The sequence below is a fragment of the Labrus mixtus genome, chromosome 2, assembly GCF_963584025.1.
Source record: "Labrus mixtus chromosome 2, fLabMix1.1, whole genome shotgun sequence".
In the NCBI taxonomy this organism is placed as follows: Eukaryota; Metazoa; Chordata; class Actinopteri; order Labriformes; family Labridae; genus Labrus; species Labrus mixtus.
The window spans coordinates 13,304,936-13,445,212 of record NC_083613.1 but is presented as its reverse complement, the minus strand read 5'-3'; the positions used below and the strand labels follow the sequence as shown (position 1 = coordinate 13,445,212).

General features: G+C 42.8%; 4 protein-coding genes across 7 annotated transcripts; 3 read left to right on the top strand and 1 right to left on the bottom strand.

Annotated features, from left to right (window-relative positions):
- Positions 1–36,742: 36,742 nt before the first annotated feature.
- LOC132985454 (phospholipid-transporting ATPase ABCA1-like) lies at positions 36,743–84,496 on the top strand. 4 transcript variants are annotated; one of them, XM_061052849.1, is made up of 49 exons: positions 36,743–36,894; positions 41,250–41,361; positions 43,254–43,347; positions 45,240–45,381; positions 45,512–45,630; positions 52,214–52,335; positions 54,155–54,346; positions 57,131–57,220; positions 63,028–63,271; positions 63,369–63,508; positions 63,595–63,711; positions 65,466–65,660; positions 67,882–68,090; positions 68,179–68,355; positions 68,893–69,115; positions 69,317–69,538; positions 69,640–69,844; positions 70,137–70,247; positions 70,407–70,581; positions 70,938–71,069; positions 71,186–71,325; positions 71,420–71,557; positions 72,026–72,255; positions 72,346–72,418; positions 72,527–72,729; positions 72,818–72,869; positions 73,560–73,673; positions 73,841–73,989; positions 74,095–74,219; positions 74,462–74,560; positions 75,151–75,340; positions 76,170–76,264; positions 76,361–76,393; positions 76,494–76,599; positions 76,768–76,842; positions 76,991–77,160; positions 77,641–77,818; positions 77,924–78,039; positions 78,132–78,276; positions 78,363–78,486; positions 78,612–78,741; positions 79,198–79,381; positions 79,477–79,583; positions 79,778–79,919; positions 80,071–80,205; positions 80,345–80,448; positions 80,569–80,661; positions 80,789–81,032; positions 81,599–84,496. In XM_061052849.1, exons 2-49 carry the CDS (start codon positions 41,296–41,298, stop codon positions 81,740–81,742), a joined length of 6,813 nt encoding a protein of 2,270 aa, XP_060908832.1. In that variant the 5' UTR covers positions 36,743–36,894; positions 41,250–41,295; the 3' UTR covers positions 81,743–84,496. The 4 variants fall into 4 exon arrangements, with proteins under 4 accessions (XP_060908832.1, XP_060908858.1, XP_060908849.1 ...); XM_061052875.1 differs by having other exon boundaries at positions 36,744–36,894; positions 73,560–73,664; XM_061052866.1 differs by having other exon boundaries at positions 36,758–36,898.
- Positions 84,497–84,765: 269 nt separating this feature from the next.
- Positions 84,766–87,160, top strand: spink4 (serine peptidase inhibitor, Kazal type 4). Its single transcript, XM_061052837.1, has 4 exons — positions 84,766–84,938; positions 86,276–86,307; positions 86,464–86,576; positions 86,994–87,160. The coding sequence occupies exons 1-4, from the start codon at positions 84,887–84,889 to the stop codon at positions 87,037–87,039; spliced, it is 243 nt and encodes an 80-aa protein (XP_060908820.1). The 5' UTR covers positions 84,766–84,886; the 3' UTR covers positions 87,040–87,160.
- A 4,139-nt stretch (positions 87,161–91,299) lies between these two features.
- On the bottom strand, positions 91,300–96,121 carry LOC132985440 (sialic acid synthase-like). Its single transcript, XM_061052824.1, has 6 exons — positions 95,884–96,121; positions 94,813–95,028; positions 94,633–94,732; positions 94,293–94,447; positions 92,663–92,929; positions 91,300–92,149 (listed from the first exon to the last, which is right to left on the bottom strand). Exons 1-6 carry the CDS (start codon positions 96,013–96,015, stop codon positions 91,940–91,942), a joined length of 1,080 nt encoding a protein of 359 aa, XP_060908807.1. The 5' UTR covers positions 96,016–96,121; the 3' UTR covers positions 91,300–91,939.
- Positions 96,122–127,538: 31,417 nt separating this feature from the next.
- Positions 127,539–138,070, top strand: stra6l (STRA6-like). The gene is made up of 18 exons (XM_061052813.1): positions 127,539–127,862; positions 128,160–128,235; positions 129,234–129,334; positions 129,431–129,561; positions 129,650–129,770; positions 129,870–129,915; positions 130,523–130,648; positions 131,082–131,155; positions 131,732–131,840; positions 131,951–132,104; positions 132,814–132,889; positions 133,978–134,059; positions 134,173–134,221; positions 134,309–134,426; positions 134,508–134,627; positions 135,296–135,459; positions 136,509–136,652; positions 137,754–138,070. Exons 1-18 carry the CDS (start codon positions 127,834–127,836, stop codon positions 137,993–137,995), a joined length of 1,962 nt encoding a protein of 653 aa, XP_060908796.1. The 5' UTR covers positions 127,539–127,833; the 3' UTR covers positions 137,996–138,070.
- The last annotated feature ends 2,207 nt before the right edge of the window (positions 138,071–140,277 follow it).

The window sequence follows — 140,277 nt, the reverse complement described above, 5'->3', positions numbered from 1 at the left end:
TTTGTTTTACTGTCAATGGGCATTTTGAAACTCCCACAGATCTGACCTTCTGATGACCTGCTAGCTTGTATGCATGTTAGTTTCTCCTTTTTATGCTATATTGCACAATGCATGAACCTTCAGGTTTTGTAAAACAATGCAGCGGGAATGTTGCGGAGATGCTCAATTGAGGAGTCCTTGATATTTCTGCAGGGGAGAGGAGAGGAGATAGAAGGGGCGAGACAGGCCGAGAAAAAACGTTCAGAATGTTCTCTCTAAAGGTCCCAGATGCAAACTCTCTCTCTCTCTCTCTCTCTCTGATCGACTTTACATCCAGGTCCAGATCCAGGTCCTGAACACCTGACTCAGGTTACATTTCTCTGAATGTCAGCCAGGCTGACCGATATCATACACACAGCCATCCCACTCACCATGACATGCCTTTTTTCATCAAGTGGACACACACTTTCATCATCCAGATCAACACACACACACACAAATGCACACAAACACAGTCATGCTCAGACACACACATCAAACTGAGGAAATGGAAAAGTTTAATGGATTGAAAAATGTGCATCATCAGAATGGAGAAGATATCCATACTTTGTCCAAACTGGTATCAAAGCTCACATATTCTCCTCCTCCTAAACCAGTTTAAACAAGTCTCAGAGCTCCCCAAATCATGTGTGAAGTTTCTTGTTCTAAATCTACTCTGATCCTGTATTTGATCATGTCTATAAACCCCTCTATTTCAGCCCTGCTCAGAACAGGCTGTTTCTGTGCCTGTACCTTTAAATATGTAAATGAGCTGTGTCTGACCACGCCCCCTCTCTGGAAGGGCTTGGGTGTCTCGGGCTTTCTCGCTCCATGTCCTATTGTTTACGGTGAGAAAGCAGACTCAGAGGGCAGAACAAACACCTAGCTGTGGGAGTGTCACCCACCTGGGGGAGGGGTTACTGCCCTTTGTGATGTCATGAAGGGAAAATCTCCAAACAGCCTGTTTGAGCACACATTTTCTGAAAAGTGGAGCAGGCAGAAGACGGAGAGGATGGATGTCTCTCATCATGGGGGGGTTTGTAGACAGACTAGGGACACATATTAGTGTTGGAGGAACGGCAGTAGCTCAGTCTGTAGGGACTTGGGTTGGGAATCAGAGAGTCACCGGTTCAAGTCCAGAAACTGGCCTGGTAGCTGGAGAGGAGCCTGAGCACCGCCGAGGTGCCCCCGAATAAGGCAACCAAACCCCCCCACCAGCCCAGGAGTACCCACCATGAGCAGCCCCCTCACTCCGAGACCCCTCCATTAGTATATGTCCATAGGATCCTGTTTGTGCATGTTTGTGTAGCATGTTTACTAGACAGAGTTTAAAAAACGAATTTCCCCTCGCAGGATCAATAAAGTGTAAATTTTATTTTAGAAGAGGATTTTACATCTTTAACATGCACACACACATAGAAACAAAACTACAGAAATGAACAAAGTAGCAGTTTAAGATTAGAATAGTGGAGACGTAGAGGTTAAAGGTTAAAAGCAGGGGAGAGGTGAAGAGGAAAAAGTAACTCAATTAAGAGCAGCATGTTAAGGAAGGTTTCAGTGACTAATGGGCAACACATTCACACAAACATACACACACACACATACACACACACACACACTCAGGGGCAAATGCAGCCATAAACCTACTCTGTATCTTTCCTTCACTTTCCTCTCCTCCTCACCTTACTTATAATAAAATCTAAAAAGCATTACTCTCCTGTTTTCCTCCTGTTCCCCTGCCTTTCTTCGGCTGCTCTACACTTTAAACCGTCTCTTACACACCTTACTTGATTTTGTTGGACTGCAACGGTTTGCACCAGCCGTCCCAGCAGGCACTGACTGATAATTGGTTGGAAGTTTTAAAAGGTCATCATCGCTACAGGAATAAAAAAAAAGAAATCGTAAAGAGGATTTCAGTACATTAAATGTCTTCTTCACAGTTTGCCGCTGATGACAGTGCAGCCATGAATTCAGAACTTCATTATTTAAATCGGCTGATTCTGCAGAAACAGGACGCTTCATTTGTGTGCAGCGTCACTTTGTAATTCAGACTAATCAGACGAGTGTACTTTTAAATGAAAGTGGAATTTATCACTGCGACGGATGCTCGCTGAATCTCACCGTAATGCAGCATCACTGAACTGAAAAATAATGTAGTATGTATACGAGTGCATCTGACAACAAATACTCCCTGTATTCTCAAGAATCAGATCACATGTGGTTCAAGAAATGTTTGCTGCGTGCCGCTGTTCGCCTCTGTCGGTCCACCAAGAGCTGTCTCATGGTGTAACGATCAATCCCCCTGCACACACTGCACTGTGGCCTGCAATATCTATATTTATCCACAAGTCCTGTGGATCACAGCCAGGGCCGGACTGCCTTGTTTGTAGGCCGGAGATTGGAAAAGCCGGCTTGTGATTGGAAGGTCACAAGTTCGAATCACAGCACAGGCTGGGAGGGAGTAGGGTAGTGGAAGTAAAACAAAAAAGAAGAGATGCTGGCAGTGGATTATAGCTCTTTAGTAGCATCTAGTGGTGGCTGTGAGGTACTGCATCTCTCTCTTTAGGCAAATGAAAGAGCATGAAGGTGTGACATTTTCTTTTTTTCTCTTTTCTGCTTGATGTGTTTGTTGGTAATTTCTTGAAGGTCTTATAATGTTCTTTAACTTTTACAGATAGACTTGTTTATCAAATTTAACGATTGGAATCTGCACACTTTATGTACTTTGGCATCTTTAGTCCATGTAATATGCATTTGCACTTTTTAGGTTGTATGTATTATCTGTGCTTTATTTAGTATATGTGACTCTCCCTATGATCAAATTTACCTACAGGTTAAGGCCTGTGTTGAGTGTAATTTAACCAAAAAGCAAAGATCCCTCTGTGCACAGTTAAGTTAAGGAACGTTACCTTTAGCCTACAAAAGTAGGTACATAGATTAAATATATGAACCCCAAAAAGGGCATAATATGGGCTCTTTAACGCACAGTTTGTTTGTTGTGTGGCTGAGACATTTCCTCTTTATTGTCCAATAAATGTCGACATAAGGGATGTACTGTCTTCCATTATCATTGATTTCTTCTGGTTGGGTGATTATGAAACACTTGAGTTTTGCTTTAGAAGAGGAACCGTTTTATGTAGGAGATTTGATCTGCAAAGCATTCTGGGAGAAACGACAGAGAACACTATTTAAGACCGAGCTGTGAGAGGAGTTTGCAGGTTTGTAATGTTATGAAATGTTAAACCACTACAGCAAGATTCCTGGTGTCTTAGAAATGCATGAGGGTCGGGCACTTTGTGTGCATGACGCGTAAATAATCACAATCATCATCAACTACCACAACAACCACCGCAACCATCACAACATGAACCACAACAACCACAACAACAACTACCACCTCAACCATCACAACAATAGCCACCACAACCACAAAATCCACCAAGACCACCACAACAACAACAACAACAACAACCACCACAACCACAAAAACCACCAAGACCACCACAACCACCACAACCACAACACAACAACCATCACAATCACCACCACAACCACCACAACTACAACCACAAAAACCACCAAGACCACCACAACCACCACCTCTACCACCACAACCATCACAATCACCACCACAACTACCACAACCACCACAACCACCACAACCACAAAAAACACCAAGACCACCACAACAACAACAACAACAACAACCACCACAACCACAAAACCCACCAAGGCCACCACAACAACAACCACAAAAACCACCAAGACCACCACAACCACAACCAAAACCAAAACCAGGCAGAATGCATTAACGGTAATACCGTCCAGGAACCCATAGGCTCCCTATACTAATTCAAAGCAGAAGTTCTGCAACTAAGCTCAGACGTCATCGCGTCTTTAAACCTTCATATTGATTAAGTGACGGCTTGATACTGGTGTCCCAGTTTGTTAATTCACATTGGGTTTCAGCACAGCGGGACCTCGACATACACACACAGTCAGACATGCACGCACAGCGCTGCACTCCCCGCTGGGTCAGCTGATCCTGTCTCGCCTCTGTAACGCCTCCGTTACTACCTCTGAAGACAGTACAGAGGGGGGATCACTTCACCCCCCCATTACGCTTTGTGACATTAAGATTGAATGTGAAACGTCACAGGAGCGTCTGAACAGGGCTAGAGACAATGATTTCGCTTTTCTTTTAACCTCTATGAACAGAAATCTGCATGAAAGCACAGCTAGCGTCTCTCCCTACCGACTCCATTCTTGTTTCTAAAGTTGGATGTCGAGATGTAAACAGTGAGGAGCACAAGGCGCGGAAAGTCAGGGCCCAGATCTCCTTTATCGCCCATCTCAAGAACGCTGGCTTCAACAGAATCCCTGAATAATTGGTTGAAGCAGCCCGAGGCTTGATCGTCATCAGATGATAGCTGATGGGTTTGGTGATTGGTTGATAATGATGAAAATAATAAGTCTACTGAATGACTTTAGAAAAAGATATTAAAATAGCTCGGAGAGACTTAGTTATCGGTATGAAAATGATGTCTAACTGTGAGTATGAAACACCCAGCAGCTCTCCATCGCTGAGAGCAGCCTATAATTTCATCCACATCATTTTAGTTCTGATTCTGAAGTTGTGATTGAATCGCTCTCTCATCTTGAGGAGCAATTACATTTTTAATGTGAAACTAAATGGAGTTGAAATTGTTCCCGGTGTTGAAAAAACGAGCCGCCTGTCACTTTGATGGAAGAATAAAGTCTCAACTTTTCCTCCTCTCTTTTTTCACGTCGCCTCCACCTGTCTTTAGAGATCCGTCTCATCTCCACACTGCTGTTTATTCCACGCCATGCTTTGTCAGCCGCGGCAGCTTTGAAATGGATGCATTCACTTACCCACGCCTGACTGATGAATCGCATAATTTCTGTGTTTGTGCTGTCGCTTAAAGCTTCCTTTTACTTTCCAAAACATCCAAAATTCTCATCATCAATAACGGTTGATTCTGTGTCATCACTCCACTTTGTGATATCTTTTTCAAACATCTGCCACGTTCACAATTCATACCGGCACCACCTACAGTGACGGATGATGATATAGTGATGAGATAAATGATTATATCCTGCCTGAGGAGACCGAACCAGAGACACAGACAGAGAGGAGAACAAAAACAATATTAGACAAAGGGAAAAAGAAGGGTATAAAAAAGTGGCAGACAAGAAGAAACAAAAAAAAGGAAATATGTGCAGATCCTTAAAGGAGTAATATGTAACTCTGACCCCTAGTGTTTAAAACGGGTACTGCGGTGCAAATTCTCAACATTGTGGAGAGCTGTCTCCCCCCCGCCCCCTCCTCTCTAGAGTCGATGCTCACGCAGGTTGCCATGTGGTAAACACTGAAGCTTCAGTGTTTAGCCAGCTCTGCATCGGTCTGTAAACCTTTCTGTGTTCTAACCTCTCTCCATTTTTCAAAAGCATCTCCAATATTGATCCTAGTTTGAGCACGTTTCTGCTCGTGGAGCTTATTAGAAACATGCAGAGGCTTTTTAGGTCGGGTACAATCATTTCTATCTGAACCAGTTCTCTTGCCCGCTTCCATCACTGTAACACCTGTTGGTTTGACCTGATAACTGCTCTCATATCTGGCAAACCGAGGGCCGTCCAAAACGGCCATGTGGGGGTGTCTTACAACCGCCTACCTTCTCTGGTCCAAACAAATCCAGATCATTCAGGACCAGAATCTAAAGTTAGAAGGAGGACATACTGGCTGCTACATTGTTGTCAGAGAAACCAGCACTTCAACATAGCATGTTGCAGCCGCTGTGGGTTCATCCCCCGCTCTCTCATCCCAACATTTCCTGTCTCTCTTCAGATGTCCTATCAAAGGCCAAGGCCAAAAAATATCTTTCAAGTAAAAAATGATGTCATTTAACGCTAAATGTTTGCAACACAGGAAAAAAACCTGGAAGTTTGCCATAATTGCCTTGGGCATATATCATGATCAGAAAATACCTGATGGGTTAATATAGAGAGTATTAATAGAAAACATGTATGTGCATAATCTGCATCTATACACACACTGCTGGACTTCATGCCTTTGATGGATGCAGTCTTTGTTGTTTTCTGCTCCTTCTTGCTTTCTGGATTTCCATTAGCTAATCCGATGATAAATTACTGCAATTATTTTTGTATTAAAACGGACTTAAATCCTTGAGTTCATATCTAATATGCTGAAAGAAGAGAGCGAGCGAGAGTTAAAGGATTAGTAAGTGAGAGAGAGAGAGAGAGAGAGAGAGTTACACAGAAATTAAAGCGAGCCAGAGTTGTAATACCCTTGTGAGACCTCTGTATTTACTGCACTGTTAAGCAGCATCCATTTATCTTCTGAAAAACCTGCACGCACTCACACACACACACACCCACACACACACACACACACACACACACACACACACACACACACACACACACACACACACACACACACACACACACACACACACACACACACACACACACACAAATATACATACAGCCCAGCGAGGGCCTTCTCCCTCGACAACTCCTCTAATTAGTTCTGTTTAAATGAATGGGTTAAGCAGAGTTCCCTCTACAATATGTGCTGGTACTACAAATGTAGCTTGTTTAATTGTGTATCGCCATACACACACACACACACACACACACACACACACACACACTTTCACAGAACCATATATATTAAGATGGCAAATTCAGAAGAAGAATCCAAGGTTACTTCATCCAGATTTTCACATTATAGCGTCACATAGAGGACTCTGTTGCTTCGTCCACTACTTCCGCTGTGTTTTGTTACCTCAGAAGACCCCGCCCCCCCTCCTGTGCATGCGTGTGAACAATGTCTAGATGATTTCAGGAGCAGTCCTCCTGAAATCATCTAGATATTTTACAGGAGTGTATATGGGAAAACGTCTTAAGAAGAGAAGAAGAAGTGGAGGAAGAGCGAGCCACTGCAAGGAAGATGGAGGCAAGATTGAGACTTGGAAAAGGAAGGAAGGGAGGAAGGAGAGCAAGGGAGCGAGGGAGCGAGTATGGAGGGAAGAGTGGCAAGGGAAAAAAGAAAAGTCTAGGAGGTGCAGACAGTAAAAGGTATAACAAGAGGGGGAAGTTTAGTGGACAAAAAGACAAACAAAAAGTTTGATCTGAAGAAAGAGGACACTAAAAAAGGGAAGAGCGTGAAGGGGGCAATGAGGGAAAGACAGAGAGAGAATGGTGCTGAGAGAAATAAGAGAGAAATGAAAAATGGACAAGATTGTGTAATGCTTCTTTCTCTGTCTTTAAATTAGGAGCATAGAGACTACACCTATAGAGTCCCAGAGTGAGCAAGGGGACAGAAGGATGCAAGATTTCCGTCTTCAGCAAATCAACATGAGGAACTTTAAAAGGTAGAGTCAGAGAGTCATGGTGAGCAGTGATTCAGTCTTTAAAAAACGTACTTTCAATGCTGGTTTGAAACTCGACACCTAAAGGATCAGATCTCCATGAGGTTGTTAAATGCTTTTGTCAGGCGTGATGTCAATACTGCAGATTTTCCAGCCGATCTCTCCCAGACTCTATCTGACACAGAACATGACAGTTAGCGCACAGTGATATCTTGGCTTCTTCTTTGTACAATGTAGTGGAAAAATACTATCTGTCTGTCGTCTTCATTTGAACTTAAAATATGTTTGTGCGCCATTTAGAAATTAGAAACTGTTTCTCTGTATGGCCTTGGTCTGTATGTCCAACGGGAACACTCCTCAGGATCTGGGTACAGCATGAGCTCCGAACAAAGGAATTTCTGTTGGTGTTAGATAAATCATCAGGCAAGCTGAAACCAATGACGATGTATCACTCATGTATATGCAAAATACCTACACCCTGTGAAAGTAGAAATATGCTCTGCAACTGGGACTGTCCCGGGAATCGTTGATGCACTTGTGACTGATGTTACTTTTGAAGCTGATTACCCCTTTTGAGAGAACTTTTTACTATATGCAATAAAATACCAACAGAAAAATCCAGAACAACAACAACTGGACGTTGAGGTGCGTTGTCCATCTTAAAGAGCCCATATTATGCCCTTTTTGGGGTTCGTATATTTAATCTATGTACCTACTTTTGTACGTTCACGATAGCTAAAGTCCGAAAAAAGTGTCTGTTTTCATGTACTGCTCCTCCTTGCTCCCTCTACGCTCTGAGTCCATCAGCTACGTTCTGCTGAGCCCACACTGCAGAGCCCCACGTGGGCCAAGTCTGCTCTGATTGGTCTGCCGATCCGCTCTGTCGTTATTGGTCAGTTGCTCAGCACGCGTCTCGGAAATGTCCCGCCTCTTACCATAATGGGAATGCAACCACTGGCTCCGTCCGAGGGGAGCATAAACATTAGCACCTTAGCACTACTGTGCTACCGCAGGCTACGGCATATCGTGGGCGTGCTACAGAAGTTAACGGGCGTGCAACATGAGCTGCAGGGCTTGCCACAACGAGCCAATGGGCTGAGATCAGTGATCTCACATTGACAATGACGTCGGACTGACAAATTTTTATCGAGGGGGGCTAGAACCGAGCGTTACATGCAGCTAATGCTACAGCTAACAGGAGGACGTAGGAGAAGCTGCGTTTCCGCGGACTTTGAATTTTTGCACATAGATGTGCCTAAACATGCACAGGACACTTGGAAAACACACTAGAGTGCATATAAAACCAGAAAAAGCATAATATGGGACCTTTAAACAGTTTATTATGTGGACTATGTAATGTAGAGTGCCGAAAAAGGTTCAGGACTTGAATAACCTTTAAAGGCGGAGTCAGTAGCATTTTTGTAGCTTGTAAAGACAACAAACTGGGCTCCTCCTCCTGGTATCCACAACTAAACTCACCTGCTGCGCTGTCATTGGCTGGAGGAAACACACCAGCTTCCCGCCCAGAAACATCCTGAGTCAACCAGAACAAACTGAAACAGTAAAATCTCTGCAGACGCAGTCTGCTCTCTGACGTCTCAAACGGTTCTTAAAGTGTAATTTCGAGCTGTAAAAGTTGGTGACTAATGAATCATTTAGCAGGAGATGAACTTCAGACATCTTTTTTTTTAAATCAAAACAGTCCTCTGCTTTGTTGGTACCAAATTAATCAGACAGTTATATCACAAAGAGAAAGACAAACCCCACAGATAGAGAAATTACTGAAAGAATAAAGAGCGGTAAAAGGACACAAGTTGTGAACTCTGTTGAAGGAAGCGTAAAGTTTGTAGAAGAAACTTGAGTTCACTTGTCTAACTTTCTCTAAATGAGTAAACTTGAACATACACCACCTTCACTGTTTGCGCTCATCCCCTCACAGTGAGCACACAGTCATGTCATTTCCTCCCATCACTCTTCTCTGTTGCATTAATAAGTTATAGAAGCGCTTTTTTTGGGGTGGCAGAACGCCTCCCAGAACGCCTGCAGGAGAGGCGGGCTGGTGAGAGAACGTGTGTTCATCCTGAAATATTTAACAGCTTCGTGTTCAGCAGCTGTTAACCTCTGTGCACTGTGGGGACATGCTGTGTGTGTGTGTGTGTGTGTGTGTGTGTGTGTGTGTGTGTGTGTGTGTGTGTGTGTGTGTGTGTGTGTGTGTGTGTGTGTGTGTGTGTATGTAACCTGATTAAAGCTCTGATTACCTGTTGGGATGCTCTGAATATTTTAGATCCTCCTGAATAGGGTCTGAGTGTCAGAGATTATAATGATGATGATGGTGAAGAGAACGGCTTCTTCTGGTTGTTTATTTCATATGCTCCCATTTCAGTTTGATTAGTAAGGCAAAAATGAAGCCGATGCGGAAGTTGCAAAATCCTGCAGTACCTTCAGTGTCCACTAGAGGCTGTCTGCAGAAGCACAGGAAGTCACATACACACCCATTAAAAAAAGCCTGTTTTTACAGCAGAGATTAACATGTTTACAGCCTGGTTCAAAAAAACAAATAGTTCTGATTAGCTCATGTCTCGATCGACACACACTGTACGGGGGGGTGAATGTTTTGATGACTCATCAGTTTTGATTTGATGAAGGATAAGAGTTATTCACAATAAGGTGTGTAGCTGACCTGATTGACAGGTGGGCGCGGTGTAACGGTTTGTCAGGAGTCTTAAAACCCGCCTCAGCTCCAACTCTCAGCCTGTCGTTAGGTTGACTGAAAGTTAGACTGAGACAGCATTTCCAGCATGGAGACCACCATAGATGGGACTCCAGCGCCCCCTGCAGGGACATGTGTTTCAACATAACAGGTTTCCTTAATGTCTGAGGATATAGTAAGGTCATTTTATCATTTAATTCAGTAAATAGCTCACATATTGGACCTTTAAAATAATGTTTTTGGAGTGAAGTATTTCTTTGGAAGCCTGACAGGTGGCAGCAGACGAATGGAGAAAAACTATCAGGAGAGTTGGAAGAACGAGGGAGGCGAACTAATTTAGGAGGAAGTGGCAGAAGGCGAGACGAGGAAGAGAAGGAAACTTTTGAGTCAGAAGGCTTTATTTGTCTGTATGGAAGCATGTGTGTTCACTTCTAACTCCTCTGCAAAGTCAGACGAGTCTTTCAATCCCAAGATGAGTAAACATTGGCCGGCGTTCTGTCGGCACCATCGCTGCACGCACCTTCAACCAGGGTACAGAGGGTTTGTTTCCCTCTGTATTCCCACGCCATGCAGCTTCTTTTTTTTACAAACAACAAGAAGAAAAGAACGAATGCTGCCAAAATAATCACTCTTCTTAATATTTTAAATAATGTTCCTCTGCCGGCTGCTTAATGAGAAAACAGAAGAGGCGGCGAGGAGATAACACAACCAGGCCGTGATGTTCACGCTCAAACAACCCTCAGTGTACGGGAGGCAACCTTCATGAATAAATCATGTACCAGATGTAGCTTTTATTAATGCCATGCTTATGATTTCTCATATTCTCACTATTCATCTGCAAACGTTGTTGTTGGATTTTCTGGTAGGAGATTCTTTTTCATTTTCTCTTCCCTGGTGGGGCGAGGTTTTCAGTTTATCAGCCAGACTCGCTCCATTCTTATCGTCTCATTCACTCCTCACAGCGCTCAGAGGAATCTGCTGCAAAGCTGCTGTCATATCAGAAATACATGCACCCTATATGTAGCCTCAAGCTGCTATATTTTCTAACTGCAATCCAACATAATAGACTCTACATCTCTCCTTACAATTCAATAAAGTCTTATCTGCTCCATATCTGTCCAAGCTGCACTCAAAGTTTACGGCAGCAACAACAGCGTGGTATTCCTCTGACTCCCTACTCAGCTTTCCTTCAGGAGAGGCTGAGGTAAATATTGGCCTGCAGACCCTCGGGGCAGCTGGTCGGTCCATAAAAAAAAGAGATTAGGCTGCACATGGCTGTTTGGAGGAATCTGATGGAAATTGAATGTGCTTTGTGGAGCTGTAAAGAAAGATGGCTGTAACATGCAGAGCGCTGTCGTGTTCATAAAGGGCCATTGGAGGCACAAAAATATGTACTTAACTTATTCAACCGTCTGCGGCTGTGGCTCAGTGGTCGGCCGTCTCTCAACAGGATGGAATCTCCTGCAGCCACATCAGACATGTGGACCCAAGACATTTTAAGAGAACCACATTAATAACACCCAGACAATTCCAAGTTTTCATTTCTGATCTTGTTGATTTTTACTTTACTTACTGTTTTATTCTTGCTTTTCTCTTGTTGTTAGATCGTGCGGCCTTCTGTTTTATTTGTATCTTACATCCTCTCTTTGTTTTGGTTTCATGCAGATGCTCAAGGGCGACATCTACTGGATCAAAAAGTTGCACATTCTTCCCTTTAAAGGTGACATATTCTCCTCAGTCTCAGAGCTCCCCAAAACATGTGTGTGAAGTTTCTTGTTCTAAATCCACTCTGATCCTATATTTGATCATGTCTATAAACCCCTCTATTTCAGCCCTGCTCAGAACAGGCTGTTTCTGTGTCTGTACCTTTAAATATGTAAATGAGCTGTGTCTGATCACGCCCCCTCTCTGGAAGGGCTTGGGTGTCAATGTCCTATTGTTTACGGTGAGAAGGCAGACTCAGAGGGCAGAACAAACACCTAGCTGTGGGAGTGTCACCCACCTGGGGGAGGGGTTACTGCCCTTTGTGATGTCACGAAGGGAAAATCTCTAAACGGCCTGTTTGAGCACACATTTTCTGAAAGGTGCAGCAGACAAAAAATGGAGAGGATGGACTTTTCTCATCATTGGGGGGTTTGTAGACAGACTAGAGACACATATTAGAGTTAGAGGAACATGGTGAAGAGTATGTTACACAATATGTGACCTTTAAGTAAAATAAATTAATGATGCATCAACAGAGTACCTGAAAAGACAAAAACACGATCCCATCTAAGTCACTCAGTCAATCCTCTAATATTTAACCCTTTGACCTTTAATCTACCACCCATGGAGCTTATCTCCAAACTTCAGCACATTTAAACACTCATTCATGTGTAGGTGTCCTTATCTACAGATACCAGCAGACTATTGGCTGCTGGAAACGAGCGTTTCCTCAATAAATGCTTTCCATAATGACTCTGATTCTCTCTGATACCGAATTCAACGTCTGGATTAAAACACTGCTCTTTTTCTTCTTTAAGTGTTCATATGAGACACTTTCTTCCCTTACATCAGCTGGCCTGACTGCGCACTAACTGAACTTCATTGAGGAGCTTTTAAATCTCCAGTTCACTGATTATTCACTTAAATGAAAAAGAATGTAAAATTTCTAGCACTAGTTGTGATGAACTTTCCCTTTTATAGAGAGCCAGAGCTACAAAAGAAGTGCAGGCTATCCTTGCTGACTGCACAATGGTGACTCTAAATTACCAGCAGGTGTGGATGTGAGTGTGGCTGGTTGTCTGTGTCTATATGTAAGCCCTGTGATTGACTGGTGTAACCCCGCCTCTTGGCCACATGCGGCCCCCATCAACCCTTAATGTGGCGCTCAGGTCAATTTTTACTTATCAATTAATTGGAAATATGAAGAACACATGACAAAATCTGCCATGAAATCATGAAAACCAGAAATATGTCCATAGTAATAAATTTGATCACTGGCATATGTTGAGTTAAATTTGAGACATGATTGATTTTAATCGTTTTTGTATACTACAATTTGGCCCTCTCCCAGGAAGAATTAAATGAATGTGGCCCTTGTTGTGACCAAAGTTGCCCATCCCTGCTCTAAGTGTCATTCCCCACTCTCTCTCTTTCTCTCTCTCTGAATGAGTCACCTCGAGGTACATCGGGAAGCTTTAAGCGTATCATATCACTCGACATGAGACATGGATACAGCAGGAAAAGGAAACAAACATAAGTCATAGCTTGTAAAACCGGGTAATGAGTAAGGAAACTTATGTTTTATCTGATACAGGTGCTTTATCTCTAACAGAACACTAGATGGCGCCAGAGTCCAGCTTTACTGATGCTGCTGCTGCTGCTGTCCAAGGAGAAGAGGATGACTCACTCCATAGATTCAGACCTACACCATGACTTTGGGAAAACGTGATGGACACTGGGGTACACACACACAAACAAAAGAAAACACACACTCACACACTAGAGACACATGTAGCGTTTCACACTCGTGCACAGTAACATTGTCCTTGACGGACTGAGGACATGCGTGCAGACACTCTCAGGCTGTGTAAGTGTGTCAGACAGAGCAGACCAGACGAGGAGCCCGTGGCCTTCATGCACAAACAGCAATGACGGGAAACGCTGCCCGTGTGACGATGCCAGGAATCTGACGCTGTTTGAAAGGGCAGTGCAGACAGAGAGAGAGAGAGGGAGGAGAAGAGGAGCGATCCACGAGGAGGAAGACAGAATCTTAACATTTTCTGTAAAAAAAAAACATTCGTATTTGCTCGTCATAGCTAATTTTGTCTGATCATTTTACGAGATAAAACCACAAATACATATATGTCAAGTATTTCCTGAGAGAGGTAAAAGGCATTCAAAATGTTTGATTTATTTCTGAAGATGTGGGAAATAAATCAGTGCACAGACTCAGTGTTTGCTAAGATGACACAGATTTTTAACTGTGCAGGTATGTCGGTCATTTGTTGATTTTCCCTGCCGTGATCATCATCGAGGTTCCATCAGGTTCAGAGGACATGTTGACCTTTCCCAGTAGGAAATTCAAAAGTTTAAATCAAATGTAATGGCTCAATTCCTGTTTTTGTGAATGCTGGCTCTCTGTCTTTGTTTAAAAGGAAAATTTGAATAAGACAGAGTCAAGTTCTTTTTATAAACACCTTTGCTTAAACATAGCAGACCGGAGAGAGGCTGATGAGATTCACATTTCAGGAATAATAAACAAAAGCACATTTTGCAGCACATCACTGACATGCAGAAAGATCTGTGACGAGGTGAAGATGTGAAGATGATTCAGACGCTGACATCTTCCCCCTCTTTTCTCTTTAACACACACACACACACAGCCACAGGTCTGGTGCAAACTCTCCTACAGGTCTCCCTCTCGCTAAGACACGCTCTCATGCAGAGACGAGCAGCTGACTGGAACACGTGTTTCTGTCCGAGGAGCATCTGTGGGTCCCCGAGTCCAACACTTGCTGCTTCCCGTCTGGGCTCGCGGCCAAAACTGAAACTGAATACCTGAAGAAATGAGACACAATCAGAGACTTGTAGTTCCTCTTTGAGGATGGTTATAAAAAAAAATACAAGTTTCTAAATGAGACATCCACCATTTCCTCCAGTTAAAAGATGACTCCCAACAAAATGACTGCTCGCATGACTCCTGAGGTTATGAGTCATTTTAAGACTTCTGCAAATCAGAGACACATGTCGAGTCAGTGTGTGTCATGCAATCCTGAATAAAAAAAACATTTCCATCCAAAAAGATAATCATGAAAACTTTTTTTTTTTAAGCTTTTTTTTTTTTTTTTTTACATACTCACTCCTGAAAAGTATCCAGAACATTTCCGGTAGGCTGCCCCTGAAAACTTCCCGAGTTGCTTGCTCACACATGCACACCTCACAGCGGGACACCCTCCTCGTCGGAGGGGGGAGGGAGGTCTCAGCAGGACCCCTGTCTCAGTATCTCTCGACCCCATTGGCCTACATTATACACGTTGTTGTACGGCATTTCAGGAAAAAGTCATTTCATTAAGATGACAGCCCTCTGAAGAAATCCACTTTCAGTCTCCTCACTCCCCAAATGCTGATAAATGGTAAATGGACTTGAGCTTGTATATTTCTTTTCTAGTCTTCTGACAACTCAAAGCGCTTTGACACCATCACACTTATACATTCACACACTGATGGTAGAGGCTGCTGTGGAAAGACTCCATCAGTATTAAGTGTCTTGCCCAAGGACACATCAATCAATCAATCAATCAAATCTTTATTTGTATAGCATTTTTAATACAACAATGAACCACAAACTGCTTTTACATCAACATAAATCAAACAGCAACAACATGACTCCCTCCCCCACCCCATACCCCACAATCCAAAAACTAAGGTAAAAATAACTAAATAAAAACAACAAACGGGTAGCCAGTGCAGACTTTAAAATCGGTGTAATGTGTGCTCTTTCTGGTTCTCGTCAGCAGTCTTGCAGTTGAATTTTGTAGAAGCTGCAACTGAGAAATATGCTTTTTTCGGAAGACCAGAAAGAAGAGTTTTACAGTAATCAATTCTACAGGTGATAAAAGCATGAATAAGTGTCTCTGCACAGGCTTGAGAGAGAAACTGTCGGACTCTGGCAATGTACATCGGACATGTGGCTGCAGGAGCTGAGGGATTTGAAACCCCTACATTCTGGTTGAGAGACAACCGACTCTACCACTGAGCCACAGCTGCCCCTAGAGTTGTTACAAAGGGAGGTGATGCCAGTGGTTAGCGTGGTTAACTTGGGCCTTGGGGGCGCTGATGGCCTGGTGGTTATAGTTCAAACCCTATGTACAGAGACTTTGGTCCTCCGAGCGGGCAGCCCGGGTTCAAGTCCAACCTGTGGCTCCTTTCCTGCATGTCAATTATCCACTCTCTCGCCCCCATCTCCTGCTCTATCCACTGTCCTGTGTTGTTTCAATGCTTCCCGAGTCTCCACATTCTGATATTATTTACATTTTAAACAGCGTCCCAACATCTTTAGTCACAGGACTGCCCATCAGCACCACCCCCCAGCTTCTCTGTTGTTGTCTTCATCATCTTATTTCTATTGTATTTGTTCACATCTTTGTGCAGGAAACAAGAAGTGTCATCAGTTCAAAACATTCGTCTCTCCATATTCCCGGATGCAGAAGCTGTAGTCTCATGTTTTTTCATTTCTTGTTACATTCTTTGATGCATATTGAAAAGGTCAAATGGTAACAGGATGTTTTTTGCCCATGCATCTTATATTAATAACCTAAATTATTGTTGTTCATCCCTGTGGCCTACTTCTTCTTCCACTCGCTTTTAAGAAAATTAAACTCTCACGACTGAATCATTCAAGTGAAACAGCTGGTGAAGCTGGAGCGGGACTGCCATGCAGCAGAGATGTTCATCACACACACACACACACACACACACACACACACACACACCCCTCCCTCCGTCCCCTCCTCGCTCACGTGGATGCGGCGAGAACAGCATGAGGGGGAGCAGGAAAAAAAAAAAAGAGGCTCATCTGTTTCTTACTAGGGCAGCTGTGCTACTTTCCATTTTCTCCCCTCACATTTTGGAAACACCTTCGCGCTCTCTCTGCGTTTTCTCTCGCCGTACATTCTCATTCTGATTCATCTCTCTGTCGCCTTCAAGGTCATGGGCAGCACACTCGTGCACGTTTGTCTTTGTGCGTGCATGTGATTGCCCCGCCACAGCGTCCTTTCATCTCAGAGATAAGATTGTTTTCCAGCTAACTGCTGTTCAAAAACGCTGATGAATTAATCTCATGAAAGCACAAGCCCGATAAAAGTGAAGTCTGTGTTTCTGTTACTTTGACACTGATTACCAGAGGAGCTCCTAAAGGGCCACTCTGATGTCTTTAAATCTTAACAGGGATTTTCAATCCTTTCCATTTAGCTAGAAATAAAGACATTCAGCTTGAGGAGAAGTCTCTCCCTCTCTGAGATCTCATGAAGAGGTGAGCTGTTACCTGATTCTCTCTCTGTCGGGATCATTTTTTATATTGTTGTCACACACCTGAAACAATGATCAGAGCAGGACGGCTGCAAAAACATCAGGATGTTTTCATTTATTGGCGAGACAGAACAGGTCAGAAACTCAGGTCGGAGACAGGCAGAGAGAGAGAGAGAGAGGGGGGAATGAAACGCGGGAAAGGAACCACAGGTTGGACTCAGACCCGGACAACCCGCTTTGAGGACTTTAGCGTGCATGAAGCGTACATGAAGCGTGCAAAATAACCACTCAGCCACCGGCGCCCAAAAAACAGCATATTTTTGTGGATGATTGAGCTCAGTCGCCCTCAGAGGGATGACGTTGCGTCCATCCATTATCTTGTCGTCATGATCGTTGGAATACAAAAATCACAATTGAAACTGAAACTCGATTAATTACCCAGCATGAACATGTGCCCCAACATCACGTATCTCATACAACCCAACTTTTAAAAAACTGAATTATCCCTTTAAAGGGGAAATATTATGAAAAATCCACTTCTACATTGTTTCTGAACATATATCTGGGTAACCTGAGTGTCTACAGACCCACAAAATGTGAAATAAATCCATCCAGTCCTTTGTTTGTGGTCTACATAAGTCTTACAACACAGAGAAAAATGCTATTTTAAATGAGCTCTCCTTGTGATGTCACAGTGGGATTCTGGGATTCTGGTATCTGATATCTCGACCCATGGACTCCACCCCCAGGCTAGAACAAAACTTTTGCACAGGTCCGCCATTTTTATTCTCTCCAGTGAAGGAGTGATGTCTAAAGAGACACACACATCAAAACGGAGCGTTCTGAGAGAGCTGGTTTATACAGAGTCACAAACCTCCTCTGGCGCTTGATTCATGTTATATTTTGACCAAAGCACAGCACAGATGTTTCATTTAGACCACAGGGGACTGTTTGAAAAGCTGGAGAAGGGGGATAATATGTCCTCTTTAAACTAATCAGCTGCTGGATGCTGCTACACACCTGTGAACAAATACAAGGTTCCTATCAAAGTCTGTGGGGAAAAAAAAGCATGCATGCTTTTCAGAAAACTCCCTTTAAAGTCTGATCTCTGTCTGGCCGTGTCGTCATGCTAATGAGCACAGCGGCTTTAATCCTCTGTGCTCTCCATCAGTCAAAAGAGGATCTCTTCTGTAATTCAATCGCCTCCCTCTGAACTCTCTCTCTCAGCATTAAGTCCTCCACACGGCCAAAAATAGACACGGATTCTCCTTTGGGAACTACAGCAGAGCTTTGCTGTGATAATCTGTGTGTGTGTATCTGCTAATCCATGCCTTTGTGCATTCTTAAACTGTGTTTATTAGCATGAATATACGGCACACACGGTATTCCCCCATGTTTCATGTTCAGGCTTGATGCTAAACCGGCTTCAGTTTTAACATCCACAGAAATTTTCACACATCATCTTTAAAACTAAGAGACCAAAGAAACGACTGCAGCAGAGTCTCACTAACTGTGGAAGACGTTTCAGAGACGTTTCAGAGCAAATTAAACCTGATAGACTGAAGGACTTTATCACATTTAGACGTACTGAGTAATCACAGTGATCTACAGCTACACCATGTGTGTGTGTGTGTGTGTGTGTGTGTGTGTGTGTGTGTGTGTGTGTGTGTGTGTGTGTACATGATAAAAAATGTTGCTTAATCAGCAGAGTCAAACGGAGGCCCTAACAGGAGAAAAACAACAACCACAGCAGAAAATGAGAAAGAAAAATATGGTACCACTAGCTGGAGATCAGATGGAGCAAGGGCGAGAGAGGCGAGAGACAAAAATAACAACACAACTCTCTCCGAACACAAACTAGAGATCCTAGAATAGCTGAGAGTGTTCAGACAGGAGAAGATTAACTTTGGGAAATGAGGACGGCAAAGTGCAGGAGAGAGAGAAAGAGGCATAAACACAGATTAACACAGTTACACGACCTGAGCAGGAGAGAAAAACATGGAGAGACAAAGATCAGCCATCGTTCTAAACTCTAAACTTTGAAGTCAACCTTTAATTCCTATTATACATTAACTAAATGTGGATTAAAGGTCACATACCAAATATGTTGTTCTAACTCTAATATGTGTCTCTAGTCTGTCTGCAAACCCTCCACTGATGAGAAAAGTTCATCCTCTCCATCTTTTGCCTGCTCCACTTTTCAGAAAATGTGTGCTCAAACAGGCCGTTTGGAGATTTTCCCTTCATGACATCACAAAGGGCAGTAACCCCTCCCCCAGGTGGGTGACAGGTGTTTGCTCTGCCCTCTGAGTCTGCCTTCTCACCGTAAACAATAGGACATGGAGCGAGAAAGCCCGAGTACACCCGAGCTCTTCCAGAGAGGGGGCATGGTCAGACACAGCTCATTTACATATTTAAAGGTACAGACACAGAAACAGCCTGTTCTGAGCAGGGCTGAAATAGAGGGGTTTATAGGCATGATCAAATACAGGATCAGAGTGGATTTAGAACAAGAAACTTCACACACATGTTTTGGGGAGCTCTGAGATTTATGTACCCTCTTTAACAGTTTTATTTCAACACACACACACACACACACACACACACACACACACACACACACACACACACACACACACACACACACACACACAGACAGACAGACAGACAGAGAAAGAATGACAGAGGTCAGTGTGTCCACCAGCTGTTTGAGATGAATAGACCTTTATGTAGAACAGAGGGCTGCAGATGGCAAGTCAGCACACTAACACACGCGCACACACACACAGTACATTTTAGAGAGTCTATAGAAGGCCCTCACGAGAACCACAACAAAAAGATGCAAATATTTCCAAGGCCCCATCACCCCTCATCTTACACATCAGCATATATCCACATTCACTAACTACAGTCACGCTCTCCGCTTATAAATGTTTATATGTTGAGAAATGATCTTAAACGTTGCAGAACTGAAATTCAATGTGGAAACAAACTGAAAAAGATAACAAGGAGCTTCTAAAGAGGAAGCGATTCAAACTGTAACGTGAAGCTTCTAAATGTGTGACGTCTGCTGTAGATTCATTTTTCTGCCTCATGATTACCAGGAAGTCCTCTCACAGAGTTTGCCATGCTTTGTGATCAGTGAACAACTTGTTAAATAACTGTGTGCATTGTTTTTGTTAGGCCACAGTCAAATCTCCAGACCCCTCATAGGGGTCCCGTGAATATTGAATTTCATCAACAGAAAAATGTGAAGTTTAAAAATTACTCTCTTAGAAATGCAGTTCTTCTGTAAACAAAGGTAGATGAGGTGAGTGTTTAAGATGCAGAGAAACTGAAACCGGTTCATGTGAGGCTGATTTTCCATGTCTGTTGCACAGACTGTAAATATTAATGGACGTAGCTTGAGTGACATTCCCCGTCTGTTCCTGCAGGGGGCGCTGGAGTCCCATCGATGGCGGTCTCCATGCTGGAAATGCTGTCTCAGTCTAACTTTCAGTCAACCTAACGACAGGCTGAGAGCTGGAGCTGAGGCGGGTTTTAAACCTCCTGACAAACCGTTACACCACGCCCACCTGTCAATCAGGTCAGCTACACACCTTATTGTGAATAACTCTTATCCTTCATCAAATCAAAACTGATGAGTCATCAAAACATTCACCCCCCGTACAGTGTGTGTCGATCGAGACATGAGCTAATCAGACCTATTTGGTTTTTTGAACCAGGCTGTAAACATGTTAATCTCTGCTGTAAAAACAGGCTTTTTAGAATGGGTGTGTATGTGACTTCCTGTTCCTGATGCAGCAGCTTTAATTCAGCATCGGTTTTGTTTTCCAACACCGGAGGTCGCAGCTTCTGAAGAGAGATTTTAAAACAGATTATTTTTAAAACATATAAATAAACATGTTTACAGAGACGTGAGTTGATATAAACACATGAAACCTCAGATGCACTCTCACACACACACACACACACACACACACACACACACACACACACACACACACACAGAGCAGTCAGGTCAGTTATCAGTTCACAAATTGCCCACTGACAGCACGGGGAACTTATGCAACACATTGCATAGAACCAAGAGGATCGACAGTGGGTAGTTTAGTTCATCTGTAGTTTTTCATCACATTATGGGATTTACTTTAGTTTATTTATGCACTCGATATGGACTGATTCTCAAAAATAAAGTGCATGGGACAATGTTTTGATCCGTATGCAATCTTAGATCTCTTCCACGTATGAAGACCGGTGGACTCGGTGTGATTCAGGGTCAAAGTTGGAACATTGTTGCATTTTTCATTTGGTACGGTTTGCTTTCAGACTGCAAGAATGTCAAACACATCAACACCCGTCAAATGTTGTGTACCGCCACCAACCGCCACTAGTTGGCGCTGTAGCTCTGCTCAGCGTCTCCTCGCATCTGCTTTTTGGGTTCACTTCCCTTGTTTGATCTGGATTGCATTCTCAGCTACGGCGACCGAACTCTGGTGCACTTGGGAGTGAATCGAGACCGAGATTTTAAGCAAACCAGAGTTTGGTTGATTGGTCCGCACCAGAGTTCGTTTGAGTGTTAACGACACCCGAAACCAAACAGACTTTCAACAAAGCACACCAGAGTTTGTTTCAAACGGCTCGGGTGTGAATGCACCCTTAGATTGTGATCGTATTCTGGTTAAAAAGAAAAAAAGGTTGGATGATAAAATGGTGCGGATGGCCTGGGTACAGACCATGTCTGAAACACTGGGGACAGCTGAGGTTCCTATCTGGGGAATACTGATAGTGAGTTTACTGCATCCTTTCAGATTGAAATGGATTGGTATGTAGAAACATTCCTGCTAGTACATTTTTGATCCTTATAGCATGAAACTCATTTAAAGGATCGCCTTGAGTTCAGACTTTTCTTAGAAAATCTCTCCAGACATTACTACTGTCCCTTTAAGAAAAGCTTTAACTCCATTCCTGACTGATTGCTATGATCACTGTGACATGTAATTTAGCATTAACCCACACCACATGACTCCCTGCTCTATGACCCAGATTCTTCTTTTTTTTAGGAAAGAGGATGTTTGCTTAAGTCAGCACGGCCCGCAGTCAACACCTCGGAGTCAGTCATGAACCAGCAAAGTAAAGTTAAAAGCTTGAGCACACACACTTGTGAGTCATACCTGCTGCCAGACAAACTGCAGGAGAAAGTAACATGTGAGTGTTTGTGTAATGAAGTCAGAGTCAATATGCTGCTCTGTGTCCACAGAAATGAAGCTGAGGCTAATCGGTGTCTCTGACACGTCGATATGACTTTGAAGTGTGTTAAGAGGTCGCAGTGATCTGCTGCTCTAATATGACCCCTGACCTGGAGTAGTCTGAAGGCTGGGCACGTGGTAATAATATATTTACATTGATAACTGCAGGTTGTTGAAATGTAAAGAGGGCAACATGTTGCATCATAACTGTGATGGGAACAGAACTAGTGCATTCATTTAAATGAATCAACTGAAACAGGTGACGTGTCCTTGGAAAATATTGAGTGTTTTCCCTGAAGATATGCAGAACAAGATTGTTTTACACACAGAGACCTGCATGGGTAATAGGATCTGGTACACAGATATCATCTCCAAAAAGAGCTGAGAAATAAAGAACGCTTGATTCATGTGCAGGAAGTGTCTCGGACATCCTGGGTCAGCAGTTAGACCAAACCAAGCATAACAACAGTGAGTTTAAACCACACAGAATATTTGAAAATGAGGGTATCGATTTGCAAACTATTACAACTCTAAATGCACAGAAGCCTTGATTGAGACCTGCTTTCTGTATTTGTGGAAACGTGATTTTGACCTTTTCTGGCCCTTTAGGATCTCGCCCCACAAGTATCACATCAAACATGGCAAAGACTATCAAATTATCAACACCAGACAGAATATTTAACATGTGCACAAAGTTAGGTTACAAATCAAGAATTTGATATTTTATATTGTAAGACAGTATGCCAACCTGCTGCATGGCTGGTACACACTCTAGCATGTTGAAGTTCATCTTCATTTTTCTTTATGTCTTGCTGCTTTTATATTCCATATTGTCCATCTGCAAACTAATCAACAGCAAATGCAGAGGCCTCTAATTGAGAGCTGCCTTTGTTTATCAAAACCTGCAGCTACACCAGGCCAGGAAAGGGACATGACCTTAAATTAGGATGGCAAGTTTTACTTATAGTGTAATGAGGTCGCCCTTAAGAGTGTAGACTACAGATTCTGCAATGTCCACAGTGACATAGTCTTTTTAAAAGACAGCAGGAATATGATAGGCTACCGACGAGGGAGAGGGGCGGGTCTATTGGATAGATGTTAGATGATGAAGAGGTTAAAGTCTTCCTGACTGAATTGTGGCTAGAGCTACATTTAGCTAAACCGCTCTCCTTCATTTATGTTTATTCATCACACTCCACATCGTTATTCACCCACATTGCAAGTGTTTCATAACATGCAGGCCTAGTGCCAATACAAATGGTAAGGCTCCAGAATGGTCAATATTGATACAGACTACATTACCGGTACTTTTATTATTATGAAATGCAGCGTTTGTACTTTACACAGGGCAGAGCACTTTGTCATGATTGAATAAATCTAAATGCATTTTTACGACCAGTAAAGGATTTGCAAAATTTTAGCAATCATTTCAGTTTTCTTACACACATGCACAAAACTCCTGATAATGTCCCGCCATTTAAAGGCCCTGACGCACCAAGGAGATCGTCCGCCGTAGATTCTAGTTGGACCAAGGCTGAGCAACGTCATCGTTTGCCTTATAGCTTGTACTCTCCGTTTCGGGTCAAATAGATTTTGGTGATTTCCTTCCAATATTTGATATAATCTGACACAGGGGCGTGTCCAGAGGGGTGGCCAGGGATATCTAATCTAATTGGCCACCCCAAAATCCAAATCTGGCTATTTTCCTAATCAGAGGCGAGACGTAACTACAGTACAAATCAAATATTCTGGCTGTTTTCAACTAGCTTATGGTTGTACTTTCAGATGTAAATAAATACAAAAAAAATGTCCAAGGAAGAACTCCGTCTAACTTGAAATGGACTTACTTACCAATCAAAGTATTTGTAGTTAGACAGCTCAGTTTGCATGCACATTTTCAAGTACTTCGATGTGTAACTTTGCTGAAACATCTTTGGTGTTGAGTCCCTAAAGAATCAAGTTTAGAAGATGTATATGTTGCCAATTTGTGTTACCTACATGTACACAACATTTATGGGGATGGAAAGGGTAAAAAATGTATCTCATTTGAATGTGTGTGTACACACAAAGGCCGTGCCACCCCTGCATAAGTCATTGGCCCAAATGGGCCACCCCTTCTCTCTCTCTCTCTCTCTCTCTCTCTCTCTCTCTCTCTCTCTCTCTCTCTCTCTCTCTCCCTCCTCGCTCACTGCAGCTTTTAGTTAAAAATACGACGGTATAGATCCAAAGTTTTATTTTAAAGCCAGAAGAGAAAACCTGATCCTGTGTGTGATATGGATCCCACTGATGCCTGAATCAATGGCTTAGAACGAGGTGTAGTATTTACAGTATCGATCTCTTGCCCCGATACCGCTTACTGCACAAAAACCCCATGGCGGTGTGCGGCGCTTCTATCTGCTCTGAGTCAACACTGATCTGAGTGTTTCTGCACTTCAGTTTCTGATGCAGTCACGACTCCGGACAAACTTTATTCAAAATCATAAATCAAATCAAAACGCATGTCCAGTCAAAGTATGACCCCGGCTCGGAGGCTCATCTCCAACACAGAGTGAATGTTCAGAGATGAACCAACAAGCAGCATTTGTTGTGTTTATGAGTTCCACATGAACTGGTCATGCAGGGTGTGTGAAGCCCGGGACTGTGTTGGTACTCAGACGGTTAATCAACAAAAGTCTCATTTAGACATCAAACACAAACAGGACATTGGGAACAACGTAACTGATTCAGAAATCATGAACCGACACAGAAGACTTTTCAAACACTTCACAGAGAAAGCTTTCTGAAACAACGGCCTCGTTCAGCCACTGTGCAGAAGTAGGACACGTCTCATACAGCTTCATTACTGCGACGAGAGAAATCATCATTCACTTTGTGGTGCATTCACTGACACACTTTGTAAAGGGTTTGTACAAATCGTGTGTTGGGTGAAATTCTACAATTTAATTTATCAGACGCTGTTATCCAAAGCGACGATCATCAGAGAGTAAAGAACAACACAAACGAGGATTTAACTAACTAACTAATTAAATGTTCAAGTTTTGATGGAATGGTATCCCATCAGCCTCCAGTGGACTTTAGCAAGAGGACTTTCACACTTGCAGAAATCTCTTGAACTCAGGTAAATATATATATTCATATATATAAAGATATGAAGGCAAATATTGTCATTATAGCATCGTGTAGCGGACTCTGTTGCAAAAATGTCTTCAAAATCAAGATGGCCGACGAAAAGTCACAAATCCCATGTGGGTCAGGAATATCTTGCAAATCCTGTTCTTCTTGAAGACCCTTGCAGAGGATAATTTTTTTGATATGTCAAGTAAATGGTGAATGGACTTGAGCTTGTGTAGCACTTTTCTAGTCTTCTGACTACTCAAAGTGCTTTTTACACCGCAGGTCACACCTACACATTCACACACTGATAGAGGCTGCTGTGTGAAGTGACCATCAGAAGTAACTAATCCCATTCATACACCGCCGACGAAGCAGCAGGAGCAACTCTGGGTTAAGTGTCTTGCCCAAGGACACATCAGACATTGCTGTAGGAGCTGGTGATCAAACCCTCCACCTTCTGGTTGACAACCGACTCCACCAACTGAGCCCATCCGCCCGAACTAACAACTATGGCGCAATGTTATTGTGAACATTTCCAAACATTAGTTTTGGAGAAAATCTTGATCGATCTGCTCTCCTCTAGGTTGGACGTCATGCATTGCTGGTTGTATTTCAACCACAATTAATACTTAAACTGAGACTTTGCTGACCGACTGATGTGGCCCCCCCCCCCCCCCCCCCCCCCCCCCAGTGGACATGTGACCTGAAATAAGATAAGACATGTTAAATAAAAGGATGCTTAACACACAAACTGTTAGTATAATAAATGTCCCCACACTGACCTGATCATCAATGTGACTACATGGTAAACACAACATAAATAGGGTCATACAAGCAAATAAATGCTCCAGATGTTTTTTTTATACTTCAAGCAAACAGAAGTGGAGCCATCCAAAGAGTGATATAATCTTTTTTCCAAGAAGGACATCTTTGAATCTTAGAGATAAATCTTCACTCCATCCATTTCAACGCCCTTGGATATAACTCTTTTCATTTTCTGACCAAGCCTAGAAATCAATTATCTGCGTCTGTAAATCCTTTTATTCCCTCACAGTAAACATCTCGGTGTTTTCTAAAGCGACATGACAGGTTAGGAAAAGTACTCTCCCTTCAAAATAATCTGTTAGAAAGCACCTGTTACCTTCCTTAAAAAACACGAGTACTGTTCTTTTGCATCATTAAACAATCGTAAAAAATCAACATTTGGCTTCCATGCTGACGTTTTTCTGCACAGTAACCATTTTCAGCAGCTCGTGAGCCTTCGCTGTTCTCCTCAGCTGGCTTCAACCAGTCTGTGACATCATTCCCCTTTCACCCACTTCTCTCACGGCTGCGGTACGAGGTAACTAGCGGTCAAACCGCGAGGCGTTCACGGACTCGTGAAAAGCTCGTACATTTCATGTTTACTTATTTAGGGACAAGTAAGGAGCCACAAAGCATCTACAGCCTGAGATAATTTGCGATGCCAGGACCTAGATGGGCTTTTAAAAAAACATATAGCTCAACAAGCGATGCACGGAAAACTGTACCCAACAAGCACAACAATAAAAAATACAAAACAGTACAGGATACAAACTATCATAGCGTACAATAAAACAAAGTTAAACAGGAAGAGCGAGATATCCTGACCATAGACTGTAAATATTAATGCACGAAGCTTGAGTGACGTCACCCATCTGTTCCTGCAGGGGGCGCTGGAGTCCCATGGATGGCGGTCTCCATGTTGGAAATGCTGTCTCAGTCTAACTTTCAGTCAACCTAACGACAGGCTGAGAGCTGGAGCTGAGGCGGGTTTTAAACCTCCTGTCAAACCGTTACACCGCACCCACCTGTCAATCAGGTCAGCTACACGCCTTATTGTGAATAACTCTTATCCTTCATCAAATCAAAACTGATGAGTCATCAAAACATTCACCCCCCGTACAGTGTGTGCCGATCGAGACATGAGCTGATCAGACCTATTTGTTTTTTGAACCAGGCTGTAAACATGTTAATCTCTGCTGTAAAAACAGGCTTTTTAGAATGGGTGTGTATGTGACTTCCTGTGCTTCTGCAGCCAGCCTCTAGTGGACACTCCAGGAACTGCAGGATCTTGTACTTCTGAATCAGCTTCTTTTTTTCAACACTGGAGGTTGTCGATGGGTACGACCCTGTGTTCATGTAACAGCTATAAATATCTGGGTGTTGTTCTGGACAATGGGTTGTGTTTTGAAACTCATGTGGACGTTACCTCCAAGAAGGTTCAACAGACTGTTCTTTTTAAGAAAAATTAAATCTTTTAATGTTTCTTCTGAGATGATGACTCAATGACTCTCATTTATAAAGGTTTTATCGAATCAGTTTTACATTTTTGTATCGCTGCATGGTATGGAAGCCTGAACTTGACCAACAAGAACAAGACTTGTGGGCCTGAGGAAAGCTAAGGCTATACTTGTGACCTCAGATCAGCCCCTTTACTGTGAGTTTGACCTTTGACCCTCAGGTCATCGTTTGAGAGCTCCTGTGAGGAAGACTACAAGCAATTAATATGTTAAACAACAATTAGCCCTTTGTTGCTCTTTCTGCACTTGAACTGCACATTTGCACTTTAATAACTTGGTAGGAATTCCCATCTTGGTCTGAGCTCTTGACTGGTTTTATTGTAATGTTTTATTTGGTTTTATATTTTGTTGCGTTGTCTGATTTTTTTAATTCGTTTTTGTTTATGTTTTACACTGGCGTTGTTTCTTGTCCTCTGTGCGCTCCTGCTGCAAAACTAATTTCCCCTTGTGGGACGATAAAGAATCTGAGTCGATAGAGGCAGAAATCGGGGGGAAAGAGAGAGAGAGGGAATTGACGTGGGAAAGGAGCCACAGGTTGGATTTGAACCTGGGCCGCACTCTTTGAGGACCACAGCCCCCACACATGGGGACCGCAAACTAACCTCTAGGCTTCTGGCTCTATGTCTATTCTCAAAGCTCAAAACTGCTCCAAACTCATTTCCTCTAAAGGGATTTAAAAAGCAGTTTGAATTGAATTCTTCTGACTGCAGATAACCCAGTCTTTATCCTGAACACATGGTCGATTTATCTACTGTTTCTCGGTATTGTCCTCTCTGCATCATGTACGTCGCTTTGCACAAAAGCTTCTCCTGTGCTAAATGAATTGTAGATTGGTGTTTGCTTTCGCCTAAGAATTTTCCGACGGTACCTGAAAGCCTCATTAGCGCCGACGTTGCATGCAGGAGGAGAGAGACAAGCGAGTGTTTATCTAACACGGAATTCTTATCGTGTATTAATAGTCTAATCATGGCACTTTCCGTAAACGTTTCACGCAGTTTGTTGAAGCATTTCGACGTGTTTGCTGCAACATTAATGACACATTTAGGACACAACCATAAACAATTAAATCCTGCGTCTCGAGACAATCTTTCCGCGGATGATTTAGTCTGAAGGCTTCCGTAGAGGCGCTGCATTTTTTGGGGGGTACATCTTGTCATTTCACTTTTCTGTACTCCAAACAGATTTGACACAGTTTACTGCGGAGATAAATAAAGGCATCCCATAAAGTTAACCATCCCCCTCCATCACTCACACACACACGCACTGTGAGCCGGGGTTACTATCGGACAAACCTCCCCTCCTCCTTCATTCTGTGTGCTGGGGTTACTATCGGACAAATCTTCCTCCTCCTCCACCTCCTCTCCTTCTCGCTCTCATCCTGCTTGTCTGCAGTAGCCTGTGTGTTTTGCTTTTTTGAAAGTAGCATAACCAGAGAGGTGCAGCATGTAGAAGTTATTATGGGCTAGAAAACGGAAATTACACGGGAGAAACTGCAGCTTAATTTATTCTAACTAAGCACACATTGTACAATGTGCGCTGCAGCTTTGTCCAGGCTTACTGTTGGTTAAAGTGAAAATGAGAACGCCTATACACCTTTCCTGTTTCAACTCCCTCAAGCATCTAAATCAAGGAACAGTACATGCTCACAAACTTTGAGAGAATCAAGAGATATTTGTGCAGCTGACAAAGACACTTAAATCAACAGGTTACTTGTATGTGCAACATTTGGCTTTCCCTAAACAAATAAGGAACCTTTTCTGTGTCAAAATGATGACATGTTCTGCTCCCTTTCCCCCCAAACAGAAGTCCCACTGTGCATCGTTTTCTCACTGATTCACTGAGTGGTTTTCAAGGGGGCCTTGAATTAGCTCAGATGCATCCTCCACCAGCCCGTATGCTGTTGTTAAACACTGATTGCATTATGTGGCTCGTGGTGAGGTTAAAAAAGTCGAATGGAAACGACAGTGATCCGACTAACAGCGGGAGACAAATGTAAACAGAGCTATGTACATGGAGACGAATGGGTGCAGTGATCACAGGTTGATGAGTGACAAAGATACAGCAGGAAATAAAATGAATCCAGAGCTGTATGAAAAACAGATATGAAAATAATGAAGTGATCGAGCATGAAAACCACGTAATAAGCAGAGGGCGGTTTAGGTGAATTATGATACAGTATGAAACAAACGTATATGATTGCGCACAATACCAAACCACTCAAACCGTACCAAACCACTCATACCATACCAAACCACTCAAACCATACCAAACCACTCATAAACCCTTTTCACACATCCTGAAAAACTCAGGAGATTTGGCTACCCGGAGGTTCTTTAGGCTATGTGTGAATGCAAACAGCCACATTTTTCGCACGGACTTTACCCGGAGTTTCTCCGGCCAGACCCCTAGTATTTTATCCGCAGAAAATCCGAGTGAGCTAATGTCTGAACGCGGCCGCATATACTCTGGAGGTTTCAACTCGAGCTCTCCTCGAGCCAATGGGAAGAGAATTACATTTATATACAGTGACCAGCTAAAGTGTCTGCCTGCAACCACTACGATGTCTGTGCACGTAATTAAACGGCTGCATTATGTTTTCTGCTCGTCAGTATGTTGTTCTCCTCTCTTTTGTGGATGTTGTCATTCCATTGGATTACACATAGCATTGATATAAAGGCAAACATTGTCATTATAGCGTCGTGTAGTGGACTCTGTTGCTACGCCCGCTACTTCCGCGCTGTTTATTTACATCACGTCTTACCTCGGGAAATCCCCCGCGCCCCCCTCCCCTCTGACAGGGAAAGCCCCCCGCTGTGAGGAGCATATGTGAACGGCTAGGTCTGGAGAATCTCCGGAGAAGTCCTCCTGTAAATATCTAGATATTATCCGGAGTGCATATGTGAAAAAGGCTATACAGTACCAAACCACTCATACAGTACCAAACCACTCATACAGTACCAAACCACTCAAACCATACCAAACCACTCAAACCATACCAAACCACTCATACAGTACCAAACCACTCATACCATACCAAACCACTCAAACCATACCAAACCACTCAAACCATACCAAACCACTCAAACCATACCAAACCAAACCACTCATACAGTACCAAACCACTCATACCATACTAAACCAAACCACTCATACCATACCAAACCACTCAAACCATACCAAACCAAACCACTCATACAGTACCAAACCACTCAAACCATACCAAACCAAACCACTCATACCATACCAAACCAAACCACTCATACAGTACCAAACCACTCAAACCATACCAAACCACTCAAACCATACCAAACCACTCATACAGTACCAAACCACTCATACCATACCAAACCACTCATACAGTACCAAACCACTCATACGGTAACCAAACCACTCATACCATACCAAACCACTCAAACCATACCAAACCACTCATACCATTACCTACCGTGCCATGGTGTACAGTACCATACTATACTGTACTATACTGTACTATACTGTACTAAACCCGTACCATACTATACCCTACATGGCTGTACCATACTTTACCATACCGTACGTACCATACCATTACCTACCGTGCCGTTCAAGGCAAGGCAAGTTTATTTCTATAGCACATTTCAACAACAAGGCAATTCAAAGTGCTTCACACATCAAAATCATCATGACAGAGGAAAAAATAAACATTAAAATAGAACATTTAAAAATCACTGAAATTATTCAATCTGAAGATATGTTCAAATAGAAATAATTCAAATGAAATCAATTGAAATAAATAAAGTAAAAAATATAAAAAGAGTTCAAAGTTACAGTGCAGAGTTAAAGTTTAAAATCGTATTAAAGTTGTTTAATAATTAAAGGCAGCTGTAAATGGGTGAGTCTTCAACCTCAATTTAAAAGAGCTGAGAGTTTCAGCAGACCGGTAGTTTTCTAGGAGTTTGTTCAGTACCATACCGTACAATACCGTTCCTTACCATACCATACCATACCGTACCATACCATACCATACCGTACCATACAACACCATATCATCTCACAGTTCTGCTTAACTCCCTGCTTAACCAATGAGTGATGATTCGCTGTGAGTGGGAGTTTATTTCGCTTCTTCAAATCTCTAGCTGTGCTGTTTGACTCTGCTGTTTTTGTATTTGTATTTGTATTAAGTGATTTGTGTGCGCCGGTTCTTTATTTGGATCCTTCCTGAGAGAAGGAGTCCACTGAATTATATTTTAAAATGCACACTTGTGACGTTTAACTGAAGATCAGGACGCTGCTGATGTGTTGATGATGTGTTGATAATTAGCACACATCCTACCTGTGATCTAACATTCACATACTGTTCAACAACTACATGTGATCATAACGTTGATCATCCTTGCACGTCTTTTAATAGACTGATTCAGAATAATATGAATGTGCAGCTGTAGTTATGGGTCCCCACCCACTGCCTATGAATGAGTCAACAAATCCTCCTCCAGGCTGACACAATCCGTGTTTACTGGATTTTTTTTTTGTGTCTTCATGTCTTTAAGTGCGGCTTCTCTTCCCTCTTGGTTGAAAATGATTCTACTTTGTTCACCGATATTTATTTCTCGGTAAAGAAAAACTCAACCATTTTGAAGTCTTCAGTCTCGTAATCTTGCATCCTCAACTCCGAGACAACCACTCAGTAGTGTCTTAAGATCCTTAAGTGGGTTATAGAGCGGTGATCCCATCAGGCCCCGAGTGTGTGGACCGCCTCACGCTGTGCCAGCCAAAACAAACCATTGTTCTCAGGCCGCTGAGAGTAATCGCACCTGACAGCTTACTACAGATAATCCAACTGAATGAGATGTGAACTGCTGAACTTTAAAAAAGACATCCTTGTCTATTGTCCACATGAATGACGTTCACATGTTCTCCTCTGATCGTCCTGTAGGAGCTGAAGAAAATAAACCAGAGTTGCCTTCATCCTCTGTCTCCAGATTTTGTTTGTACTGGACGAAGCTGAACACCTTGTAGTTGTGCAAGATAAGTGGAGTCTGTATTTGCATTTAAGGTCAATCAATCAATCATTATTGGTATAGCTCCAATTCCTATCATGAGGTGCTTTACTAAAGAGCAGGTAAAAGACCTTACTCATTGTTATGTCGCAAAAGAAAAATGGGATATGGGATAATATGCAGGAAGAATTTCTTCTTTGTGTTCCTCTCGTTCCTGTTGTCCACACTTCCTCCCCGCTGAGGTGGAGGTCGGAGCAGGCCGTACATGAATGAGGACAGCGGTGGTTGTGGGGATGACACAGTCCGATGGTGTTGGCTGGGCGTCAGGGACGTCGGGTGGTGGTAGTGCCCGATCACCCCGCTGAAGGTTTAGGGGAGCTCCGTCTGCTTAAGAGCCGGGATTCTGCTGCCGGGACAAGACCTCCTGTGCTTCTAACACAAGGTCACATCGGTCACTTTAAGTCTTTTTCAAAATCAAGTACAAGCAGAAAATCACACAATACAGCACTGACAATAACGTGTCATTTTAATAGAGCAAAAGAACAACAACAAACGCTGTAAGTGTATTCATCTATTCACTCTGATCGTGGATCCGGATTTAATGAGACCCCATCCTCCGTGGAGACCTCACATGATCCCCCTCGGACACAAACACTCACTGCAGGAAATGACCTCGTTTACCTTTTTTTCCCCTCACACTGCCCTGTGTCGTGGAGTTAATCATTTTGATGCACTCTTCAAATCAGCTGAAACTGATGACATCAGTCGTTGCGATATCAAAGAATCAAGTGCTCGTGGCACTGGTGGTGGAGTGGTTAATGCGTGCGCCCCATGTATGGAGACTGTAGTCTTCAAAGCAGCGGCCCGGGTTCGAATCCGGCCTGTGGCTCCTTTCCTGCATGTCATTCCCTACTCTCTCTCTCCCTGATTTCTGACTCTATTCACTGTCCTATCTCTCAATTAAAAAAGGGCTCCATGGAAGATGAGTGGAACTATCGGGTTTCTTATCTGATCATTTGAGGGAAGTCTGGCCACCTTTGATTTGGACAGTTTGAAAATAAAACTATGATCCTTCTCTGGGGGAGAAGTTCAAACACGCAGCTACAACAGAGCAGAGTCAGCTTTTAGTGGAAACAAAAAGAAAAGACAAATAACTTTTGGCTGTCCACCATCACTTAAAGGACTTAGATCCTAAAGAGAAGAGAGCAGAGTGAAGACAGTGGAGGTACAGGAGGTGGGATAATCGCTGCCAGATGATCGTCATGCTCTTCGGACATTAGTTAGCTTGCACTGCACGTCAGCCTCCTGCAGCTCCCTGACACATCAACCAGAGCTGACCTAAATGACCATTGTTAATGGAGAAGCTGTGTTTCATTTCATTTTTGTGTGAATGCTTTTCTCCTTACAGTAATCATTTACTGTATGTGTCCCAACAAGCACCACTTGCAGCTGCTTTCCAGCTGAGCTCCTTTACTTTAAACTCTTGTTAACGAGGTCATCTCTCCGTCCTCAGATTACCATGTACTTCTATTAAATCTGGTGTGGGAGCATAACCCAGCCTGAGGGGACATGTCAGTTGTTTACCGTCGCTGCTGCATGAACAGAGTGTTGTTGGTCAGTGGAGCGGCCCGCTTATTCAGTGGCCGGGCTCGAGACACTCTGTTATTGTTTGGGCACATTGAGTGGGCTGGAAATGTTTTTTGGGACAGAAATGAGCAGGCAACAAGAACCGTTCAGGGAATTTAACCCCATGGCCGTGCTTTGTCCTTCTTCATTCTTGGAGGGGTTGCAGTAAATATTCATCCTTCAAAACATGGCACACAAACTGCTTTTGTATTTATACTTTTAATATTGAAGTCAGAAGATAATACCTCAATAAGTCAATGTTTTCAAGAACAATCAGCCCATTGGAAACAAGGCGTGTGAAACTTGACTTGAAGATAAGATAACCCTTTATTGATTGATTTATTTAAGAACATCCTGGAACAGAAAAACATAATGCAACGGTTTAATTACTTGTGGATAGAGTCAGAAACCAGGGAGAGAGAGAGAGAGGGGAGTGACATGACGGAAAGCAGCCATAGGTCGGACTCGAACCCGGGCCGCCTACCTGGAGGACTGCAGCCTCTGTACATGGGGCATGTGCACTAACCACCAGGTCACCAGCGCCATAAAAGTTTGATTTGATTCATTTGATCTCAAAATGTGGAGTTGACGGTCTGATTGCAGAGGTAAATGTAACACATGGGTGAAAACCTGCGCAATACCTGCAGGACTGACAAGCGTCACCGTGCAAACACATGAAGCGATGCAGGATTAAAAAAAAGCAGCGCTATAAGGGTTGGCTCTGAACTTCAGTTTCAGTTTTACTTTTGTAAAGACAGATTTAAACAGCGGTTTTGAAATAGAGACATGAAATCCATCTTAGAATCATCAGCTGACTTTCCTTTCCAACTCAGTGCATCTGCATGTAAAAACTGTGTGTCCCTGAAAGCATCGCTGAACGCGGCCTGCTGTGTTTGCTGAGACGAGGCTTCGATGGTTGGAAGCATCAAGTGCAAATGAAGCAAAGGCAAATTGATATCCAGCCTTCCATTTTCTAATCTGCATATCCATTGCTTTGAGGAATAATGAAGAGAATTATGTCAGCAAGGTTGAATTACATTACAGGAAAGTTTGCATGGAGACTCTGCTTACAGGACTGAGAGAGTTTATAACTTTAAGTCTGACAATCAAAAGGTATTTCAGCGATCTGCATGTATACGTCCTATTTTATTCAGTGTCTTAAATGTTCTACTTAAAGCATGTTCTGTGTGATAAACATCGGTGCCTTCATATTTTGCTGCAGATTTAGAAGCAAAGCTCTGCATAACCATTCAAACCCGTACAAGCGCATACGTTCATTTACAGGACAGTAGTCGCTTGCATACATCTCAGAGCTGCTTTACAAATGAACATGCATTTCCTACTTTGTCATCTATTATAAAAACCTATATTCTTCTATGATTCTTTTTTCCATCCCATGATCCACATCCACTTTTTTAAATTTACTTTAATGTATAATTATTTTCGGCTCATTCCTAATTTTCACTCCATCATGTTCCAATGTAAACTTTTCTTTCTTATCGTTTCTCAGGCATCCACGCTTTATTGGACTTTTGATGGCCTGATTGTAGAAAAGGGACAGTGGATAGAGTCAGAAACCAGGGAGAGAGAGAGAGAGGGGAGTGACATGAGGGAAAGCAGCCACAGATCGGACTCGAACCAGGGCTGCCTGCCTGGAGGACTGCAGCCTCTGTACATGGGGCACGTGCACTAACCACCAGGTCACCAGCGCCCTAACAGTTTGATTTGATTTATTTGATCTCAAAATGTGGAGTTGCCAGTCTGATTGCAGAGGTAAATGTAACGCACCATTAGCAGCACAAGAGTGAGTGCTGTCAGATAGGGCCCCCTTCGGAGGGTTTCTGACTGTCATTGCAAACTTTTGTTGCCTGCCTTGGCCGTTGACAAGCAGCACCTCAGCCCTTTTCAAACATGGACTTAAAACAAATCAAGACATCACAGAAAGTGTGCTCTTATTGTTATTGTTATGTTGCTTTGTTTGTCTGTATATATTTTTTATATCTTTGAAATAAGTAAATACAATTAAAAGTAGTATCCTAGTGCTTATACATCATGAAAAGGATCCTAATTGAGATTTCAATTAGTACCAATGCATTCCGTTGCCTTAAAGGAGCCGTATAGAAACTCATGCACTTCTTCGGCGTTGAGGTGTCGCTGGCCCTTTAAGAGATGTTTTGACTCCGCACGTGCTTTCCTTATATGGCAGCAGCATCAAACGGTGACCGCTAGTTACCTCTGCTGCTGCTCTCCTCTGCTCGGCTGCGCATCGAGCTGCGCTATAAAAGCCTGCTGGAGGAAAAAAAAAACTGTTTTTGTTAGACACTGAGACCCAGAACAGAGGAGCACCGCGGAGGAGAGAATTTAACTCACAAGTTTTTAACTTCTTCTGGACGAGGGTTCTCATTTGATGACAGAAACAGAGAGTGGATATTCACAGCGTTCAGGAGAAAGGTCGGTGAGATTTTTTTGAAGGGTTTTCTTCTGTGGGGGTTGATTTTGACTTTCTTTGTTGGCTCAACAAAGAGATGTATGTCATCGTGTTAAAGATAACACATTTTCACAACACTGTTTTTTCATGTTATGCCATTTTTTGTTGTTTTCATGTTGGGTTTAAGTGTTTAAAAGCATGCAACAATTAAATCTTCTCCCGAATTCGCTACTTTTATTATTTTTTCCGCATCTTTTTGTCTTCTTATCGTCGCTAAATTTGACATAAATGTGGATATGGCGACATGATAGTTTATCTTGAAGGCAACGCCGTTGTTAAAGTGAAATGACAAGTTTTGCCCTTGTTGGTTTTTGCCTTTTTATCACGTCCGAAGTATCCTCTCTTCCACCGTCTGCGACTATAGGACCAGTGTCAAGTTAACCACAGTCAAACACGGAACTTCCGGTTGGGGTTCATAAAACAAAAGGGTTTTAGTTGCAGCTTCTTAACTTCGCTTTTAATTTGAGCGTTTATTAAGACATTGAGAAATTAAATACAGCCTATATTTTCATTATTAATTGTGGCTTTTCAGCTTTCCTACACCACTTTTTGTGTCTTTGAGTTTATTTGCCCTTTAAGTGATTTAGCCTATTTGTGAGACACATTTGTTGCAGCTTTATTCTGAAAGGGCATGTTCCTTACACGTAGTCTAATTTCTGATGGCTTGATTGTGTTGTGTCTCAGCATCGACTGTAACCTCGACTCGAGAGAACAATGAAACTCAAGTAAAGAAGTCAATCACAGAGATGAAGAGCTTCTTTATAAATATGTCGTGGTGTTGTAAATATGTCGCCTTAATTAACCCCTTTATGATTCTGACCAATGACGGGATGTCTTTAATTTATTTAATTTCCAAATGCTCTTTTTTCGACATTCAGAGAAGTCATAAAGTGGTTTTAATGTTTTCATTGAGTGTGTGTGTCTGTAGTGTTGGAGCAACGTCGAGGAAATTGTTTCCTCTCTTTGTTTCTGTTGTCCATTATCCTCTTTTTTTTTTTCTTGTAAAGCATCGACGCTCAAAACGTTTTTTTCCAGATTGACAAAATGAAAATGTCTCTTTTTTACCCCCAAATCGTTTTTATCTTTCATTTTATATATTTTTAATAACCTGTCGTGTGTGTTCCGAAATCATTGAAAACACAGATGTGCAGGAAAAAAAACAACAACCCCTGTATGAGTGTGATATAACACGTGAGCGAGAAATGATGGTAAACAAGTATTAAAAAAGAGGCCGTACATGTGTTTGCCACTAGAGGCGCTGTGGCTCTGCACCATTTGGGCTCAGCAGAGAGAGAGAGAGCCTCTCTCATCTCCGCAGAACAGAAGATGTGTTTTGATCACCGTGTTTACCTAAATGCCGATCAGCCACACAGAGGAGGAAACTCGACAGAAAACGAGTAAAAAATCATCTCACTGTAAAACTGCAATAAAACACGAGGAGAATCAAGCACATTACATGTCATCAAGTTTTTTTTTTTAATTTTTAGTGGGTATTAACCATGTAAACATGATGTCATTCATCAGACGACGAAGGGGGGCAACTGAAGAGACACAGCTTCATTTAGCAATTAGTTGATTTTTTTTTTTTAAAAGGACACCATCCGGATTAAAATCATTCAATGTGTAAAAAAATATGACGAAGCTTTCTTTTTAGACAATCTGATCACCCACGTCTTCAGCAACATTGTAAACAGCCATATGTGAATGTAGGAGGTGTTATGGTAGCTCAGTCTTTTCATTGGATTAGTGCAGTGAAGTAGTCGCCTATGTTGTGTTAATCTGTGCATCGTTTCCACGTCGTCCTGTGCATCTTTCATCCAGTCACGGAGACGGTTGTGTTATATTTAAAGACATGTTGTGTCAGTCAGGTATTACAGTTTAATATGTGCCCTGTATGCTGTCATTAAAATAGGAGAGTCATAACAGATGTGCCAGTACAGCCGATGAGGTTCATCGGTCACCGTTGTTTGTTCATCGCAAAGTTCCTGTTGGTTTTTTTATTGCAACATTTCATGCATACCAGTGGATTTAGGCTGTGTGATGCTGCCAAGTCCACGCAAGGGGGGAACATTCAGGTTTTTATGTTGGGTTAATGGAACAAAAGGTCAAATGTTGACTGTTAGCCGCACATCTGTTGAGACAAAAACAACTTTAATGTCTTTCTGAACATCCCTTCCAGCTAATATGTAACACCAGAACACATAAATTAAGGCTACCGTGTTATAAAAGAGTCTCAGCCTCCGTGTAATTCAAGCCTGCTGGGGGTTACATGAGAATATAGTGTCATGATTGAATGAGAAAATGTGGCATAAAACCGAAGGCTTGTTTAAATATGGCAGCACGGTGGGGTTTTTTTTAGGCGTAGACTGTGTCCTTGACATAGCTGTGCTATCATCCCACTCTCTTTGACAAACAATCAGCTTTATTCTGCACAAAGGTCGCTTCAAAAAAAAGAAGCAGGACAGCCTTAAATTCAAGCCAACTGAAGTTAACCGTCAAACCCAGTCGAGCCTCCAACATTAGTAACAGTGGTACATGTTAGAGGGACTTTAGACACGGATGTTCCTTTGCGCCCATAAATTAATTCAATGTATTTATGTGCTGCTGTTCTTAATGAGTTTGATATGGTCAATCATGGCCTCCTCATTCACACTCTGTAATATTTATTCTGACTCCACTGCTTATAAATAGTTCCATAAATTACATCTCCGATAGATTAACACACCAAGCAGAACTGGTGGCGTCACCTTTGTCTTGGCCAAAAAGTTGCACTTGAACACACCGCAAAGACTACAGCCGACGGCCAACCACCACCTACGTTCTGCGCATGCATGAGAGGAAATAACTAATAAATAGATAAATGAAACATGCAAACAGCTGACGATCTCCTTGGTGTGTCTGGCCTTTACATTGTGCAAGACAGGAGATAGTCAGAGTTTCGACTACTAACAAGTGGTGTTCCACAGGGCTCCATCCTGGGACATCAATAGTTTCTGCCATTTTCAGATTGCCAGTTGAAGGCGGGATACTTACGCCCCTGTAATGCCTCGCCTGCCATATGTAGCCATTTTCTGAGTGTTATTTCACAATCTTTGTATTGATTCCGCAACAGCTGAATATTTGTGTCCCAATCTGTGAATTCCCCGTTGCTTGACGGCGTTGTGGAAGCACGATGTGTAGAGGAACAGCGGGAGCTCCACATGCACATACACTTGGAAAAGCAGACACACTGCAGGCTACGCCGATCCCGTCTCTGTAAACATTGAAGTCGTGACCTTATAATCCCTGTGTGCTGTAACCCGTGTTGACCTTAATATAGGAGTTAAGAGTCTCAGTGTTGAGTCACTGGACGGGTTTTTGAAAACAGTGGCTTTATTAACTACCCAGATAACAAAGTGATATTTGTTTCAAGAAGCACTCGCTCAATGGCATTTTGTTGTCTTCTTTGGCGTAATGGGAGGATGTGGTGCTGTGATCCTACTGGTTACATAAAACAAAGTCAGATCACCAATCTGAGGACTTTTGAATCTGCAAATAGGGCAAACAAATACGCCGAAATGTGTGCACCCCACACATGTTGACATACGGGATGAATCACCTGCTATCCAATAAATCTGACAAAGCAGAGTGGCTGGTTGAGTTAAAGGTTTTTTCTGTGTTTGATGTCCCTCTGATTAATGTGATTTAAGCCTTTAATTGTGATTAATCAGTGGGTGGGGTCTAAAATTGATTGATTTACATGACGTGTTGGGGGGGAGCGCTGAGGTGTCGACTAGGTGAGAAAAGGCTGATGAAAGGCGTCCAGCTTCCCTAAAAAAACTGCCCACCACCCACTCATCCTTTCAGTCGGAGATCAGTGTGAACTTTGGACGGATGAGTCTATATCAGGTGGACCAGAATCTGCAGCGTTTAGCAGCTTTCCTCAGTCATCGGTCGACCTGTTGCGCTGGTTGTTGCTGAATTGCTTTTGGCTGGTTCTTCAATTCAGAGAGGGACACTTTTGATCTAAAAGGTGAATCTGTAGCTGTGATCATAACTGTAGACCTGGTAACTCTGTCTGATAACACTTTGCTCTCTGCTGCTCGTGTATTTGGACATTGCGGTTTTGTTTCTCAGCTGTTGCATGCATTCGGTTATAGTTTGCTGATGTAATGAGTCTCTGTTCTGTTTTCACATCAGCTTTGTGCGTCACTGCATGTTTTTTTTTTTTTTTTGCATTAACCACATCTCACTGCTGATGGGGTTGAATCTCTTACACAGCCGGGAATGCGTGTATTTCATGTCATAGGCTTGACCATCTTGTTTTGTGTCTTCACAGTGGGGAGCTGGAGCGTGCTCAGTGAGGTTGGGAAGACGACGTCAACATGGCCGTCTCCACTCAGCTGGGTTTACTGCTTTGGAAGAACTTCACCTACAGACGGAGACAGACAGTAAGTAGACGTTTTAAACTGAGTCATGAGAACAATTGGTGACTTCTAAGCTCATCCTGCTTTGTACTTGAATTTGTTTTCTTTGGGAAAAAGTAATGAAGGCTGTTTTTGTTGCTTCTTTTTGTTCTGACACAGACCTTGGGCAGCGTTTACAGGCCTCACTTTTTTTATTTTGGGGCTTTTTTTTACACCTTTACTTAGAGACAGAACGGTGGATAGAGTCAGAAATTCAGGAGAGATAGAGAGTTGGGGGTCGACATGCGGGAAAGGAGCTACAGGTCAGATTCGATCCAAGGCCGCCCACCTGGAGGACTAAAGCCTCCGTACATGGGGCGCGCACTCACCCCTAGGTCATACAATTTCAGTCTGTTTTGTCACCAGCTAAAAACTCCTCACAGGAGCTTTAACACAAAAATAAACATTTGTATTTAAAACAGTATCCGACTTTCTACACCACCAGAGAGAATCATTTGCATAGTTACAAACAGTGTAACCATTGTTGAAAGAAAACACTTAAAAGCTTAAAGGCAAACATTTTAATTTATCTGTTGTCAATATTTCCCCCGGCATACTTTCTCATAAGCAAATTTACTCTGAACCGCTTTTCCTGTACCTCGTTTTTTAGGATATTACAAAGTAAGGTCATCACAATGTGAGAATGTAAAACTTTTTTTATGATACCAATAAAAAAATCGCATGATATTGATGTCCTATAGGGACCAAATACTGAGTGATTTCTTGATTTGAATAGCAGGAAAATGCAAACAAACTCCTTTATAGTTGGTGGAGCCTAGTGGGTAGAGCGCACGCTCCATGTGGTCAGAGGCCGAAGTCCTTGATAGCGTGCACTCTTGAACCTAACCTGTGGCTCACTCTCTCCCTCTTATTTCTGACTCTGTCTACTGTCCTCTCTCTACAGAAAAGTCCTTAAATTGTTCAAATACGATGCCAACTTATTCATACAGTTTAGACCGTGCTCTGTCGTTTTCCTTCGCTGCAGCTTTCAGTTAAAAAAATGATGATCTAAAAATTTTGGTACTTTTTGATTCTATGGATCATAAAAATGACACAGGTTGTTTCCTTGGTATTTCAAAAGTATCAAACATCTTGACATCCTCGTGTCAAAGAGTCCGTAGATGTCCTCATGAATATGATGACTGCAGCCATGGAAGTGATGTCATCGTTCTCCAAGCCACATGGATGGGAAAGCATCACGTTTTACAGACTCCTGTGACTCAGTCAAAGACGTGAGGATGACACATCATCACGCCCAGTTACCGCCTTGTTGCCCACACACTCTCAGATTTATGTAAATCAGGATGGCGTCTGGCTGCAGCATACTGAGGACACTCATCTGCATACAATGAAGCCGTCTGACCATCAAGCAGAAACCGCTTCCTCAGAGTGACGGCTGCTCGACATTCAGTCCAGTGACTCCCAACAAAGGGATCCAGTGCGTTCTCTAAGACAGTGACTTTATTCTTTATCCCCGCGCTGCATGTCTGCCGGGCTGTTTAAGGCCGGGAACAGATGGACGAGTCGTAGTCCTCTAAACCCTGCAGACCTCTCCCTGTCTCGTGCTGTCTCCCCTTATTAACCCACATACTCTTTACCCGGTCTCATGGTGGGATTACAGTTGACTAGGGACGACAGCTGACCGCCCCCCTTCCCCCCCCCTCCTCCTCTCACACAAAACTCGGGGTGTTTTTTTCTTCTAATAAAGCATTACCTTAGCTGAACTGAATGTGCACAAAAACTTCAAAGCACAAATGAAACACGGCGAGATTAAAGATTTTTTTTTTCTTTGTTATCTGGGTAGTTTTTTTTTAGAGTGAATTTTATTTAGCTTGATGAATGTTTCTCATCACGCCTTGTTGTCTTTGTCTTCTCAGATCCAGCTGCTGATTGAGATCATCTGGCCTCTCTTCATCTTCTTCATCCTGATCTCGGTCCGAATCCATTATCCTCCCTACGAGCAGCATGAATGTAAGCTTCAAAGAAATCACATTTGCATATTTTGCATCGCAGCCGAGAGCTGAAATTAACTTAAAAATACAAAAGAGTCAAGGAGTGACTTTTGACTCAACACCAGTATGTTTTAAACTCTCATCATGATTATGAGATTTAAAAAAAAAAACTTTTTGAAGGCTTTGTCTGCTCATTTATTTTTGATAGTGTGTCCCACTTCCAGGAAAGATCAACATGTTTTTGTTACAGACTGATCAGATCCGTTTGTTAACATTTGTTTGCTCTGCGTGGACTCGTGACAGGACCTTCAGCTCCTGGAAAAAAAGAGAGTTGTTGCTCAACTCAAGCTCAGCTAGTTTCACAACTACGACCGCGTTTCAGTTCAACAAGATTATCAACTGCTCGACATCAAAAAACACCCGACCAGCATTTACAACTTTTCCTTCTCCTGCGGGACGTTCAGTATTTATCTCAACTCCAGATGTTGACATCTAATGTGTGATGCTTTAATTCTTTAGACATGACTTCCTGTTTAAGTCACATGTGAGTGGGCTCCTTTAAAGGCTTTATATGTGATTTTTTTTGATCCAGCAGATGTCGCCCTTGAGCACCAGCATCAAACCAAGACAACTTGCGCTGCATTGTTGTGTTAGCATGCTAATGCTAGCGATCTTTATTATGCTCGTATCTTCACACTGCATGTAAATTTACACGAAATGACTGTGATCTACAAACGCAGTTAATCAGTGAGTACAGTATGTTATTCTTCTTTTCTCTAGTCACTCAATTAAACAACTTTTATACGCAAGGGGATGAGTTGGCTGGCCGTCCTGTCGATGTAAACAAAGTGAAGATCGGACCCAGAAAACTCGTAAAGCATCACAGACAGTGGGACTCAGGTGTTACACTCATTAGACAGTCATGACTATTTTCAGAGGATATACTTGATTTCTATTACAATTTAAGTGTGAAAAATCGCATATTCTGCCTTTAAAGAGATTTTTAATGAGCCCAGCAGGATCTCAGTCATACTGAAGTCAGAGATTTTCACATCAGCCCCCCTAAAAAAAACCTCCTGAAAAACATCTTTCCCGAGTTGTTTCTCCAGTCTGACAGGGGGAGGGGGAAAGACATGACATGAAAGAGGTCTTGACTATCGGGAGAAAGTCTAGCAACAATTTTTTGCCTTAATATTAATATTAATATATATATTTTTTTTTTTTTTTTGGGGGGGGGGGGGGGCTTTTTGTGCCTTTATTGGAGAGAGAGGACAGTGGATAGAGTCTGAAATCAACAGTGAGGAGATTCCTGGATTGAATCTCCGTCTGACAGGAGACCACAGCTCGTTAGGTTAACTGCTGACTCTAAATTGTCTGTAGGTGTGAATGTGAGTGTGGCTGGTTGTCTGTCTCTATATGTCAGCCCTGTGATTGGCTAGTGACCAGTCCAGGCTGTAACAACAGCTCCAGCCCCCCGCGACCCTGAACAGTAAAAGCAGTATAGATAATAGATGGATGGATGACGTAAAGAAGATGGATCAAGTGCTCTCATGGACTCTTTATGAGCTTTCATGTAATTGTTTTGTGGAGTACTGAACTAGTTTGTCTTTCTGGAGCAGAATCATAAATACCAGAGACTCAGTTAACCCAGTGAACTCCAAGTAGACGACCCCGTTCTTATCACTTCAGTAAACGAGCGAGTTACCATCAGTAAACGGCAGCAGTAGCAGTGAAGCCGTCTGATAAGACTCAAACAGTCGTAAAGATAGCGTGCTCATTAAAGCTGGCTCCCAAGGCAATGTGGATGTGATGGTTGGTGTGCCACAGTTTTTTTCACAGCTCACCCTCCCTGGAAATCCTTTTCTGTGTTTGGTAATGTTCACGTTTCTTCTTCTCTCTCTCTCTCTCTAGGCCATTTCCCCAACAAGGCCATGCCGTCAGCGGGAACCCTGCCCTGGGTTCAAGGCATCATCTGCAACGCCAACAACCCCTGCTTCCGTAACCCCACGCCCGGCGAGACTCCCGGGGTGGTGGGAAACTTTAATGATTCTATGTGAGTATCCTGGCCCCCTCCTGAATACTCAAATGTGTGCAAAAAAAACCCAACCATGAATCCTTAAAGCAAGCGGACGTGAACCAGTGCGTCTTATGTTGTGTTTTTCTCGTCTCTCTTGAAACATCAGAATCTCCCGACTGTTCATCGACGCCAAGAAGATCCTGCTGTTCTCTCAGAACGATAAGAGCTACGAGGGCTACAAAGGACTGCTGAGGGCTCTGAGGAAGCTGCAGAAGAACACAGCTCGTAAGGACAAACCTCTTCTGCTTATGTCCTGCTGTATGAGGACTTCATTTCATTTCATTTTCATTTTTTTAAAATTTGTCCCGTACATGTCAAAAAACAGAAAAAAAAGGATTCACAATTTATCCCATCCATGTACGGAAAGGAGCAGGGAGAAGAATACATCTTATTTTGCCTGCCCCTTACTCAAAAAAAACCCCAAGAAATATTTGGATGGTCTGTCCAATTACAATCTCTTGGCAATGAATACCAGGCCAACATAAAATAAATCTGACTATTCAGTCTTCACTTCCACAAAAATATGAAGGAAAACACACACAAAACACACTAACTGCTCATTTCATACAGTCTGATAACTTTGTCCTTGTACATTTTCTTAAACTGAAATATCTGAACGCAGCCCTTCAAATCATTCTGAACGATCTCCCAGTCCAATCATTGTCTGATATGTTCCTCATCCGATCAGAACTAAGGAACACTCCTACACAGCTGTGCATGCAGATTATGATATAACTGTGTCAGTGACTCACACCTACAGTTTACTCTCACATTATCTCCTAATGATTCACAGCTCACTGCATGTTTATGTTCATGACAACAAACTCCCAATCATGTTATTACATAGGTCAGAGTCTCTCCTGCGTATCGGTTGTTCAGCTGCCTAAAAAAGGTTTCCTCACAATCAGAATCAAAATCAGAATCAGAATCGGGGTTTATTGCCAAGTATATTTACACATACAAGGAATTTGACTTGGTGTATTGGTGCTAAACAATTAACAAGGAAATAAAGCAGAAGTAGCAACAACTTAAATAATACAGTTTAAGAAGATATTACAATATATAAAATAGAATTTAAAAATGTAAAATATAAAATATAAAAAATAAAAATAAAAAACACAAAATGTACAGAAGGTGCAATGTAGGAGCTGTGCAGTGGACTATGAGAAAAAAAAAATCTCGAACCCACAAGATGGACGTTCTCTTTTATGTTGCGATATTCCCAGACGTTTCTCTCACCCCAACTCTTGCAAAGACGCTGATCTTAAAACGCGTTGAAGTGGAGAATGCTTATTGCACCGAGCCTAACTTCTAAAGAGTTTGGCGGGGGTGAAACATGTGAATACAAACAGAATTTGATGATATGCAAAACACTGAAACCAGATATTACCATCAGATTGTGCTGCCCTCACAATCACCGCCGTCCTCCTAATGCACGGCCTGCTCCACACGGGAGGAAGTGTGGACAACAGGAACGTGAGGAAAACAAAGGAAAAATCCTTCCTGCATCTTATCCTATATTCTCTTTTTGTAAAGCGTCTCGAGATAACACTTGTTATGAATTGGCGCTACACTAATAATGATGGATTGATATTGAATTAAAAACGGCACATAGACGAATGATGAAACTGACAAAAATGTCATGTTTTTGGAAAATGATGCGTCCATTTTGAGTTTTCTTTACCTCACGTCTTACCTCAGGAGACCTCCCCCCCCTCGCACAGGGATCGTCTCCCGCTGTCAGATGTGAGAACAGCCAGGTCGGGAGAATCTCCGGGCTTCACAGTGTTTTTCTCAAATCTTCACATTCTGTTTTTATATACAATTTACACAACGTTACAACTTTTAGGAAATGGTCTTGTGGTTGTAATCTCTTGAATCATTAGCGATCAATGAGTTGAGAAGAAGAAACTGATTAGTGACTTGTTGAAAAGTTCAAAGTGGCTTGTAAAGGTCAGCTTAGCAGTGAAGAAAGAGAAGCTGGCGTTGGCTTTAGCAGCTGCTGAGAGAGTATTGTGTCCCCGCTCTTATCTCTGCCCACCAGCTGTGGTGGGACTCCAGCTCCCAGCAGCCAGTGGGTGTTGTACTTTCCTGTGACTGTGTGCCAGTGCTGGTGCTACAGAACAGAACTAAATGATGCACCAACCCCGGCACAGTCGTCATACAATCGCTGCACAGATCTGCTAGAAGACGGAAGACTTCTCACAGGAATGCGGCCGCTTCCTGTCTGTGAGGGCGGCACTCTTTCTCTCTCTCTCTGCGCGACATGTTCAATCGTTATCTTACATTTCAGCACTGGGATTTGTTTATTTAACATTTGGAAATGGAAAGAGGGAGAGGGAGAGTTTCACCTCCTGACATCGGCTGTTTTGGAACAGGGAAAGGTCATCATTCAGAATAACATCTTGTTGACTGACTCGATCACAACGACCTGAAAAAAAAATATTCTCCCCCTTTTCAAACAGTACAGCACAACATCAGTGCTGTGCTTTGGTCAGAATATAACATGAATCAAGCACCAGAGGAGGTTTGTGACCCTGTATAAATCAGCTCTCTCAGAACGCTCCGTTTTGGTGTGTGTGTCTCTTTAAATGCAATGAGCCCCCCCTGAGTTTTCCCAGTAGACATCACTCCTCTGTAGCGAGAATAGAAATGGAGGATCTGCTCAAAAGTTTTGTTCTAGGCTGGAGGTGGAGTCCATGGGTGGAGATACCAGGGGAGGGGAGGGGATTTTTTTTTCCAGAATCCCACTGTGACATCACAAGGAGAGCACATTAGAAACGGAGCATTTTTCTCTGTGTTGTAAAACTTATGCAGACCACTAACAAAGGACTGGATGGATTTATTTCACATTTTATGGGTCTGTAGACACTCAGGTTACCCAAATATATGTTCACACTGTAGAAGTGGATCTTTCATCATATGTCCCCTTTAAAGTCAAACAGACACATTCACTGAGTGGAAAGTACAGTATTTAATATTCAATATGTAACGCAGAGGGGAGGCATTTCTGTCATCCAGCCGAGTTAAGGACAGAAAATAGAAAAACATTTGACGACGTTCTGGAAAAAAAACGATTAAATGAATGGAGCATATTAACTTAAGGAGGAGCGGGAGAACAGTAAACACATGTGAGGAAACTGTTGACCTCATTTATGTGCTGTAAGAAATAACAGCCTTGTAATTACGACGGGTGTCATCGTGTTTGTCCCTTCTTCTCTCTCAAACACACTAATGATCCGTCCTCCTCGCTGCTTCCATCACCTCACTGGGTCTCAGCTAAAGTTCACACATGCAGGGCCAAACTTAAGAACAAATGAAGTCTATCCTGAGGAATTATGCAACCACACAGAACAATCAAAGTTGTTGTTTATGTCGCTATGCCTTCTGCTCCGTTAGCCCAGAGGTACAGTACGTTATGCAACGGACCCACAAGGCGTAGCTCGACCTCTGAGACGAGAGAGAGAGAGAGAGAGAGAGAGAGAGAGAGATTACACGTCGCGAGAGGAAAACAAGCGATACTCACTTAAACTGTAAAAAGTTTGAAAGTGTGGTATGTGATGCTCTCCACATCGACAACCTCATGATTCAATGGAGCCTGAAGTCTGCAGCGTTTTTTTTTTTAACGAGGCTTTAGTGCATCCGTTGACTTCATCACAATTGATTTTTTTAAATGCATGATGGTGCCTGATCCCATGCTCCGGTCTATATATGTGCTTTAGGTCCATGTGAGGGGATGCAGGGATGTGGGGTGAGGGGTGAGGGGTGAGGGGTGGGGAACGGGCATGATGGATGCAGCAGGAAGCAAACAGAGAGCTGCTGATGCTTTAGGATTAACAGATCAGAGCACTGAGAGTGGAGCCCCTCATGATGTGTCTGACGGGGTTGGAGTATGATATTTACACTGACAGGGTGGGGGGGGGGGGGGGGGGACTGGATAAAACACAACGTGTAGTCAGATCTGATGTGATCTGATGTGTTCCTGCTTCATGAGTTAGCGCAAGATGAGGCGACAGATTGATGAAAGCGCTGAGTCATACAACACTACGAGAGATAAATGGTCTGATCCTCAATGTGGAGCTGTGCACATGCCACAAGACCTCTCTTATCCCCCCCCCCCCCCCCCCCCCCCCCCGTCTGTCTGCACACAGACAGTGAGGCTGAAAGTCACGATAGAGGAGAACATATGAAGCCGTTTCCCCCTCCTCCATGTTTGATCTGAATGGCTCCATTTGATACAGAGGCTTGTGTCCGGGTCTGATGTCTTTAAAATGGAGACCCTGAATATTTATGGCTTCCTCTTCTTTTATTTTGAAGGGCTGTGAACATGTCTGCCTTAACCCCTGCTTTTAACCTCATGTCTCTAACCAGAGTGCTGAAACCAGCTCCTACTCTTAAAATAACTTCTATGGGAGGTGAGAAAGACCCCCACAGAGGTGAGGGTTCTAATTTAGGATGTCCAACACTTTATTAGGTTTGCAAAAAGAATCTGTGCAGAATATAGAAATGTCACTAACACACAAGAAGGCTCAGATTCAGTCACTCTTTTTTATGCTCTCTATATGCAAACATCTACTTCACTGTCTTCCTTTACTCTGCCATTTCGTGTTTTGAATTCCAGCTTTAAGAATTTTTTTGCAGCTGCCTTCGGGGTCTTGTCTTTGATCTTTGGGGTCTGATTTGTCTGTGCAGTGTGCACATTTATTCAAATTAAAACACCGGCTAACACGTATAAACAAGGCGGCACAAAGCACGCTCTGATGTTGTTTATGTTGACCGGACTGCAGAGATGTTCCTCGTTGAGGGTCGCTTCTTTGTACCTGTTAGTTCAGTGGTTTTAGATTGTGTTATTTAACAGAGATCATAGCCTGTTTATGGACCAGTTTGACCAGTGGAGACACCAGCTGCCATCTTGTTTTCTGTATTGTCTCATCTAAAAGAGGATGGGCAGCAGCATGTAGGGACCTGTGGGTGTTGATGCAGGGCTCGCCCTCGTTTCTTAGCTGCTTTAAAGACAGAAAAACAAACACAAACAAACACAAACACAGTGCTCTTCTTCTTTTCAAAGTCTCTCTCTCTCTCTCGCTCTCTCTGTCTCTGTCCTGATAATCATGAAGTAAAAACAAACACAGATGCTATGCAACACTGGACCAACAAACAGGAATTACAGCGAGACCTTCAATTTAATAAAAGCTGCTCAATCCGCTCCGGTCTGCCCGTCCTCAAGGGATGCAATGCACCATGGGAGCTGTGACTTCCAACTGGGACACTGATTAGACCTTATTAGCGCTCCCTGGTCGTTCGCCCCTGAGAGTTTAGGTCACACACACGGAGCTCAGGTGCACACACACACACAGAGGCCCATGGAGAGCAGCGAGAGTGAGGATGTGTTTTATAAAACACACACATCAAACACACAACTCAAACTTAAATAGCACACACACACACACACACACACTCTTTTGCTCAGCTGATGAGGGAGAGAAACACCACACACATGAGCACCCCCCCCCCCCCCGACACACAGAAACACACTGTTCTCTTTCACTTCCTCCCAAGGGATGTTCGCTTCAGTTCAGTCGAGGCAAAGTGTTTCCTGTTTGTGTGTAAGGTGTGTGTGTGTGTGTGTGTCAGCTGACAGCTAAAAGAGATGGCTAATAAAAAAGATTTGTCTGAGAAGACGCCAAGAGGAAGAGAGAGGATGACAAGGTTTTTCAAAATAAGTAAATCAGGAAAATTATGGGGGGGGGTTAAAATTTGAATGTTTGCTTTCACACAAGAATGTCATCCTGTAAATTTCAGGACATTTTGGTCATGTGTGAAAATACCAAAAGAGACAACAGAAAGTTATTTTTTCGATTTTATAAATGTGGACCGTTTATAAATAAATGTGTGAAAACACCGTGTAATACCTGCAGGACTGAACCAGTACAGACGTCTAAACCAGGGCAGTGGGGCAAGTAATCATTTCAGTCTCGCTAATACAAAAGGATGCCGTTACACAACAGATTGAGACTGCATTTTATTCTGTAGTTACAGTGAATTCTTGTGAAAATGGTCAGTGGAGGGAGAGAGAGTTGGCAAAAAGGGGCGCTGGGTTCAGAAAAGTAGGTGAAAGGTGAAGAAATGTAGGAAGGAAATGAGCGAGAGAGGGAGAGAGAGAGGACAGGTTGGCAAATTCTGGACCAAAGTGGAACGACCTGTAGTAACCCCGGCTGCGTATGAAACTGAGGAGGAGAGAGAAGTGTGTGTGTGTGTGTGTGTGTGTGTGTGTGTGTGTGTGTGTGTGTGTGTGTGTGTGTGTGTGTGCGTGTGCGTGTAACCACACAGCTGACTCAGGCCAGATTCAGAAATGGTTTGACTTCTTTGGAACGCAGCAGAAGTACAAAAAGTTCTCAGAGCGCTGCGAGGACAATGCGTGTGTCTGTGTCAGTGAGGTCGTCGCTATTCTGATAAATACAAAAAATCTGATATGATTAAATCCAGCGATGTGTTGCATGATCTCAGTTTGATCCCCATAATAATAACTTTATGAACGTATTGTGGTACATGTTGTTAAAGATCTGTAAGAGGTTAACTCATGGCAGGGTGGAGGATTTGATTTCTTTCCACGTCAGCATATTGAGGATCTTTATGGACAGTCTCTGTGGGTGCATCCCATAACTGATTTAACATCATCGTAGGAGGTCGTTTGAAGGTCAACGTTTATCACACGGTGAAGACTGCGAGATGTCCTGCTATAAAGACCAAAATAAGGACGTTTCATTTCAAAGGAGGTTTAGTGTCTCATTCTTTCTTCTTCTTCTAGGTTTCAAGCTGAAGGACTTTCTGCGGGACAATGAGACCCTTTCCCACTTCCTGCACCACAACGCCTCTCTCCCTCGTCACGCGCTGAAGCAGATCGTGGAGGCCGACGTCAATCTGGAGAAGGTAAAATCAGAATCATCATGTCTCGTCCCCCGCCGACATTTCCAACACAAAAACACTGATTGTTGCATAAAACCCCGGACTCCAACAGAATGAGCGATATTGTCCACAGTGTTTTTCTGAACTCCCTTTCATATATGAGATAATCACACTCACATGACCACATGCATTAATGTGGTGACCTTGGCTTGACAGTATCTGTCGGGCTGCAGCTAAGCCCTTAATACCAGATGGGGGGGGGGGGGGCTGTAGAAGCTTGTCAAACCCCCTCCTGTCTGTCTGTGCGATAAAAATGTTTCTTATCTGGTGTTATATCATCTATATATATATAGATCTATATATATATCTATATATATATATAATATCATTATAACATCTCCCAGCCCAGCCCACCTCATTATCCCTGCTTTCTGATTGGGTGGCTGGCATCACATAGCTGCGCCTCTTACCCCCCCCTCATTTCCACTCACATGGAGAGACAGGGGCTCAAAGACACATTCACGTTGTTTCTCCCAGACATGTATTGATCGGAGACGAGGACTCTGTGTGTGTGTGTGTGTGTGTGTGTGTGTGTGTGTGTGTGTGTGTGTGTGTGTGTGTGTTTGGAGCATTATTTAATAACAGGAGCTCATTACCTCTGCGGCCTGCGTTGTATTTGATGACAACATTCTGTCATCAATGTTCTGAATGATAACCATAAAAATCTCTCACCAAAAAGTCATGTTGTTACTTCTCTATGAGATGATTCATATGCTTATCAAAGCACTGAACTCACTGCTGTAAGCTCTGGTGTTTTTCCAATGAAAAGATTAATGTGTGTGTGTGTGTGTGTGTGTGTGTGTGTGTGTGTGTGTGTGTTTACAGTTTTTAGTCCAAGGACATGATGGCATAAGACAAGAGTTGTCAAGGACATTTCGATGAGGAATGTGCACAAGCACAGAGTAGCATAGGAACGTCTTGACTCGGTCAGAGAGGACACAGGAGTCTCTGTCACGTCCTCTCTGACGAGCCAGAAAAGGACGCTCTAATCTAACATGCCGGATCAAAGGACGATAAAAAATAGCTTAAAAGTCTTAAAAAGTTGGGATAGTGTAGATGATTTTATCTTGAAAAATGGTAAAGCAACATCGCTTTTTTTAAAATCATTTTTTGGGCCTTTATCGGATGGGACGACTGAATTGAGGAAATGTCTGGAGGAGAGATGACACAACTTGGCTCAGACTATTCTCATTTCATCACAGCTACTGAACCATTGGCAGTACATACCAAACTGGGATGGGCTCTCCAAGGGCTAGCCAGCTTACTCCAAACCCAAAACTACTTCACTCTCACCTGTGAGGGAAATGTGTAAAAAAGCAAATCAGGAATATTTCAGGTGCAGACTATCCTGAGGAGTTCATGTGTAAAAGGAATTTAAAAAACAGCCTTGAAGTTGAGTAGGTTTACATTCCTGTTGAGTAGCTTTGCTGCTCCTGTCCTTGGCGAGCACGAGAGTCGACATTCAGCACATTGTTTCCGTTCAGCCATCTTTCAGTGTTGTTTGAGACTGATTCACGGCGTTCTTACGAGAGTCAGAAACAAGCAGCATGAGAACTCGGGGATCGAGCAAAGGGGAATATTGACTCAATCCCCCCCTGATATTTATTGGCATTAGTAAATGTGAGCATGCATTGTGACTGTTGAATGTTGAATAAAAAAGGAAGGGTCCCCCCTAACTTCTTGTTCTTCTCGTTCTCCGTCCTTTCCTTACATGTAGCACACTCGTGTTTCCATATGTCTTTCCTCTCTCTTAACCTACTGCGCTCTTTTTCTCTCCGTCCAGGTCCTGACCAAAGGTTTCGGCTTCCACCTCAGAGACCTCTGCAACGCCACCCCGCTGGAGGAGTTTGTCCACATCGCCGACAGCAACGTGACCCGCCTGACTCAAGAAATCATCTGCAACTCCTCCAGCGATTGGCTGAACAAGGCACAGAGCCACTTCCTGTCCAACTTGGACTTTCTCAAACCCATTCGGGTGAGTTGATTTGTTTAGACAAAACGTTTATCCACCTCTCAGGTGCAGCATCATGCACACTGCTTTGGCTGGTTCATGCTAAACGCGTTCACTCTTTAAGCCCAGAAGTACAGTTTGTTTGACCAGTGTGAGTGCTCTGATCGTTCCTTGGCCCTGGCACGAATTAAAGAGGTTCAGTTGCTCATGCACGAGCACAAGCACGGTTACACAACATGGACATGGAGTGTAATCGATCCCAGCCTCCATTATCAAGAAATCCTGTTCTGGCCGTATCTGACTTACATGACTCAAAAAAAGCCACAAAGTCAGTAAAGTAGCCGTCATGTTCTTGATGTGCGGACGCAGACTTGACCATGCGTCCCTTTTTTTATCTTTCTATGTTTTTTTGAGTCCGTCTGTCTTGTAAACTGAGCACGCTTCATGATCGCATGTGTTGTACTACGGCGTATTGTAGAAGAGGTAACCGTGCTCAGGCCCCGTTAGTCCTGGAGCAGTGTGACTGCAGACCAGCGGGGGAATGAGGAGGGGGGGCAATCACGCTTCAGCACCGTATGGGACAACTGACCCTGATGTGAGCGCGCCCTTTCACACAGATAAAGAAGTAAAAAGTACAAACACACATCCACATAGAGAACAGCCACCGCTACTCTTTAGCCACTTATCCTAATTGCCTTTTAAAGTCGTTCTACTGTGACTGCTGATTGGGAGGCGGAGACTGTGACGCGAATTATAGATGACAGGGGGAATAACTGTTTGTGTAGGTCTGCTCTGAAATCCCAGACCTCAGCTACAAAATAAATCCCTGCTCTTCTTTTCTGCTTACTCTGAAACTTTCTCTTGTTTTCTTTGCCTGTTTTTCCCCCTCCCCCCTCCTCCTCCTCCTCCTCCTCCTCCTCCTCTCGCCTCCCCTCCCTGCCGAGCGTCATTTCTCCTCTGCTTGTATCTTCCCGTACAGCATGCCCCCTTCCCATAAAAACCCGTGACCTAAATGTGAGTCATGTTGGTGAAGCATGGCGAGAGGTGAAACAAACACGCTGTGCCGTGCAGTAGAGCTGATCTTAAACAGACAAAAGGAAGTGCTTGTCTCTTGATAAAAGTATTTTTCTGTGCACTAGGGCTGTCACATTACCAGATTTTAAACGTGAATACGATTCTAGTAAAAATCGCACAAGATCTGTGCTCGTTTCAATTCGACAGCAACAAAAACAGACGTCCTTAACACTAAATATTTATTATTTTCTTGTTTTTAATAACCAGAACATGTAGGCATTTTCCTGCACAAAACCATTGCCAACTTGTTTGTGCAACTTAGGCAGTGCTCTCTCTTTTATTTGCAGCAGTTTCGGTTAAAAGTAAGACCGAAGATGAGTAGTATTTTAAAGCTTTGGTACTTCTCGATACTGGTAATCAAAAGTACCAAAGTACAGAACATTTTGACAAACATGTCGTGCACCTGATTCACACAAAAAGACACTTTTTAGCTTCATTTTTCTCCAAAACTGTGATACAAGAATGGAAATTCCTCTCAAATGCAACAACATTTTGCAAAAACGAAAAGGTTCAGGAACTCTTTGATTGCTCAACCGTCCCCCATCCGTGTGTGGGTGTTTGTGTGTGAGAGGCTCAAAAGTCGTTAAATCAGGAGGAAAAAAAACAAGTCAGAGCGGAGAACCAGAAAGCCCCGGGGTCAGTCCCCCTTTTCTTAGAAGGCTGCTCTGTCTTCAGCGGCACGTGCTTCACCCAGAGGGTCAGACGACCCAGCAGCTGACAGCGCAGTGTGATGGATGGGAACACTCACACACACACTTTCACACTCACACACACACACACACACACACACACACACACACACACACACTTTCACACTCTCACACACACACACACACACACACACGGCAGTTTGAGTGACAGGAACACAGGTCAAAGTGAGGCTGACCTGTTGTTTTTTCTCGGCCCCCCTCGTTCCTCACCTTTGACTCCGATGTTTTTCTTATGCTTCCTCTCACACCTCTCCTTCGCGGAAGCTTTTGTTCCCCTTCTCTCACCTCTCTCTGCCTCTCTGAGGAGTCTGTTTTGCTTTTCATGATCCTCTATCAATACAAACGAGAGCAGAGAAATACTTAGAAGCTCGGTTGATGTTTTTTTTAGTGAAAGTTATGGCCTGCAAAGATGGAAAACAAGTGCAACATCATAAATAGCAAGTAAGACCATGAACATGATGCAGTTAAGTATGGTAAACCCTGATCTTGCTTGCGTCTCCACAGCCAATCATAACCCTTACTGGGTAAGAGGAGTCACAAAAACAAACTTGAAATCACTCTCGAAATCTACAGGATATTTAAGCAAGTGGCGTTTCATGTTTGTCCTTTATTCCCGCTGTTGCACGGGAAGATTCTTCAAACCAATCAACGGACTGCAGAGTGTCTCGCTTCACCCTTAAGGGTCAGATCTGTACGCCTGGCACCCGACAGAAGGGTAGCAAAAGAAGTAGGGCAGCACGGTTCGCTTATGTTGGTACCATTCATGACTTATGACGGTGGAAACGACAATATACCAGACCGCTTGGTGGAAACGCTTATCTCTGTTTTTGGTTAAATAAATTGCATCGTGTTCCGACAGTTGGTGGGGAAAAGATCCTTATTTGGTGTCATGGTCGTTTTCTCCTCTGCAGGTCCAGTTAGTTTGGGTTGGCACGTGTTATTTATTGTTACACAAAGACCAGGAATCGTCTGCGCAGAGTCTCAGCATCATCTAAATATTCCTTTCTCTCTTTCTCTCCAACAGAAGGATGTCAGGTCCGACCCCAAAGTCGTCCAGGAAGTCTCAGCTGCCACCGACAACCTTCTGGAGAACCTGGGAGGGCTCGCTGTGGAGGTCAGTACACCCCACCCCCCCCCCCCCCCAAACACACACACACAGATAGCCACCCACGCGAGTTACAAATACTGAAGTATTTGATTCCAAAGTTCAGTCTTCACTCGTAATGTTTGTGGATGAAATCGATTCTTACCTAGAATTGGTCACACACTGACTTTTACGATATGAACATGTTTACACATATCATTTTCAAGAAGGTTGAAAAGGTGCAAGAGGAAAGCAGGTGGTCTGGATGTACACAGCCGTAAGGTCACTGAAGAGGGAAAGTCGGGAACCCTAGAGAGTCCGAACAAACACGCTGCTTCGTTTAGCCAGACAGATTTTGGAGAGCTTGTTAGCCTGGATGTGTGATCAGATTGAGACTGTCAGACGCTGGTCATGTGTTGAAACGGATCGTTTTTCATGCTCGTAAAGGATTTCCATCTTTTTATTGTCCACCACAGTGGGCTTTCATTTCCACATTTTTTAAGGCTAATTCCACTTCAGATTAATAATAACAGTCTGTCTGTGTGTGCTGTTGAAGCAGCTGTAACAGGCTTTTCTTTTCTTCTATCCGTAACCAGTAATTTGTCAACCTTTCCTAATCCTTTATATCCCTTTTCATTGCCCGCTGTGTGAGAACTCGACTATTACCGAACAAAATAAAATACATTAAAGACAAAAGTAGGACGCCATTAATTAAAATCTGTCTTTCACAGCTTCCTCCCGGGTTTCACCAACGTATGTTTGTCCATTTTTTAAACTTTTAAACTCTTGAGGAGGCAATATCAAACCGATCAGGACACTGAGGTAAAGTGGGTGGGGGGATATAAATCTGCTGAGTCCTGAATCCCTGAGTCTCATATTGATATGTTTTTGGTGTTTTGAACTTTGCGACGTAACAACGCTGTACGTGCTGCATCATGTGAGTCGTCGATCAGTCTCTGGTTTTGTCTTGTACTTTTCCTGCTTGTCTTTAGTCTTCACTCTCGATTTGAAAAAAAAAAACCCTGCTTCCTCAACCTTCACCTGTTCTGCCATGTGTATGTCGTTCTTCTTCAGCTACTGAAGTCGAACAAGAGAAGTCATAAGCAGATGGCGCCCTCTGCTGGTTAAAAACAGTATTACAATATATAGATATGTTTTCTAATCGATTTAAATTGTCCATTTTTGTATCAATTACTAATTGATTGGACGGCTAAAGAGAGACAGGAAACGTTGGGAGGAGAGAGTTAGGGGTGACTTGCAGCAAAGGGTCGAGGTCGGAATTGAACCAACAACATACTTGCCAAACTATCCAGCGCGTGTGGTATATTCCCTAAAAGGGCTTCTAATTCAGTCACTGTTTATTCTGATGCCCGCTGGAATCCCTTCACTTCAGCGGGTATTGCTCAGTTAGAAGCAGATTATTCGGGTTTGAAGCTGGCAGAGTTTAAGAATGTACTCATGTAACCTCCGCTCCCTGACCAGTAATCATCTGCAGCCTGTATTTCAATCCGCGGCTTATCACTGCTGGAGGACGAAAGAGAACCGCAGCGATAATGTGTCTGACTTCTGCGCAAACGTGTGTCCCAAAATAGGAATGTCACAAACATGTTTTGTCGTCACAAAACTTCAAATCTTGAACATCAGAAGGATGGACGTTGTGGAAACAATCGTTTCTCAATCGAAGATCGTCAATATCGTTCAACAGCCGGCTGTGCTCTTCATTAAATGTAGATGTTAAATGTTGAATCATGACAAGCTGCACTCTCTGAGATCAGGAGGCTGGCAGTGTGGGGAAAACTCAAACTACAGCCGTCATTATGGTAAAAAAAACAAGGCCAGTGAGTTTCAGTTTAAGTCTCGGCTAATCGACACACTGCTCGGAAACATTAGTGCCATTTGTCTCCTTTGTATTGTTCCCAGTAAGAAGCTTAAGTGGTTGCTTAGCAGAGCGATTGGGAGTGTGTTATTAAACTCTAGTAACCTCTGTGCTCCGGCACACAGTCACTGTCGTCTTTATCCCTGTTCACACGAGCACCAAACTCTGAAAATGTCTGGATATTTTCAGGGCGAGCTGCATGTATGAATGGATGGATTCTCACTCCTGCCTAACCTGGCATCTTTCCTGTATGTTCTTCTCCGCTCTCTTATTGACGCCCTGAATATGGCGAGTTAGAGGCAGCAATGCCATCATAGCTTCGGACTCTGTTGCTTCATCTTTCATTTCCACATAGTTCTCTTTATAGTTCACATCCTGTCTGACAGGGGAAGTCTCTGACTGTGAAGTGCATGTGGGAAAGATCAACTCAAGAAGATTGCAAGGGCCATCGGTCCTGAAATGTCCTGGAAATATTCAGGAGTTATTCTGCAGTTTATACGATGTGCCACAGAGCCCCTCTGTTTTTAATTTATACTTTCATTAGTTTTATGCATGTCTACTCAAAGATGCCTGTCACTGTCTTCTTCCCTTCCTAGTGAGCTGTGTTTCATCATCATCATTTTCAGTGGGTTGCCATGGTTGCAGGATTCAACTGTAACAACCTCAGGAATACAAACTTGTTCCTCTAAAGTCTTTAAAGATTCAGCCTACGAGCTGGTTCTGATAAAGATAAATTGTATAATTTCGATGTTAACAATTCATCTTTGATTTGCCAATGAGCTGCTCCGCTGCTCCGGTCTACATAGCTGTGAGCCGAAGTGAAAATGTGAACTTTAGTAACCTCACACAGGCTGCGCTGAGAGGTTACTGTGGGACAATCCTGCTCTGCTGCCTGCCCGTCTGTCTGTCTGTGAGTGTGTGTGTGTGTGTGTGTGTGTGTGTGTGTGTGTGTGTGTGTGTGTGTGTGTGTCTCATCTTGTCACCCAAATTAACACAGGCATCATTCCCGCAGGGAAATGACACACCAACTCGGTCACACAAAAGCGTTTTCAGCACAGGCTTATTATTACCAACCTGGAGAGACTAACACACACTCTTAGCAGGAAGGCACATTTTCTAACGACTTTAGAGTGTGTGTGTGTGTGTGTGTGTGTGTGTGTGTGTGTGTGTGTGTGTGTGTGTGTGTGTGTGTGTGTGTGTGTGTGTGTGTGTGTGTGTGTGTTTGTGTGTGTGTGGAAACATCCGACATGAGAACAGCAGGAAAACATTGAGGGGTTTGAGGTTTCTGTTTTTGCAGCTTCTGTAGCCCCAGGCATCAACACACAAATGCACATCTTTAAAGGCACACACACACATCCCTGCGAAGCTTTTGATGCAAAAAAAAAAAAAAATCCCTACCCAGAAGAACGCAGACATGCAAGCTGCAGTCTGACACAGACACACATTTGTGCAGCCAGCTTTGTGCATGAACGCGAGCAACAGGTTTATCGCAGCTGCAGCTGTCTCAGCTGATCTGTGATCTGAGACGCAACAGTTCCCTCAGTCTCACTTTCTCTTTGTTGGAAAACAGTGTTGAATATCCTGCTGACGGAAAGAGACACAGACACACACACACACACACACACACACACACACACACACACACTGCAGACAGCTGACTTGAAACAACACAGAGCAGTTTTATTTGTTCTGAAACAGCCGAGCATGCCATGTCAGGATCTTCTGCCTGTTTGTTCCCTCGTCCCGCCCGTGTGTGTGTGTGTTTGTGTGTGCATGTGTGTCAGTGAGGATAATAGCACTCCGCTTGTTCAGCCTGCGGAGGTTTGCCTGTTAGGAGATGACCGATAGTAACCTCTCTTTGTTCTTGCACCTTCCTCTGCGCTCATTGCTAACTCCTGCTCCTCTGCTTCCTCATCTCTCTTTCCTTTGTTCTCTCTTTCTTTCGCTTAAGATTTTCATTCCTTCCTTCACCGTCCTTTAGTTTCTGTAAACTACCTTCGACCTCGTCACATGTTAAGCTCATAAGAAGTGTGTGCACAGTTATATACAGAGAGAATTATTGCAGATGATGGTGCAGTGAAACACAGATGCTTAGACCAGTGTTTGCACATCGACGTACCTCACCAAGCAGGTACACACGTTTTGGGTCATTGTTAATTTGTCCATTCAGTTAATTTTTCTCTGACACACACAGACACACACAAACACACACAGACACACACACAAACACATGCGCAGCTTGAGCTTAACCTAAGCCAGACGAACCTCCTGTGGTTCGTTCTTGGGAAACAAAAGTGCCCCTCTTCTTCTTCTTCTTCTTCTTCTTCTTCTTCTCTGTGTAACTGGCAACGGGAAGAAAAAAAACACAACACCCCTCCTGTCGTTTGCTTTCCTGTCATGAGTCGATGACATAATTGAATGTGCAGTTGACTAGCTCTGAGACTCGAACAGGGAACTTGTGGCGACTTGTCTCTTGACCTGAAGTTACCTCTGCATGAACCAGAATGAACTCTCGGGCTGCCTTCAGCCTGATGTAACAACTCGACATGATGATGTTTCTCTGGGTGAAAAGAAACAAACTTCAGCACTTTTTAGGCTCCACTGGAACGATATAAAGAATGAATGTTTGTTGTTTTTTAAGCTGATCACATCTCATAATACCAAAAATACTTCAAAGGGAGGCAAAATGTTTTAGTTTAATTTCACGCTGGCTCACGTTTGAGGATGTAACTTTTTATTTTTGACGTTGCCAACAGCGCTGGACTATGATTAGACTTTTAATAGCAGCTGAGTCTCAACCTGTGATGACAGGGTGATGGGACAGCGCCGCCCCCCGAGCCTCACACAGCTCCAACATGGTCCATACAGTTACATCATCACTGAAGACATTTTAGATCAAATACACTCCGAATAAAGAGCTATATGTCGTCTGACCTCTCCTCTAGAGGGAGTTGCAGCACACACACACACACACACACACACACACACACACACACACACACATATGTTTTTGCAAAGAGAGAGAGAGGAGGGGGGGGGAAGATAGCGTTGGGAGCAGCAGTTAAATTTATCTCCGTCAGGCAGACGGCTAAGTGCTGCGTGTCTCCACCCAAATGTGCCACACTTAACGTCCCTATCTAAAATACCACTCAGAGTGCAGATGATAACCTTTAATGACCCCCGACCTACAACCACCACAGACGTGCACATATACGGGCTTGATTAAAGTTGCGTTTGTTGTGAAAGATGATACGTCTGTTCAGGCTTTCTGGGACAGAGAGAGAGGGAGAGAGGGAGAGAGAGAGGGAGAGAGAGAGAGAGAGAGAGAGAGGGATCGATGTGGTGCACGGACATGAAGACAGATATGACGGTTTAATTCTTGTTGAAAAGAAATATAGTGTTAAAAACCTTAAAGCTTGATGGTAAACGTAGACCCTGCAGGAGAAAATGTGCAGGGTCTCTGTGGGTCTGCAGGGTCTCTACAGAAATCTCTGTGGAGGTGTCAATACCAGAATTTGGCAACGTTTTGGTACCGAAGTGCCAGTGAATTTGTGCAATTTAGACGGTCTCTCCTCCTCTGCTCTCCGTCTGTCTGTGAGAAACATCAACCTAACGTTTGCACCTTCAGAAATGTCAGTATTGGAGTATTTGCCCACCTGCTCGCTCTTTCTCTGCGACTGAAGATCTGCAGTTTCTTTAAAGCTTTGGTACTTTTTGATACTACTAATCGGTTTTAAAAGACGTGGTATTTAAGGTATTGAGGGATCTAATTTTTCCCAACCATGACAAACTCTGTTGAGCTGATTTTTTAACCCCTTTATGTCGGGTTTTGTGTGGTTTTTTTGTGACGTATAAACAGCTGGTTTAACATCTCTTGGTTTGTGAAGATGTGCCTTTGCATCGCCCCGTTTCTAAGACACTTAAAAAATGTGCATGCTAACGTTTGTATTTGTGTCTGCAGCTTGCCGGTATGAACAGCTGGAAGGAAATGCGGAAGGAGATCCTGTATCTGACCGCAAACGCCACCGGCTCCCCCAACCAGATGTACCAGGCCGTGTCCCGTATCGTCTGCGGGCACCCAGAGGGGGGCGGCCTCAAGATCAAGTCCCTCAACTGGTACGAGGACAACAACTACAAGGCCTTGTTCGGAAACCATGGCAACGACAGTGACAGCGATCCCGTCTCCGCTTACGACAACTCGTCCAGTAAGTTTCTCAACGCCGACAACCCTGAAGCGGCCTTTACCTTTATTTACCGATGGAGCGCGGCAGATTGAGGATGTCTGTGTGTTCACTTTTGCAGCTCCGTATTGTAACAACATGATGAGGAGCCTGGAGTCCAGCCCCATCTCCAGGATGATCTGGAGAGCTCTGAAGCCTCTGCTCATGGGGAAGATCCTGTACACCCCCGATACTCCGGCAACCCAGAGAATTATCCACGAGGTACGGATACCCCCCTCGTCCCCCCCAACCACCACCACCACTATCATGGCTACAGCCTTACTAAACGAGTCCATGTGTTCCCGCAGGTTAATAAGACGTTCCAGGAGCTCGGCGTGCTGAGGGATCTCGGAGGCATGTGGGAGGAGATGAGGCCCAAAGTCTGGAGCTTCATGGAGAACAGCGAGGAAATGGACCTGGTCAGGGTGAGTGGGGATGGTTTACGACACACCCGGGCGCACGTCAGAGCTTTGTTCTCGGAGCTCTTCCTGTTTACACACCGAGCTTTAAAGGCACTTATCTGGCATCAGTGTAATTAAGTGTCCGATGTAACTGCGGAGGGAGGAAAAAAACCTCTGAGGCCACCTGCACCAAAGCAGCTGAGGACTACATGAAGCGTCCACAAATGTCACAGAATCTATTCATCTGCTTTCTCACAGCGGGGCAGATTTACAACCATGTTTCCAAAAACATTAAGGGTCTGTGCAGGGGGGATTCTAGAGTCTGTTGGGGCCCCTGGCATGAAATAACTGGGGGGCCCTGCAACCTGCATCACCATCATGTCTGCCACTGTCCCGACGCTTACTCCTCTTGTTTCCTTTTTCTTTCCGATAGACAGATAATTCCTCTTCTTCATTTTTCTTTGTTGACTTTCATCGACAAACTTTGGTTTTCACAACAACACATGCACATTTTAGGCCGCTGCTTTGGCTTTAAGTGTGTCAGCCCTCAGAGGCCCCCCTTCTGGTCTGGGACCCCAAACAGTCCCCTGCCTTTCCTGTTGACAAGCAGCGCCACTGGGTCTGTGTCAAGTTCATAATAAGAACAAAAATGTGATGATTTTCAAATGATTGAAAGCCTTTATTTGTTAAGACAAAACAACAAATCGAATGTTGAAAACTGAGACATTTGGTAGTTTCTAGAAAACTTTGGGCCAATTTTGAACACACTCCAAAAAGGAGGCCGTGCATTAAAGACGGACGTGATTCTGTAGTGGACGTCACTGCATGAGGTCAGGAACACAAACCATTATCTGTGAACACAGTGGGTTTAATTTACAGTTAACACAGCATGCAATCTTTTTGTTCTCACGGTTTGTAATCCAGCCGTGGAGAAAGAGTACAGAGGCAAAGAAAGACATGACGGCTTTCAAGTGCAGGATAAAGAGAAGCTGATACATGGACAGATACATTCACAGTGAGGTCACCAGAAAAACTTTATTGACTAAAACAAGACAACAAGCAACAGGAATTATTAGAACGATAACAAAATGTATTTCTTCTCACTCTGATCTCATCAAACAAACAAAGTGGTTTCCTTTCATACAACAGGATGTAATGTTTGGTTCAGATTTACGAGAGCACATTTAAGAAAGATCGACGTTCCCATCAAACTGCGTGTGCTTCATAACATGGCTGTCTCCATTTCATGTGGATGTGTTTTCTTTTACCACAGCTCCACATTTCTTTGCAGATTGCACAAGCACCGTCTCCACCTAGTGGTGAAAGGTGGTATTGTTAAATAAATAAAAAAGATTCACCAGAGTCTCTGATCTCGGGATAAATTCATTTTTAATTCACTTTAAGTGTTTCAAAAGACCGATTCTGTTTCTGTCAGAGATTTAAAACAACAACCGGGCTTATATAAAACTCAGCTCAGATCATTATTTGATAACAGGGCTGTCTGCTCCGCCTGTCATCAGTCAGAGGAAAACAGAAAATCGAGTGATGGTAAAATAGGTCACAAGAAACTCAAAGCCAAACAGCTCAGCAGAATGAAGGTCACACTGTGATTATTTAACCATTTAACTGTTTGACACAATTATCAGTGCTGCAGGAAGAAGGTCAAAGAAAACGGACGTCTCGAACTCTCAGGACAGCGACACTCTGAGCCTCTTGTCCAAAAATCGGCTTAAATATTGAAGATGCATTCATTCTGAATATCTGATCCTTTGTTGCAGACTCTGCTCCAGAACAACGCCAGCGCCGCCTTCTTTAACGCGCAGCTCAGTGGGACTGAGTGGCGCGTGTCGGACGTGTCCAACTTCTTGTCCAAGGTGTCGGAGGACCAAAGACCCGCAGGATCGGCCTACACCTGGAGGGAAGTCTTCAACGAGACGGACCAGGCCATACAGACCATCTCACGCTTCATGGAGGTGAGTGTGATGAAAAAGAAGACGCACAAGCAGAAAAAAAGGATGTGGAGTCCCATCGATGGCGGTCTCCACGCTGGAAATGCTGTCTCAGTCTAACATTCAGTCAACCTAACGACAGACTGAGAGCTGGAGCTGAGGCGGGTTTTAAACCTCCTGATAAACTGTTACACCACGCCCACCTGTCAATCAGGTCAGCTACACGCCTTATTGTGAATAACTCTTATCCTTCATCAAATCAAAACTGATGAGTCATCAAAACATTCACCCCCCGTACAGTGTGTGTCGATCGAGACATGAGCTAATCACACCTATTTGTTATTTTTGAACCAGGCCGTACACATGTTAATCTCTGCTGTAAAAACAGGCTTTTTAGAATGGGTGTGTATGTGACTTCCTGTGCTTCTGCAGCCAGCCTCTAGTGGACACTCGAGGTACTGCAGGATTTTGCAACTTCAGCATCGGCTTAATTTTTCAACACCCAAAGGGTTGCTGCTTGGTTTACACATGCGACTAACACCCCGAAAATTTCCCGTCCCTGATAATGAGCTGAAAAAATGTTCCTCAAAAAGTTGATGCAAGCCTGTAAAAAAAGCAGTACTTGAATTTCAAAGCCAGGCGACTGTGTTTATGAGTCGTTTCACATGACATGTAGACGTTTGAAATTATTAAACTGTGCTTCATCATGTCGTCAGGGATATTTCCCAAACACTTGAAGTCGTTATGGTCATAAGTCGAGTCTGTCAAAGTGTTGTTTGCTATTTTCCAGTGTCATCCCTTCATCTCATTCTGCACATTAAACAAAGCTGTAAAAATAGTTTAAATGCTAATTCCCTGAAGAGGTCATCAGTGACAACATCCTCCTCCATCTTCTTTGTTTCTTTAATTAACTTTGAACCGCGTTTAGATCCTGGAGAGGCTATAAAAAGCTTTTACAATCAGATGTTCTTTTCCCCCTTCTTCCCCCGGTGAAATCGAGTTACTGCCATGCTGAGTGTGTCAGTGCTCTCCGTCTGGGCGCTTTGGGTCAGTGTGCCAGAGCTGAGCCCCTGAGGATAAACAGCCACAGCTAAACTCCCTGCCAAGCGCTAATTGATGTCCATGCCCTGATGAATGGGAGGTCGTTGTGTCACTTATTTTTAGTCCAGGGAATTTCTCGATAAATGCGGGTAATTGTAAACACAAGATTCAAGATGTGGCACGGATATGTTACGATGAATGAGCCGATTATGAAAGTTGATCTTGTCGCTGTAACCAATGTTTTTACCCTCCCCAGCTCGTTGTCCCTCTTTAAATACACGGATCAGTCATTACAAAAGGAAGATTTATAAACTTTAAAATGTCCTCAAAAGCGATATAAACATCACATGAGCGGTAAAGATTTCTTTAATGAAACATCCCGCTGCCCCTAAAAAAAATAAAATGCATAAAATGTCTGATAACTGACATTCCTCTCTGCTGTAAAGCCTCGACACACCTGCAGCATTAGGAGCTCTTGCGCCGTGTTTTCATTACGCTCTCACTGGCGTCTCACAAGGTGCGAGGGGGATGAGGTATAAGTCCGCTTACGTCAGCTCTGTACAGCCTGTGAGCGGCTAATCTGCAACTCTGGCCGGGTTACTCGGCGCCCGTCAACCCGATGATTTTGTGTTAAAGGTCGCAGAGTTCATCGTTGTTGTTCAGCTTCTGAAGAACACAGAGCATGTGATTGTGTGAGCTGGATTTGTGCTGACGCTGCAAAAAAACTCAAAACCTGAGCAACAGTTCTCATCTTTAATATCTCTGTGCACTAATCTTAAAACACATTAAGCTGCAAAATCCAGACGAACATCTTATTTTAGGATAGAAAAGGTAAAAAATTAGGCCTGGATTGCTCGCAATAAGCTAAAATATTTAGTTACCTGCAGCACCCGACATGTCAGGAGCTTTTCAGGAGTTTTTGTGCAGATGTGAAAGGACTACCAGACACAAAGCTGCTCTCTTCGCTCCTCGTCTCGCGCCCCTTTAACATCTCTGTTACTCTGACGGTGGCTCAGAGGCCCCTCCTCCTCCATGACACCTCAGTGACCTTCATATAGAAGACGAGTCGTCACAGGGAGGGCAGTCTGAATCTGGCTCATAAACAAAGTGTGAACCTGAGTGTCCTTGCCTCTCGGGGAGAGTCAGAGTCTATAAAATAATGTGAATTAATCGGTTAAATAACCTCGCTGTCTTCTCCCATCAGTGTGTGAACCTGGACAAGCTGGAGCCGGTCGCCAATGAGGAGCGTCTGGTCAACAAGTCCATGGGTCTACTGGACAACCAGAAGTTCTGGGCAGGGATTGTGTTTCCTGACATCGCGCACAACAACAGCACCGATTTACCTCCCAACGTCAACTACAAGATCCGCATGGACATCGATAATGTGGAGAGGACAAACAAGATCAAGGACGGGTACGACTCCGCGTCCAACTCTTTGACTCCTTTACAGATCAAATGCAGATTTCTTTGAGCGCTCTGATTTTTTATCTTTTTTTTCCAGGTATTGGGACCCCGGTCCCAGGGCAGACCCCTTCGAGGACCTTCGGTACATCTGGGGCGGATTTGCTTACCTGCAGGACGTCGTCGAGCACGGGATCATCAGAGCCATCACCGGCAGTAAAGAGAGGACGGGGATCTACATTCAGCAGATGCCTTACCCCTGCTACGTCGACGACATGTAAGTGAAGACCTTTCCTCATGTGCACGCCTGAACATTTCTCATGTAAGGAGTCAAGACAGGACACTGTGGTGCCTTTATATCATTGCAACATATTATTTTAAAGAAAGAGCGTAAAAGAGATTTCTAGAAAGAAGAAAGAGTACAAAGCAGCTTCTTTTTTAAGATTTATTTTTGGGCTTTTTGTGCCTTTAATGGAGAGATAGGACAGTAGATAGAGTTGGAAATCAGGGAGAGAGAGAGAGTGGGGAATGACATGCAGGAAAGGAGCCACAGGTGGGATTTGAACCTGGGCCGCCCACTTGGAGGACCATAGCCTCCATACATGGGGCACTAACCACTGCGCCACCAGCGTCCCACAAAGCAGCTTCTGTACGAGCCTGAATGTCTCACTGGCCGCTCAGTGATTGCAGAAAATGAACGTCATCAGCCCTGCCTGCACGTGGCGGTGAATTCTCCTGAATATTTCCTGCTGCATTCATTAATGAACTCACCTTGACTTCCTGCAGTAACATCTTTTCCTCTCTTTGACTTCAGTTTCCTGCGAGTGATGAGCCGCTCCATGCCTCTCTTCATGACCCTGGCGTGGATGTACTCCGTGGCCATCATCATCAAGGGCGTGGTGTACGAGAAGGAGGCTCGTCTGAAGGAGACCATGAGGATCATGGGACTGAACAACGGCACCCTGTGGCTCAGCTGGTTCATCAGCAGCTTGATCCCGCTGCTGATCAGCGCCGCCTTGTTGGTGGTGTTATTAAAGGTCAGTGTTGCCACGGACACGCACACACAAATATGACTTTAAACGTTGTCAACATGCAGGAATGTCAGCAAGCTTACTAATCCTGATGGTTATAGTCAGCATTTGATTCAATAATCAACCTGTTTTTTCATGTCTGGGAGTCATGGAAAACAAATGAAGTCATGATGTTGTAACCAAGAAAGTATTTAATTTCCTCCTCAGATGGGAAATCTGCTGCCTTACAGTGACCCAGGCGTGGTCTTTCTTTTCCTGGGATCCTTTGGCGTCGTCACCATCATGCAGTGTTTCCTCATCAGCACCATGTTCTCTCGCGCCAACCTGGCAGCCGCCTGCGGGGGCATCATATACTTCACCCTCTACCTTCCCTATGTGCTGTGTGTGGCATGGCAGGACTACGTCGGCTTCGGAGCCAAAGTTATAGTGGTGGGTGGAAGGACTTTCTTTCAATCCTTTGCATGCTCACACATCAAGGTTTTTTTAAATTATTATTACCCCTCTAATCGTCTCTCTCGCTCTTCTTCCAGAGCCTGCTGTCTCCTGTGGCTTTTGGTTTCGGCTGTGAGTACTTCGCCTTGTTTGAGGAGCAGGGCGTTGGGATCCAGTGGTCCAACCTGCTGGCCAGCCCTCTGGAGGAAGACAGCTACAACCTGACCACCTCTATCTGCCTCATGCTGTTTGACGCTTTTCTCTACGGAGTAATGACCTGGTACATCGAGGCAGTGTTCCCTGGTGAGTCTTTGATGATGACATCAAGTCATGAATCACATTAAGTAGTTTTGTTTTGTTTTAATTAATGCTTTGTGAAAGAGGGGCAGATATTATAAGATTAGTCTTCTTTCTGCTCCTTTTCATTTCGTTTGTTTGTTTTCCTTAACTTTAATGTTTGTTTGAATGAAATAAAATGTACAAATAAACAAATAAACATCTGAATCTCTTTGTTGCTGAAAATCAAGGATGTACGGTGAAATACAGAAATCTTTAGTTGTCATAACCGTGAAAATACACTTATTCCTGATTACAGGTCAGTACGGGATTCCCAGGCCGTGGTACTTCCCTTTCACGAGGACGTACTGGTGCGGAGAGAAGGAGAACCACAACCTCTCCACCCCTATATCTAAGGGAAACGCTGAAGGTACCAATCATGATCATAACAGCTACCATAAAACTTCAAAAAAAAAAAATATAAGCCAACCCCGATTAAATGCACCTCGCCTCTTTTAGTGTCTGCACGTTTTCTCTAAGAAACACCTGGACTGTTATTGAAGTGTCCTCGTCTTTATGTCACCCGCAGCTGTGTGCATCGAGGAGGAGCCAGGCCACATCGAGCCAGGCGTTTACATCGAGAATCTGGTGAAAGTCTACAGTCATGGAAACAAGCTGGCCGTAGACGGACTGTCCCTGAGGTTTTACAACGGACAGATCACCTCCTTCCTCGGCCACAACGGAGCGGGAAAGACCACCACCATGTAAGAGACCGCACACATACGTACCTGCAGTAGATTTACAAAGCTACCAAAGTACCACTGGTGAAAAAGAAAACTTACAGAAACTCTTTTATTCCCACTGCAATACGCATTTTAAACAAGGCTTGATAAGCAATGTTTTTTAAATGCTGTGCATATGTGTTTTTACCTATTTAGGGTACTTTTAGCTATTTATGACCTAATGTGAGCGTTAGTGTGAATGTTTGTATGTTTTCATGTTGAGCCTCAACAAAAGGTAATTTTCTGTCACAGTGTGATAGACAATAAAGTTTTTGAATCTTGAATCTTGAAGCTGAGTCTGGACGGCAACTGATATGTCCCTCTCTGCTTTCTGATAGGTCGATCCTGACGGGGTTGTTTCCACCGACCTCTGGAACAGCCTACATCCTCGGCAAAGACATCCGCACCGAGCTCAGCGCCATCCGGCAGAATCTGGGCGTCTGTCCCCAGCACAACGTACTTTTCAGCATGTACGTCTGCACTTCAAATATTCATATTTTTAACAATCAAACATTGAGAATTCTCTGCACACTCACGGCCTCTGGTGTTTCTGTAACCGTGTGGTTTTTGGTTTGATGTCCTCCAGGCTGACGGTGGAGGAACACATCTGGTTCTACGCCCGTCTGAAGGGGTTGCCCGAGGAGATGGTGAAGGCTGAGATGGAGCAAATCGTGAATGATGTCGGACTGCCGCACAAGCGCCAGTCCCGCACGAGCACGCTATCCGGTCAGTTTGATTGTTTTGAATTTCACATGAAGTATGAGTCCGGCTTTGAAGAAAGATTGACTGACTCCTTCTTTCTTCTTCTTGTCTTTTGCAGGAGGGATGCAGAGGAAGCTGTCTGTGGCTCTGGCGTTTGTTGGAGGCTCAAAGGTCGTGATCCTGGATGAACCGACTGCTGGGGTCGATCCCTACGCACGCAGGGGCATCTGGGACCTTCTGCTAAAATACAGACAAGGTAAATACAACAGATAATATCCTCCTCACCACGGCACTGGTGGCACAGTGGTTGGTGCGCGTGCCCCATGTGTGGAGGCTGTGGTCCTCAAGGTGGGCGGCCCGGGTTCGAGTCCGGCCTGTGGCTCCTTTCCCGTATGTCGTTCCCTACTGTCTCTCCCTGATTTCCAGCTCTATCGACTGTCCTATCTCCCCATTAAAGGCACAAAAAGCCCAAAAATATAATAAAAATTAATCTTAATTTTAACTGAAAGTTGATCCATGAGACTTTAATTATCCAGGTGTTCATAACTCTCCCATGTTTGTAGTGTGTTCATAGTAGTGTCCTATACGTTCTCTGGCTCTGGAGGTGATCATAGAGAGAGAGAAATGGACGACGTCTCATGTCAGATGTGAAACTTGAGTTGCTTTTTAAACATCGTTCTGTAGCTGGTGGGCTGAATGCATCCCCTTTTGTTCCTCTCGTCAGGCCGCACCATCATCCTCTCCACCCATCACATGGATGAAGCCGACATCCTGGGGGACCGCATCGCCATCATCTCTCACGGCAAGCTGTGCTGCGTCGGCTCCTCGCTCTTCCTGAAGACCCAGCTGGGCACGGGCTACTACCTGACCCTGGTCAAGAGGGACTACGACCTGACGCTTCAGTCGTGCAGGAACTCTGCCAGCACCGTCTCTTACTGCAAGAAGGCCGAGAAGGTGAGAGCAGATGTTAGATGGAAATATATTTTTAAAGATGTTTTTGAAGTCTTCTGTCCAGGTTGTTTACCCCCTTTTATTCTGCCTCAGGAGGACAGTGTATCAGAGAGCAGCTCAGACGCAGGTCTAGGCAGCGAACCAGAGAGTGAAACCACCACGATTGGTAAGACGCTCGTTCAGCTTTCAAAGTGGAAAAGCTCGAGAATAAATGTTCTCTTCCCTCCTGTTTCACCAAACTGCTCACTCTTCCTGCTGATTCCCCTCACCACAGATGTGTCCCTCATCTCCAACGTGATCTTCAAGCACGTCCACGAGGCTCGCCTGGTTGAGGATCTCGGCCATGAGATCACGTACATCTTACCTTACCAGTCAGCTAAAGACGGAGCCTTTGTGGAGCTCTTCCACGAGCTGGACGACCGACTCACTGACCTGGGAATATCCAGCTATGGAATATCTGATACCACCCTGGAAGAGGTGAGAGCAGCCCAGAGATGTGTTTATAGATTATCATGTCTGTATGATCTTGTGTCAATGTTTTAATCGGGGTCTTTCTCCTCTGCAGATTTTCCTGAAAGTGGCTGAAGACAGTGGAGTGGATGCTGTTGAGCTTTCAGGTCAGACTCATGATGCATTTTCAGTCTAGAGAGAAAGATTCAGAGCACGGGCACACACATTCAACATAAGCTTTAAAACACTACTCAGACGTAGTCAGGGCTCCTGCAGAGCCTTAAAAAGTTACATTATACATATATCTTTATTATTTTTACTTACAAGATACAATATGTAGATTTGGCCACCAGGGGGCTCTCAATCGATACTACAGTAACAAAAGATGGCATCGAGGCTAGCGGGGAATCATGGGAGTTCTCTCTGCTACTCCCCCCCCCCCGGGCGAAACCGACCTGAGGAAGAGAATATGTTTATGTATCAGAGAATAATTGACATGATGTTTTTATCACAGTAGCTCATTCAGCAACAGGACGACAGCTCTCAGTAGCAGCTCACGCTTCCTTATGCAGCGGTCTTTGACGTATCATCCGGTGTTTCCACGGCAACGATAAACATGTTGCGTCTGTCATGGTGGCCGCCTTGACAAGACACGTCCCGTTACATATATAAAATTACAGATTTCTCTGACTTTGATAATGGATAATATTTGAGGTTATGTGAGTACTCAACAAAAAAAACATAATGTAGGTTTCAAATTTAGATCTGCAAAAATTTGAAAAATCTGTGTTGATTATTCTTTGTTTGGGTCTTTAGAAGATTTTTAAAAAGTACTAAATCAGATTCCCTCACTGCAGACGGAGTCGTTCCAACCCGGACCCGCCGCCATCACGCCTTCGGAGACCACCAGTCCTGCCTGAAGCCCTTCACCGAGGACGACTTTGACTTTAACGACTCTGAAGGTGACCCAGGTAGAACTGCACTACCCAGCATGCAGTGCAATGATAACAACAGATGCGTTGCTTATGATTGCTTTTGAAATGAGTCGTCGAATAGTTTTAATTACGGTTTTAACACCGGGACACAGACTGGGCGCGTTGCGTGTTTGCTCATGTGTTTCCTCTGTGTTTGTGTGCAGAATCCCGTGAGACCGATTGGCTCAGCGGAACAGACGGCAAAGGTTCGTACCAGGTGAAAGGATGGAGCCTGAAGAGGCAGCAGTTTGTTGCACTGCTCTGGAAACGGTTCCTCTACGCTCGGCGCTCCAGGAAAGGCTTCTTTGCTCAGGTACACCCGATGCTCTGACCACACATCCAACTTTAAACTAACAGCTTGTCTTCTTACCGTCCATCAGCCACCAACAATTTTGAATTTGAATTGTTATTTTTTCAGATCGTTCTTCCCGCTGTGTTTGTGTGCATCGCCCTCATCTTCAGTCTGATTGTTCCTCCTTTTGGAAAGTACCCGAGTCTGGCTCTGGATCACAGCATGTACGGAGAGCAGTTCACCTTCATCAGGTCAGACATCTTTCTTCAGCCTTCTTCCTCGTTTTCTAAATATTGAAACATTTTCTATTCTGATCCGTAAAGTGCACAACTCATTAAAGATGCAGAAGATGAAGGAAGTCTCTGTGAAACTGACAATATGGAAGATAATGCCTTTTTATGCACAGCTTCAGTCTTAACTTAACGTGTCTCATACTCGTACTGAGAGGATTTCTTTTGTAATTAAAGGGTATATGTTGTGTTTTTCTGTCTAGTAATGACCTTCCTGAAGACCCTCACATCAACAAACTACTTGGAGCTCTGACGGATAAACCAGGATTTGGAACTCGCTGCATGGGAGGACAGCCGATACTGTGAGTTGGCATTCATTTAAAATCTAAATGAATTTATAGAACCTAATTTATTTAGAATTTATTTAACCTCACTCTTGATGAACATCACCCCTCATTTAAGTCGCACCTTTAATGTTTGCACTGACTGTTATTTAATGTCTGTTTTTTTTTATCTTCTTTTTAAACATTGCTGTACATATATAAACAACACAACAGAAGGTCAACACTTTTTTATTTTTTTATTTTCAGGTCTAATTACAGATTTTTTTCCTCAACTGTTTATAGTTTCTTGTTTAAATTACACATATATTTTTATCCCTGCACGGGTTATGTACATTTCTTGTATAAGTCTATTTTTAATTACACAGATTAAGTTTGATTCATCTAGAGGTATTCTTTAATATTTTTTTCGGGTTAATATATATGTATGAGGGAGGGGGGCGTCGGTTTTGTGGTTAATTTGTAACAAATGTTTCATGTCATGTACGTCTTTGTAACCTGCTACTGGATGCTTTGAATTTCCCTCGGGATCGATAAAGTATCTATCTATCTATCTAGAAAGGCTCGAAAAGCAACTCACTCTTTAACTCGTATCTATCTGTAATCTTCAGGGACGGTCACTGTACCGAGGTCGAGGACGAGTGGTCGGTCCCACCGGTCTCGCCGAGTGTGAAGGACTTGTTCGACACAGGGAACTGGTCCATGGAGGACCCGTCTCCCCTGTGTGAGTGCAGCTGTGGCGGACGCAAGAGGATGCTGCCAGAGTGTCCCGCTGGTGCCGGGGGACTCCCACCACCGCAGGTTTGTGGCGCCAAGAAATTAGAAAGTCAATCAGTGCAAACGTATGAAAACATGTGGACGCTCTTTTTCCCTTTTAAACACAAATACAAGCAAACCGATACAGCAACAAGAAAGAATTAGAGATGTTAAAGGTAATGCGTTCATGAGGATAAGAATAAGGCACGAGAATTACACATGATTTTTTATTTTAAATCGCATTTATCCGATAAGTTAACTGCAGCGGTTGCTGAAAGTGAGGCAACTGACTTCTCTCCAGTCAACATCTGGAACGACTCGGGTCTAAAGGACGTCCTCAGGTTGGCCTCAGGTTGGCCTCAGGTTGGCATGTTGTGACCAGTTATGTCCCTTACTGACGCAGGAAACAGTAATTAAACAGGAGCTGAACAATGCAAAAGTGTAAAATCCTGCAGTTCCTGGAGTGTCCACTAGAGGCTGGCTGCAGAAGCACAGGAAGTCACATACACACCCATTCTAAAAAGCCTGTTTTTACAGCAGAGATTAACATGTTTACAGCCTGGTTCAAAAAAACAAACAGCTCGCCCCATGTACGGAGGCTTTAGTCCTTCAAGTGGGCGGCCCAGGTTTGAACCTGACCTGTGGCTCCTTTCTCTCTCCCTCTCGCTCTCTCTCTCTCTCTCTCTCTCTCTCTCGCTCTCTCTCCCTCTCTCTCTCTCTCTCTCTCCCTTTCTCTCTCTCTCTCCCTCTCTCTCTCTCTCTCCCTTTCTCTCTCTCTCTCTCTCCCAAAGCCCAAAAATAAATCTTTAAAAACTTCAATCATTGGAATCTAAAACAAATTTTAACAAACTGTTTGGTCTGTTTGTGTTTCCAGATGATGATCAGTGACAATGACACTCTTCAGAATTTGACCGGCAGAAACGTCTCCGACTACCTGGTGAAAACATACGCTCAGATCATCGGCAAAAGGTAACGCTAACTTCCAACTGCTTCTGCTTGTTCACGCTGCGTTGTGTTTTTAAGTTTAAAGACGAGATATTTAACAGTCTGTTTCTTCTCTTGCAGCTTGAAGAATAAGATCTGGGTCAACGAGTTCAGGTACGTTGTCAGGCCTAATCCATCCTGAGTTTACCCGTCAGTCATATCGAGCTGTGTGCCTCTCCTTTACTGATATTAAAAACCCTCCTTCTCCACACAGATACGGCGGCTTCTCGCTGGGCGCCAGGAGCTCTCACCTTCTCTCCCAAACCGATAACATCGACGACGCGATCGCTCAGCTGAGGAGACGCTTCCGCCTGGAGAGAGTAAGAGAGACTTTTACATGTTTAGTATTTTACTCAGTATTAAAGTAATGCACAAGAAGAAGAAGAGCGTGTTTATGTTTGAATGAAAACAGATGATATAGAAGTAGACTCGATAGACCTGTTCCGCCCATGTGCTGAACAACACTCTCCCTCTTCCCCGTCCTCCAGGGAACTGCAGCAGATCGTTTCTTTCACAGCCTCTCCAGTTTTATCCAAGGATTGGACACCAAGAATAACGTCAAGGTCAGCACACACACACACAGACACACACACACACACACACACACACACACACACACACACACACACACACACACTCTCCTGTTATACAACTGCACGTGGCTCGTAGCGTCACCGGAACTGAAACGCATCGCTCTTTTTTTCTCTGCAGATCTGGTTCAACAACAAGGGCTGGCACAGCATCGGCTCCTTCCTCAACGTGATGAACAACGGCATCCTGCGGGCGAGTCTGAAAGGCGGCAAAGACCCAGCGAAGTTTGGCATCACCGCCTACAATCACCCGCTCAACCTCACCAAGGAGCAGCTGTCACAAGTCGCACTGTGAGTAAAACTGTACATTTAAAAAAAAAAACATGTATTGAGTATCAACCCATGTATGGAGTATCGACTCTATCCACTGTCCTATCTCTGCATTAGACGCACAAAAAGCCCCCAAAAAATAAATCTTTAAAAAAACAAAATAAAAACAGGTAACATATTTTAACAAGAGGGGTAAATCCTAATCAGAATCAGAATCAGAATCGGGTTTTATTACCAAGTACATTTACACATACAAGGAATGTATGGTGTATTGGTGTATTGGTGCTAAACAATTAACAGGGAAATAAAGCAGAACTAGCAACAACTTAAATAATACAATATAAGAACTATTACAATATATAAAATAGAATTTAAAAATGTAAAATATTAAAAAAAAAAAAATTAAATAAAAAAACACAATGTACAAAAGGTGCGATGTAGGAGCTGTGCAGTGGACTATGAGAAAAAAAAACATATTCATCTCTGCTCTCCCTCTCGCAGGATGACCACATCAGTGGACGTGCTGGTGTCCATCTGCGTGATTTTCGCCATGTCCTTCGTTCCGGCCAGTTTTGTGGTGTTCCTCATCCAGGAGAGAGTGAACAAGGCCAAGCACCTGCAGTTCATCAGCGGAGTGCAGCCTTTCCTCTACTGGCTGGCCAACTTCGTCTGGGATATGGTAAGAGAGCACCTAACCCCTAACCCACATGATGCCCGTTCATGTCCTGAAATATGCAGCACGATGAGCTCGACCTTCACCCTCCTTTCTCTCCGTCTTTTTCAGTGTAACTACATCGTGCCTGCGACTCTGGTCATCATCATCTTCATGTGTTTCCAACAAGACGCCTACGTCTCCTCCACCAACCTGCCCGTTCTGGCTCTGCTGCTGCTGCTCTATGGGTACGTTGTTTTACACTCTCTCTCAGTTCGTTTTGCTCCTCCTCCTTTTGATTATTTCTCTCCTCTAACATCATCTATGTATCTCTCCACAGATGGTCGATCACGCCTCTGATGTACCCGGCTTCGTTCTTCTTCAAGATCCCCAGCACGGCCTACGTGGTCCTGACCAGCGTCAACATACTGATCGGAATAAATGGCAGCGTCTCCACGTTTGTTCTGGAGCTGTTTGGAAGCAATGTGAGTCCTTTTTTATTCAGAGAGTAAACACAGACGTGCTTGCTTGTTCAGGATCAGATACCGACTGTTACTTCTTTCTTTTTAAGGAAATCGGCGGCATCAACAACATCCTGAAGAACGTGTTCCTCATCTTCCCTCACTTCTGTCTCGGCCGAGGGTTGATTGACATGGTGAAGAATCAGGCCATGGCTGACGCTTTGGAGAGATTTGGTAATTACAGCAGAATCATAACACCAGCTATGCATCCTTAAATGTTTATTTATTTACAAGAGACATAGAATGAATTTTTGATTCAAATGTCTGACCCCCCCCCCCCCCCCCCTTTCTGGCTCTAGGTGAAAACCGGTTCCGCTCCCCTCTGGCCTGGGACATGGTGGGGAAAAACCTGTTTGCAATGGCGGTGGAGGGCGTGGTCTTCTTCTGCATCACCGTCCTCATTCAGTACCGCTTCTGCATCAAAGCCAGGTGTGTGAAACTTGTTTTCATGACTAAGATGATTCAAACTCTCTCTGGGAGACGAAGCCTCGACTATTTTAACAATATTGTACAGAAGTCACAGAGCGGTGAATGAGGGACGAGTTTCGGCCATGTGTGCCTGGCGAGGAAACTAATGACCAAAGGTCACATCAGATTGGAAACGTGCAGCCGTTCATTTCCCATGGTTTTAGGATTCCAATAATCCACACAAACGTGAATTCTAAACATCCAAAACAAAGTCAATGTTTTAGTTTGTACGGTCAAAAACTGTAAGACCTGCCGAGCATACACCAACACTCCCCCTAGTGTTCAGTGTCGGTATTACACTCTTTATAAAGACAAATCTTGTTATTACCAAGGTCTCGTTCAAACACACATTTTTGGCTCCAACGCCTTGTACCTCTGTCTGGAGTGTGACCTCTCCTCCCTCTCGTGTCCCTCCAGGTCGTCCACCAGTCACCTGAAGCCGATTGGAGAGGAGGACGAGGACGTGGCCAGAGAGCGGCAGAGGATCCTGAGCGGAACGGGACAGTCGGACATCCTGGAGCTCAGACAGCTCACCAAGATTTACAAGCGGAAACAGAAGCCAGCAGTGGACCGGCTGTGTGTGGGCATCCCCCCTGGAGAGGTACGACAGACACAGCCCACAAACGCCTGACACACTCATGATTCCTCACCAGACTCCGATGTTGACCGGAGATTTTTTTTTTTTCACCCGTGCAGTGCTTTGGTTTGCTGGGAGTGAACGGCGCGGGGAAAACCAGCACCTTCAAGATGCTGACAGGAGACTCTGTGGTCACCGGCGGAGAGGCCTACCTAGCTGGCAAGAGGTAAGAAACATTCAACGGGCTTTTCTAGGTGATTCAGGCTGCCTGGCTGCTGAACAATGTAATCAAAGGCACTTGAAATTAATACCGAATCAAGGCAGCACAATGCAAGCTCCTCCCACTCCTTTCAGAGAATGAGCAGCTGATTAGCCGAGGAAATTCGATACGAGACTCATTCTGTGTTTCTCTCTCTCCAGTGTGAACACAGAGATAGACGAGGTGCATCAGAACATGGGCTACTGCCCTCAGTTCGACGCCATCAACGACCTCCTGACCGGCAGAGAGCACCTCGAGTTTTACGCCATCCTGAGGGGAGTTCCCGAGAAGGAAGTGTGCGAGGTCAGAAACACACACACACACACACACACACACACACACACACACACACACACACACACACACACACGGGTTAAAACTTTTTAATTCACACTCAGTCAGTTGAAAAAGAAAAGATGTTTAACACTGGTGCATATTCCATCTTGTCCACCAGGTGGCAGAGTGGGGCATCAGGAAGCTCGGCTTGGTGAAATATGTGGACAAATCAGCGGGCAGCTACAGCGGAGGAAACATGAGGAAACTGTCCACCGCCATCGCCCTCATCGGAGGACCTCCGGTGGTCTTTCTGGTCAGTGGATCATTTTTTTAATCGTACAAAAAAAGAAATCACTGAAACACGACAGCAGGTTCATGTTCCTGAAGACAGAGGAATGTGTTTAACAGTGAATACAAGCCCCAGCTGAGCATCTGTTGTCCTCTGTTCACAGGACGAGCCAACCACAGGCATGGACCCTAAAGCACGCCGCGCTCTGTGGAACGCCATCCTGAGCATCATCAAAGAGGGCCGATCCGTAGTCCTCACCTCACACAGGTTAGACTACACGTCTGTATAACACTGAACTGTGTAACTACGAATCAACATGCCGTTAATCATCTTCTTTTATGGTATTTACACCGACACGTCTCACCTCTAACGTGTGTGTTTCTGCAGCATGGAGGAGTGTGAAGCGCTCTGCACCAGAATGGCCATCATGGTCAACGGCAGGTTCCGCTGTTTGGGCAGCGTGCAGCATCTCAAAAACAGGTGAGCACAGGCTTTCCCAGAAGCTCAAACGCACCACCAGAGAGAGAGAGAGAGAGGATCGGTTTTCTTACCCGTGCTCACAAACGATGCAGCTGACTGAAACACGCTCTCGTCCTGTTCTCCTCAGGTTCGGTGATGGGTACACCATCATCCTGAGGGTGGCGGGCCCGGACCCAGACCTCCGGCCGGTGATGGGGTTCATCGAGCGGGAGCTTCCTGGCAGCACGCTGAAGGAGAAACACCGCAACATGCTGCAGTACCAGCTGCCATCCTCCCTCACCTCGCTCGCCCGCATCTTCTCCCTGCTCTCTACCAACAAGGAGACGCTCAGCATAGAGGACTACTCCGTCTCCCAGACCACCCTAGACCAAGTAAGCATGCTTTAAAGACGTATGTGTAGAGGTAGACCCCCTTCTGCAGCGTAACACCTCCATGCCTGAACGCCAGCCAGTTTCGTAACAAAGCGGCTGAGCTGACCGTAACCTCCTGTGGTTATTACACTTACTACTACGACTAAAAGTCCGATCTGTCACTTTAAAAATGTATGTTCCTTACATGCACTCTGTGAGTAGTTACATACACTAAGATTTTTTTCTCATAGTCCACTGCACAGCTCCTACATTGCACCTTTAGTACATTTTGTGTTTTTTATTTTTTATATTTTATATTTTACATTTTTAAATTCTATTTTATATATTGTAATATCTTCTTATACTGTATTATTTAAGTTGTTGCTAGTTCTGCGTTATTTCCTTGTTAATTGTTTAGCACCAATACACCAAGTCAAATTCCTTGTATGTGTAAATGTACTTTAAATGTACTGCAATAAACCCTGATTCTGATTGTGATTCTGATTCTAAAGACGGCTCTAGCTGTGACATAGTCGTGTCTATTCAGCGTGATTGATTCCCGGCTCCTCCTCTGTTCTCTCCTGCAGGTGTTTGTAAACTTTGCCAAGGACCAAAGCGACGAGGACCATTTGAAAGACGTCCACCTGAACAAGAGGGACGCTGTGGTCGTGGACATTTCCCAGCTGAACTCTTTCCTAACGGACGACAAGACCAGGGAGAGCTGCGTCTGACTCCACCGCTCACCATCAGCTGAGGAGCTGAGACGCCCTTACCGATCCACCATCTCCCCCTCCCCCCTCACCCAGAAAAACATGGACCACTAACCTTTGTGGGGGGGACAGACTATGTTCTTTTATTTTTAATTCTATTTTTTAGTCTTTTTTAATTGTTACCATTTCTCAGTGGACCTGCACTTCAGCGCACAGCCTCCTGAAGAAGGCAGAGACTGCAGACACTGGAGTGATGAAAACTCAATGCAAATCAATGCAAGAAATATATAAAAACATATATTTAAAGATGAGAAGATATTCCTGTGAGGGGCGGAGACAGGTGCTCCCTCCTTCACTAAGAGACTCCGAACACTTGAAGGGTCAGCGGGATTCAAATCCTGCGCTCGACTGGAACTCTTCTTGTAGCCCTGCTGCTCGCTCAGTGAACACGACGTCAGGGACGACTGAAGGAAACATCTCGACCTGTGCTCCTCAAAGTAATCAGCGATCGATAGTGAGACTGTGTGTGTGCTACTCTCACCAAAAGCTTTGATCATTCACTGCCAGCGACTCAAAGAAGGACAGACTATTTTTTTATTCTTGCTCTTTCTTCGTTACCAAGCGCAGTTGTTTTGTAACGGGCATAAAGAAGCTTTTACAGTCCCTCTGATTTCACTCACAGACAGAAATCAGGCAAATATTCATTTCTACTAATTCGATTTGTTTCGCATTATTTAATTCTAACAGATGAAACCATCTTAAGAGTGTTTTCTGTCAACAACAAGTAAGACTGATGACGAGGCCGTCGTCTTTTTTTCTCGTCATCCTCGTGTCATTGACATCGTCCAGCACCGTGCCTATACTGTATCATGGTGGAGAGAGAAATCTGAGCACTCCATTAAAGTATGTGGGCTGCTAAGGAATGTATACGAGCGATACCATCATGCATCCAAGCACAACAAAAAGTGAGCTTTTTGTGAAGATGATGAACTCGACTGTTTCTTTTTCTTTTCTCTTTTATTGTGTCGTTTCATTGTCAAAAACAAACAAAAAAAAAAATCTTGTGGTTGCTCGATGTCTGTACATGACGGCGCAGTCTGCTACACTGGCCGGTTTTTTACTCGCCCTGGAACTGAAGGACGACCGGAACAGAGCCACGATGACCAATCACGACCTGGCAGGTGTGACTGTAGCGAGAAAGCTGAAGATGTGTTTGTGGCAGGGGGCTTTTGTAAGATGGAAATATATACCGCATGCTTTCCACTGGGCCGCACACACCTAGACTATCAGCACCTCTGTGTGTGTGTGTGTGCAGGCGTGTGTGTGTGTGTGCAGGAGCATGCCGTAAGATCAGCTTGTAACGGAGCGGAGTCGACTGAAATGTGCTTCATTGTTGTCGCATTACTGTCGCATACAGAAACGTGGAGTCTAAATCAAAGTTTTGTTGTAAAAAAAAAAAATCTGTATGAAAATGAAAATGTGATTTTTTTAGGGCGAGATGAATGAGAAAGGAAACGTTTTTGTGTCGCTTCCACACGTGAGAGGACACTGTCACATCTCCTCCTCCTCGTGTGGCGAGCTTTAAGCGACGGGAACCTTTTCCTTTTTCTGTGCGAGGGCTCCACCACGGAGAGAGTTTTATAAAAACCTGAGCCAGCTCCAATGTGGATATTATGTACAGTAGCAGTTTTGTGATGTTGAGTCAGAAAAATACAAACATTATCTGTGCCAAAAGGAGCTGAACATGTATCTTTGATCAACCAGCATCATGTGGAGGAGGAAACTGTTGAAAGCTCCTGTGAGGAACTTTCCGTTTGTATTGAGTTTGGCGCCCCCCTGTGGACGGAGTGGTGCATCTTATCCCCTGTCTGCTCTCGTCCTTTTCATGCCTAAGTAGTGTTTTACTGAAAAATATTGATGCATCAGTATTAATTTCAGTCTGTTTGATAACCAGCTGAAAACTCCTCACAGGAGCTTTAAGTTCTGCTTTTCTTTTTTTTACCATCCTCCTCTCGAAAACAAAAAGGCACATTTTAAGTCCAATCCGTGCACACTCATTTTAATTTATTTTCCAATATCTTCTGGTGGAGTTGCCAAAATTCTAATCTTCCCGTCAAAGCTGCCACTCTCAAGTTTACTGTCGTGTCAGTAACTCGGTGTCTAGAAGAGAAGTCGGACACTTCGCACAAAATGTTTCCAGAGTTAGTCCAGAGGCCGGACAAACACCAAACAGGGACCACGTTTATTAGGAGATGTGCTTGTAATGCTTTATAGTCCAAAAAACAAACTAACCCAGGGTTTCATATAATGACAGGTAGTCATTACAGGTGCTCTGTTGTCACGTTAAATATATTCCGAGGTGATTTCTGTTATCTTGGGTATCTAATCTTTGCGGAGAGGAGTCACACGTCCTCTCGGCGTAACATGAGCACTTTATAGACTTCAGAGACGATCGTGTCGAAGAAGAGATTTCAGACTTTAGACATTTAGAGAAACAACTCTCGGATTTTAATTCACACAAAATGAAGCTACACCTTCAGAGTGCAGCGTGTGTTGGACACATGATGAAAAGACGCTGAAGGCGTTCATGTGGTTGAGAGATAACGAGAGAAACGGGACAGTTCAAAGGTGGTGACTTTTCTCTTCTCGTGCTCAATATTATTATTTGTTTACATTTCTAAGTATTGAACAGCTGTTTGAGTCTGTTACTCATTGTGTATAGTTATTCTTTGCATTAATAAATAAAGACATTCATACATTTTGAAAAAAAAACAAGAGTCCTGATTTGATTATTGTTTTGCTTTTCTCTTGCCGTAGTTTGTGTGTGTGTGTGTGTGTGTGTACAGAGCCTCCCTCTGTGTGTGCATTTGTGTGTGTGTGTGTGTGTACAGAGCTTCCCTCTGTGTGTGTGTGTGTGTGTGAGCTTGTGGTTGATGACTGAGCTAAAGGGAGTGTTCACTGTTAATGTGCGTCGATGACCATAAGTTCTAGAGTGAGCGTGTGATTGTGTGTCTGTTTTCCACCTGCTGCGCTCCCACGGTCACACACACACACACACACACCCTCTGTACACACACACACACAACACACTGGATTATACTGGCTGTAAAAACAGAGATAAACTCAGACGTTTCTGTCACTCCGAGTTATTCATCCACCGACAACATGAACGGACGACTTGTTTTTCTGGGACTCCTGTTCGCCTGTGTGGCTGCAGGTAACACGCAGAATCAAACACTCACCTGTTGTTGTTGTTGTTGTTGTTGTTGTACGTCAGACTGTTTAAAACCTTTAGATTTAAAGCCAAAGAACCAGTCATAGGGATAGGCTACTCCCTCTAAAATGTTTTCCCTCCTTGTGTTTTAATTCTTCCTTTAAGCTTTTAATACGACACGTTGATCTTGAATTTGAAACAGTGACATAGAGACAAATATACGACTCAACATACTAGTTAGAGAATAGAATAGATGTCATTGCCATTTGCACAGGTAAAGAACAGTTACAGGTACGTTTGAATTTATGAGCGTTGGTCCTCGAGTCAGCTTTACAAGACAGAAAAGATGGAAAAGCATTAAGTGTTCTAAAGTGTCTTAATCTTTCTGCTTTAGTCCTTTGCCGAGGTGCTGCTTAAAGTGCAGAACAAATGTAAAGAGAAATGAAACAGGATCGTAAAATACAAACTTTCTTTTTGTATAAAATGAGGCATTGTGTTAAAGGTGACATATTCTCCTCCTCTTCAACCAGTTTAAATAAGTCTCAGAGCTCCTCAAAACATGTCTGTGAAGTTTCTTGTTCTAAATCCACTCTGATCCTGTATTTGATCATGTCTATAAACCCCTCTATTTCAGCCCTGCTCAGAACAGGCTGTTTCTGTGTCTGTACCTTTAAATATGTAAATGAGATGTGTCTGACCACGCCCCCTCTCTGGAAGGGCTTGGGTGTACTCGGTCTTTCTCACTCCATGTCCTATTGTTTACGGTGAGAAGGCAGACTCAGAGGGCAGAACAAACACCTAGCTGTGGGAGTGCCACCCACCTGGGGGAGGGGTTACTGCCCTTTGTGATGTCATGAAGGGAAAATCTCCAAACGGCCTGTTTGAGCACACATTCTCTGAAAAGTGGAGCAGGTAAAAGAGAGGATGGACTGTTCTCATCATTGGGGGGTTTGTAGACAGACTAGAGACACATATTAGAGTTAGAGAAACATGGTGAAGTCGATTTTACAGAATATGTGACCTTTAAGCTGCGTTTTTCGTCCATATTTTTCTTTTTGCCTCCTGATTAAATGTCTTGTTCAAAGTGTGTTTATACTAATAATAAAGACGAAAGATAAATGAATAAACATTATTGCACAAAGTCACCATATTGCAGCAGGTCAGGTGTTGAAGGCGTGTATGTGTGGGGGGGTCGGGGTGGCGGCTACAGCTCTGAGGAAGACACTGCTTAGTCCGGGTTTTCATTGTGTGATATCTCTCTTTCGAGAGGTGAGGGGAGTGAATAATAAAATGAGTAATTTTCACCTTTACGTTTGATAAGTGCTCTGCTCTCTTTACAGCTGCTGGGGAGAACTCTGAGCTTTTGAGAAAGGTGGGTTTGGACAGAAGAGTCACCTTTAAAAATAATAACTTGTGTGTTTTAAGAAGATTATGACAGTATGTATGAATTCACTTCCTCCTGAGGTGAAAGAGAAAAAAGGTTTGTCTTATTGAATCCGGTGTGTTTGGCCGTTTGCGTCCCTTGCAGCCGTCCTGTTCTGACATGGGGGAGATCGTGGCGTGCCCTTTGAACCTGGCTCCTGTGTGTGGCAGCGATGGAAACACGTACGCCAACGAGTGTACCCTGTGTGCCGAGAGACAGTGAGTACACACACAGCTGCTTAATTCACAAAGCATCCATCCACACGTCATACATAAAAAAGGAAGATAATGTGTCACAGGCGCCCTCTGGTGGCGGATGAATTCAAAGAGTGCAGCACAATACTGAACTCTGATTGGCTTAGAGGAGCAGCTGATTCAAATGACTGGCAGCTTTTTTACCAGTTCAGTCTGTCATGCTTCAGTTGGTCTCTGCAGGACGTGAGCAGGCGGTCACTTGTCATGACTGGAAAATGACGGACAGCTCTGATGACCACATAAAGCTCTCTAACAGTTCTGTTTAATCTCTGTGTCTCAACCTCACTCACACAGTCAGGCATTTTGTTTGAGTTTGCCAACAATGACTCAGCATAAAAAAGGTCACCACTAACTAACTATGTGATCTGGTTCTCCCTCCAGAATGACCAAGGTGGACATTTTGATCGCCAAAGACGAGAGCTGCTGACCAGGGACCAAGGATTTCTCTGCTAAGCTGACCGATCAGGATCTATAACCGACATTGATCTTTGAAATGATGAGATCTCTTCTGTCATGGCAATGATTAATAAACCTCAATCAGCTGACGACCTTCTAGTTTTGTGTTTTGAATCAATTGCATCTAAAACCAAAGCTCAAACTTGCAGCTGCTGCGAGGAACTTTTGGCCTGTGTCGTTTTTGGCTCCCCCTTGTGGACAAAGAGGGTACATGTAGGAGTGTGTTTTTTTTAAATCTAAATCTAAGTTAAATGTAACTCTCGCGGAGAATCTGAAACCCTAAGCAGAGACTGGCCCGCGTAGGTTGATCATAAAACAGTTTATTAAACAGAAAGATCAGGCAGGGAGCTGGCTGACCAGTAGAATTATTCCAGAGATGACACGAGGATGAATAAACTCCGACACTGAATTATATACGGCTTTCACAATGAGCTTCAGAGGCCCACATTACAATGGAACAGCATCCCCTGATCTTAAAGAACAAGGTTGGACCTTTTTTACATAAGTTGTAAATGATCCAAGTGCAGGAGGATGGAGATGATGGAGAAAACCCCAACACAGGATATTTAATGCAATAACAATGCAGGCAGGAGACAACGAATAGAAAAGACTAAGACTGGGCTGACTAGCCTAACTTGAGCTAAGTTGCTTGAGTAACGTGAACTAAAAACTCTAGAAACAGGCACTATAAGGTAATTGGCAGTGCAGGAACAGTTAACCATGACAGGCTCCTTGAATCGGCTCCTTGGTGTGCATCCTGACCTATTTCAAGATAGCCAAGGAAGGGCTTTGAATTCACTGCTGTGAATGAGAGGTGACAGATAGGCAGACAGGAGAGGAGCAGTTCAGCAAGCAGACAGGAGAGGAGCAGTTCAGCAGGCAGACAGGAGAGGAGCAGTTCAGCAGGCAGACAGGAGAGGAGCAGTTCAGCAGGCAGATAAGGCAGACAGAAGTGAGGTTATTTATGCACAACGAACAGTAAAAAAAAAAGTAAACTATCATCACGCTCTGTCACGGACTACTTTCAGTTTCACAAGAAGTAGGTTATGTACAAACAACTGATTCCGACAATATTTACCTATTATCAGCGTTGGCTTTGATCAAAACAGAGTTGGGACAGACTGATAAACGTCCTACTTTTGTGGAACAATGCAACACATGTTAACATATTTTTTAAAATCTCTTATTAAAAACAGACATGTTATATCACTTAACTTGTACTTGTTAAGGATATCTTAAATTGTATGCCAGTCATAGATTATTATGAAATCAACTGTTGGAGGAATCTACTACAAGGTAAGAAGCTAAGGCCCCCTCCCTCTCTCTATTCTCTTCCAAATCGTATCATTTTAAAAAGCTATTTAATCACGTTTGCTGATCTTGTCCGAATTCAATATTTTCAGTGCAAGAAAGATAAGATTCAAAAGTTTGCGAATAAGTCAAGGGTATTTTGCTTAATATCCATTTTATGGCTATAAAATGTTTATTTGGAAATTGGCTCTGGGATGGGAACTTTTTAAAACGGGAGTTTTGTTGCACGGAGCCACCGAAGACAATCGATGCGTTCATTAGGGTCTGGACATAATTATTTCCGTGCAGCGTACTGTATCAGTGCTAAGCTCACAAACTCACATCACATTCTACAAGCTCACATCACATTCTACAAGCTCACATCACATTCTACAAGCTCTCACATCACATTCTATAAGTTCTCACATCACATTCTACAAGCTCTCACATCACATTCTACAAGCTCTCACATCACATCACATTCTATAAGTTCTCACATCACATTCTACAAGCTCACATCACATTCTACAAGCTCTCACATCACATTCTACGAGCTCTCACATCACATCACATTCTATGAGCTCACATCACATTCTACGAGCTCTCACATCACATCACATTCTACAAACTCTAACATCACATTCTACAAGCTCTCACATCACATTCTACAAGCTCTCACATCACATTCTACAAGCTCTCATCACATTCTACAAGCTCACATCACATCACATTCTACAAGCTCTCACATTTTGCAACATATCTACCTTCATAGTAAACCTTTCTGCGTTCTAACCTCTCTCCATTTTTCAAAAGCATCTCCAATATTGATCCTAGTTTGAGCACGTTTCTGCTCGTGGAGCTTGTTAGAAACATGCAGAGGCTTTTTAGGTCGGGTACAATCACTTCTATCTGAACCGGTTCTCTTGCCCGCTTCCATCGCTGCAAGACCTGTTGGTTTGATCTGATAACTGCTCTCATATCTGGCATCTGCGTCCAAAACGGCCATGTGGGGGTGCCTTAAAACCGCCTACCTTCTCTGGTCCAAACAAATCCAGAGCATTCAGGACCAGAATCTAAAGTTAGAAGGAGGACATGCTGGCTGCTGCATTGTTGTCAGTCGGATGAGGATGTAGCAGCTTAGAAAAGAAAATATAATCACAGTGAGGTGAAAGGATCGTTTTACCCACATTTGAGTACTTAAGGAGCGGCTTGAGATGAAGAGCGATGCAGAGTTGGTCTGCTTTCTGTTGGACAGGCAGGTGCCAAACACCAGTGGTTAGCTTGTGCTAGCGTGCTAAATTATCAGTATTTCCATTGCAACAAATGTACAAGTGGATTTTTCATAATATGTCCCCTTTAAGGGCTTTTATTTCTGTTACAGCTGACGTAGGTTACACAGTGTGGGCTTCTTGTTTTGAAGCGGAGCTACAAACCGACGCTCACTGCACCAGTATCACACCTGTTTCCTCTTATAACCGCACATGACACATTTATATCTCACCACTGTGGAGTAAGTTCAGCAGCTGGAGATGTTTGTCTGGTAGCTCTCGATGATGACGATCATGATATCACTGTCCGAGAGGCCCGCTCTCCCGCGAGCACATAACACCGTGAAAGTAAAGGCCTAAAGACTTGACAACTTTTCATAATCTCTTGGAAATCCTCTGATCTTCAATGGCAGAGGGCAGGATTAGTTGTGGCCTTCGCAGCAGACCAGCAGTGACTCTCTTCGGCGCACAGTGGTAAAATAACCAGTCATCAGTTTAAGAAAAAAAAAGAGACGCAGAAAATACAGAAGAGATGTTTCCTAATCCTTCAAAGACATGTGGTGTTTTTTTACACATCTTGGAAATGAATCTAACATTGATATTCACTTAAAGTCTGGACAGGTAAACTTTCCTAGCCAGAGTTTGTTTTTAAACTTAAACACAGAAAGGTTCTTTGTGTGTTGTCAGGCAGGTTGTGTTGAGGCTCAGGATTAAAGATACCAGACACACATCGCCATCTAGTGGTCAAAATACCACATGACCTCCCGGATATTTTGCTAGCGTCAGGCTGCATCTTCTGACCTTTTATAAGCAGCAGGTCCTGAGGAGAGCTAAGGCTGTACTGCCCCTTCACAGTGAGTTTGACCTTTGACCCTCAGGCCCTCGTTTTAGAGCGCTTGTGAAGAACACTAAAAGACTCCAGGTCTCATTTGTCCCTGTTGCAATTCATATATTTAATAGCAGTTAGCCCTTTGGTTACTTTTTTTTAGCACTTTACCAACTTAGTAAAAACCCCTTTTTGGTCTGAGCTCTTGCCTGATCTTGCTGCGATGTTTTATAGTTTTTTTATATTTTGTTGTCTGATTGTTTCACTTTGTTCTAATTCAGATTTTACGCTGACATCGTCCTTGTGTGTGTCGTCTTCTGTGTGCTCTGAGTTCGTTCTCTACCCCACACTCAAAGCATGTGCCGAGGTCCGCTTCTAGAGCAACGGCGCACGTGCATGTAAGTGAGGGGCGTGGCTTTTGAGGGGAGGGGGCGGGTGTAGACGGAGCACTGAGGAAATGCTACTTTCAAAATCATGCTAGTTTGAGGAAATGACCAGCACTGCCTTTAATGAACAGTGTGTGTGTGTGTGTGTGTGTGTGTGTCTGTGTGTGTGTGTGTGTGTGTGTGTGTGTGTGTGTGTGTGTGGGGGGGGGGGGGGGTCCTCAGTCTATGTCGCCCTTATTTTGGGGGTCACGACCTGGAAAGTTTGGGAACCCCCGCACTAGGCTACCGGCACCCTATTATATCGCTTTTTATAATTTAAATTGAGGGTTGCTAAACACGAGGTACAGCAAATATTCAAACATTTGATCCATGCTAACAGAATAGCTACGATACAAACATGGCCGACTGCAGATCAAAACGCTGCGTAGTGTTGTTGCACAAAGAAGGAAACAAACAAGAGGTAATAGGTGAAAAATTTTATTGAGACATTTCATCTTCTCACCCTTCATTAGATTCCAGTGATATTCTCAAATGATAAGATTGATAAATGTGTGTGAACAACCTGATTAGGAGACGAGCTGCTTTAGGGAGTCTGCAGATGACCGAGGAAACGTGCAAACACACGACTTCTAAAGAATCTCTGCAGACGAGCGTGTGCACATTTCCTCTCAGAGTTGAATCTAACTGGTGTCACGGTGGCTGCAGGGTCTTATTTAGCTTCTCTCAAAGACGCTCTACGAGTACAAACCCAGCCGGATCACTCATATTTAAAGGACTGGAGGTGTCTGTGTATCGCTCTGAGACATGATGAGACACTGACTGTTTGACCCTCACGCCCTGTGATGTCACTGCTGCGTCATGAGAGGCTCAATATTCATTTAATGTTTCAAAACCAGATGAAACTACCACCTGATGTGAGGCAACACAGAGTTTAACGAAGAGCCCGTTAGCGGAGTCAAATTCAATTAAATTAAGGCGACTTTTGGAACATTTTAAATTCTTTGGCAAAGGAGAACAAACGAGGAAATCTCAAAAGACAAAAGATCCGATTATGGCGTTTATCCGATTATCCTCTTCAAATACAAAAACTCTCGGCCTCCCTCAGCACTTGGCCTTCTTGCCGTATTTATCAACGACTTCCGGTGTGACGCTCTGGTCCTCCTCCACACCCTCCGTCACCTTCTTCCCCACCAGCTCGTAGATGTCCTCGGCTCGGACGCCCATCGGCTCGGCCACCTTCACCGTCAACATGTCCAGAGTCAGCGTCGCTCCTTTGGGGATTTGGACCTTGGCCACCACTGATTTACCCAACTGGAAGATAGATAGATAGATAGATAGATAGATAGATAGATAGACAGACAGACAGACAGACAGACAGACAGACAGATAGACAGACAGACAGACAGACAGACAGACAGATAGATAGATAGATAAAAATTCAAAGCATCCAGTAGCAGGTTACAAAGACGTACATGACACAAAACCGACGCACCCCTCCCTCATACATATATATTAACCTGAAAAAAGATTTAAAGAATACCTCTAGATGAATCAAACTTAAACTGTGCAATTAAAAAAAGACTTATACAAGAATGTACATAACCCGTGCAGGGATAAAAATATATGTGTAATTTAAACAAGAAACTATAAACAGTTGAGGAAAAAAATCTGTAATTAGACCTGAAAATAAAAAAATAAAAAAGTGTTGACCTTCTGTTGTGTTGTTTATATATGTACAGCAATGTTTAAAAAGAAGATGCGGCGTGTGAAAAAAAGCATCAAACTGTTTTTTCTGTGTTTCCCTGCAGAGAGACGATTTCCCACCTTGTCATGGCACGGCTTCTCGCACGGTAACATCTTCTTGAGGCCGCTCCCCATCGACCTCTCCACCAGCCGGACGCTCTGAACCAGCTCAGTCAGCTCATCGGGTGTCAGAGAAGCTTTGTGGTCGCTTCCTCTCCACGTCTTGTCCAAGGTCACGTGACGTTCGATGACCTTCGCCCCCAGAGCTACAGCCGCGACTGATATAGCGATCCCGGACTCGTGGCCGGAATATCCAATGGGAATGTCTGGAAATTCCTTCTGGTATTCCTACAAGACACAAGTGGCCAGGATGAGTTTTTCTATCCTCCTTAATCTGACACTCTGCGTGATTTACTTATTTGCTGTCTTGAAGAGTTTAGACGATTAGATTTATGGGACTGATAAACTTCTTGGTTTATCTCACAGCCAGCTGTGAGTTAGCTTAGCTTAGCATGAAGACTGAAAACATGCAGACAGCGCTAGCCTTCCTTCATCCAACAGGAACTAAATCATCCTTAGCGACCTCCGCTAGAACATAAACCGCTATGAACATAACTGCTCGGATATTTAATGACATACTGTCGTTCAATTCAATTAACTTTATTAATCCCTCTTGGGGCAATTGGTGTGGAGCAGCTCGTACACATGAGAAAGAAACACGAACAAAGACAAGTTGACGTACAAGCAACAGATTAGCCTACACAAGAGTTAAAACATAGATAAAGGAGACACTGATATTGGACAGACTGATTAAAAGTCAGCCAGACTGAAGACGAAATGAAAACACTAGAATGATCAGTCAAATAAAAGAATAGATAAAAGATATGTGGTGCCAAAAGATAAAATCACTAAGGAGCATTCAGTAATCTGATCGCAGAGGGGATGAAAGATTTAGAGTAGCGGTTAGTTTGACAGGCAGGTAAAACATAACGGTGATGGCAGCAGACAAAATTCACTAAAGAGTGCGTGACCAGAAGAGGCTAAAATACTCTGAGCCTTTCTGAGGATCTGCTGGTTACAATAAGAGTTTCAATCTCTCTTGTTTCAAGCCGATTATCTTAGAACAGATTTGAACAATTCCTGTAAGGCTGTTTCTGTCTTTAACTGAGAGGCTGTTGAACCAACAGATAAATGAAAAACAAAGGAGACTCTCAATAAAAGACTGGTAAAAGTGACAAAGTATCACAGGACTGACTGAGAAAGATATAGCTGTCGTAGCTGTTGCAAAGTAGTCAGTTAGCTTAGCTTAGCATCAGAGACTTGGCTGCCCACATGTCTTGTCACTGTTCACAACTTCCCCTCCTTGGGCCACATTTGATAGGTTCAGTACTGACCACAGCAGACTGGGAACGCCCCAAAGAGCAGCAGAGTTGGGAGGCTCTCACCCAGTCATCTAACCATCACAGTCAAAGTCACTCACACTTTTAGTCTGGTTCTTTTATTCCTGCTTCCAACACCTCAACGTGAGGACAAAAAGTTCACTTCCTGCCTAACATATACCCCCCCCCCCCCACTGACAGGAACCATTTCTAACCAGACGATCAAATGTTATTTACTGAACCCGTCTGATGTCATCACAGCTGATTGTTTCTTTTACTTTTTAAATGTTCATTATTAAACATATGAAAATCAGCTGCTGGCGTCACCTCACCGTTATCACTCGGAGGTTGACGTCTTCGGCTTCCAGAGGGTAGGCGCTGGTGCACTGCAGGATGGCAAAGTTCTGGTTGTGTTTCTTCACCGTTTTGTAGACCTGACGCATCGTCTCCATCGACTGCATCCCACTGGACACCACCATGGGCCGTCCTGAAACGTCATGTCCCACAGAGCTGTGACAGCCCGCACTTACAAGAACAACATTTAAGACACCTTTCTTTCTTTTTTACATACTCTGACAGGAAACCGAGACATTTTTATCACTACTTAACTCAACGTTAAATTACCCCTGATGGCTCGATCCTACACATTCACCTGCAGATGATGGGCCTCACCTTTCTTGGCCGTTTTCTCCAGATACGGGAAGTTGTTGGTGTCTCCAGAGCCCACTTTGAAGAAAGGCACATCGAGCTCATGCAGGAACTCCACTGCCATCTAAAGAAGGAATAATCCCAGGTGAACTAAACGCCTTTCACAAACTGTCAAGAAACATTCACACAGAGTCTTGTTCTTACCTCATCCATCCCTGAGGCGGTGAAGAAGATCCCCACCTCCTCCGCGTAGCTCTGCAGCTCCCTGTACTGCTCATGGCTGAACTCCAGGTGGCGCTTGTGTTCACCGTAAGTTTTCCCCCAGGAGTTTTTGGTTTCATATTTGCGCTCCAGGGCTTTCTTGTTGAATTTATGTTCTAATTCACTTTTCTGGAACTTGGCACAATCGGCTCCACAGTCCTGTGAAGGTGGATATCAGTTAGGGATGAATAAACGAGGCGGGCTCGGAAAGTATTACTGACAACTTGTGATTATTTATTTTAGAGTTCCTGTAGATTCCTTTCACATTATAGAAAGCAACAAATGTAAAGCGTTTGTGTGCCTCTATTTAGAGACAGGACGGTGGACAGAGTCCGAAACCGGGGGACGACACAACCTGGGTGGAGGACAACAGCATCTGCACATGAAGCACACGCACAAACCACTAGGCCACAGGTGCCCCAGTAAAGCTGTTTATTTATGGGGCTTTTTGATGCCTCTATTTAGAGACAGGACGGTGGACAGAGTCAGAAAGGAGCCAGAGGTCGGATGCAAACAGACCAGGTCCGACCACAGCCTCTGCACATGGGGCGCACACACCAACCACTAGGCCACAGGCACCCAAGTAAAGCTCTACTCTTACAGGCAGGTTCCTGAGGAGGGGTATGCATTTAAATACAAACTGGAGGAAAACGTATTTAATAACCGCAATTCTCCTTCAGGTTTTATTTGTTTTATAATCACTTTATAGTGTGAAAAAAAAGAATTCATTTTAGATTTAAGTATTAAACAACGATTTAATGACTCCGATTATTGTCTCTCATATCACTCAAGCACTCATGGTAAATCTGTCAATGATTTCTGTTTATTCAGAACTTTTTTCTACATTATTTTATTAACAGTATGATTTTTGTTATACTTTTATATCCACAGAAAATAAATTGAATATGTATATTATATTTATATTTCCCCCATCGTGTTGTCTAGCGTTAAAGAGGCAGAAAAATCATTTAAATCCACATTTAAAATAAGCCGAAAGGTGTGCACTTTTATTACCTTTGCCATTTTGATCATTTTCTTGGCAATCTCAATGTCTCCCTGGTGGTTTTGTCCGATTTCAGCGATGATGAAGCACGGATGGTTTCCTCCGATCATCCTACCGGGGCACAGCTCAAACTTTAGCGGCATTTCGATCTCTAAATACGGACAGGTAACAACCAGATAAGGTGGCAATGAAGCGGAGAGATGGACGGGTGGAGAGTGGCGCCTTGAAAGCAGACCGGGGATCAGTAAGTGTGATGCACACGTCTCTTCCACTTGGGCTGTATCCAAATTGCCAAGTACCAGAGGTGTGGACTCGAGTCACATGACTTGGACTCGAGTCACAGATTTGATTTGACTTTGGACTCGACTTGACAAAATCATGAAAGACTTGCAACTCAACTTGGACTTCAACACCCATGACTTGGGACTTCACTTGGACTTGAGCCTAATGACTCGAAAATACTTGAGGTTTTAATGTTATTTTAGGTCCCATGTATAATTTCCGCGATGCGCAAAACACAATGAAAATATAATTAACTGTGAACAGAATATCGTGGGATTTCCCACAATGTGGGTGTGATTTATTAAAAAACCCTACGTTTTTATACCAAGTGTTTTTATCAAATATATGACGAGTTTTACAGACACACACACACACACACACACACACACACACAAACACACACACACACACACACACACACACACACACACACACACACACACACACACACACACACACACGCGTAGGTTTGGATTCAACATTGGGGGGGGGGGGGGGGGGGGACGGGACACATTTTCAGCGGGGGGGGGGGTTTGGGGGTTCCCTCCAGAGAATTTTGAGCGTCAAACACTTCATTTCCTGCATTCTGGTGAATTTTTATGCAACAATTTGTGCCTTTTTCTGAATTAATTTATGGCGGAAATTCCTTTACTATGTATAGGAAATGATAATTATTTTTGAATTACTATTAATTATTCAACTGTATTGTTCATAACTTTCTGCATATTCAAAACATTACAGGTGTTTTAGGATGTTTTTTAGGAATCATGTAAATCTCAAATCCAATCTATTAGAGAATGACACCTTGTTATAGCCTTAGTATCCAAAATTTAAAACTACATAAAAGCCGTTGTTATGGCTGACTAATCATTCACTTACTATTTGGAAGAAATGCGGTCGGATATTGTCCGTGTTTATTGCACTTAAAATCAATTGATAGGCAGTCTATATAAAGAATAATATCATCAAGGCATGTAGATTTATAGCCTGCTGTTTTTATTAAAATGTTGGCAGGCAGAGGACAGAACAATTACACAATGAATAAAGCAATAACGTAACACTGCCAAACATCACAATGACAGCGGACTTTAGGGACTTCTGTTCTGTGTTGTTTAACACTTAACTCTTAATCAACAGCCTAAATCATGGTTAAAAGTTGAGTGATAACTTAAACGATGTTATTTAGTTATGCTGGTTCAGAAGCTCTCTGTGTGACTGCGCGTCGGACAGTTCTCTCCTCCACGTCGTTCATTCATTACTGATAATTGGACACCTCGTCGGGCATTACCGGACCTGATCCATTGACCAAGCGTGAGCGAGAGTAACGTGCCTGTGACACATCCCCTGCGTCCCCCCCGAAATCTATGCACGCACGCACACACACACACACACACACACACACACACACACACACACACACACGCACGCACGCACGCGCACGCACCGGAACGCCAGCCATCGCGCGTACCTAGGTATTTAGGCTACTTTTAGCGCAACACAGTCCGTGATCTGTATGGACCTTAATATCTACGGTCGATATGGATCAAGTCTTTATGCTCAGGAAGGTACATAATCCAGTCAAACGACCTTTTCGACTTTCCCCCGTTCTCTCTCAGCGTGTCTGCATTCTGTATTTATCAACAATCAGCACATTGAAATTGGTAGGCTGTTATCTCACAGCCTGCTGTGGTCTGGGAACGTCTTCACACACACTGTAAAAAAAAGGGGGAGCAAGGGTGGCCTGGGGACTAGGCATACTACCTTTTACATAATAAATAAAGGTGAGCTAATTTATATTTAAAAATGTCTCAATTTCCTGACATGATCGAATAAAATGACCCAAATCAGTGATCTGATCTCATGGAACATACCATCAAACACAGAATTCAGTCAAATAAAAATGGAAAAAACTGAATTTGGGAAAAATAAACAAAACAGAGTCAGTCGCACTGGTACTGTTATTTTATTTTAAGAAGTAGGCTAAATAAAATCAAATAAGCAATCATGATTTGTGTAACTGCAACAAATTATTACTCTGTGAAAATGGCATTTCATTTGGTGAAGAGAGCTAATGACTTGTTCAGGACTCGAAATTCAAAGGTGACTTTTGACTCACTTGGGACTTGCCAGTCTTTACTTGGGACTTGACTCAGGACTTGAGACCAAATACTTGAGACTTACAAAGCAATGACTTTGTCCCACCTCTGCCAAGTACCTACTAAATCTGTCAGTAGTCAGTAGTCAGTACCTACGTGCTGTATACTGTTTAGTACCTACTATTCAGTATGCGCGCACGGTAAGCAGATATTTGTTCCTACTTCTTCTGATTCATTCAGTATGGAAGTGGCGTCATTTACGTTACACGAACCGGCCGCATCCACCCATTTTTTCGTTTTGTTTAGCTTTATTCAAGAAGAGAAATGTGCATATACAGTCAGGTAAAAAAAACAATATCACAAGTAAAAGACAGTAAGATACGGAATATAAAATAAAATAAACAAATAAAGACGCATTTAAATAATGAAATCATTATTTAAATAGAGGGGGAAAGGTTTTATAATAATGCAGACATTTGTTATATTTTCTGTTGTTAATTTAAAGTAGTGATTTCAGTCGGGTCTTTAACTCTAGATTAAAAATTGATTCAATTAATCCACGCTTGTTTGTTTTGACTTGGAGGAGCACGTGACGATTTACGTTTAATTTCGCACAGCATTGTGGGTGGTAAAATACAATTCATTTCCTGAAAGCACGCATCCGATCCATACTGCATGAAACCTGGAAGTTAGTATGCATACTGAAATGTTCAGTATACTGAGGTGGACCCACAAAATGCTGCTGAATGACCACGAAAGTTCAGTACACTGAAACTCCCTACTGAAAAGTAAGTACTGCCTACTGAATTGTGGCTATTCGGAAAGGGCCCCGGTGTTCCCGGATTTCCGCGTTGTGTAGTTCAATGTGAGAGCCGGAAGTTCTTACAAAATAAAAGCATGCAGTCATTCAATCGTTTTCTTCGAAGTAAAAAAGGACTGGAAGCAATAAAGTCATATTTTGCACAAGTAGGCTACATTAATTAGGACGACGCTATTGTTTTTATTTAATTTTGTATAACCCCAGGTCTAAATGATGTAGGACCTCGTGTAAAATGTAAATAAAAACAGAATGTGACGAGTTTCAAACATTGGCATGCCATATTTAATTAGATAAAAACCCACAAAATGTATTTAATGTTGAAACTGAGAAATGTCATTGATTATGGGTCAACACGTTTCATAAAAAGCTTCCTCTGTTATCCACTTTTCCTTTTTAACGACACTCTGTAAGCGTTTTAAGGGCCTTTCAGATAGGATGCAGAGGGCGCTGCGCTCCGTGATGGCCCCTCGGAGCGTCCGATAGGAGGGAAGATCAGATCACAACAAACTGTGTCCCACTTTCCGGAGCTCAAGTTTAAAGACCTACTGGTGGGACATCGGAGAGAAAGCTCTTCTTAGGAAAGAAATGTCAGACAGTTTGGGAGTACCAGGTGTGTTTCAAACAGCAGCAGAAATGTGTTTCATGCTCGTGAAGCGGTCGTTATAGCGAGCCTAAACTCTCCCACATCCTGACTTGCCCTGAGGAGTTCCTGAACTCACACCCTCTTCTTCTACCCATAGGAGAAGCAGTTTAATTACATGCAAAGAGATTGTTGCTGCCAACAGACAGTCTATGGTCGTGTACCAATCACAGGGAATAAACGTCTCTCACTCGCTCCAGGTGAATTCTCCTGATTATATCCTGCTGCGTTCTCACATCAGCTCACTCTGACTTTCTGCAGAATAAATACGAGGAGGCTGGAGGACAAACTCCGGGTGAAGTCTGATCAAAAATGTGGCTGTTTGCGTTCACACATGCAGCTCCTCCTGCAAATATCAGGAATTTTTCAGGAGTTTTCTGCATGTTAGAAATCCCTTTATGTGAACAGTGAAAAATGTGAAACGTCCCGCCTCCTCTCCAGCTCTTAGTCTTTTTCTTTTGTCCGAAAGCTCTTTGGAGACAACATTTTCAATAAAGCAAACTACACCTCAGACACACGTGCATGACATCACTGAGACTATACGTCGTGTTTTATACATTCTACTATCCTGTGTTCACAGAGAGGGAGATGACTACACCTCAGTTTGGACAGTTGAATGAACATTTGAATCCAGATTCCTTCTGCTTAAGCAGAATGTCCTGATGCGTCCTTAGAGATGAGCAGCAACAAGTTAAATCATAAAATCCAAGACGTGCTGCTGTGGTGATTGAAAGCAGAAAAAAAACATTTGACATCTGAAATTAGATACCTGTTATTAGATTTTAAACACCAACAAACCCTCCAGGGATCAACGCCCTGCATCGTGTGTTATCCTTTAGCGATCCAGTCAGACCGGTTCGTCCCGATTATCTTTTCTGTAAACACTTTACCCCTCTTCATCAAACCTCTTGTCTCAGATTCATCCCTTGATATTCCCATTCATTGTTTAACTCCTCTGAATTCTTTTCACACAATGCAGCTCTCTCTCTCTTTATATAATAATCTTGTCCTGCAGGATGATTTCATGTGAACTTCCACCAGCTCATTTTCTCTCGAACCTTCGCTGGATTAATTTCCAGGTTCAGCAGGAGGAAAACTTTACAAACTGCAGCAAAACAGAAGAAAAAGGAAACAAATCCAAGTGACAAATTATTCAAAATGTACGGATAAGGAAGGGAACTGCATTCATCCATTATTATTACAACTTTTCCTGTTCAGGAGCCAGCTGTCATTGGGCGAGAAACAGAATTTTTTTTTTTGTTTCCTAAAAAAATCCAGAAAGCCTGTTTGATGTCGCTGACAATTTAGGAGTAATGAGTAGATTGCTTTTCTCAGTGAAGCCCGGCAAATCAAGAGACTATCTGTTTAATGAACATGAACACACAGGCCGAAATACACACACATGCACAAACAGGATCCTATGGAACATGCATTAGAGTGAGGGGGCTGCACACTATGGAAGCGACTAGTGATCAGAATTCAAATGATAAAGCTAATTTGAAAATTCAAATGCATTAACAGAAATGCTTTTTAATTTTCAGAATATGAGTGTATTATTTGACTCAAAAATAAAATGATGATTAATTTATCTAATTTGAATTTTAGTTTTCAACTTCAAAAATGCACATTCTTTGACTAAATTAAAATGAGGAAGAAAATGACATTTGCTTTATCATTTTCAAAAAATGCCCCGCTAAATCTGTATCATAATTCAAATGAAAAAGCTAATTTTAAAATGAAAATACAGTAACAGAAACATGTTTTAATTTTCAGATTATAGGTGCATTATTTGACCTATATTTAAAATGAATATTCAGTCATCCAGTTTGCGTTATACTTTTACTCTCTATGTATGCATATTGTATGACATCATTCAAATGAAAACGAAAAGGTCTTTGGCTTTTCGTTTTCAAACTTGTCGTGCTAAAAAGTGATCATAATTCAAACCAACTCGAAAACGAATTGGCAAAGTGGACGACGCAGGAAAGTGACGTCAGACTCCAGCTCCCAGGCAGGTGAACGTAATATTTACAGTCTATGAGGCGAGCGGGCAGACGCGCAGTACGATGGGTGGCGGGCTGAATCTTTAACGCTGGTACAAGCTCCAAACTAGTTGTTGCCCTGATTTTGATTCAATTTTAGCATTGTAGTTGATTATTATTTTAATAACTACAAAACAATCTCTGAAAGGGAGAGAGAGCTCATACAGTCGGTCGAGAGGGAGAGTGTGTGCCATTACGCACAGAGGATGAGAGACACTTTGTGGACAGAGCTGGAGAGATTATTTGAAACAGAAAATTAAATCGATAATCTTTTTTAATGTAATTAAGTGAAGCAGAGAAGAGAGTGATCTATAATCTATCAATAAACCGGTCTTAGGACACGTCTGTGTGAATTTCACGGCGTGCAGATGCTGAGTGACTCTCACGGTCAGAGATAGTGGGCATGGTGTCACACGTGAGACTTTGGCAGCTCGGGTTATAAAGCTGCTGCGTCATGCTCGCTGAAAGGTCAGTGTGCGCTGAAAAAACACTCTGATCACCACCTGTATCACAATGTGAACTAAAGTCTGCTCTATAGTGTTAAAGATTCACCCCACCACCCATCGTACTGCACGGTCTGCCCACTCGCCTCATAGACTGTAAATATTACGTTCACCTGCCTGGGAGCTGGAGTCTGACGTCACTTTCAATAAAGTGCCAAAGACCTTTTCGTTTTCATTTGAATGATGTCATACAATATGCATACATAGAGAGTAAAAGTATAATGCAAACTGGATGACTGAATATTCATTTTAAATATAGGTCAAATAATGCACCTATAATCTGAAAATGAAAACATGTTTCTGTTACTGTATTTTCATTTTAAAATTAGCTTTTTGATACAGATTTAGCGGGGCATTTTTTGAAAATGATAAAGCAAATGTCATTTTCTTCCTCATTTTAATTTAGTCAAAGAATGTACATTTTTAAAGTTGAAAACTAAAATTCAAATTAGATAAATTAATCATCATTTTATTTTTGAGTCAAATAATACACCCATATTCTGAAAATTAAAAAGAATTTCTGTTAATGCATTTGAATTTTCAAATTAGCTTTATCATTTGAATTCTGATCACTAATCGCTTCCATAGCACACAGCGAGCGCTCCAGAGAAGTTTTGGGGTTTGGGGCGCCTCGGCAGTGCTCAGGAAGTGCAGTACCTCTCCAGCTACCAGACCAATTTCTGGAACTGGTCCGTGCCAGGACTTGAACCAGTCTTTTGACACTCCTAAAAATACATCAAGGTTTCTTTAAATGTCATTCGGCCTCGGTTGTAATTTTCCACGTCTGTTGTTCCCTAGACAACAGCGCCTACATGTCCTTGTTTAGTGCCCAGATCTGAACGTCAGAAAATTCACCAGAAGCTGAGCCTGATCCTCAGCCCTGAGCCCCCTTCTGGACCAAAACAGGTACTATCACACCAGCGTCAGGTTTGTTTCCAAGAACAGGAGTGCATCATTTTTTAAACCAGTCACTTACGCCTTTTCACATGTGCACTCCTGGCTCTGAATACGTCCCCAGATGTTCTCACGTCGGATCGCCCCGATTTCACATGGAAAATGTACTTCTGGACTTGCAGGAAAAAGTCAGAGTAAAAAATGTGTCTGCGTTCACACAGGCCGCTCACAGTAAAAAGTTCAGGAAGTTTTCAGGAGTTTTGTGTAATTATGAAAGCTCCACATAGACACACCTGCTCTGCACAGTGATAGCTTTGCAACATTTTGAAATAGGAAAGTTTTTTCTACCACGCTATAAAGCATGCCCTGTCCTGTAATTTTTTTTTAACCCTTTCCATCCCCACAAATAAAATTTGGCAACATAAATCTTCTTGCTTGCTTCTTTAGGGACTCAAACAAAGTTGTGCAAAGTCACAATTTAAAGCACTTAGAAGATTTCATGAAAACTCTGGAAAGCAGGAGTTTCTCCTTGGAAATGTTATGGAAAGAGTATTTAACTACAACTGACAGTACAAGAATAAGCCTGTTGAAAAGAGACAGAATAATTGATTTGGCAAATAGCCAATTATAGATTCGGAAAATTTGGGTGGGACCTTGGGTGGCCAATAAGAGCTTAAGGGGGGCACATGCCACCCCTGGCCTCTCCTCCGGACACGCCCTTGATGGGCTAATATGTACTCTGTCCTAGCTCTACCTCATCCCAGGTCCCAAGTGACTTTGTTGAAAAGGTGATTTTGTTCACTTTGCACAAAAAGGAAACGTGTAACATTCAGTTTTCAAAGCTGCCTACGTCAATCGTCCAGAACTCCAAAGAATTAAAGGGTTAAATAAGTACCTCACTATTGTGTCACCTTGAAATCACAAGATACCTGTTATTAGATTTTAAACACCAACAAACCCTCCTGGGATCAGCGCCCCAGTGTCATCCTTTAATGATCCAGTCAGACCGGTTCGTCCTCGATTATCTTTTCTTTGAAGTCCCTGTAAACCAAAAAAAAAAAAAAATGCTTTTTTTTTTTTTGTACAAAAGAAGAATGTGTTAGTAACCACCGGGCCAAATTTCAGCAATGAAAAAAACTTATAAGTTTATAAAAAGAAAAATGTAGCTGTTCTCTCTCCTCTGGGATGCTGTGGGAGTGTCCATAGAATGTGCTGAAGCCACGCCCACTCGCGGAGAGACATTCCCTTCTCAACTGTCAAAAATGTAAAATGTAAATGACCTGACAATGGAGGCCTCAGCTCCTCTATCAGACCTGTCTGTCACAGGATGGTATTTCTGTTTCTCAATAGCATAGCTAGCCAAATGAAATAAGTTTAGCTAACCACAATAAAAAAATATGCAACTTTAGCACTTTTTGCTTTGCATCCATTTATTAACCAGGCAGCCATCCTCACACTATAATTGCCTTTGATTTGTATTACTATTTGGTCAAGTTGAACATTATTGTGATCAATAATAAGGGAAAACTAGTGTTCCATTTACAGCCTTCTGTTGTACCTGTTTTTTTATTTACACAATAAAGGTAAAATAACCCCACCATTATCAATATCACCTAGCTAATAAAAGAAAAAGGTCTATTGTCAGTTTTAACTACATACTGTACCTGCAGGTCCTCATGCTTGATGTGTGAACCACTGATTTTCATAATTACAACACACAAGCTATGCAACCGGATATACTCAGTAGTATTGAGATAAATGTAGTTTAACACATAATATTTACGATATCTTAGTCACTGTTAATTAAACCATATCTGAACAGGTGCACCTGTGGAGAGTGCAGGATAATACCCACAGAGGTGGAAAGTGTGTGCTGCAAGCAGCTTAACGCCGTATGTAAAGACAATTTATATATATATAGATATATATATAGTTTCCCTATACAAAATGATCATTCAAAGTATGAATACACAAGATTAATACTGGATCGTCAGAACTGAAACACCTAACACATACTCCAACAGGTTCAGAATAAATGTCTGGAACCTCCAGAGGAGCCGCACTGCATGACTCTTCATCCAGGCCTTGAGCCTGTCTGCCTGAACCCCTACTCCCTGCAGAATGCTCTGAACATTTATCAGACAGACCATGGACCGCTGGAGATGAAGGAGAGAGCTGTGTAAGTCTGAAAAAAAACATTTTTATTTAGGAATGTCAAAATAACAGTCATGTTAGTCAAATTGAATCCATTTCTTAAAAATAAGCTGAGAGTTTTAGGAAATACAGAGTTGGTTTAGTGTTAGTTTAACTCAGTTTTGGTATTGTCAGGATCAATGCACAGCCAAACAATTAGAATGTAAAGTGTCTCTGAGCTATAAATAAAAAGCCTGCACTCATGTGGTGCCTACAGACAAATGTAAATAATCAAAAAATAATGTTTTATATTCAAAAAAGTTGTAGACAGTACAAACACAAGTAAGTGAACATCCAAAAATGACTAGAGAATATACTCAGTAGAAAGCAGTCATCCACCAAGGCCAAATAAATCAGAAAAAAGTGGTCCGTCCCCTCCTGTATGACATAATAATAATACATTTTATTTATAAGCGCTTTTAAAAACTCAAAGACACTTTACAATAGTTAAAACATAAAGAACAACACAGTAAGGACAGGCTAACGGACATTGCAGCATTACACACAAATCATATCCTGCGTGCAGGAGTGTGAGGGTGAAGGAGAGCCGTGAGGTAGGAGGGGGCCTGGTGGTTAAGGGCTTTATATGTGAGGAGAAGGATTTTGAATTGGATACGGTAAGGGACAGGGAGCCAGTGGAGATTATGCAGGACAGGGGTGATGTGTTCGCGTAGTCGGGTGTGGGTGAGGAGGCGTGCAGCAGAGTTTTGGATGTATTGAAGTTTATTAAGGATTTTGGATGATGTGCCGTAAAGGATGCTGTTGCAATAGTCAAGTCTGGATGTGATGAATGCATGGATTAGTGTTTCAGCAGCAGAAAATGAGAGTAGTGGATGGAGGCGGGCTATATTTTTGAGGTGAAAGAAGGCGGTTCTTGTGAGATGGGTGACGTGGTGGTCAAAGAAGAGCTGGCTGTCAAAGATGACTCCAAGATTGTGGATATGAGGGGATGGGGAGAGAGTGGAGTTGTCTATTGTGAAGGAGAAGTTGTGAATGGAATTGGTGAGGGATTTAGGGCCGATAATTATTATGTCCGATTTTGCGTAGTTGAGAGAGAGGAAGTTGGTGTGCATTCATGTTTTTATTTCATTGAGGCAGTTTGTCAGGGTAGAGCGGGTTTCAGTGGTGATTGAATTGGTGGAGATGTAGAGCTGGATGTCATCGGCATAACAGTGGAAATGGAGACCATGCTGGCAGATAATGTTACCAAGGGGGAGCAAGTATATGATGAACAGGAGGGGACCAAGGACCGAACCCTGGGGGACGCCTTGGGACAAAGGAGCTATGGAGGAGGAGCAGTTATTGATGTTGATAAACTGTTGTCTGTCGGTGAGGTAGGATTTTAACCAGGAAAGAGCAGTGCCAGTGATGTTGAGTGAGTGTTCTAAGCGGGATAAAAGAATACTGTGGCTGATGGTGTCAAAGGCTGCAGTGAGATCGAGGAGGATGAGGATGTTGAGGACGCCAGAGTCTGAGCAGAGGAGGAGGTCGTTGGTGACTTTGAGGAGAGCTGTTTCTGTGCTGTGCTGGGAACGGAAGCCGGACTGGAATGGTTCAAATAGGTTATTGGAGGAGAGGTGGCATTTGATCTGGGAGGCGACAACACGTTCTAGTATTTTTGAGAGGAAGGGGAGGTTGGAGATGGGGCGGAAGTTGCACATGCTGTCCGTATTGAGTCCAGGTTTCTTGAGGATGGGGGTGACGGCTGCCAGTTTGAGAGTTTTGGGTACTGAACCAGAGCAGAGGGAGGAGTTGATGATTGAGGTTATGAGTGGCGCGATGGCTGGGAGACAGTTTTTGACGAGACTGGATGGGATGGGGTCGAGAATACTGGTGGAGGACTTCATGCTAGAGGTGATGATGGATAGCTCATTTGGGGACACGGGAGAACTGAGACAGAGGTTGGGTGATGAGGCGAGGGGATGCGGGTAGGGATGAAGAGGAGACAGTGAGAGTGTTGACGCTGCTGTAAATGGTGTAAATTTTTGATTGAAAGAATGAAAGAAAAGCATTGCATTTATCAGCTGTGAAGGAGGGAGAGGTGTTGTCACTGGGTTTGAGGAGTTTGTTTATTGTAGAGAAGAGAGCCTTGGGGTTGGATGAGCCTGAGTGGATGAGGTGTGAGTAATAGGTGGACCGGGCTGCACTGAGAGCTTCCATGTATTGTTTAAGGTAGGCAGAGTATGATTGGAAGTGAACTGTTTTCTTGTGGAGTCTTTCGAGCTGGCGTTTACGGGTTTTCATTTTATGGAGTTCGGGAGTGTACCAGGGTGCAGAGTGTGTGAATGAGACAGTTTTAGTTTTGATGGGAGCCAGTTGATCTAGACAGGAGAGTGTGTTGTTATAGTAGGTGATGAGTTCAGAGGGGTTATTAAATTGGGGGGGAGGGGAGGAAGAGATTTTGCTGGTAATAGAGGCTGAGAGAGCTGAGGGGTTGACTGATTTTATGTTTCTGAAGGAGATCTTTCGTTTTTGTTTTGGAGTGGGAAGAGGGATGAGAATGTCCATGTTTATAGCCAGATGGTCGGAGATGTTGAGACTTGACAGTTGATGGATTGTGAGACCAGTGGAGCAGACCAAGTCTGGTCGCGGCAGTGAAGAAGGTCCAGGAATTCTTTGGCAGTTTTACATTGAGTGTCGTCGACGTAGAAGTTAAAATCCCCAAGGAGCAGAACAGAAGTTGAGATGGAGCAGAGTTGGGTCAGAAAGTCATGAAAATCACTGAAAAAAGAAGGGTTTGGTTTGGGGGGGCGATAGATTACAGCAGTGACTAGGGGAGTGGGACCAGAGAGTTTGAAAGCAATGTGTTCAAATGAGTCAAATGCAGGGATGGGAATGGTGGTAGTTTTGTCCTATGTCCTTCCTGTAAACGGCTGCAACACCACCACCCTGTCCATCGGGGCGGGGTTTGTCCATGTATGTGTATCCTATGTGTGTGGTTTGGTTTAGTGAGAAATAGTCCAAGGGTTTTTGCCAGGTCTCGGTGAGACAGGAAGTCCAGGTTGGTGTCGGTTATGAAGTCATGGAGAATGAGGCTTTTATTGTTGAGGGAGCGAGTATTCAGCAAAGCCAGTTTCAGGTTATGATGTGGTGTTTTACAGTGTGAAGGGTGAGGGAGTGGCTGACAAATTTGAAAAATTGACAGATTTAGCAGTGATTTTGTTTTTATTTGGATGCCTTCTTGTAATGAGAGTTTCTATTGCAGACAATGTGGTAACGAGGGATGAGGCCAATGGGGGGAGCTGTTGATCACAGAGAGCGCTGGGAGGATGGAGGAGCAGACCTTTGGACGGTAGGGGGGGCTGGTGGGGGAAACAGTTGGGTGTGCTGGAACCATAGAGGAAGATTGGGAATCGGCTGTACTGATGTCGTCATTTATTGATAGTCAATTGCATGGCGTGTACTGTACTGTGTGTTGGATGTTTGTAGTTAGGAGGTGTGAGCCGGCTTTGTTTGGGTGAAGTCCGTCAGCTTTGAAAAGAGAGTAGCGGTTCCAGAGCAGATTAAAATTGTCAATGAAGGCCACATCGTGAGCCGTGCAGGTGGACTGCAGCCAGTGGTGGAGGTAGAGGGTTCTGCTGAAGCGAGCGGTGTTGGACAGAGGCGCAGTGGGTCTGGAGATGAAAATGGATTTACCAGTTTGTATTAAGAGCTTGAAAAGTTGGTTGAAGTGCTCTTTGGTCAGTTCCGACTGTTGTCGAGAGGTGTCATTTGTGCCCACATGAATGATAAGGCAAGTGATGGTGGTGGGAAGAGAGGGCAGAGTCTTCCGGAGCCTTTCTAAAATGACGGGGACAGTAGCACCATGGAGGCAGAGTGGTGGCATTGAAAAACCGTACATTCCTTATTATGGAGTCGCCGATTATCAGAGTCGTAGGAGAGAATGTGAAAACAGGTAATAGTTTAATTTGCTTGCTAATGAAATATACTGTTACTGATAATACTGACACGTATAATAATCTCTAAACCGCAGTAAAATAACGTGCAGTACTTGGTCAGAGAACCGCGTAAAGGCAGCCAGACACCTGCGCGGTGGCGGTCGCAGACACGCCGTTTCAAGCCGTCTCTGTCTGGTTATTTAGACACAGAAGGCATCATTTACAACATCAACAATAGCCGTGCTACTAGCGGAGATTTAGAAAAAACCCCGGCTGTTGCAGCGCGGTCATTTATGTAGATCTTCCCCCAAAATAACCTGTTGATATGACCGATTATTATTATTATTATTATCTTACACACAGATGAAAGTTCTCTATCATATTTGATTGTAGCTGGATGTTAACTTTAATCTTACACCACATATTCCCTCTCTCTCTCCCAACAAAGAAATGTCAGGCATCCCTTTACCTGATAATCATAAACTTGACCACATTAGATATGAAAATCATGCTAGGCTACACAATAAAATCACGTTATATTATTTCACTTGCCAACAAAAACTTTGATATAGATTAACTATTAACGGGCAGGTGACAGTCAGGGGGGAGAGACAAACGTTTCGGGACCACTAACCAGCCAAAGGCGGTTAACCAAAAAAACGTGGGCACTGCAGAGGTTGGTGATATTAGTGAACACCAGCTCTCCGTCGTGGTACCGCTTCACAAAGTTAATCCACCTGTTCATCTCTTCATCCGGGGAATTTGAACAAACAGACCGAGCTGTCCCTGACATCCAGGGAAGATACACTTGCTGCCGAGTGCATAGCTAGCTAGAAGATGCTACAGTTTAGCATGGAACGTTGAGATGAAAGGCCGATCTACCTCATAATGACCCGACTTAGCTCCGCCCATTAAAACCTAGAACTGAAACTTGAGAAAACCGTAAAAACGGTCAAAAAACGGAAATCAATCAAACATAGTTCTCAGTCTTTGCACATGTTTAAAGTTATCTTCTTGCAACATATTTAGCGTGCTTGAAGATGTATTGCTGATTTAAACTTTTTTTTTCTTTGGGTGGATTTTAGTAACATTCAGTTCATCCATCCAATATCATACAATGGAAGAACTCTGCTAGCTATATTGAACTGTTAACATAGGAAGGAGTTAATATATAATTTAATGTGGCCCTAAGGCAGTATAGAGGGTGTGTTTTAATTATAGGCATGAGCCACATGCCATAGATCATCACAACCATGATGTTATGTAATAGGCTTTATCATAGAAGTTCAAGTGTTTCATTGCTTTTATACAATTGGCAGATTGCCCAAGATTTCCTCCTGTTACACCCAGAGGCCTCTTCAAGGCTGACAGAAACCTGGGAACTGCAATTCAGTGAGAAGATTCTCAAGCTGGCCAGTAAGGAGAGAAGTGCATTGAATCTTCTCACTGAATTCAACGAACACACTGCCACCCCAGGTACATACATTTTTTAAATCCCTTATTTTGTCAAGGTCCTAAATGAACCTTTTAAACAGAAATGGTTTTCTATTGTCAATATGCAACTAACTGAATAGACAGATATAAAGATCCACAGTCCTAGGCTTTAAGTTCTGGGACTATGACATCGAAGACGTTTAGGATTAGAATGTTCTTATCCTAAAATGTGCTCTGATGGACAAACTATCTCATCAACCCATAATTTCCAAAAAAAGACCCCAAGAATCTTTTTCAGCATTATGTTGTCAGTGCTTCCCACAGAATGACGGCATACCTGTACGCTGGGTGGGTGGGGGGTGATTTTTTTAATTTATTTTTTGTCCTACTCTTATCTCAGTGTATATTTTAATATTAGGTCTGTATTTATATCAAATCTGTTTTCCCCTCTAAATTAATTTAGTTTTTTCCATAAACAACTTTAATCTGCTCAATTTGACACAGACATAAACACCAGGAGTATGCGTCCTGTTTTTAAAAGTTCCACTCAACATTATTATTATTATTATTTCTTGGAGTTCACCATAGCATCAGCAGCAAGCAGCTGTACATTAACATTTTTAAAAAAGGAGCCATGGGAAGCTTCAGTTTTGGTGCATTTACAAGAGAGGTGTACGGACAGTGTGGACCTTATCACTCTCTGTCTCTCTCGCTCGTTCTCTTAAGCTGATGTGATGTCTTTTGCTGCGTCGTATCTCTCCACAGGAGTCTAGAGGGACTTTTTTTTTTTTTACGGGAGTTTTTCTATGTTGAACGCAGAGCCTCATAATATATAGGCTCTGGTTGCATGGAGCACACGCCTGCACTCTCTCTTACACTCTCTCTCTCTCTCTCTCTCTCTCTCTCTCTGCGTACGGAGCAATTTTATGATTAAAAAGAAGTCGGTGATGAATAAATACTTTGGCTACCCGCCCCGTCTCTCTGTGGGAAACATTGGTTCTGTAAAAAAGGTTTTCATATCACCACAAATTTGATGACATATATGCAGATATAGATATGATACTTATTTTTGTGTGATCGGCCTATATTGATATTTACTAAAAAAGTTCCCAAAAAGTATTTAATTTAACTTGATTAAACCTCTAGGAACAATGTGTTTAGTCATGAGGTGTGGGGTCCCCTGACCAACCAGCATTTTTTTTTAACTGCGATACACACCAAATCAATCATACTGAATTCTGTAAATAGATTCTAAAAATTGAAAGGAAAACTCAAAATAGTCCATGCAGAGCAGAACTTGGCCAATTCCCTCTTCTTGATATGTAAACAGACAGTGGTAAGGCAGACCTTAACCACATCACACTATCTGACACAAATGCTACCCCACAACCATTTCTTTTGACAGACATGATTTTGGGACTGGCCGGGTCCTTGCAACCTTGTTTAGCACCAACTAATTGACAAATTATCTAACATCAATCTGTGAGAAACTATTTAAGGATGTGGTCCATGAGTTGGCATCCTTGATTAACACAGACACACTCAACCATACCGGGCATCATTCACCAATATATCAATATCAAGAACTATAATTAGCCAACGCAAGTAGGATTTGTTCTTAAATCCTACTTGCAAACTTTTGAAGAAGATTCTGGGATTCATCGATCTTTTCTTATGATGGATTTGTTCTTGGGGAAAAACAGAAGTTACAAACACTCAAGAGCACTCTTACTCATATGTGAGTAAGAGTGTATACAATTGTATAATATTATAGATATCAAATTATATACATTACAATATTGTTTCATAATTAATCAAATATTTAATACATATTAATCAAATATTTAATACATATTTTTATGGCTAAAACCTGTAGCCTCATTCACAGAGACTCGGACAGTAAACAATAGAAAAGGCATAGCTACATCCCAGTCACCCGAGTAACTCACACAATAGGTTTTAATCATGGACTTTAACGTCTGGTGGTATCTCTCAATAGCACCCTGGGACTGGGGATGATAAGCTGATGACATGATCTGCTTAATTCCTAGCTCATGCATCGCTTCCTGAAAAACACTGGAAGTAAAGTTGGAACTTCTCGTGGTAAACCAACCCTGGAAAAGAAATGCAAAAGAGCCTGAACTATGACCTTGGTCTTAATAGATCTTAATGGAACAGCTTCAGGAAACCTGGTGGAAGCATCCATAATAGTCAAGAGATATTCATTTCCTTTCTTAGTTTTAGGTAGAGGCCCAACACAATCAATCACTACTCTGGAAAAAGGTTCTTCCATGACAGGTAGAGGACAGAGCGGAGCAACCGGAATAGTTTGATTTGGCTTGCCTGTTACCTGACAAGCGTGACAACTGCGACAATACAAAACGACATCTTTATGCATCCGAGGCCAATAAAAATGCCTACTGATTTTCTCTTGAGTTTTCCGAATTCCTAAGTGGCCAGCCATGGATACCTCATGAGCCAAACGCAGGACTTCTTTCCTAAAACTCTCAGGTAACACAATCTGTGTCATACCTGTCCACAGCTCATCTGCTGGACGGTCACAAGGGCGCCATTTCCTTAACAAAACTCCATCTTGGATAAAGAAACCTTCAGCTACCCCCTTCAGGTCTTCAGTACTACCAGCCGTTTGTTTCAGAGAAGCTATATAGGGATCCTTTTCCTGCTCTAATACAAGGGCATCACGAGAAACCCGAGAGCAGGGGGCTACCTCAGCTAACCTAGCGAAAAATGTGTCGGCCAAACCCCCAGAAAAGTCATCATCCTCACTGAAGCTCTCTTTTTCAACCGCACGGGACTGAGCTCGTGTCACCACACATGCTGTAAACACCTCAGGTTGTTCTCTCTCCAGAGCCAAGGTCTCTGGGACCTCACAGGGTTGCTCACTCACAACCGGTGTCACACAAACACGAGTACCGGCAAAATCACTGCCCAACACAAAAGCCACCCCTTTTATGGGCAGGTCAGGTACCACACCTACTTCTACTGGTCTATTCACAATGTTGGACTGCAGAAATACTTTATGCAAGGGAGCACTAACAAAACCATCTCCCACACCTTTTACTGGGGTTGATACATTCAAATAGGTTTTTGGGGAAATACCAAGAACACCTTGCAGCAACAAGGACCGGTTTGCACCTGTGTCCCTTAAGATGTTGACAGGGACCTTTTCACCCTCAGAGGTACAAGAAACAGCACCTTTGGACACAAAACCCTCAAATCCTTCCGTTATTGGGCTAAACGGCAGGTTAAAACTGCCAATGTCACCAGGAATGTTCTGAATCTAGGCACCAATCAACCCCACAATATTGGCTTCGCCACTTTTATTTTTAAGACTTAGGCAATTGGACTTCAAATGGCCGGGCCTTTTGCAGTAATGACAGATAATGTCATTCCTGGGTACGTGTGACTTGTCGTGCCTCTTCGATGAACCTTGTGGCTGAGCAAAGGAAGGAACAGACTTTCTCATGACAGCCTCAACAGGTCTGTTAGAAACTCCCTGTCTACCAACTTTACCTTTCCAAGGCCCATCTTTATGTATTAACTCATAGGAATCCGCAGCCATAGCAGCTTTCCTCAATTCACTAACTCCCAACACATTTAGGTGTACCTCCATATACCGTGGTAAGCTAGTTTTATACTGTTCGACCAACATCAGTTGTCGCAACTCTTGAAAGTTAAATGTTTTATTGCCGGCCAACCACCGGTCAAACACAACCTCCTGTTGTCTAGCCAAATCGAGGAAAGTCTCGCCAGGTTTCCTCCGCAGCGATCTGAACGTTTGCTTGTATGCCTCAGGCACCACTTCATACGCCCCTAAAACAACTTTTCTCACAGACTCATAGTCTCTGCTGTCATTAGCATCCAAGGCGGCATAAGCTTCTTGAGCTTTTCCCTTCAACACACTCTGAACAATCAGCGCCCACTTATCCTGAGGCCAGTCGAGCTCCATGGCAATTTTCTCAAAAGCTTCAAAGAAAGAACCAACATCATCACGATTAAATCTCGGCAGGGCTTCAGACAGCTTGAAATATGAAAACGAGCTTCCTGCTTACGTTGTAAGGCATTATTGTTAGCTTGTAGCTTCTCCTTCTCTAATGCCAACTTTGCTAATTCAAGCTTTTGCTCCTGCTCTCTTGCTTTCACCTTTGCAAATTCAAGTTGAAGCATCTGATCCCTCTCAGCCATTGCCTTCTCCCTTGTCAACTCGAGCTGACGCTCCTGCTCCGTCTCTCTCTCTCTCTCTCTCTCTCTCCTGTACAAGATCATGCAAACTTCTTAGCTTCGGAATCAATTTCCACTTCAAAATGATCAGCAACTACAAGTAAGGTCATGGTTACAGTCAGTAACTTCACAAAAGAGGTTGGCTAAACAAAAACGGGCAAAACCGTAAACCAAATTACCTCTACGGTAATCAATACAAAATAGCCTTACCTACACAACAAATAACCAGCTAACAGGTAGTTTACCGGACAGACTCAGAGATCCACAACACTACTCGGCAAGACGCTTAACTGAAGTGCACAGCCTTCACAGGGTTACTGCTTATGTTATACAAACAAAGCACAACAGACAACTTTGAAGCAACAGTTACTTCCAAAACCAGTATCCGCAAAGCCAAACAACACAATTAAATATCCTTCCCGTGTAAGTCACTATGGGGCGCCGATTGTAAAGTTATGCACACTACAAATAACAACAACATTTCTCCACATTTAGCCCTAAAACATCACTTTTTTCACATTTAGAGAAATATTTGTTTACTTTGTCATATTTACTTTTGTGAATAAAAATGTAAGATAATTTATAAATGTTAAATATTATATCTAAATGTTTTATCTAAATGTTAAATATTATATCTAAATGTTAGAAATACATGTCCTGATTCTAAATATTTAGCTACGTTTCTAAACATTTAGTTTACATTTTAAATATTTAGTTTATATTCTATATATTTAGCTACGATTGTAAATATTTATAATCAAAGCTAAATATATAGAATATAAATTAAATATTTAGCAACGATTTCTAAATATTTAGCTAAGACTCTAAATATTTAGCTAAGACTCTAAATATTTAGCTAAGATTTCTAAATATTTAGCTAAGACTCTAAATATTTAGCAACGATTTCTAAATATTTAGCATTGATTTCTAAATATTTAGCAACGATTTCTAAATATTTTTGCTAATATGCAAATTCACTCAACCGCCCACCGGAAGCACCAAAATAAAAGTTCGAGGAAGCGATCCAACCATTGTCTCCTACAGGAGACTGGCGGGATTTTGAAAATGTTGAACGAATTAGCGGAGAATATTGGAAGGGCCGTTTTGACCGCAATTCAGGGTTTTCAAAGCACTACTTCTTCGGTGTCGGCCACAGGATCTTCCACAGCGCCATCACAGCACTTGGTACTTTTCATTTCTAACAGCTTGGATCGCTTCCTCAAACTTTTATTTTGGTGCTTCCGGTGGGCGGTAGAGTGAATTTGCATATTAGCTAAATATTTAGAAATCGTTGCTAAATATTTAGAAATTGTTGATAAATATTTAGAGTCTTAGCTAAATATTTAGAAGTCGTTGCTAAATATTTAGTTTATATTCTATATATTTAGATTTGATTATAAATATTTACAATCTTAGCTAAATATATAGGACCAAAGCTAAATATTTAGAATCAGGACATGTATTTTTAACATTTAGATATAATATTTAACATTTATATTTGCCAATTAAATTATCTTACATTTTTATTCACAAAAGTAAATATGACAAAGTTCACAAATATTTCTCTAAATGTGAATAAAAAGTGATGTTTTAGGGCTAAATGTGGAGAAATTTTGTTGTTATTTGTAGTGTGCGCAACTTTACAATCGGCGCCCCATAAGTCACAACACGTAAAGTTTGTTTACTTCACCCCATAGCTAGCTTCGTTTTACATACATACACAAACATTTGTATTGGTGAGAAGGTAGCACCGTGCAGCTAACCTGCCCGTAGCTACGCGCCCAAACTTATTTCTAAACCTAGTCACACGTAGCTTTTCCCGAGCTGAATACAACTCAATTGTGCCTTTTCTCACAAAAAAATGTAACTAGCTACCTAATAAGTCGGTTCTATCAAGGATCGCTGACGCAGGTCATTAATCCTCAAACAGATCCCGGTCCAACCCCCGAATTATGTTACGAGCTAGCACCGGCTACACATATACATACAACAAAACTAGCCCTAACCTGAAGTGTAACAGAGAAGTCAAGAGATGACAGGTACGGAAAGGACTGATTCTCACACAGGGAAAACATAAGGTTAGGTCAGCTCACCTATACGCGGGTCTGATCGCACCGGACGGCTTTTAGAGCGACGAGCCCAAGCTTTGTGTTTGAGTTCAGTTTTGTTTGTTGTAGTTGGATCACATAAGATACAACTGGTTTCTAAAACAAGTTCATGGGAGTGGGTCATCTGTCAGGTCCGACAGCTTCCAATTTGGCGTCCATACGGGTCCTCCGTCAGCTGCCACTTCACCTGTCGTATTACGTCATTTAAAGCGACAGAGCACTGCTCTGAGCGCACCTCAGGAACTATCGGACAATCCACTAAACACAGGTTAAACCCATTCTCTATTCTCCCCATGAAAACCAGTCCAAAGTAATTAACAAAACAGACAGATAAGGAAGAAGAATAAGAACCTTACTGTTTCCTAACACAAGCGACACTTCTAACATACATTAATTATGTTTATTTAATCCCATGCGTCTTTCCCCCCCCCGTTTAATGACGACTCACACTGCTGAATAAAACAGCTTGTTTGCTGCTGACAGCAGTAGTACCCCCACTTCACAACTGCTGAAGTTTCTTTTCCATGAGGAGTCCGTTGCTCTGCTGACACCATTTTTAGCGCTCCTTTAGAAATCTCCACAATCTGTTTTTTGGCTACCAGCATGTGTGTCTGCACGACCCTGCACTCATGCCCTTTTATGGGCAGTAGTGGGCGGTTACCTATGCCAATGAGGAAAAACATGCACACGCTTTGAACTTACGAAGACAAAGAACACCGTGAACTATTCAGTATTTAAGAACATGTTGTTGAATCTGACATAGTCTTCTTAGACATTTTCTTAAGAACAACTTAAGAAAAAACTTTTTTTTAAATTCTTAAGAAATTTTGGTGAATTGGGCACAATATCTTTCCACTATAACCACTTGTCCTTGTTTCTCCAGATATGAAAGGGGACATGGCTCTACGTGTCCTCCTGTCCCTCCTTCCGGCACCGGGATATAAAGTGGGCAAAAAAACTGTCCTCCCCACCATGCAGGAGGCCCAAACAGCCTTCATTCACCTGCAACCTGTAAGTATACTGTATGATAATTTGACTTTTCCTCAACTGTAGGTGGTAACGGTTTATCTATTCTTCTTGAATTGTAAGGGTACATACATTATGGATTGTGCATGTAGTTGCACAGAGAATACATGGTACATAGCCTATGTGTAAAAGATTGATTATGCAGAACCCAATCTCATGAGTTCCAAACGAAAAAATGTGGGCGCTGTCACACCAGGAGCGAGCAGTTAAATCGAAAAAAGGGAGCGTTTTCCCCCCTAGGTCAGTTCCTTATAGCATGTGGGAACACAGCAATCCCCCTATGTTTCATTACAAAACAAGGGTTTTGTTTTGGTGATCCCATGAAAAATGTTCTAATTTGGTGTATCTCGGATAGCTTTCATTCAAATCTTTTTCCATTTTCCTGTGCACATTCATGACCCCTACAAGAAGAAGCTTTTTGATTTTGGTGCCACCATGACTTTCCTCTGGTCCACGATTTCTTATTTGAGATATATAAGGTCAAGGGGTCACCAAAATGAATAGCGTTCCTCCTTTAGGGGTCATGAATGTGTTTCGCAAATTTGAAAGTTATCACATTCACACAAAGGATCTGCCGTGTTGGCTTCAGTCAGGCCAGAACCATAATAGCCACCGCCACATAGTTTCAGGGATAAAGTTAGTGTATGTTCTGATCCGATTCCCTCAAAACCTGACAAATATGTTTACCTTAACATAGCAATGAGGCCTGTAAAGGTCTGAGTCATGTGGCCTCATGGTGGCACGATTCTCATTAAAATACATAAAAAAACTTTAATGACTCCTTAATGCTTCTCTTTAAAGTCCCTAATGTGACCCACACGAGCACCGGGGAGAGAGCTTTCTGTTTTTATGCCCCCAAACTGTGGAACTTGCTGCTTCTGGACATCAGAACAGAAAGCTCTCTGGGTGTTTTTGAACGCAAACTGAAGACCTGCCTTTTTAATCTGGCTTTTAATTAGGAGTTATTTTACTGCTTTTAGTTTTTCCTTTATCATTTAAAAAAAAAAAAATTATCTCTTGTTTTTATTTTGTTTTATTTAATGTCAGTACTAAAATGTCAATTTTTTGTATTTGACATTCTTTGTGTTTTAATTCTGTTCTTTTGTGAAGCACTTTGGGCTGCATGTTTTTATTTATGAAAGGTGCTATATAAATAAAGCTGAGTTGAGTTAAGAGCTAGGCCTAGGGGCATGTTTGAAAGCTGGATTGAGAATTCAGACAATTTGTGATGTCTTGTTTAAACTACACAACGTCCAGCCCTTCTTTCATTATCACTTACATAACTTGACAAATTTTCAATAAATGATAATGAACACTTAACAACTGGCTACTGAGTAACCCACAGTAACTACAGATATATTGATCGAACATAGAATTTTCAGTGGTGCAATATCTCTAGTAGTAATTACTGTTCTGTTTTAAAGCATTTTTTTCTGTTTGATTCACAGGTAGGAACAAACATGCTGGAGTTCCTGAGAGAGGCCCTGAAGACCAAGTCAGAGCCATTTGTCCTGCTGCTGGGGGCATCACAGGTCTTCTCTGTGATCCATGGAGAGGCCCTGGAGCACAGGACACTGCTTGGGGCAGTCGATGCCTGCTTCAAGGCCATTTATGTATTTGATGTCCTTTACCCAAAGCAATGTGCCCCTGTTTGGGACTTTTTACAAACAGCTGTTTATCAGCTGCCTGGCAAAGAGTCACCAGCCATTCAATTCTTGAGGACCTCACTAAATAACAACATAACAACAAATACCTGCCCGTGGTAGGTCCCCCTCTTAGTTAATTTGATGTTATGAATCAGTTTATTTCATTTACAGTAAGTCGACCAAGATAGTGTTTGTGTATGTTTACCTTCAATAGCTCATGGTTCAGTTGGGTTTAATTTGGCATAACGCTTTTACTGTAAAATAGATTATTGTGTTTGCATTGTTTGTCATTTAATTATATTAATTTTAATATTGGTGTTGATTCCACTTGTTTAGATGCAGTGCTGCCATTTTTGTATGGCTAAACAATGTAGCAGAAAAATATAATTACATAAATAACCCTATGCTGGGTGAAAATAAGCATATATAATAATGACCCCATGAAAAGGTCAAAAGGAACCAACCTTGGGTCATTCTGACCCAATTTAAGAATAAGAAAAAAATAACCCAATATGCTGGGTCATTCTTTGCAACCCAGCGCAGCTGGGTCAAAATGACCCAGTGCTGTGTAGGTGCTAGATTGACCCAGTGCTGAGTTACGAGTTAACCCGTATTGGGTCATTTTGACCCAGCATTTTTTAGTGTGTACTTTATTTGTATTTCACCAGTTTTGAGAACATCTGTACAACATCATTTTTTTAAAAAGGATGTAAGAAGTGGACACAAAGACTTTGAGTTTTAGAGCATGTTTGTTTTTTACCCGCCATGTCCCAAAACACACAGAAACACAGCCCCGCACACAAAGACACTGGCAATAAAAAGAGATGAAATCAGACGATCCTGTCACTCTGAGCTATTGGACCACAGGCACCATGTTCGTACGAGTTGTTTTTCTGGGACTCCTGCTCTTCTGTGTGACTGCAGGTAACTCATGAATACTCTCAGAAGGTTGTGATGTGTAGATTTAGGTCCATGAAGCAAGCTTGAGAACATTTTCTCATTTGGGAGTTATATCAGAAGTTTGCATATTTTATTGACTTTTACAAAATGTTCTCAGAGAAGACATTGTTTGGCTTTTTATCACGCTGATCACTAGAAACTGAAAATCATAAATCTGATGACTTGTGTGGATAAGATCATTTTTCTTACTGTCTGAAATTCAGATAAACATTCAGAGAATCCTCTCAGAGAGCTCCTAACTTAGCTTAAAAGTGGAGTCAGTATCAATGTTGGCACAACATTCAGACTGGGCCCCTCCTCCTGGGCTCATCACCTCCAGAAGCTCACACTCTCTGCAGGATGTAGTGTGTACATTTACTGCTTGTACCTTCAATGCAAGAATATTACATTATTTGTCATGCTGGCACAAGTCTACCGCTTTTCCAGCCGATCCCTCCTGTGCAGACTGTTCGCATGTGCACAGGGATACCTTGGCTTCTTCTTTGTACAACTGGAGGACGTTGAGGTGCGTTGTCCATCTTATACAGTTTATGATGTGGACTTTGAGCTCCAAAAAAGGGTTCAGGACTTGAACCGATAACCATTAAAGGTGGAGTCAGTAGCATTTTTGGTTGCAGCTTGTAAACACAACATTCAAACGTGGCCCCTCCTCCTGGGCTCATCGCCCCCAGAAGCTCACACTCACTGCAGGATGTAGTGTGTGCGTTTACTGCTTGTAGCTACACTGCAAGCTAACCGCCGGTGTTTGTCACCTGCCTGTCCAACAGGAAGCAGACCAACTCCATGTCTGCAGGTGAAAGCCAACACAAGGTTCACCCTTGTTTTAGAACGAGCTTTATCCTTGTATCCTCTCCTAATCTCACCTGAGCGCTGTCATTGGCTGGAGGGAACATACCAGCTCCATGCCCAGAAACGTCCCGAGTCAACCAGAACAAACCAGAACAGTAAAATCCAGTCAGAGGACAGAGTCTCTGCAGACACAGGCTGTTTTTTGAAACCACTTATTATACTACAGGTACATACTGATTTGGCCAAAATGCAGTATGCAGTATGCGAACAACTGCGAGATCCGCAGTATGCCAAAAATACCAGGATGTCATACTGATTCGGGAAAAATGTACAGTATGCATCGGACCAGTCTACCTCGCGTACTGTTTCCCACAATGCAAAGTGTTAAGTCAGAGATCAAAATGCCGGAGTTTGAACTCGTCGGTGGTGGTGACTGAATATCTTGCCACATTATGGGCATGAACCAATAACAAATATGACATGTTCATATATTTATATGCAGAGGTGGGACAAAGTCATTGCTTTGTAAGTCTCAAGTATTTGGTCTCAAGTCCTGAGTCAAGTCCCAAGTGAGTCAAAAGTCCTAACCTTTGAATTTCGAGTCCTGAACAAGTCATTAGCTCTCTTCACCAAATGAAATGTCATTTTCACAGAGTAATAATTTGTTGCAGTTACACAAATCATGATTGCTTATTTGATTTTATTTAGCCTACTTCTTAAAATAAAATAACAGTACCAGTGCGACTGACTCTGTTTTGTTTATTTTTCCTAAATTCATTTTTTTCCATTTTTATTTGACTGAATTCTGTGTTTGATGGTATGTTCCATGAGATCAGATCCCTGATTTGGGTCATTTTATTAGATCATGTCAGGAAATTGAGACATTTTTAAATATAAATTAGCTCACCTTTATTTATTATGTAAAAGGTAGTATGCCTAGTCCCCAGGCCACCCTTGCTCCCCCTTTTTTTTTACAGTGTGTGTGAAGACGTTCCCAGACCACAGCAGGCTGTGAGATAACAGCCTACCAATTTCAATGTGCTGATTGTTGATAAATACAGTATGCAGACACGCTGAGAGAGAACGGGGAAAAGTCGAAAAGGCCGTTTGACTGGATTATGTACCTTCCTGAGCATAAAGACTTGATCCATATCGACCGTAGATATTAAGGTCCATACAGATCACGGACTGTGTTGCGCTAAAAGTAGCCTAAATACCTAGGTACGCGCGATGGCTGGCGTTCCGGTGCGTGCGTGTGTGCGTGTGTGTGTGTGTGTGTGTGTGTGTGTGCGCATAGGCGTAGATTTCGGGGGACGGGGACGCAGGGGATGCCCCCCTCAAAAAAAAAAAAAAATTTGAAAAACAGAGGTAATTAAAAACATTTCGGGGGGGGCTCAAAACATTTATATATCCTTCTGACCTGTAAATACGTTCCCAATCATTTCATACACCCCTATAGTGGACCATACCATCTTAACCTTGCCGCACAGTCACACGCGCGTTTGCAGGCACGTTACTCTCGCTTGGTCAATGCATCAGGTCCGGTCAGGTTAGGAGTCGTGGTCTTTATACAGTCTATGGTCGCGGGCGCAGACAGTGACAAGACAACAAGTTAGTGTTTGCATTCGTGTCCCATTAACTGTATAGAGGTGACACCACAAAGTATACGAGTTAATGCCCGACGAGGTGTCCAATTATCAGTAATGAATGAACGACGTGGAGGAGAGAACTGTCCGACGCGCAGTCACACAGAGAGCTTCTGAACCAGCATAACTAAATAACATCGTTTAAGTTATCACTCAACTTTTAACCATGATTTAGGCTGTTGATTAAGAGTTAAGTGTTAAACAACACAGAACAGAAGTCCCTAAAGTCCGCTGTCATTGTGATGTTTGGCAGTGTTACGTTATTGCTTTATTCATTGTGTAATTGTTCTGTCCTCTGCCTGCCAACATTTTAATAAAAACAGCAGGCTATAAATCTACATGCCTTGATGATATTATTCTTTATATAGACTGCCTATCAATTGATTTTAAGTGCAATAAACACGGACAATATCCGACCGCATTTCTTCCAAATAGTAAGTGAATGATTAGTCAGCCATAACAACGGCTTATATGTAGTTTTAAATTTTGGATACTAAGGCTATAACAAGGTGTCATTCTCTAATAGATTGGATTTGAGATTTACATGATTCCTAAAAAAACATCCCAAAACACCTGTAATGTTTTGAATATGCAGAAAGTTATGAACAATACAGTTGAATAATTAATAGTAATTCAAAAATAATTATCATTTCCTATACATAGTAAAGAAATTTCTGCCATAAATTAATTCAGAAAAAGGCACAAATTGTTGCATAAAAATTCACCAGAATGCAGGAAATTAAGTGTTTGACGCTCAAAATTCTCTGGAGGGAACCCTCAAACCCCCCACTGAAAATGTGTCCCCCCCCCAATGTTGAATCCAAACCTACGTGTGTGTGTGTGTGTGTGTGTGTGTGTGTGTGTGTGTGTGTTTGTGTGTGTGTGCGCGCGTAAAACTCCTCATATATTTTATAAAAACACGTTTTTAATAAATCACACCCACATTGAGGCAAATCCCACGATATTCTGTTCACAGTTAATTATATTTTCATTGTGTTTTGCGCATCGCGGAAATTTTACATGGGACCTAAAATAACATTAAAACCTCAAGTATTTTCGAGTCATTAGGCTCAAGTCCAAGTGAAGTCCCAAGTCATTGGTGTTGAAGTCCAAGTTGAGTTGCAAGTCTTTCATGATTTTGTCAAGTCGAGTCCAAAGTCATCAAATCTGTGACTCAAGTCCAAGTCATGTGACTCGAGTCCACACCTCTGTTTATATGTCTTACCACCTCGGATTTTCCTGCTTTTTAGACTGTACAGTGCATGTGCAACAGCTGGACAAGCAGCTACAGTTACAGAGTCCTTGGCTTGCGCTTCGTATTATTCACAGCTGAGTAAAAGTTAAACCTGAATGTCTGAAAAGTATACTACAACTTTAATAGCATGCCAATCATATTTCAACCCAGGGCATTGTGTATAAATGACAGAATATATGAGAGATTGTAGATTTGTTTTATTTTAACTATGTTAATTGCCTCCAGATGGGCTGTTGTTTACTTCCGCATGCCAGGACCGGAAACCAGTTTAACCGTGCCAAACATACTGCAAAATAACCGATAACCGATAATAATACATACTACTGTTGAACTCAGTATGCAGTATATACATACTGCATACGTTTTAGATTTAGATAGTAGTATATAGTATGCGGTTTCGAAAACAGCCACAGTCACCACCACACGTATGGAGGCCCAGAAGGGACGATGGAGCAGCTCTACTTTAGCAGAAGTCTGTACTTTATTTTGAAGGAACAAGCTGCTGACGCTACCTTTAAAGTTTTGTCGCAGGCAGGTTATTATTTAAAAAGCATGGAGTACATAATTTACGGTTTCATTCATGTTTTGCTCTCTTTACAGAAGGCAGGTGTCTCCTAAGAAGGGTGGGTTTCACACATAAATCATCATGTCACTGAGGTGTTTTGAAACTTGTTCCAGGTGAATTCACTTCCCTCCTGTGTGTGTTGTTGATTTTGTGTTCTGGCAGCCCAACTGTGCCGAAACGGGGAAGGACATTATTTGCCTGCAGAACTATGACCCCGTGTGTGGCAGCGACGGACACATTTACCCCAACGAGTGCACCATGTGTGCCTCACTGCCGTAAGTCGACATAGCTGCTCTACATCAATACCACTTGCAGGTTCAACTTCACTGGAGGAGAGAGCACTACTGCTGCCCTCTGGTGGTGGAGGAATGTAACGAGTCAACACAGAAAATATGAAGATTGATCAGTGTTGTCATTTTTTGTGTGTGATATGCACACAAAGTGCCCAACCCTCATGGTTTAAGAAAACACCAGAAACATATTTGCAGTGGTCAACGATTCATATTAAGTCATAACAAAGATGCATGTTTCATTTTTCAGCTCTGGTTAAATGTTGAATTCTGCATTTCCTCTCCAAGCTTTGCATATGAAATCTAAAATGTTTATCGTACGTGGTATTAAAGGATCAATCAGTAAGATGTGTAGTCACTGAAATTAATTACTGAAAGTGCCCCCCTCCCCTCCCTATTCCCTCTCTGGCCTTCACGGCCTGCGGTCACACTGCTCCAGGACTAACCGGCCTGAGCACGGTTACCTCTTGTACATAACATCATTATACAACACATTCCTGGCTTTATGTTATTATGGGGCAGGGGGAGACAGCTCTCTACTATGTTTAGAATTTGGACTGCAGTACCCGTTTTAAACACTAGTTGTCAGAGTTACATACTGCCCTTTTAAAGCCATCAAAGAGGATTTCTTTAATCGGTGTAGGGAGTTATGTTGTTTTTTTGGTTTCAGATCATTTTCTAGTAATGAATAATGACAGTCTACCTCTACCATCCAGTTTTCAATTCATCTTAACAATCAGGCAGTTTTCAAGATTTCTCTCTCTCCCCAAGAAGGAAACACAAACAACCAGACTGATCTCTGTGATTCTCCCAACAGACGGATCAAGATTGACCTTTTCATCACAGATATGAATTACTGCTGCTGGATTGCTCTTTTAAAAAATGCGCAAAACTGCAACCTGGTTTGACTGTTTTTTTTCTGTCATTGCAATGATGAATAAACTTTAATCAGCAAATAACTTTCCTGTGTGTGTTTTTATGTGTTTGTTGTTTCTATCAATGAAATCTTAGTCTCCAACACATGATAAAACGTCTGGATTCTATAAAACAGATGCTAGACAAATATGGATCTAGAATAGGATGCTAGTTATTTGTTTTAATGATGTTGACAGAAGGAAAAACAAACAAGGAAGAAAGTTGTTTAATGCTCCTGTGAGGAGATTTGAGCTGGTTATAAATCAGCCTGAAATCAATACTGGTGCCTCTTTATGACCTTCAAAAGCAAACGAGACTGTCAGCAAAAAGATGGATGATTTAGATTCTGTAATTTTTTACTTGTTTAACCAAGAACGACAAAGTGAGATACAGCACAGCCTTCAGGACCCGTGTCCATAAAGCGTCTGTTCACTTTTGAGAAGAAAAGCACTGCTAGTCTGTCCTGTCTCCATGACAACAGTGTGTTGACAACGGCCGCTGTATGACCTATACTGATCCGTTATTTTTTACTGCATGTTTTATATTTGAGATTGTTTATTTCCCGATCAGACACGGAGCAAAGAGGATGTTGGTGCAAAAAACAATCAGTAGCAGACAAAACTATGGGGAATATCAAACATTTTGAAAAGGGCGCCCGTGATGTCAATAGCGCCTTTCTGAAAAGTTAAAAGATCTTCAAATTGAGCGCTCCAAGTGGCCGCACAGAAGAAGGCGGAGAGTTCGGAAGAAAAGACGCTGGTCGCCTCTTTTTTTTCTCCAGGCGGACACTTTCTACTGAGAACGTGCTCTCCTCATTGAAAACAATTGGCGCCTAGAAAAAAAACGCTAGATGGACACGGGGACATAGTTCACATTTTCCAATGGATAGATTTAAAATGAGTTAAAACTGTATAAAACATTGATGTAGTCTAAGTGACTTACCCCAGTGGTGTCTGAAGCTGAGTTTTGAAGCCCAAAAATGATGGTCGCCATATTGGAAATGCGGACTAACCTCAGCCAATGTACACAGTCCGAGCTGAGGCAGGCCTTCATCCTCCTGACAAATAGCTACCACTCATAGATCAAGTGTACACTCAAGGAACTGCAGTTTTATTGCACTCTGATCAGCTAATTTTTCAACACCATGACGTTGCAGCTTGGGTAAAACACAGCAAAGTAGATTTCAAAGTAGAGAAAACTCTACCTACACATGTGCAGGATAAGATTAAAAACAAGATAACAGGAACTGCTTTGACTACAGCGGGGTGCTAACATTGACGTAGACTAAAAGGTTCTCACAGCAAATCTGAAAACAAAATTCTCTGGAGGTGAATGATCGCTTGGTTATCTCTGCAGGAGGGACACATGTTTACACTCTGTATACTGAGTAACACGGTGGGCAATAAAGTTCTGGTGTGTGTGTGTGTGTGTGTGTGTGTGTGTGTGTGTGTGTGTGTGTGTGTGTGTGTAGTGAAAACAAACAGAGAGAGAGCTTAAGCAAATGCATGGGGAATAAAAAAACTGAGGCAGAAGAAAGAAGAAACAGAGGACAGTCAAATTGTGACGGTTTTAGTGGCAAGACTTTTAATTTAATTTGTGGAGTCAGTTAATGTGTGAGTCACATCATGTGATTGAAACCCGGAAACGGAGAAGTGGTCAGCCATCAGCCGCTTCCTTCATCTCGACAGTCGAGCAGATTGGAAGCTTTGAAGGCGTCAGTGAAGCGACTCACAGACGATGATAAGAACAAGCCGAGGGGATCATGAGTGAGTACAGAGAGCACATATTTGTACCTCTCAGATATTTTATGAGGTTACTAAAGAGTTTAGACTTATCACCTGATAGTTACATTAAAGAGGAACAGGAGAACTAAAGCTGAGTGAACTTATGACCCCTCATATCTCTGATCACGCTCTTCCCCTTGGTGATGAGTTTCTTTCAGTTGAATAGATTTTATTCTGTCTCTGTGTAGTTTCACTTTGCTCCTCTGTGTTTCATGTCCCTTCAGCTCAGATCAGTATAATGAAACTTTCCTGTTCATGTGGTCACTGTTTCCACTGCAGGGTCTCCACCATCCAGGAGGACTGTCAGAATGGGATCTCTATCGACCTCTTCCTGCATGTTTCACTCATACCTGCAGTAAGGTTCTCACCTGATTGTCTGTAAAAAAAAATATATATATGGCTTGACAAAACTGTCAACACACTGATAAGCCTGCCATAACTTCCTGGTGATAAGGGGACTTTCTTTATGGTCATTGTGCCGTGAAGACATGTTTCTCTTCTAAGCGTACTTCTCATGAAGCATTGACAAAATTAGTTTTCAGCTTTTCTTTTTTTAAAGCTCCTCTGAGGAGTTTTAAACTGGTTATACTAAACTCTGTTTTCCCCATCTACACAGAAACACCTTAAATATAAATCTGCTTCCCTGTGTATGTTATTCATTTGTTTTTGGTGTAGGGAGCTTCCACACATGGTGTCGTTTAACGTGCTGCATCTAGTCTGTGATGTTCATCAGTCTTGCAGTATTTGCACACTGTGTTTTGTCTTGTACGTGCTCACTCGCTCCTACTACTCCCGCTTTGAAACAAAACAATGCTTTTGCCATCGCAAAATCTTCACTTGACTTCCCTTCAATTGTCTTCGAGAGAAGATTCACTAGCAAGGACTGCGCCACAACAATCTGCGTTTTACATACTTAAAGAGAGATCGCATGAATGATGAGACGGCTGTCTGTATGTTAAGATTATGATTACGATGGAAGAGGATGTTGTCAGTCGGCTGGTCTGGAAGGATGGACTGACTGCAGGGCTGAGGGAGACTCAGGGTCTGGGTTCCGTCTGGTTGAGATGGAAGGGAAGGGAGGGTGGGTCAAAGAACCGAGACAAACAGGGTGGAGTGGGATGGCTCAGTTTAAGCTGGCTTGTCAGGTGATTGAAGGCGTGGTTTGGGCGTTGTCCTGCTCTGAACATAATTAATATATTAACTTCATTTAAAGTAGATGGTGCCCTCTGCTGGTTAAAAAAGAGTATTGCAATATATGTTTTTGTTTCATCGATTTGAATCATCCCGTATTTATTTGGATCTTTTTAACTGCATCACAAGGAGTCTTTACATCTCTAGTTTCTTGTCTGTTAGGTGCTCATCACTGGGGTGCTCTCGGTCCTGCAGAAAAGAGCACAGAGGCTGACCATTGACAACACGTTGCCCTTCCTGAGGGGGCGATTTGCCATCGTGGTGTGAGTCAAGAGAACCTCTAACAGGATGTTCCTTTTCATTATCGAAACTAAAGGGTTCTTAAGGTTGTAAAAATATTCTCTTATTTCTGCGTCCAGGCCTTTTGATACAATCGGCAGCCTCAGCAATCGTTGGTCGTATGGCTTTGCTTTTGGTGCCGTGTCGTCCAGCGTCCTGCTGCTCTTCTCTGAACGTTACATCCCGTTCATCGTCCCCAACTGGGCCAAAGGTAAGTTTAACAATGTAGCTACAGATTCACACCTGTAAGAAGTCCTGTTCTGCAAGACCTGACAATGTTTCCTGGTGTCTGTTCTCAGCCATAGTGATTCTGATTGGAGCTTTAGAGGTGGGCCTCGTCTATTTCCCGTTCTTTGCTTGCCTGTCCACACCTTTCCGAACGCCCGGGGCGGTGCTGGGAATACTCTACTCTCTGGCCTGGTAAACATTTAATCACATCTCATACATAGACATACTTTATTTGTCTAAAATGTGTTAATATATATAAAAAACTCATCTCGTTTTGGTTCTTGTTTGCAGGATCACAATCACAGTCTGGGATACTTTCACCTGTCCCAGTGGTGAGGTAGGTGAGTACTAAACGTATCCTGAAAGCAAGAGTAGATTTAATGTGTCTGTTGCAGAGGGTCTGTTGGCAGCAACCTCATTTATTGAAAAATGCCAATGCAGAATTTCAAAATCCTGCAGTTCCTTGAGTGTCCACTAGAGGCTGGCTGCAGAAGCACAGGAAGTCACATACACACCCATTCTAAAAAGCCTGTTTTTACAGCAGAGATTAACATGTTTACAGCCTGGTTCAAAAAAACAAATAGGTCTGATTAGCTCATGACTCGATCGACACACACTGTAATGTGAATGTTTTGATGACTCATCCGTTTTGATTTGATGAAGGATAAGAGTTATTCACAATAAGGCGTGTAGCTGACATGATTGACAGGTGGGCGCGGTGTAACGGTTTGTCAGAAGGCTTAAAACCCGCCTCAGCTCCAGCTCTCAGCCAGTCGTTAGGTTGACTGAAAGTTAGACTGAGACGGCATTTCCAGCATGGAGACTCCAGCGCCCCCTGCAGGAACAGATTAGTGACATCACCCAGGCTTTGTAAACCATTAATATTTACAGTCTTTATATTTAATACAAAAGTTAATAATGTCTCTGTGTGTCTGATTGTAAAGATTCTAGGAAAATACCAGAAGATCATCTCCCAGTGGCCATGCCTCCTCTCCCTCGTCTTCCTTCTGGGTCGATTTATCTACATGTTGGTGAAAGACGTTCGGATACATCTGCAACTAGAACAAGAGGTCAGCATGTCAGCGTGCATAAAAACAATGGAATCATTCTTTCTGTTTAGAATAGAACAGAACTTGATTTGTCCAAATTCAGGGAAACTGTCTTTGGCTTCACAAAAACTTTTAAGAAGACTACAAATCCCACTTTTGCATCCAACAAAGCGCTCTGTGGATGGATAGTAAAAGAGCAACTTGAGTTACAAAATTGTGAAATCGACTAAAGGGACAGCCCACAGTGAGTACGAGTCTGTAAAGCAGTTGGCTACCAAGAGATTAGAAGTGCGCATGGAGTCGACTTGGCTTGTACAGCTCACCATTTACAGTAATCAAATGTTTATGTGATGTATATTCTTTTCTGTACATGATGCTGTGCAGCGAGGTCAGCAGCAGGATGTTTTGAATCATAAACTCTGTGTGACTCTGACCGTACTGAATCTTCCACCAGGACCCTGAAGAGCTGATAGGCCAGCACCAGGTGCAGCATGTCAGGAGTCTGCTGAGGAAAGAACCTGCACAGAAGTAAACAACACAATTATGCACATCATGCGTTATCTCCACTTTGTAAAACAAGCTAACAAGCTCTGCTAAGTGAGAAAAAGTGAGTGTCAGTGCATTTTAAAGCCCTCTTCTTCCTCATTCCTCGTCCATGTCTATGCAAGCAACAAAGAGGAAAGTAGAAGCAGAAACCACGCAGAAGGGTAAAAATGGTGCTGCTTCGCGCTGTTAGCTTGTGGGTTGTTAGGACACTCAAATAGGAAACAATTTAATCAATCTTATTTTGTCGCTGATGCTTGCTTCCTGTTAGGACAGGCTGTAAGAATAAGGGGCACAGCTGAGTTGACTGACAGGCACTCCAACTCTATCTTTATCTGTTACTAGAACGCCCAAACAAACGTAAGGTTGAGGTAGCATTTCCAGTATGGCCACTGGAGTTGTTGGACTTCAAAACCCCTCTCCAGTAACCAAGGGGGTAGACATCACCAAGACTATGTCCTTGATTTTTACAGATTATGGTACCAGATCTCAGATTGGATTTAGAGGCAGCAATACTCAAATGTGAAAAACATTGATTTCTCCTTCCTCTCTGTGCTGTAGTAAGCCCCTCAGCTGGTTCCAGAGACGAGTTTATGAATGGGACCCAAACTTCAAGTTCCCAAACAGGATCATCGGCACCGTCATTATATCCCTCATAGGCCTTTATATGGTACTGCAAGATATCTGTTTGGTTTGATCATGTGAAATGACTCATCACAAGCGTTACACAAACACTTTATATGTGCTTCTGTTGTTGTTGTTCTGTGTTTTCCCCTTCAGATGACCCTTGCAGACTACAGCCTCAGTAATGTGGCTTTTGACCAGGTAGAAAGGTACAAGAACACACTGCAATACCTGGTTACTTCCTGTAACCAGACTGAAGCTCTGGGAGCCATGATACCACAGCTGGAAGAATTCATCGACGTGGCGAGGAGTGAGTGGATTTGCATTTGATTATAATGTAGAACTTTTGAACAGAAAAAAGTAATAATTAAAGGAGCAATATGTAACTCTGACACCTAGTGTTTAAAATGGGTACTGCAGTCCAAATTCAACACATTGTAGAAAGCTGTCTCCCCCCACCCCCTCCTCTCTAGAGTCGATGCTCACGCAGGTTGCCATGTGGTGGACACTGAAGCTTCAGTGTTTAGCCAGCTCTGAATCGGTCTGTAAACCTTTCTGTGTTCTAACCTCTCTCCATTTTTCAAAAGCATCTCCAATATTGATCCTAGTTTGAGCACGTTTCTGCTCGTGGAGCTTATTAGAAACATGCAGAGGCTTTTTAGGTCGGGTACAATCACTTCTATCTGAACCAGTTCTCTTGCCCGCTTCCATCACTGTAACACCTGTTGGTTTGACCTGATAACTGCTCTCATATCTGGCAAACCGAGGGGCGTCCAAAACAAATCCAGAGCATTCAGGACCAGAATCTAAAGTTAGAAGGAGGACATACTGGCTGCTGCATTGTTGTCAGAGAAGCCAGCACTTCAACATAACTTAATGTCTGATCATATAGTAAGGTCACTTTATCATTTCACTCACTACACATCTCACTGATTGGACCTGTAATTCTATATACCATAAGCACTATTGGTAGTTTGCTGTCTTTGGTGATCCAAACGTTATATTTTATTTTATTCCAGAGTCATGGCTCGCTACCACCATCTTTGCCAGTCTCAACTCTGTGGCCTACACCTTCCATGTCTTGGCATGTTACAGGTAAGAGGAAATATAGAAACATATAAGATGCAAAGTGAAGAAAAAAATAATAAAGTAATTTAAATAATTCAGCTAATTTGGAGTGAGGTAAAATTTTGATTATATAATAGTCAGTTCTGACCAAGTAATGTGATTGGATAAGAGGCTCTCCATAAGTAAAAGACAGTGTGTGGTGTTAACACAGATTGGAACCCCAACAGGGTGAGCGGGACCCTTAGACCAATTGGGAGTAGACGTCACAATTACGTCACAGCAGTGAGAATAAAGTACAAGAGTCCAGTTTCTGTTAAAGTACGAAGACAAACAAATCAGTTTATTGAAGGAACATTTCAATTGAATATTATCCCTGACATGCAATGATCAAATTTTTTTTAATGTTAACCATAGTTTGTTTAAAATAAAATGGCATACTGTAGCTTTAAAGGCAGAATGTGCGACATATAAATAAATCATAATCTAGTGTATCCTGTGTAAATGTGTTTCTGAGTCATGACTGTCTACAATGAGTGTGAAGCTCGAGTCCCGCTGGCTGTGTTGTTATTAGAGCCGTGTTTACATGGACAGGACGGCACGCTCCTCATCTTGTGTACAAAAGCTGTTTTAGTCAAGGACTAGAGAGAAGAAGAACATACTCATTGATTATTTGAATGTCACTTAAGAGTTTTTAGATCACGCTCATTCTGTGTAAGTGTACATGCAATGTGAAGCTACGAGCTAACTAAAGAGCGCTAACATTAGCATGCTAACACAACAATGCAGGACACAGGTGATTACAGCTCAAGCCAGGGACAAGTTTGCTTGCTGCTTTTGCTTGACTTCTTTCTGTGAATGCGAGGGGAGAGGGGTTGGAGGTGTGTCTCTGGAGGAGAGCGGAGGCTTCAGTATGGAGGAGATGTGGCCAAAAAGAAGTGTGTTTTGTTTTCATGCTGGTGCTCAAGGAAGTCGTCTACTGGAATAAAAAAGTTGCACATGCTTCTTTAAGTTGTGGGACTAGTTGTGTTGTTGGAGAAAAAATAACCTTCTGTTTGTTTTTACTTTGTACTATCGTATGCCTCCTGTTTTTTATAACTTTTGTACGTTTGCTGTAGGAAACACCTGAAGAGACTGTGGAGAGGACAGAAGGGTTTTCTCCCAGAGAAGTTTCACAACCCCAGGTCTGCTGTCAGCGTAGTAGGTGACACACACAGACACACACACACAGATACACACACATATGGATACAGCAGGTTTAACCAGCAGACTTTGTAAATGCTCCTAAAAGTTTCCTTGTTGAACCTTCACAGGCTTCTATTGCAAGATACTCCGGGTGGCAAATTGCGTTTACACTCTGGGGTAAGCTTTTCATCCTCTTGACATCTTCACAGTAGTACTACATGAGACTAGGAGACATGATTAAAGATTGATTATCTTTCTTTTTAGGCTACCTCATCGTCCATTTTGTGCACTTCTTGTTCGCGCTGCTGTTCGTCTATGTGCTTGTTCTTCCAATACAGCACGGACAAGTACTGAGCATGCTCAGAAACTTAGGGATCATATTGTAAGCATGCCTTCTGTTCTATTGGGACCTTTATGAGTAGATGGCGGATACATTTTTTCAAATTGTTTCTTTTTTCTTCAGTCTGACCATAGCCCTGGTGATCGGCCTGGTGATTCTTCAGGTCGTTCTGGTTCAGATCTTCTTCCTTCAGGACAAAATGTCTCCGACTGATAAAGAGAAACCTCTCGCTCTCAACAACAGGTGCGTATATTTCAATGAACAATATTGAGGGGAGCATCAGATTGTTCTCCAAGGATTTTCTTTTCTTTAAAGGAGCAGTATGTACCTCTGACACCTAGTGTTTAAAATGTGTACTGCAGTCCAAATTCAACACATTGTAGAGAGCTGTCTCCCCCCGCCCCCTCTGCTCTAGAGTTGATGCTCACACAGGTTGCCATGTGGTGGACACTGAAGCTTCAGTGTTTAGCCAGCTCTTCATCAGTCTGTAAACCTTTCTGCGTTCTAACCTCTCTCCATTTTTCAAAAGCATCTCCAATATTGATCCTAGTTTGAGCACGTTTCTGCTCGTGGAGCTTATTAGAAACATGCAGAGGCTTTTTAGGTCGGGTACAATCACTTCTATCTGAACCAGTTCTCTTGCCCGCTTCCATCACTGCAACACCTGTTGGTTTGACCTGATAACTGCTCTCATATCTGGCAAACCGAGGGGCGTCCAAAACGGCCGTGTGGGGGTGCCTTAAAACCGCCTACCTTCTTTGGTCCAAACAAATCCAGAGCATTCAGGACCAGAATCTAAAGTTAGGAGGACGACATACTGGCTGCTGCATTGTTGAAAGTAATTATATTCATTAATGGTCTTAACTTGCACAATACAGATATTTTCTCTTCCTCTTCCTCATCTTGTTCAGGAAAGCCTTCCACTGCTTCAACTACTTCTTCTTCTTCTACAACGTGGTGATGGGGATCAGTAACTGCATACTGAGGTTACTTTTCAGCATAATGGCGGGAACATGGCTGGTGTCCCGCATCGACCGCACTATTATGCAGAGAGGATATGAAACCATGGATGCTGGTGAGTTTTACCTCCACTCCACTGTGTCCTGTATGAAAGAAAACTGTAGAAACAACCTTACATTTTTTTAATGTTCTATTTTAATGTTTCTTTTCTTTCCTCTGTCATGATGCTTTTGATGTCTTGTGTGAAGCACTTTGAATTGCCTTGTTGTTGAAATGTGCTATATAAATAAACTTGCCTTGCCTTGCCTTGCCTAAAACATTAAAGCTTTAACTGAATGTTTTTTATACACTCCCAGAAGTTTTACTGGAGTACTTTATGGATCTGTGGTGGAGTTGATGAGGGACATTTTAAAGATGAAGGAGGCGTTCTTCTCATGGTCAAAGTGGAAATATCAGGGTTAGTTTTGAAAGTTCAGCCTGCTTGTCTCGACATCGTCCAGCAGGGGGCAGCATTATACAAAGCATCAGGGAGTCGCCCAAGACAAGAGTCAGTAGATATGTCCATCCATCCATCCATTGTCTATACCACTTGGCCCGTTCAGGGTCGCGGGGGGCTGGAGCCGATCCCAGCTGTCATTGGGCAAGAGGCGGAGTTACACCCTGGACTGTTTTCCAGTCAATCACAGGACTGACATATAGAGACAGACAACCAGCCACACTCACATTCACACCTACGGGTAATTAAGAGTCACCAGAGCATGTCTTTGGACTGTGGGAGGAAGCCAGAGTACCCGGAGAGAACCCACACATGCACGGGGAGAACATGCAGACTCCACACAGAGAGGCTATGAGAAACAGCGCTGACCACTGTGCAGCCCAGTAGATATGGGTTGCTTTATAAAAATGAACTGTGATGAAATTATAAAACCATTTTAGGAGGATGAATGACGACAGAACAAAGAAAAATGTGCACGTTATTAAATCAGCAGGGAAGAAATGTCACATCCTGTTTGTCTCAACATGTAAAATCTTCATGTTGCAGCTTTTATCTCAAATGCACGGCTCAATTCACTGTTTCCCTCAGTTGTATACCAACCAGCTGTGAAACTTTACTGTAAATGCGGCACTACTTCTCATAAAAACAACATTTCTTGCATGTTTCAGGCTACAGCACTTGGATCGGGATGATCTTTGCTGACCACTATCATAACAATCCAGTCATGGTGTGTTTCTGCCAACTGCTGGTCTCCAACACGCTGGAAAAACATGCAGCGTCAGTGTACTCCACGTTCAACAACTCGTCACCTGGTCAGTAGCATCTTTGTGATTTTTAATCAAATAGTGGTATTTAGGTTTTTTGCAAAACATCCCAACTTTGGGGGAAACAGGGTTGTAGTTTTAATTTGGCCTGTCTGGTACCAAGCCTGTAGCTAATTTCTTTATAATTTAAAGGAGCAATCAGTAAGATGTGTAGTGAGTGAAATGATAAAGTGACCTTACTATATGATCAGACATTAAGGAAACATTCTATGTTGAAGTGCTGGCTTCTCTGACAACAATGCAGCAGCCAGTATGTCCTCCTTCTAACTTTAGATTCTGGTCCTGAATGCTCTGGATTTGTTTGGACCAGAGAAGGTAGACGGTTTTAAGACACCCCTACACGGCCATTTTGGATGCCCCTCGGTTTGCCAGATATAAGAGCAGTTATCAGGTCAACAGGTGTTGCAGCGATGGAAGCGGGCAAGAGAACTGGTTCAGATAGAAGTGATTGTACTCGACCTAAAAAGCCTCTGCATGTTTCTAATAAGCTCCACGAGCAGAAACGTCTCCGCCTCTTGCCCAATGACAGCTGGGATCGGCTCCAGAACTGAACGGGACAAGTGGTATAGACAATGGATGGATGAATGGACATATCTACTGACTCTTGTCTTGGAGATGCTCCCTGATGCTTTGTATAATGCTGCCCCCTGCTGGACGATGTCGAGACAAGCAGGCTGAACTTTCAAAACTAACCCTGATATTTCCACTTTGACCACGAGAAGAAAGCCTCCTTCATCTTTAAAATGTCCCTCATCAACTCCACCACAGATCCATAAAGTGCTCCAGTAAAACTTCTGGGAGTGTATAAAAAACATTCAGTTAATGTTTACAGACTGATGAAGAGCTGGATAAACACTGAAGCTTCAGTGTCCACCACATGGCAACCTGTGTGAGCATCAACTCTAGAGAGGAGGGGGTGGGGGGAGACAGCTCTCTACAATGCGTTGAATTTGGACTGCAGTACCCATTTTAAACACTAGGTGTCAGAGTTACATGTTGCTCCTTTAAATTACCTCTTAAAAAGTACACTTTAAATTTTCTCCCAGACTTAATTTCCAGTTTACTAGCTCTGAACCTTTATATTTTCAGAGCCCCCTGTGAACAGCCCGGCCAGGAGGCGTTGGATGCTGTTTTATACTTTGCTGAGGAACCCTCGTCTGATCCTGCTCAGAAAGCACCACCTCGCCTCATCTTCATCACTTCAGATATCGTCCTCTCCTCTGTCAGAGACAGTCGTACATGCTTGGGTCATGGCCTCTCAAACACAGATTCACCCGGCAGAATCACGCTCACCAGTGGAGATCACAATCACGCCAGCTGAAGACTGCTGAAGAAACATTTCCATATACTCTTATACTGCTGAAAAAACGTGAGCTTTGTTAAAGTTTATGTGGGGTGGCTCTCCATACTGCCCTACAAAGGCAAAAGGCAGTAACTTCAATTTTTTCGAAAATTTGTTTTTCTCATTTTTGGAACATTACAGATGTGCTTTATCATGTGGACAGATATCTTGAGTCAATTGTGTTGTTTTTTTGAGAAAATAGTAGGTTGTATTTGCCTTAACTTCCAAAAGCCCTCGAGAAACCAAGGCAGAGTCCAGTATCTTCACTCATCAGGGTCTTTGAACTGCAGCATTCCGGAATGCTCAAACTGAGTTAAGGTCTTCTGCCTTTGTTTTACTGCGGATCAAAGTGAAGTTACTGTTTCACTGTAGTGGAGTTAAGGTGTTAGGCCTTTGTTTTAATATCTGTCATTAAGCACTTAATTGTGCCATGATCACTAGATTTCATGTATATGTTATCATTATGTATCATATACTGATTTAATATAGTGATCAGCAACCAAGGGAGCTATCAAATGGAAGTTACTGCCTTTTGCCTTAGCATGACCCCTTAATATTGTACAGGCAATGCAACGGCAGAGTACCTTAACTTCCAAATAAGGGTCAAAGGTCATGTTTAAGCTCAAGATTTTTATGTACATTAATAACCTGATTAAAAAGACAAAGAATTGCCATATTTCCAATATTCTGCCTGCAACTCATTTGGCTGGAAAACAAAAAGACTTTAAAGTCATTTTTCTCAGTTCTACACTCTGGCAAGTTAAGGTCTTTTGCCTTTGTAGGGCTGCATAATGTAGGACCGTCTCTCTTAAACAGGCTGTTTTTAAAAAGTCACTGCCCCATTCAAATTCTAGCACTTACTTCTGACTGAGAAGGTATTATTTAATTAATGTGATCAGTTATTAGATCAGTATTCTGCCAACTCGGACGAGGCGTTCATCCTCGCAAATACACCGAAAGAGGATTTGATTTAAAGAAGTTTAAGGAACCTGAAAAACAAACTAGTGGTTTGCATTTGAATCCCTTCATGCATCGTGGTCAGGACAGTGGACATCTATTCTATTCCTTTTTCTACTAAATGTGTTTTGATGGAACGGTTTCACATCAGCCACTTCAGTCGACGATAGTAAGTCATCTAAACACTGCCACCCACTGGCCAGTTGTTGTAAGTGTACAAAAAATGTCTTCAAAATCATTTTTGCGCTCCTTATCAATTATCATAAGAAACTCCAAGAATTGATGTCAGGTTTTAGAGAAAATCAGGATTAATCTCCTGTCGACTAAGACCCTGTGTCCACCTAGTGTTTTTTTCTGAGCGCTAGTGTCTTTTTTCAAATGTTTTCAATGAGTAGAGAGCGTTTGCAGCAGAAAGAGGCTGGATGGAGATAAAGAGCAGCGCCCAACGTCTTTTCTTCCGAGCGCTCTACCTTTTTTGTGCGGCCTCTTTGAACGCTCAAGTTGAAAATCTTTCAACTTTCCAGAAAGGCGTTGTTGATGTCACCGGCGCTCTTTTCCAAATGTATGATATTCCCCATATTTTTGCCGCCTACAGATCGTGTCTTCTACCCACATCCTCTTTGACGATCTCAAATATAAAACATGCAACATTACTAAATATATAATGTCACCATACATTATAATTGCATTATCCTGATCATAATAATCATATTCTTTATCTGTTTCATCTATACATTATTGTTTTCCCCTTTTTATATTAAATTTTACACATAAAATTCAGGACTTTGTCTGTGTGTTTTCTTGTTTAACATTTCCAGAACTTACTTCTTTCAAGATATGAAACTGACTGATTAATTAATTAACTTATACCATTAAAGTTATTTTCTTCCTTTAACAGGAAGTGGTGCCCCCTTCTTTTAATCCGAGGTTAAATAAAGATATAACATCTTAATAATTTAATTACGCTACATAGACATCACTCCTGCGCAAAAGTTTTGTTCTAGGCTGGGGATTTTTTTTACCAGAATCCCACTGTGACATCACAAGGAGAGCACATTTGAAACGGAGCATTTTTCTCTGTGTTGTAAGACTTATGCAGACCACAAACAAAGGACTGGATGGGTTTATTTCACATTTTGGGGGTCAGTAGACACTCAGGTTACCCAAATATATGTTCAGAAACACTGTAGAAGTGGATTTTTCATCATATGTCCGCTTTAAGATTTTATTGACAAATCATCATCATTAAATAACAAAAAAATGCTGCATAAAATAAATATGAGACTTCTTAGCAATGTCCGTCAGGAATCATTT

Coding starts and splice junctions, on each gene's coding strand:
- LOC132985454 (XM_061052849.1), top strand. CDS start 41,296: ATGGCCGTCTCCACTCAGCTGGGTTTACTGCTTTGGAAGAACTTCACC. Junction 73,990..74,094: donor GGAAAGGCTTCTTTGCTCAG/GTACACCCGATG, acceptor TTATTTTTTCAG/ATCGTTCTTCCCGCTGTGTT. Junction 78,487..78,611: donor TGACGCTTTGGAGAGATTTG/GTAATTACAGCA, acceptor TTCTGGCTCTAG/GTGAAAACCGGTTCCGCTCC.
- spink4 (XM_061052837.1), top strand. CDS start 84,887: ATGAACGGACGACTTGTTTTTCTGGGACTCCTGTTCGCCTGTGTGGCT. Junction 84,939..86,275: donor GTTCGCCTGTGTGGCTGCAG/GTAACACGCAGA, acceptor CTCTCTTTACAG/CTGCTGGGGAGAACTCTGAG. Junction 86,308..86,463: donor ACTCTGAGCTTTTGAGAAAG/GTGGGTTTGGAC, acceptor CGTCCCTTGCAG/CCGTCCTGTTCTGACATGGG.
- LOC132985440 (XM_061052824.1), bottom strand. CDS start 96,015: ATGCCGCTAAAGTTTGAGCTGTGCCCCGGTAGGATGATCGGAGGAAAC. Junction 95,029..95,883: donor AAATGATCAAAATGGCAAAG/GTAATAAAAGTG, acceptor CCACCTTCACAG/GACTGTGGAGCCGATTGTGC. Junction 94,448..94,632: donor GGAGAAAACGGCCAAGAAAG/GTGAGGCCCATC, acceptor ATGACGTTTCAG/GACGGCCCATGGTGGTGTCC.
- stra6l (XM_061052813.1), top strand. CDS start 127,834: ATGATAAGAACAAGCCGAGGGGATCATGA. Junction 134,060..134,172: donor CCAGGTCTGCTGTCAGCGTA/GTAGGTGACACA, acceptor GAACCTTCACAG/GCTTCTATTGCAAGATACTC. Junction 134,222..134,308: donor AATTGCGTTTACACTCTGGG/GTAAGCTTTTCA, acceptor CTTTCTTTTTAG/GCTACCTCATCGTCCATTTT.